The sequence below is a fragment of the Muntiacus reevesi genome, chromosome 2 (genome assembly GCF_963930625.1).
Source record: "Muntiacus reevesi chromosome 2, mMunRee1.1, whole genome shotgun sequence".
Lineage (NCBI taxonomy): Eukaryota > Metazoa > Chordata > Mammalia > Artiodactyla > Cervidae > Muntiacus > Muntiacus reevesi.
This window is the reverse complement of record NC_089250.1, coordinates 12,904,927-13,049,105: the sequence shown is the minus strand read 5'-3', so window position 1 is coordinate 13,049,105 and position 144,179 is coordinate 12,904,927. Positions and strand designations below refer to the sequence as shown.

At 42.3% G+C, this 144,179-nt stretch overlaps 1 protein-coding gene across 1 annotated transcript; it reads right to left on the bottom strand.

Annotated features, from left to right (window-relative positions):
• Positions 1-24,747: 24,747 nt before the first annotated feature.
• TAF3 (TATA-box binding protein associated factor 3) lies at positions 24,748-142,824 on the bottom strand. The gene is made up of 7 exons (XM_065920965.1): positions 142,468-142,824; positions 137,639-137,881; positions 57,185-59,013; positions 49,611-49,693; positions 29,531-29,786; positions 26,499-26,605; positions 24,748-25,564 (listed from the first exon to the last, which is right to left on the bottom strand). Exons 1-7 carry the CDS (start codon positions 142,631-142,633, stop codon positions 25,450-25,452), a joined length of 2,799 nt encoding a protein of 932 aa, XP_065777037.1. The 5' UTR covers positions 142,634-142,824; the 3' UTR covers positions 24,748-25,449.
• Between the last annotated feature and the right edge of the window lie 1,355 nt (positions 142,825-144,179).

Genomic DNA, 144,179 nt, shown 5'->3' with positions numbered 1-144,179 from the left:
GTGGGTGATCGGGGCCTGGATGGCATAGAACCATGGATGTCTCAAATGAAAGTTTCACAAAGCAATGACCGGAAATCTTTAGGAAAAAAAAAAAAAAACAGAACTATTCCACCCAGGCGCCCTAAATAAATAGCCCCGTTTGCAAATTCCTATCAATTATTACATGATGGGAAAAAATCCTATCTGAAAATAAAGCACGTGAACGTGGAGAATTTTAATTAAATCTTACTGTGGATATAATAACATGGAAGTGATTTTTCATTCGGCGCTTGCCTGCTCACCAGTGTTTTATGGCGTTTTCTTGCCTCTGACTTTATTTTAAAATATTAGACGAGGTGGAGAATTATAAACGACTCTTTCCTTATCTGTACTGCTCACATATCCAGGATCAGAGGAGCTGATTAAGAAAGAAGTCAGAGGCAACGTTGGATTCATAATGATTTGGAATAATGAATCCTTATCTCTGCTTTCCAGATTATCTGCCTTTCAGCTCCCAATGTTTTGTTACATGGGATAATTTATTGCATCTAATACATCACAATGAATCTGATGGTAGAAAGTGATGGCCGACGTTGTGAAAGGGGGCCCTTATTTTTTATCCCAGGGCAATGAAACTGCTTTTTGCAGTTTTTAATTGGGAAAATATAAGGTAGATCTGATAAAAAAAAAAAAAAAAAAAAGAGCTGGGTATAATCTTGCCTGCTCCCCCGTTACTGCTGCTCTTTAATTAGTGTGTCAATTTCAGGCTGAAATTAACAAGATCGACCTGAAACCCCGGCTTAGTTTCTCCCCAGCACCTAGATCCTAATTTTTAACATGATTTATTTTTATGAAAAAGGAGATAATTAATCATAAACACTGAGGAAAGCACAGAGCCAAGTTGAGATAAAATGCCATTTGCATCTTTATATAGAAAAATACCAATAATGTTAATTTTTCAGAGATTTCTTCACTCCTCGCCATCTCCTGCCCCCACTCAGCTCCCACCCTGACTGCTGCCCACTCCAGCCTCATTCCTAGTAAACAAGAAAAAAATATCAACTCCAGTTTCCTCTTTGGTATTCACTGATCTTTCTTTTAAGGGTATGTATTTTTATATATTGTCAGCTCTGCTGGCTTTGTCTGCTAACACATGCAGAATTTTACAGGTTTTCTTCCCTTCTCAGAGCAGTGGGGTGGGTGGATCACCTGCTCTCTCTTCCACCTACCCTCATCATCTTCCTTCCATTTTAGAGTTAGAGAGAGGAGGCCACACATCTCATTTAATGGTTAATTAGTTACAATAATTGGCATTTTTGTTTCTTTTGTCTTTTGCCCTAACGCCCAAGGAACAAAAACCATCCCAATGCAACAGGCTTTCCTCTGTGCTTCTTTCAGGACCGATATCAGAATCCAAAGCTATACAGGTCCCCTCCCTACCCCAGACAGCCCTAGCCACCTCCTGGCTCCAGGAAGTAAGAAGGGGCAGGAGTCACTAGTAATTTGCTCTTTAAGCTTTTTGTGCCTGTTGATTACTTTCTGGTCGCTTGGATTAAACAATCGTTGCAAATATGCAAACCACTGAAAGGCGATTCATACATATTCGCTCTCCAATTGTTCCTCCTGACGTCAGATCATAATTTCTTGGTAATTGGATGGCTTGCACCCGAATAATGTGCATCTGACATTCTCCACGTTTGCTCTGGGTTGTACTAGATTTTGTACTGGGAATGGGGGGAGGGCAGGGAGGAGGAATTTTTTTTTTTTAAGAATTCTTTTCTGTGCACTGTAGTTCCTACTGCCTCCCTTCCTCCCCTACACTTAAGAATATTTGCTTGTAAAGTGTGAGGATATGGGGTTTGTTTCTTGGGAATATGATTTCCCAGGCAGTTCTTGAGTAGCTTGAAGAAAGTTGAAGACAGGCTGGTAAAGACGGAGGAAATGGGTATACAGTTGGGGCAGAAGCAGGGGTGAGGGTCCGTGGAGCCAGAACCACTTCCCTCTCTCTGCTCAGATCTGCAAAGTGTCCACCTCTGTCACTTCTTCACGTCACGCTAGGTTCTCAGCTACCTGAAGTCAAATCTCCATTCCTGACCATGACCCCACACACTCAAGCCGAGTAGGCGCCAAATCACTAAAAGCTTGAAGCTTGATTATAAAGATATTTCAGGTTTTAGGCAGGTGGTCCCAGAGAGAGACCTGACTTTCTGATATTTTCTCTTTCCCTTCACCTCGGCCTCAGTTCAGTGGACCTAGACCTCTAGGTCTGATTCTGTATCCAATGCTTTGGGATTGCCTCTCCTTCCCCACCCCCCTCCCTGCCGACCTCCTCTTCATCCCTTCCCCTCTTCCTTTTGTTCTCTTTTCCCTCTCTTTAGGACACATCACTCCAAGAATTTCAAGTATCAATTATAAGTAATATTAATTTCTCGGCCCCAACCAGTGAAGAGCAGATGATCTGATAGGAGTATAAAAACGGTGCTTCCCTAGATGAAACAGACCAGTGGAGCCTGCTGGGCCGATTCCCATGGCCAGATGAACATTCAATTTTCCGGCATTATCTCCGCACTTAAACTCGCTTTCTCCGTTTCTGTGCCAAGATAAATTTGCATAATATTTGCAGCTGTAATTAGCTGATGAGCATCTCCTAGCCTCCTCCTTTTGTTTCTCTCTGCATTTGGTCTTCCATTGATGCTACGTTTGATCTTTAATATTATAGGATTCCCGATAGAGGACCACATATCTTATCTCCTGGGCTCCAAAATCTTTTAAGAAGGATGGTGGGGGCGGGGGGGGGGGGGGGGAGAGGGAGGGTGTAGGGAGAAGGCTGAGTGGGGCAAATCAAGCCTCACTAATCACAGTTGGAAAAGGTTATGATGGCAGAAGGTGTAGGTAGTGACAGAACAAATGAGAAATGGAGAACCATGGGGGGGCGGTTAGGATGAGCCTCTGGAAATGGGGGAGTCTGGAATGAATAGGTTTATTTAGAGAACGCAGGAGTGCGGTTTGGGGGCTGGGCTGAGATCTGGAACATAGATAGTTAGGGGAGTGTGGTTGGCATCCAGCCTCAAAGGGTATGGCCCTTACTCCCTTTCTGGGGAACCAGTCTCTGCCCATCCAGAGTCCGAGTAGGACGCTCTGGTGGGTTGCTCCCTTCAAGCAGAAACTGGAGCTTTTGAAACCAGGCGACACCTTTATCTGCTCATCTGTTTGTCTCTGTTAATAGAGACCAGGGCACTCCTGAATTTCTAATACACCACTAACACTTCATTCCCTCCAGCGCTGTTGAAAAGAAATGAAAGCCCAGCCAAAAAAAAAAAAAAAAAATTAAGAAAAGGGGAAAAATGAAAAGAAAAAAGATACAAGGGACTAAATACAAGGAGAGGGGAGTGGGTCGCACTGAATAGCCTCTACTCCATAAGTGGAGCAAAACCAGAAAAGTGACCCCTTGCCTGGGTTGTCATTGTTGTGTTCTTTTTCCCCAAACCAGGAGTCTTCTGACTTGGGTGGCGGCAGGGTGGGAGGGCAGGAGGATTAGAGGAGCCACTGGTTGAATTAGTATTTGTGGGAATCCGGAGGGGAGAGGGAGAAAGGAAAGGAAAGAGGCAGAAGGAGGGGAAAAAAAGAAGACAAGAAAGAGTCGATTTCCATGCCAATCATCGGAACAAATAGCTAACATTTAACGTTTACACCCGCACTGGCGGCGCCCTGGCGCTCCGAGGACCTGGAGCCGAGCTAAAATGTCCCGAAAGCCTTTGGAGAAAACGAGTTTCCAGCTATCAGGTTCTCCCCGTCCCCCCTTCCGCGAGGCTTCGGTTTCAGGCTGGACTTGTCCAATGTCTGCGTCGCTGCTCCGAGCCCCCAAATGAGTGTCAAGGAGGCGAATATCAAATAGCGCCGGGGTCAAGGCGATTTAGTTAACCGAGCGGGGCGCTCGGGACTTGAAACTTGTATGGGACTCCGGAAGGAGTAAAACCAGGCGGAGGGAGGCCTGGTGAATGAATGAATGATGATGAACTGATGAATGAATGACTTAGCGGAGAGTTCACCCAGACACTCGTGGGGCTGAGAGCGCCTCCATGCACTTCCTCTCCCCCGCAGGGCAAAAAGCAACGCTCTAGGTTGGAGGAAAGTTCCTTAAAAAAACTTTAATTTTTTTTATATCATGAAGCCAGTTTTCTAAAGCGAAGTCAAGCCATTGGGCCCTTGTCCGGCCCTTCAACCTGTACCTTTTATCATTGTATTGCCTCAAGGCCTCAGGGTCCCTATCTGCCAAATTGATGGGGCAAGACCAGAGGATGGTCAAGGTCCCTTCTTCCTGCTTTGAAAAAGCAGGCTGCGGGCCCAGGGAGGTCAATGGGAAGGAAGGGGCGGGGGGAGGGGGAGAGGAGACCAGGTCCGCAACCCCAATGCGCCCTGGAGACCCCAGCACTGCCTCCGACCCAGTCTGGGCCACGGGCGCTGACCAGACAGACTTCCAGCAGCGAGAGCTTCAAACTCCCCCAGTGCAACTGCAGGGTCCCCCCTCTCTACCCCACTCCCACCCCGAGCTCGGCCGCCCGGAGCAACAGCACTTGTTCTCGATTATTCGATTATTCTCGGGCTCGCCGTCTAGGAAAGTCCGGTTCGTCCTGACTCGGCCCACCAAGACTCCTTAGGCGCGCTCTGCGCAGTCTTGTGCCTCCTAAGTGTTTGCAAGAGAGCATCCTCTTTGGGGGAGGAAAGGCGGAGGCGGCGGGGCGGGGGGCGGTGCGAATTGAGGTTTCTTTCAAAGTTCCCAACTCCAGAGCCAGAGCGGAAGTCCAAGCGGACGCAGCCTTCAGCTGCACCGCGCGCCGGGTTAGTAACCGATTAACCCAAGCCCGCTCCTTAGGATTTCACGGTGTCTTTTTTTTCCCCCTTTAGTTTTGAAACCCGGGTTTCTGTGCGCAAGCGGGGGAGGGAGGACGTTTGCACGTGCGCCGATCTGCGTGCTCCGGCGTCGGAGCCTATGCTCGGGAGCTGGGAAGAGGGAGCGGGGAGGAGACCGCGGCTGGGGTGGGGTGGGGAGTGTTAGCACCAGACTTGGTGATTTGATGATTTATTTCCCCGAACCCTGAGTGGAATATCGGGTGGAGGCAGTAGGCAGGTGCCAAGCCGTTGCTTCGGAGGCTAGTCAGGCTCCAGGACTGGCACCCAGGTCTCCATCATCCTTTCGGCCTCGCGCCCCGCCCCCATCAAGTCCGCCAGACCCCTGCCTCCCACCCCTCGGGCGCAGTTCGGGGTCTGTCCGAGGCCGAGCGCCTGGACCCTGGCCGTCCAGCACGGTGCCTGAGGGGTGGGGGTCTGTGCAGGCGAGGGGGGAGCTACCCACGAGCGAGGTGCCGAGACGTGCGGGTGGGCTGGCAGGGGCGGGGTGGCGCTGTCTACTTAAATAACCCTTCTCTTAGTGCGTCCCTCTTCTCGCTGTAATTCTCAGCGATAGTCATGAAGACTAATCGCGATGCTACTTTCCCCCTTCTTTCTCAAATTAAAAAAAGAGAGAGAGAGAAGCGCATCCAACTCCACTAGCGTTCGGGTTGTGGAGAGAAATTCTCCAATAGAGCAGTGTAATTTCTCAGTTGATTTTGATTGACACACTGTCCCTGGGATCATGTGTTAATCCCTTCTTCACTCAAGCCTTTTCATAACTCATTTCTCTCTCGCTAGATGGGGACTCTGATGGTTACCGAGGCAACCACGATAGCGCTAAGCTATTTCCCTCTCTGCAAGGAGACCATTATTCCGCATGCATAGGCCATTTGCAACAGAGGTCGTCGCAAAGTCATTCACAACACAGCACACACGTTTATTAAACTTTTATTCTCTTTTTTCCCCCCAACACAGAAACTAGTTTGCCCTTGTACGGGGGAGTGAGGGCTCATTGTCCTACCCCGCGTTGGCGGCCACTGCTCTCGAGGGCGCGGGCCGCTCGCGGACACTCAGCACCCGCCACCGCCGCGCGGGGGTCAAAGGTCCCTCCACGTCCCCATCTGCCCTTTGAGTCTTCTCTGACGCCACCTCTGGGACCTTGGGATAAGAAGAGGTAGGGGCAGCGTCTCAGTGCAGCCGGGAACCCGCCTCTCCGGCCACACGACCTCCGCCCGGGAGGTCGGGACTTCGCCTGCCTTCCGGTGCGGGCGCCCCCCTTTCTCGGAGTTCCCCCTCGCCGACATCCCCTTTCTCCTCCCCGCCTGGAGACCTGGGCTCGCCGGGCGTCTCCTGCTGCGCTGGCCGCCCTGGCATCGGAAAAGCTACCTGCCCGTAGCTCTCGGATCGTGGGTTTCTGTTCCCATTCTGGCCACGAAAAGGGCCGGCGAGGCGCCCAGGCTCCGGCCTGGCCCCGCATGTCGGGGGCTCCGGGAAATGGATGGGTTGAGTCCCCAGACTTCTGGCCGAGGGTTGGGGCTGGCGGGAGGGGAGTGGAAGAACCGGACTGTCTGGGGCGGTCAGTCAAGAGCATTATTACCTCAGACCCGTCTGGGTTAAGGCAAACACAGCAAACACCTGTCTTCCCTGCGCGGGAGCTCCCCAGAGCCACAGGGCAGCTGAGAGGGCCCTGCATCCTCGGCCACTACTTGCATCTTCTCCCACTTCCTCCCTCCCTTTCTTTTGCTTCCTTTTGGTCCCTCCCAGCCTCTGTTTTTTATGGGAGTAGACCCACAGGGGCCCTAGAGTGTGGGTCGCTACCTGATGGGAGGAGGTGGGCCTCCACCAGCCCCAGGCCCCCTCACCGCCTTCCCCACCTGAACCCCAGCTCCCTGAGGTCCCCCAGAGGATGCACCTGCCTCACCTACAGCCAGGGTTGTTCCCCTGGAGTCTGTCCCTACCCTTCTCCCCACCCCCCGCCAGGACCGGCTGGCTGGGAGCTGGCTCACTGCCCTGAAGGCACCAGCAGAGAGCACAGAGGTGGAGGCAGGCAAAGGTGTTGGGGGGTCGGTTCCCAGGTCAGCATGTGGCGGGGCCTCCAGAGGGCCGCGGGGGTCAACCTCCCCAAGCCCCTGCTTGCCCACCTTCTGTCGAGGTCCCACAGGTGATACTGAAGGCAGGAGGGGATGCCATTTGCACGGGTGCCCCCCCACTCCGTTCTGTCTCCAGAGAGAGGGGTTGCTTTGTTCAGCCTCGGAGGTGACATCACCTGTCCCATGGGGAATGCACCCGGCTGGGGTGGGGGGCCCCTGAAGAGCCTGTGATCTGGCAGGGCAAGGGTGCTGGGGAAGGGGCGAGGAGGGACCCTTCCCCGGGGGGTCAGCCAGCTCATCCTGGGCCCTCCCCTTGCCACATCCACAGACCTCCCCCGGAAAGGCATCTGGAGAGGGGAATTTCAGCCATAGCCTTCCCAGGGGGCTTGGGGGTCCCGGAATCTAGAACCTCGGGCAGAGGGTTCCAGGCTGGGGAACTGAGTCAGGAGCCGGCTAGGTGGGCGGCAGTGACCCAGTGGAGCCTTCAGGAAGTGGGCTGTGTGTAGGCAGCTGGTCTCACTTTTAACAAGAAGACCCCAACCACTGAGAATGCAGTTCTGGGGGGCTGGGAGCGAAGCCAGGAGGAAGCAGAAAGAGTTCCTGTCCTGACTGCTCCGCAGGGAGCTCCGAGGGTCACAGCCAGGCCACACGCCCCCCTCTGAACTGTGCCTGGTGTTGGCGGGAGGGTGGCAGAAGCCTGAATCTGGGCGAGGGTTGGCTTGGTTTCGAGGCACCTGAGGAAGGGAAGGAGAGACTGCATGTCCACGGGCCTCGGCGGCCAGCTCCCAGTGCAGTCAGGCTGGTCAGTGGAGGTGATAATAGTACTAGCGCACTCGGTGGCCCTGGGGGTCTTTGCTGAGGGTTGGCTTTAGGTCTGGTCGTTTGATCTCTGCAAGTTGGAAGGCACCACACGTCACACAAACTCATCACCCACCTGAGTTATTTCGGGGGAAACCAAACTGATAAAACTGTTCTAAGGAAAGGGCCGTCCAGGTTACAGGAAGCCGGGCCACTTACACCAGAGGCCATAGTAGTCGGGAGATGTTATGACAGCATCTGCATCCATCATAAAATACATTGGTTATGAAATACTGCTTATTGAAGTCCGAACCTCCTGTAAGATAGGTTTATCCCCGTTTCACAGGTGACCCAGCCTGGCTGGTCACCACACCAGCCCTCATTACTGCTCCTGGGGCTTCATTGCTTCCAGGAGACCTCAGTGTATGCTGGGGAATGTCTGTGGGGTTACCGGCTTATTTCTGTGTCTCATCCTTCCTTCCTGTAACCTTGTGTTTGCTGATGGGCACCCTGCTAAGCTCTGAGACAGGAAACTGTCCCCCGTGCCCAGGTAGAGGGGGGAAGGACAAGCAAATGGATCACTTGAGATGCAATAAACAGCCTGTAAAAAGCCTGCTCTGTGAGAACAGAGGGCAGAAGGCTTGGGCGTGTCCTCGAATGTCCACCAAATTGGGAAGCTGGATCTGGCTCTCGGGGTGCTCACAGTGCAGGGCGGGCAAGGAAGAGATTTTCCAGAAGTAAAGAGGCAAGTTCAATAGCACTGAGATGGGGTGGGTGGTGGGTGGGGAAAGGGCCTGGAGGGTTGGAGAAAGGATGAGGAAGATGTTGGGGGGGGGGTGTTCTCAGGTGATGCTAGTGGTAAAACACCTGCCTGTCAATGCAGGAGACATGAGAGATCGGGTTTGACTCCGGGATCGGGAAGATCCCCTGTAGGAGGATGTGACAACCCACTCCAGTATTCTTGCCTGGAGAATCCCATGTTCAGAGGAGCCTGGTGGGCTGCAGTTCATACAGACGCAAAGAGTCAGACACAACTGAATCAGCTTAACACACGTGAGCAGGGGAGGAGTGGGAGGGGTCAAGACTCAGGGCAGTGAACTGTGGAGTCCAGCTAAGTGGCTTTATCTGGTGGGCACTGGGGAACCAGTGATGGTTCATGCAAGGAGCAGCAGCATCAGACTGAATGAAGTTAGAGGTTCCACATGCCGTTCTGATGACAGGTCTCCCCCTGCCTGCCCCCCACCCAGTCACATGCCCAGAACTAAAGTGTTTGCCTCAATAATTTCTACTTGTATACAGCAACTGAGAAATACTCTGCCCCCCCTCCCCCCAAATGCTTAGGCAAAAGCAACGCTTACACCGAGGCTCCTGGGTCTCTGTGCGTTTTCTCTCGATGGCTGCTAGGGACCCTGGTCCCCCGGGCTCCTGTGAGTGTGCTAAGAGCAGCAGCCCTGGGCGCTGGCTATGATGCAGGCACATCTCTGCCTGGACCAAAGGCACTCTGACAGTTTCACGGCCGTGACAGAAATCAACTAAAACCCAGGAGGCAAGCGGTGAGACCACCTAGAACACCACACGGCACCGTGACTGTGATGGCAACAGACGGGGAAGCCGCTGCCCTCATGAATATATGGCAGGTATCTACAAACCCTCACGCTAATTGATGGGCTCCCTATATATCATCCTAGATAAAGGGCCCCTGTGCAGTAAATGCTGATGTTGAGAACACCCTGATAGGGCTTTGTTAACAAGAAGATAACAGGAGAGCAAGATATGTTTGTTTAGCTGCCTATAGATAAACCCAATAGGTCTTCGTTAACTTTTCATGACTGATGGCAACCGCTAACCATGATAAATAATCCTGCGGCGGGGAACTTTATTTAAAGTGCCAGAAATGGGACCTACATTTTTAGCTCTTTTGAATGAGGAGGAAGTATTTTCTGAGTGTGAGCACACCTATGTGATAGTACACCCGTGCCCAATTTTCACTAAATAATTTAAATCATCGGCTGAACCCCTGAACCAATTGACCTTTGGTACTTTTTTCAGGGCTTGCTGTGTTTCAACCTCACGGAAGTGGAGCAGGTCTGAGGGAGGAACTGGATTTTACAGAGTGAAATCTAGTCCAAAAAAGTGGCAGAACCTTGGGAAATCAACACAAATGTTTTTGGAGCAGCTACAAATGGGTAAAAATGCTTCAATATTTTGAAAAATATTCCTCAGTATTTGTTAGGAATATGGTGGCCAGAGATGGCCCATCTGTCAACATATTGGAAGTTGCAAAGTCTTCTCCAAAACTGATGGCTGCATAAAGATGTATTTTTCAAAGCTAAAGAGGTAAGTTTCTCACTGTCTTAAATGATGTCTTGATACATCATGCTTTACCTAGTGTCCGACTCTTTGCGACCCCCATGGACTGTAGCCCACCAGGCTCCTCTGTCCAGGGGATTCTCCAGGCAGGAATACTGGAGTGGGTTACCATTTCTTCCTCCAGGGGATCTTCCTAACCCAGAGATCGATGGGTCCCCAAATCAGGTTGTGTCCAGAACTCACCCCAAATGAAATCCTACAAGTGCGTGGAAGGCAGCTATTTCATAAACCTGCTTCCAAAGAGACCAAACTTGTGTGCTATTGGAAAAAATGATTGTCCCACTGTTACCTTTCTTGAAATCTATTTTTTTTCTTTTCTTTTTTTTTTTTTTTTACTAAAAGCATCATTTGAATTTTATCTTTGTTAAAATGCTAGGAGGAGCGAGGCATCTGACCTGATGGAATAATCTTCTGTAACTTGCAGACTAAACAAATTTGATGGAAGAAGTGACTCTGGGTCTCTAAAGTGACCCAAATTTGCCACCGGTAAATGGAGATCTCAGATGAAATGATGTTTCTGTTAATAAAAAGAATATGAAGTGGAATTTGTTCTAATGTAGAAAAAATGATTGCAAAAGTCACAGGTTAAATATGTCCTAAAGTGCTAGGGAAAGGTTTCTGTCTTTTTTTTTTTTTTCCTGATGTGTCACAAATAAGAAAGAGCTATTGTAATTCAGGTCCGTTTTTGATTCTAAGAGAAAGCTCTGGTTGGGCTCCCTCTCTGGGGCAGCTCGGTCCTGAAAGCATCAGATTTGATGCCCTAGACTCCCTGGAACCGCGAGTTCACCTCCCCAAGGGCTTGGGCTCAACCCTTCCTCCTTCCTGGGCAATAAATAGCATGGAAACCAGGTTATCTATGTGGCCAACTTTCAGGAAAGACCTTGAAAGCAGAGACGGGGTGGACCCGAGCGGTCACGTGCTGCTTTCCATTACCATGGGGTTCACTGCAGGGTGGCTGCAGGCGACCGTCCCGGAGCAGCTAAGCGCCCCAGCGATCCCAGGAGATACTTCTCGTGGGTTTCTAATAGAAGGCCGGTTCAGAGCCTGCCTAGACTCGGAGGCAGCCGGCTCCCTTTACCCTGGTGTGAAGCCTTTGGGTGGCTCCATCAGATTAGGTGTGAGACGGGGGAGGGAATTCTGAGTGTTTGCCGGTACATCAGCTTTCAGTGGCAGGTCTGTAGCGCCTTCGTATCTTAGCACTCTATTTTGTATTTGTGATTAGCGGGTTGGCTTAGCTTTCTTCCTTTCTTTCTGGCTCAAAGTGACGTTGCCCTCACCTGAGTTTCAACAGTCAAGTCACTGAAGCCATGGCACATTTTTTTAAACTTCTGCCACTTCTTTACCTAAGGGGCCCCGTCTCCACTTGAGCTTTGAATAGATTGTTTGCCCAATTTCTGACACGACTCTACTTAATATGAAAGACCAGCTTTTCTTGTGGGGAAAAAAAAATCAGACAGTGCCAGTCAAGACCATCAAATGGTTGGGCTGAGGTTTGTTTTAGGTACCTGAGCTGTCATTGCACCTGAGCAGTGACTGGACCAGACGGCTCTCCTGAGCCTTCGCTTACTATTTCCCCAAATTATTGCTTTTCCTTCTGACCTTTGAGCACCAACAAAACATGAGTAACAGCTTAGTGAAGCCAGATTCTTATTTCCAGCTGCATGATGCATATGCAAAATGATGGCCATGTGATGTGACTTTTGTGTCTATAAACTGCACAGTTTAGAAAATTACACAGGAAAGTTGATGTAGGAAGTGTTGTGAGTTACAGGTTGTAATCACACCATGTATCTTTATATAAACATCCTTCAGATGAGTCTGTATCCATAGACCTCTGAGAGACATAGTGGGCTGCTCTTAGCTTTAACCAGTTCTTTGGGAAATGAGGTGAATAAACCTCTTACGGCAAAATACTGTCTTTTGAATTCGGTCAGGATTTCTGCTGCATTAAATTGCTGTATTGTCTGTGACCATGAACTGAAACATGGGCTAGCTTGGTTTGGGCAGTCTGGGTAATTTGAAGCCCTCCAAGAGGGCTGAGTATTTTGTAATCGATAAGCAAAACTTCTCTGTTGTTTTTACTGATTTGAAACAAAATTCAGTGACAATGATTTGTCTGTAAAAACGTTTGAACAAATAACTAACCATCCAGCAAATAAGGTAGCTGTTGAAAGGGTCTGTATTATCTTCAAGATGCTAGAAGCAGCTTGGAAGCAGTTCACACGTCCATGGATTCAGTGTATGCATATGAACAAGTGTGTTCCTCTTAATGGTTGAATCAATGTGGTAGAAAAAGTTCACTACCATCTTATCCAAACCACTGAGAACTGGTATTTTGTACATAGAAGACTCCTGGATACATAAAGTATGGACTTAATGAGAAATTGTTAGTAAGTTGAAAACATTAAACTCTTTATGTTTTAGTGCCTTTTCCCATCTATTGACAATAAAGCTACATAAATGCCTGTATATGCCTTTAAGATATCCTCTCGTGCAGGAAATGTTAGGGAATATACCCACCTGGGCAGTAGCTGTCTGCCACCCCACCACTACACAGCCACTGTGCCTGCTAAAGACATGCTCTTCTGCTGATCCTCCTAAAAATGTGCTCTTGTGAGAGGTAAACAGCCTGAACACGATGTGCCTATTTTTTTAAACTTATTTTTAATTGGAGGATCATTGCTTTACTTTTTTTTAAATTTATTTTTCATTGGAAGAAAGTGCTTATTGTTTGTATCCTGGTTTTATTTCAATTCTTCAACTGTAAGCCTATGTTTTTTAATGTTACTTTAGAATAAATCCACACCTTAAAAATGCTGAGGGTACTGGATCCCACGTGTTGCAACTAAGACCCGGTGCAGTCAAATAAATAAATAAATACATTTTTTTTTTTTTAAATGCTGAGGGCAAGTCATTTCTGACGGGGTTCCTTGCATACGACACATAGACTACTTCACCCACAGACCTAACATCGTAACAGACACTGGAGAGATTTGATGTGTCACTACCTCTGAAACGGAACTAATTTATGTATAATATTTCAAGTCTCGAGCCCAATGAGAGAGCTACAAGGAGCCGGTAGATCTCATGGGACCTCTTTGTTTCAATATGACGGGGCTGAGGCCCTGGGGAGAGTTGGACACACGCTCAGAAAATGAGGCTATGATGTCAGAGCTTCCTGGCCGTATACAAGGCCAGAGCTCTGGTGAAGGAGCAAAGAGCATCCACAGTCATGCGTGTCCCAAAGCTGCAGTGATGTGCTAGGGACTGGCCGCCTGTGCTCACCTACATTTCAACTGGTTAAAATTACTTTAAAATTTAAATGTTACTTTAATAATTACTGTAACATTTTTTTGTTAAAATTAATATATCTTTTTTATTTCAATTAGTTAGAATTAAACAAAACTAGGGATTCCCTGGTGGTCCAGTGGCTAAGACTTTGTGTTCTCAGAGCAGGGGGCCTAGGTTTGATCCCTGGTTGGGAACTAGATCCCAAGTGCCAAGTCTCAACTAAAGATCCCACACACCACAACTAAGACTCAGCTCAGACAAATAAATAAACAAATTTTTTCTAAATAAATATTATTTTAAAATTAAGCAAAATTAAACATTCAGTTTATTAGCTGCAGTAGCTGCATCTCAAATGCTCCACAACCCATGTGGCCATGGCCCCTATATTGGACAGAGCAGAGTGAAAAGAAAGACGTATCCATCTTCACGGTCTGAGCCGGGAGATGAATGCAGTGACCCCTGGACACAGATGCTTCTATGTGGGAGAGATTTCTAACCACATGGGGAAAGGGTGCAATGGCAGATCCTCCACTAGGGGGTGCTCTAGACACCAGTGCACCCTTCGGCTGGATCACATTCAGAGGGTGCTGAAAAATTCCTGTTGGTTAAGAGAAAGTTGGGTTTCCTTCCTTTCAGTTCAGTTTAGTCGCTCAGTCCTGTCCGATTCTTTGCGACCCCATTGACTGCAGCATGCCAGGCCTCCCTGTCCATCACCAACTCCCCGAACCTACTCAAAACTCATGTCCATTGAGTCAGTGATGCCATCCAACCATCTCATCCTCTGTTGCCCCCTTCTCCCGCCTTCAATCTTTCCCAGCATCAGGGTCTTTTCCAATGAGTCACTTCTTCCAATCAGGTGGCCAAAGTGTTGGAGCTTCAGCTTTAGCATCAGTCCTTCCGATGAATATTCAGGGCTGATTTCCTTTAGGATTAACTGGTTAGATCTCCTTGCAGTCCAAAGGACTGTCAAGAGTCTTCTCCAACACCACAGTTCAAAAGCATCAATTCTTTAGCACTCAACTTTAAGGTTCAACTCTCACATCCATACACGACTACTGGGAAAACCATAGCTTTGACTAGATGGACTTTGTTAGTAAAGTAATGTCTCTGCTTTTTAATATGCTGTCTATGTTGGTCATAGCTTTTCTTCCAAGGAGCAAGTGTCTTTTAATTTCGAGGCTGCTTTCTCCATCTGCAATGATTTTGGAGCCCCCAAATACAAAGTCTCTCACTGTTTTCATTGTTTTCCCATCTATTTGCCATGAAGTGATGGGACCGGATGCCATGACCTTCGTTTTTTGAATGTTGAGTTTTTAAGCCAACTTTTTCACTCTCCTTTTTCACTTTCATCAAGAGGCTCTTTGGCTCTTCTTCACTTTCTGACATAAGGGTGGTGTCATCTGAGTATCTGAGGTTATTGATATTTCTCCCAGCAGTCTTGATTCCCCGCTTGTGCTTCATCCGGCCCAGCGTTTCTCATGATGTACTCTGCATGTAAGTTAAACAAGCAGGGTGACAATATACAGCCTTGACATACTCCTTTTCCTATTTGGAACCAGTCTGTTCCATGTCCAGTTCTGACTGTTGCTTCCTGACCTGCATACAGATTTCTCAGGAGTCAGGTCAGGTGGTCTGGTATGCCCATCTCTTGAAGGATTTTCCACAGTTTATTGTGATCCACACAGTCAAAGGCTTTGGTGTAGTCAATAAAGTAAAAGTAGATGTTTTTCTGGAACTCTCTTGCTTTTTCAATGATCCAACAGATGTTGGCAATTTGATCTCTGGTTCTTCTACCTTTTCTAAATCCAGCTTGAATATCTGGACATTCACGGTTCACGTACTGCTGAAGCCTGGCTTGGAGAATTTTGCATAGTACTTTGCTAGCGTGAGAGATGAGTACAATTGTGCGGTAGTTCTGATCCATTTCCTGCACTGAGGCCTGAGGCTGTGCAGGAATGGACAGGTAAAACCATGTGCATGCTGAGTATGGGTGAAGTCTAGCAAGTGCTTGTCCTGTATGATTCACTATTTCATTTTTTTCAAACTTTAAACTTTTTCTTTTGTATTGGGGTATAGCCATTAACAATGCTGTAGTAGTTTCAGGTAACCAGTGAAGGGACTCAGCCATATCTATACCTGGATCCATTCTCCCCCAAATCACCCTCCCATCCGGGTTGACACATAACATTGAGCAGAGTTCCCTGTGCTATACAGTAGGTCTTTGTTGGTTACCCATTTTGAATACAGCAGTGTGTACATGACCTTCCTAAACTCCCTAACGATCCCTTCCCCCAGGCAACCATAAGTTCGTTCTCTAAGTCTGTGAGTCTCTGCTTTGTAAGTTCATTTGTATCATTTCTTTTTAGATTCCACATATACGGGATGTCATATGATATTTCTCCTTCTCTGTCTGACTTACTTCACCCTGTGTGATTCTCTCTAGGTCCATCCATGTTGCTATAAATAGCATTATTTCATTTTTAGTGGCTGAGTAATATTCCACTGTACATGTGTACCACATCTTCTTTATCCCTTCATCTGTTGATGGACATTTAGGTTGCTTCCATGTCTTGGCTATTTAAATATTGTTGCAATGAACACTGGGGTGCATGAATCTTTTCAGATCATGTTTTTCTCCAGATATATGCCCAGGAGTGGGATTGCAGTGTCATATAGTTTTAGTTTTAGTTCTCTGAGATTGTTCAATGTTAGAATTAGAAAGTGCCAATGCCAACTCCATTGCACTTTGACTTGCTGTGTATTAATATCAGTTGTCTAGGCCTGCTGATGGCAGCACACATCTCCCTCCACTGCCCACCTCTGGGTACCATACAGATGGGTATAAAGTTGAGCTGGAGAAACGGGTCCTGGGATGAAGTCTCTCTGCGAGTGAGTGACCTTCTGTATCCAGAAATCAAATCATTGGACAATAAAATCAAATAATGCCTTGTCCAGCCTTCAAACCTTGATTGTGAACCAAGATTGCCTTTTTAAAATTAAAAAAAATTTAATTGAAGTATAGTTGGCTTACAACACAGTGTTAGTTTCAGTTATACAGTAAAGAGATTCAGTTATACATACATATATATATATTTGATTCTTTCCAATTTAGTTTATCAGAAGATACTGAGTAGAATTCCCTGTGCTATACAGTCGGTTCCTGCTGTTTACCTGTTTTTATGTAGTACTGTGTGTACATGTTAGTCCCAGATTCCTGCTTCAGTTTTCCCTTTCCTCCCCTTTGGTAACCGTATTTGTTTTCTATCTGTGAGTCTGATTCTGTTTTGTAAAGAAGTTCATTTGTACTATTTTTAGATTCCACTTATAAGTGATATATAATACTTGTCTTTCTCTGACTTACTTCACTTAATATGATCATCTCTGGGTCCAACCATGCTGCTGGAAATGGCATTATTCATTCCTTCTTTTATGGCTGAGTAATATTGCATTGTATATGCAGGTGACACCATGCTTCTGGCAGAAAGTGAAGAGGATCTAAAGAGCCTCTTGATGAAAGTGAAAGAGGAGAGTGAAAAAGTTGGCTTAAAACTCAACTTTCAAAAAATGAAGATCATGGCATCTGGTCCCATCACTTCATGGCAAATAGATGGGGAAACAATGAAAACAGTGACAGACTTTATTTTCTTGGGCTCCAAAATCACTGCAGATGGTGACTACAGCCATAAAATTAAAAGATGCTTACTCCTTGGAAGAAAAACTAGGACCAACCTAGACAGCATATTACAAAGCAGAGACATTACTTGGACAAAGGTCCATCTGGTCAAGGCTATGGTTTTTCCAGTGGTCATGTATGGATGTGAGAGTTGGACTGTGAAGAAAGCTGAGCACCGAAGAATTGATGCTTTTGAACTATGGCGTTAGAGAAGACTCTTGAGAGTCCTTTGGACTGCAAGGAGATCCAACCAGTCCATCCTAAAGGAAGTCAGTCCTGAATATTCATTGGAAGGACTGATGCTAACACTGAAGCGTCAACAATTTGGTCACCTGATTCGAAGAACTGACTCACTGGAAAAGACCCTGATGCTGGGAAAGATTGAAGGCGGGAGGAGAAGGGGATGACAGAGGATGAGATGGTTGGATGGCATCACCGACTCAATGGACATGAGTTTGAGCAAGCCTCAGGAGATGGTGATGGACAGGGAAGCCTAGTGTGCTGCAGTCCATGGGGTAGCAAAGAGTCGGACACGACTGAGCAACTGAACTGAACTGATATATATATATATATATATATATATATATATGTACCACATCTTTATCCATTCCTCTCTTGATGGATATTTAGGTTGCTTCCGTGTCTTGGCTATTGCGAATAGCACTCCTGGGAACATAGGGGTGCATGTATCTTTTTGAATTAAAGCCTTCATATTTTCAGGGTATATGCCCAGGAGTAGGGCTACTGGCCAAGACCAGTCTTTTGATGGGATATCAAAATCCAGAATCTGAGTCTCATAGTAAATCCAGAATTTATAGAGCACTGAAAAATTATTGGAAGAGCAAGATAATCTGTTACCTACTAACAGATTAAAAAACAATTCCTACAATAGATACTATGGTTCCCATTTGTTGAGCTCTTTCAATGTGTTAATGCTTTACATCAGATCTCATTCAATTTTTGCAATTATCCAGAGAAGACATTCTTATTCTCCTTTGACAGAGAAGGAAGCTGAGATTTAGATAAATTAAATATTTTATTCTAGTTCATTCAATAGTTGAGCAAGACAGCCAGGATTCAAATCCAGGTTCTGACAAAAAAAAAATGTGTGCTCTTGGCTACTATCATGCTGCCTAGAGTCCTTAAAATGCAGTTAAAGGTCTAAACACAATTTGAAAAAAGACACATAAAGCAGAAAATATGAATTTAATGCATGCAGCTCATCAACCATTCTGTAAGCACTCCAATGGGGGTATGTAGGTCTGGCCAATTATATTCAGTTTCTAAATTCAATTTCATTTCTAAAGATTGGTAAAAATACAGTAAGTCAAAAATATTGTTATCATACCTCCAACAAAATTTGACTTGGATTGTTCTTCCTGGAAGTGAGCTTGATTCCTAGGAGTCAGGGAAGTAATCTGCCCATATCACAAGGAAGGTCACCGTGTGGAAAGAGTTCAAATCATCCAAAAACTTCATCAGGTTATATTTTGATTTTTTTTTTTTTTTTTTTTTTTGCTAGCTTTTAGAAAGTGATTTCTCTAGAAGGATGTTCCTGAATGATCAATTCCTCTTTTCTCTGTCATTCTGTTACTTTTGACATGGCTATTTACAACATCCAGGCATCCCTGGTGGCTCAGTGGTAGAGAACCTGCCTGCCAATGCAGGAGACGTGGGTCAATCCCTGGGTCAGGAAGATCCCCTGGAGAAGGGAATGGCTACCCACTCCAGTATTCTTGCCTGGGAAATCCCATGGATGGAGGAGCCTGGCAGGTTATACAGTCCGTGGTGTTGCAAAGAGTCAAACACCACTTTAGCAACTGAACAACAACAAATGTCAACATTCACAAAAACAAAGAAGGGGCCCAGAATGTCCTGCACGCAGCCACATCCACACACATCCCCCCAAACACCGCTAGGCATCTCCCCGGGCTGCAGGAATAAAGAGATGTCCTGAGACACCTCCCCAGCATTGCAGAGAGAGGTGAAGGAGAATTGCCTTAGAGACGTGCTCCACACCTCAGAAGTGGAGCCAAGCCACAGTGCACAGAAAGATGGCCAGTCCTGACTCCTGTTTGACCGAGTTTCAATTGCAGGTCCACGAGTCCAAGGAACATCATGCCATAAGACCTTGCAAACCAACACAGATGTCAGACTATGTATAGCATGTGTCCTTGTACATAAAATCCTCAAAAAGCAAAAATGGCATCCACTAAATGGGATGAACACCAAAGGTGGGACAGTCAGGAGAGACCCTGATAAACCCAAGAACGGTGGCTCCTCTGTCAGGAGAGAGGGGTGTGGGTGTGGGAGGGGCTGCGTAGACTCAGGCTGCTTCCAAGCGCTGCAGTTGTTTACTCGCTCAGTAACAGCCAACTCTTTGTGACCCTACAGACTGTAGCCCACCAGGCTCCTCTGTCCATGGGATTCTCCAGGCTAGAACACTGGAGTAGGCTGCCATTTCCTCCTCCAGGGAATCTACCCAACCCAGGGATCGAACCCTCATCTCCTGAATCTCTGTAAAAACCTTATTCCTGATCTGGGAGGTAGTCATCCTGACAGCACTTTACAGTCATTTGTTAAAACTCTACATAAGTTTTAACTATTTTGTGCTTGTTCCTCTCTAGGATAAATAAATTTTAAAAATCTGAATTGGGAAAAAAAAAGCAGTAAGTTGACAAAATTACAACCTTCCCAGGAACTTTCATGCATTGGAGAAGGAAATGGCAACCCACTTCAGTGTTCTTACCTGGAGAATCCCAGGGACGGGGGAGCCTGGTGGGCTGCCGTCTATGGGGTCGCACAGAGTCGGACACGACTGAAGTGACTTAGCAGTAGCAGCAGCAGCAATGTGGTCTCACCAAGGAAGTATGATAAGAGAGGGAAAAAACATGTACGGACACCTGTATAGTTTTTTTAAAGTAGGAGGAAAAGCTTTATTCCCTGAACTTTCAACGCTCAGGGAGGCAATCAGAGCTTCCCAAGGAAGTTGCCGCAGAACGTGCAGAATGCAACTTTCCCAAAGCTCAGCTCACAACCTCTCCAATGCCATTCTCCATAAGCACCTCACGTGGAAATAGGCCGTGGGTGAAGTTATTAGTATTTCGGTTTCGCTTTGGGCAGAGCATAGCACAGAACTGTGAAAATCTGACTCTGGAAACATTGAGGTGGGCCACACGGTGACCTTCCTCGTGATATGGGCAGGCTACCTCCCTGACCCCTAGGAATCAAGCTCACTTCCAGGAAGAGCAATCTAAGCCAAATTTTGTTGGAGGTATGATAACAATATTTTTGACTTATTGTATTTTTTTTTTTTACCAATGTTTAGAAACCAGAATTGAATTTAGAAACTGAATAGAATTGGCCAGATCCATGGCCCTCCATTGGAGTGCGTATAGGATGGTTGATGAGCTGCATGCATTAAATTCATATTTTCTGCTTTATGTGTCTTCTTTCAAATTGTGTTTAGATCTGTAACTGAATTACTACTGATGACTACTTTTATTATAGATTTAAATGAGGCCCTAGAAGCAGAACAAACATTTTCTTCCAACCACTGAATTTGGCAGTAGTTAACTCATTAAGGCCAATGAGAGTCTTCAGTTTTCTGTAGTTTTGTGTAAGATGGTTCCATTCTAAACGTTTCACTAATTAAAAATAAGACCAAGCCAAAAAAGAAAAAAAAAAACCAAGACAACTCCGCAAAAACTTCAAAAGGTTAACAAAATCTTGACTAGGTTCCAAGGATATAGGTAGGAGATAATTGCTAAGGGCAAAATATCTAAAATGATTCCGTTCTGAAAACCCCACACCTTTATGTCTTGTGGCATCCATCTCTTTACAAAGAAATGTATTTTTTCATATATTGTCAACTCTGCTAGTTCCCAAAATAGTTAATGTAACTGTTTGCTAAACTTTTCAATATTTTGTTCTAAATATAAACATTTCAAAGTATAACGATGTATCCATATGAAAAGCTACTGCAGTCTAAGATGAATAGAAAGGTGATGTGGAGAGAAGTAGAGAAAGAACTCGTTCAGAAGGGGCTTCAGGAGTCAGTGAAATGCAAGTTAATACACAGAATATTGTGGGAACAAGTACAAAGCGGTGGAGGCCTGATGGTGGAGGAAAATTGAACTTGGGTGTAACGCACATTTGCCACTTTCTGCCGTTTCCATGAAGTATGTCCAGCTAACGTTGAACAAACAAATCCAAGCGTTTCCAACAGTCCTTCTAGAAACTAACCTAAAAGCTGAGTGGTCTGGAAGGAAAAAAGGTAACCAGTGGTTGGTTGACTACCTCATGTGTAAACTAAATGTTGTGTTTCCCTGATAGGAAGAAGAAAAGGTTCAGCTGTCCGCCAGAATATCTGATTCCCAGTGTCACCTCCTGGCCGGCACTTGGGGATTAATAGTTTCTTTAGATATTTTAGGCCGCGACAAACGCAGGAGTCTCAAATAAAGAGTTTCCGAAGAGAATGACCTATACCATTGTGGAAAAACGTTATTCAGAGCATTATCTGTTTCATTCTTCGGTTGGGACGACTATCTACTTCTAGACTTGGACTTCTAAAGGAGACTGCTATGATCTGGAGAGATTGGCCATAAAACTATTTGTATTGAGAACTTAGCCCGCGCGCCTTTAGTGGCCTTCATTCATTAGCATTCTCACCGGCCGGGTTTCCATATCTCAGTGTTCCTTTTATACTTTAATTTGGTTACCAGGGTCTTTGTTGAATCGTCCTATTCAAGGGAGAACAAAGGCGGGTGAGGTGATACCGCAGAGTGAGGCACTATGTTTTATCTTTGCGAAAAGCCCGTCAGGGCCAGAGTGCTCCGATGCCCTCTGATTTTCTGCAGGATGGTTGGAGCCGCAAATCATCTGGAGGGTAGGGCTCCTGGCTGCGCTTCGGTGCAGACTTCTTCAGAAGACAAGCAGCTTGGCGGTCAGAGGGGAACGTGTCCCACTCCCACCGGAAACACCCTCTATGCCTTTACATCACATTTTCTCAGTCCCGGAAGTCTTTCCAATGCTTGCTGCTCTGTGACCTTTTTCTCCCTCCAAAGTCAAAACCCACTCTCTTTCAACCCTCCTCCACTGTGGGTGGAAATGTAAATTGGCACAGCCACTGTGGAGAACAGTAGGGAGGTTCCTTAAAGCACTAAAAATAGAGCCACCATATGACATTGCAAACCCACTCCTGGGCACACATCCAGAGAAAAACATGATCTGAAAGGACACGTGCACCCCAATGTTCAATGCAGCACTGTTTACAATAGCCAAGACATGGAAGCAACCTAGATGCCCATCAATAAATGAATGGATAAAGAAGATGTGGTGTGTATATATATATATATATATATATATGGAAATGGAATACTACTCAGCCATTAAAAAGAATGAAATAATGTCATTTGCAGCAACATGCATGGACCTAGAGAGTGTCATACTGAGTCAAGTAAGTCAAACAGAGAGGGAGAAATATCATATGACATCCCTTATATGTGGACTCTAAAAAATGATACAAATGAACTTACAGAACAGCAAGAGACTCACAGACTTGGAGGATGAACTTATGGTGTGGAGGGTGAGGGAAGAAGGGCCAGTTCGGGTGTTTGGGACGGACATGCACACACTGCTGTATTGAAAGTGAATAACCGACAAGGACTTACTGTATAGCGCAGGGCACTCTGCTCAGTGCTATGTGGCTGCCCAGAGGGGAGGAAGCTTGGGGGAGAGTGGATATCTGTGTACCTATGGCTGAGTCCCTCTGCTGTCACCCTGAAACTACTGCAACGTTGTTAATCAGCTATGCCCCAATACAAAATAAAAAGGTTTTGAAACAAGACCAAAAAAATGCCTTGAATTTTCCAGGCAAAAAGACGCCCCAAAACCCACTCTCTATTGCATGGGTCCCCTCAAGGTTTTCTCCTGATTAAAACCATCATCTTTCCCAACATAACCCTTCCTTCTCTCGTCCAACACAGGCTTTTCATTTCCCTATTTAGTTCGACTGCATTGGGATGACTGAATTCATCTCCATCCTCTTCGTGACGTCTGTAAAACTCTTTTTCTTCAGCGCAACTTTATGTGGGGTGATTCAGCCCAGCTTTTTAACTCTGCTTCGGAACACCGGGGTTTTATTCTCTAATCCACATTTCCTTTTGCAGTTTCTTGGACCCTTTTTGGTTGGTGTACAGCTAGCCACCCTGTAGAGACGGAGACCACCAGCCCATTTCACACAGGCCGCTGAACAGTCAGAAGATGGTAACAACTCCGAGTCTCCGGTGACCTGGGCTGGATTCAGCTCACTGACCCAGAGGTGAAAGGCTCTGTATTCCATTACTAATCCCCCGAGCTCTTCGGCCCCCTGAAAATGATTCTTTGGTTTTATTATTGCAAAGGCCATTTATAAAATCATGAACTGGATTTAGGAAAGCAACCATGAAATAGCAAAAGACAACGAACTGATTGAAATTCCTTCAGTGTCCTGTGGGCTGAGGTCTCTCAGACAGCGGCACTGCGTTCTGATTTCAGTGGCATGACCAGCTCACTTAGATGTGGCAAGGTCAGATCCACTGACCATGCCTTGAGGAACTAAATCCTAAGTAAAGAAAATGGAAAAGCAAACTATGAAATAGCCAATAATCCTTTATTTTGCACTTCCCCACCCTCATCCCTCTCCAAAAAGAACTAATGGGGAAGATTCTGTGCATGTGAAAATATCGTATAAAGTATTTAGGGTGATCTGAAATTAATAGAACAAAACCACGTATCTCAACATAGATGCTTTCTCTGTAGGCATAGAAAAATGTTGGCTTCTAGAACAAGGAGGGCAATGAAATACTGCACTCGAGAGGGTGACACTGATCTGCAATTTAACATTCACGGCAGAAAACCTCAATATGATTAATTCATACACTAATATCAATGTACTTGGCATTTTTTTAAAAAGTCACAATTTCTATTAATATATTTGTATTAGGTTCAAAGCCCATAGTCTAGCATTCAAGATATCCATTACACTGGCCCAACTTGTGATTATTTCAAAATCAAGTAAAAGTCCATATTTATTCCAAAGTTGCTAAAATATGCTAATAAAATTAAATTTGATGTTTTACATTAAAAATAAAATATTTGGTTTATCTCTCAGACATCTATTAACATATAATAAATAGTGGGCAGTATAGTAATATAATAAAGTTTTGTGATACCCTGAAATTTGATGAGTTTTCTTTAAAAAAAAAATTGCATAATATACTTCATTTCAGCCTTAAACCACAATATCAATGAACAGATTTGCAGAAATAAAACAATATAAACACAAAATGCTACAGTATTTTTTTTTTTTTTTTTTTTTACTTTTGGGGAATCTACATGTCCTTTGAAACAAAAGGAAGTCAAAGAAATTTACAGAAATAGAAGAGATAACAGTTTCAAATCATAAGCCATAGATTTAAATTGCCTTGTTTTCCTTCCAACTGCTCAGGTCCTCCCCCCAGCGTTCTGCGAGGGTTCAGGTCAAGGTAGGTAACTTTGAACTTAAGTATGGCTCTTTTTTTTCCAGCCTTCTTTGCTTATGTACAGCAGTAATTACAGACGTGGCTGAAACCGCAGCGCGTTTCCACAGAAAGCCAGAATTAAACACGATAAAAATTTTTTAAAAATAACTACTTCATAAATATTTATTATTTACATTAGGGGAGATCTCCTGGTGTGCAGTAATGAGATGGGTGGGCCATGAGCAGACCACCAGCAGTTTGGAGGAAGGGGCAGAGAGAGAGGACAGGTGAGAGAGTCAACAAAAACAACCTGCACGAGAGCCAACAGGACATGATAGAAACCTTTTTCTTAAAAAATATAAGGTATTTCACAAAAAGCCTGAACATTTTACATGTTAGTACTAAAAACGGGGGGTGGGGTGGGGGAAGCTTCATATATTTTTCATCACAAAAATATTTACTGACACTCTCCCTCGAGTTTTCTTTCATGTGATTACGATTATCTGACTACAGAGGGGAGGAGGCTGGAGACACATACATCCGCACGTCACCCTCGGGCGCCGTCAGGGCGGGCCACACGCCATCGTCTCGGCTAACACCTTAAGGAAAAGGCCCTGCAGAGAACTGAGGAAAATCGCAAGGAGAGATTACAGTCTTTTTATTAATAACACTTGTCACTGGTAATAGGAAACGGAGGCGAGGCCCCCCGCGTGAGAGCTCTGCAGGGGCGCCCGCGCGGCCCTCGCCGGCCCGGCAAAGCCCCGGGGTGGGGGCGTGTGTTCTGTCCTCAGTCTGCCGGGCTCGGCGGCCGGCGGGCCACACGGCGGCGGAGGCGGGGGCGGCCCCGCTCCAGGCATCAGTGCGCGCGGTGCTTCCGCTTCTTGTGCTTTTTATCCTTCTTCCTGTTGGAGCACTTGGGGCAGAACCACTGCATCTCTTCCGGGGGCGCGGCCATGATGCCCACGCAGGGCCTACACGGGAACCAAGCGAGAGGGGCGTCAGACAAACCGGCTTCAGAGACACACATCTTCTTGTCCTACGTTTTCCAGGAATTTCATATCATTCAATAATCTCTTAGGTTTATGGGTTCAATCCCTGGGCTGGGAAGATCCCCTGGAGGAGGAAAAGGCTACCACCCACTCCAATATTCTGGCCTAGAATTCCACGGACGGTATAGTCCATGGGGTCGCAAAGAGTCGGACACGACTGAGCGATTTTCACTTTCAAGGTGCATTATTTACCAGACACCCAAGTCACCAGCTCTGGCGGACGGACGCGGCTGCACTCCTGCCGGGCCAGTGGGTGATCACCTTACAGGAGCCCCTTCCCCAGGCGCTGCTGGAGACCTTAATTAGCTCATTCATCCTTTCAGCCAGAAATAGTCTGATTCCTCTGAGTCAGGCTTTGTTTTTATCTCAGAGATATCCTACAGCACCTGACTAAGCGGACTCCTATCTTTTCATTTCTGGTATTTTCAAGATAGAACAGCAGGACTGTTCGCATGCATCCTGATGCTGCTCCTTCCGTTTGGGGAAGCCGTGGAGACCACTCGAGCTGCCCCTTTACTTCTGCACTTCATGGCGGTGGTTACCTGGTTCCCTCCGTGTTTCCACAGCTGCTACAGAAAATGACTGACAAGAAAGGCAAGGGAACCAACCCCTGTATCTCCTTTTCCCTTTCTAAAGAATACGTGAGCTAAGCAACACATTCATAATTTAGACTGAAGAGCTACAGTCTAAAGACTAACTTTTTGCAAATAATACGAATGCCATTCTCTTGGCACAGGGATTCTGCTCCAGACGCTCCTCCCAGGAAATGAGCTGCTCTGGGAGATGAGCCTGAAGGGGCCGGGCCGGCACCACGCGTGTCCTGAGCCTCTCCCCTGGCGCCCCGCAGGGGACTCACCAGTGGTACCAGTCGTCACATTCGTCACAGCCAATCATGGGGCTCCCATCGTCAGGCTTGTTGCACCCGGGACAGATCCAGATCTGGTTTCCCCACTCATCTCGGATCTGGGGTGGGCGAAACGAGAGAGGCATTGAGAAAAAAGAAATCCCAAAAAGGGCATGATAAGGATTACTACACCGTGGAGCTAATAAACTGACAGACTAAACGAACAGACAGAAAAACCCAGGAGCTAACAATTTATTAAAGCTGTGATCATGGTCCTCACTATCCTGGGATCATATGGAAAAAAAATGCTACTTAGAGTTCAATGATAAGACCTTTCTTCTACCTTTTTTTTTTTTTTTGCCACGTTGCATGGCTTGCAAGATCTTAATTCCTTGACCAGGGATTGAACCTGGGCCCTGGCAATGGGAGTGCTAATTACTAGGCCATCTGGGAACTCCCAAGATGTTTCTAATGACTATTTTAAACTGTCTTTTCAAAGTCATAAAAACAAAACATTTGATAATCATTTCTGTGAGCAATGTGACCTACAGTCACCTTTATCTAAAGAAATACTGAAACACATAGGTTCTGAATGACGAGTAATGCCTGATACTTCTGAAAGCTACCTAGTTCAACCCTGTGTTGTTCCCTCCATTGCATTCACAGGTCTGGAATCAATAAGTACGGCCTATGTGCATATATCGCCTTATTACTTATTAGCCAAACCCTCCTCCTGAACTGGCTGATAAGATCAAGGATATAAAAGAGTTGTTACTAAGTAACTTTCCATTCCCTTTATGACATTTTTAGCAAAGTACAATCAACTAAAGGGCAAATGAAATAAGGGACGCAGGAGGCCAAAGAGCCACGCGTTTTCACGTTATTTTGCAACAAATATGTTGTGCTCTGGATTTGACTTAGCAGTTCCAAATAAGAAGCATTCCTAACTGAACCACCTCCTCAAATTCCACATGAACAAGACCAATCTGGAAGAGACAATTCTCTGACAGGCTTTCAAAGTCAGCAATAATTAAGAGTTAATTTTTAAAGTTTTGCTGACCACACAGCATATAATTTCATTCCGTTGATTTTGCAAGCTGTAGTCTCTCCTGGTGCGTTCAGATACAACACTGCCTGGATGTGCAGGAGAGAAACGGTTTTTTTGCGTGTGTGATGGGTGTACGGGGGGCAGAGACGGTTCATTCCAACTCACGGAATTCTAACTACTTTAAGGTCTGCCATTCTGGAAAGTCTCTGCAAGAGCAGACAGGCTGTGAAGGCTTCCTGGACAATTCTGTGGGCAGCCACATCCCCGACTCGGTCCTAGTCTCCAGTTTAAAGCAGAGACCACCAGTCGGCCTGTGCCAGCTGTCTGGGGTGAAGGCCAGCCCAGTAACCTGCGCCCCAAAGCTGCCATGCATGCCCTGTCCTGCTGCTGATTCTTAAAATTAGGAGGCCGTGACCCTGCGACATGAGAAATCTGCTACAGCGCCCAGCCCCTTGCAGTTTACTAAGCTCTTTCTAAAACACCTGACTTGGTTTCATCCTCCTAAAACAGTGCTTGGGTAGGTTAGAAATGGGGAGACTGGAGCTGAAGGAATGTCAGTGACAGTTCCAGTGTCATAGATTGGGCAGCAACAAAATCAGCCTGTGTCCTTCCTTCAAATCACACATTTTGTCTTCTGTCTACAAAATGTCTCTGAGGGGACAGAGGCTTTTCATCTATGCAAGTCTGATCTATCTCCAGGGAGTTGACTCAAAAATCCACTGGAGAATCAGATTTTAGAGCTAGAACACACCACAGGGATCACTTAGTCTAACAATCCCTGGTTACAGCTGAAGAAATGGAGGTCAGGGAGATCAAGCATAAAGTCCTCCCCGATTTACCCATCTTGGGGTGACGTGGCCTCAATTAAACACCTGTGGCAACTGGTCCTTGAATGCACTGATTTAATGACCACAGATCTTTGTACCATGTCTTCCATTGTTGTCTTGAATTGTCAATTTAATATTTTCTTGTTAATAGTTCATGTCTTTATATCTTCTCTGAAGACTTCTGAGACTTTCTTCTTATCCTCTGTATCATGACAGTGCCTCAAACACTTAATGATTCATTGAAATTTCCTTTCAAATGCCCGTATAGAAAAGTAATACTTGCATGATTTTTAACGACAACGGCAGGGGTCCGAGTCTGTCGCCTCCCAGGCACATCTATTCTGAAAGATCCGAGCCGCCGCCAGGCTGACACATCTCAGTCTACATACTCGGTGGTCTCACAGTGTCAGCTCACTGAGGACCTCTATGTGCCTGAAATTGTTTTGTCATGTGCTCGTGAGTCACACTACGGAGCCCAAAGAGCCTATTTGTTACTTAACTGAATTCAGGGCTTCAGTTAGACCTGATACTAGTAAGCAGGGCACAAACATGAGAAAACGGTCTCATGACAACCGTGTGAACACATGTTGTCAAGGTGAGTTTTTCCACCTGAAGACAGGCTTGGACTCAGGAAGTTCTGTGGTTTACAGGTTCATTTCCATTCATTCTGCAGGCCCAGATATGTTCTGGACCTCAGCCAGTGAGATACTATAATTAGTACTCCTGCTCAGAAACAGCGGCTGGCCTGTAAGATGTGTATATGTCATGCTAATTATCCTCTGAAGTGAATCACTGCTTGATCAAGAAAGTCAATGAGGAGCTTGACTGTCACTATTCACCTCTATATTTATACAACAATTGTGCTGTATATATGTTTATGTGTGTGTGTGTGTGTGTGTGTGTATAGTCATATTCCAAAACAATGATGCGTAACAAAAACAATGCTCTGGCATTGTTTATGGAGGCTAACTATGCAGACATCCTAACACTTTTCAGCCAAAAGCTTGAAAATGCAATGAATATGCCTTTCCAGTCCTGAAGAATCGCTTCTGAAATTCAATGATGATCCATCTGACACTGCTTTTTTAATTGGAAACATTTTCATGAGCAAACAGTGAGCTCTTAAGTGACTTTCTCTTAAATACTCCCCAAAACAGAAAGCTGCTCACCACGTAGGTGCTGACCGTCTCCGTGACCACACTGCGGACCGGGGCTTTGGAGCTGGCGGCTCCCGAAGCAGCAGGGGCTGGGGCGGGCATCCCGGCGAGGGGTGCGCTGGCCGGGGCCAGGAGGGGCAAAGGCACCGGGGCAGGGGTGACGTGCATGGGGGCCGGGGCGGGGGCCGGGGCGGGTGGCGGCGTCTTGGGTCTGTTCAGAGAAGGCGCCGGCTTAGCCTCGGGGGCTGGGACCACTTTGCTGATGACGCTGTCAACAAAGGAGAGAAAAGGAAAAATCAAAACACACAGTTGAGTCAAGCCAGGTAGCTACAAACACGATGGCACAATCGCTTGGTTCTTCTAGCAGCGAGTGACTTTTTGGAGAGAGCAGAGAGAGGCAGAGCTCAGGCTGCAAGGCTCTTGCCCAAGCTGCTTCTCCACGACCAGGGCAGGGAGAGAGGCTGGGCAGCAGGAAACAGGCAGGGGCTCCAGCTCCCTTCCATGGTCAGAGCTGCCTGCTGCTCTGTTTCTCCATCAACACTGCCTTCTTCACAGAACCCAAGCCAGGGAAGAAGAATTCATCTCAGAACCAGGAGGTCGGAGGCCAAACCCTACGTCTTCCACAGGCTGGGGTGTGACCTCACACAAGGCGTTTAAAAGCACTAGTTGCTGAGCACCTCTAAGCAGGTAGGTGTTATACTAGGTACTTCCCACACATGACCTCATTCAGTCCTCAGGGCAACGTCACAGAAGCTGCAGTGACCCTTGTTTTATAAACAAGGGAACAGGAGTAGAGAGAGAAAGGGGTTTGGGTAAATGAGTGGCAGGCTTTGAACTGAGACCTGCCTAAATAGGTTCTCAAACTATTTCTTTCTTTCTTTCTTTTTATACAAAGTTCCTTTATTTGGCAGGGGGCCGTATATATCATTTCAAGTACAGAGAAAATGTATTTATTTCCAGTCTCTCTCCTTCCCTCCTCCAGAAGGATCCACCGTCCTCTGGCTAGCAGGTGTGTTTCCATATTTTTGTTCTTTGAATTTTTTCTGCAGATACCCATAAACAGTGCATCCCATTGCTGTTTTAGGCATTTCAAGTATACAAACAATTCACATTATATTTATCATTGGCAACAAGCTTTCCTCACTTAGTTTTTGCAACTGAGATATAACCAACAGGTAACCTTGTGTAAGTCTGACCGCACAATGCGTTGGTTTGACACATTCGTACACTCCAATCTGATTACTGCCGTGGCTTCAGCTAATACCTTTAACACATCATGTCACGTAATTATCATTTCTTTTTTCTGAAGAGGACCGTTTAGATCTAGTGTCTCCCTTACCTTCAAGGCTTGTGAATGGTACCCATGAAAATGGTTTGGCATTAGCAGTGAAGCCAATGGATGTAAACAGACTGCTGATCAGTTTATGGGGCAATACCTGAGGTCTCAGAAACACCTACCTGAACAAATCTGCTTATTTACCAATTTAGAGAAATGGCACTCTCATGAAAATAACTATTATAAAGATAAACCTTCCAAATGCCTATTCCCCCAATTCAATTGAATTACTCTAGTTCAATTAATTACTCCTTTAAACATGGTATGTATTGAGAGAGATATATATATATATCTATATATATATTTCTCATTCAAATTTTTTGAGTAGCAAAAGAAAAAACACTAAAGTGGGTACTCAGTGTTGACGAGACAAAATATGTACTAATTTTTTGCTTTCAGGAGATCAGACTGGAGTTCAGTTCAGTTCAGTCACTCAGTCATGTCCAACTCTTTGCAACCCCATGGGCTGCAGCACACCAGGCCTCCCTGTCCATCACCAACTCATGTTGAGTAAACATGAGTTTACGCAAACTCATGTCCATTGAGTCAGTGATACCATCCAACCATCTCATCCTCTGTCGTCCCCTTCTCCGCCCACCTTCAATCTTTCCCAGCATCAGGGTCTTTTCAAATGAGTCAGCTCTTCACATCAGGTGACCAAAGTATTGGAGTTTCAGCTTCAGCATCAGTCCCTCCAATGAATATTTCCTTTAGGATGGACTGGTTGGATCTCCTTGCAGTCCAAGAGACTCTCAGGAGTTTTCTCCAACACCTCAGTTCAAAAGCATCAATTCTTCGATGCTCAACTTTCTTTTCTTTTTTTTTTTGATGCTCAGCTTTCTTTATTGTCCAACTCTCACATCCATACATGACTACTGGAAAAACCATAGCTTTGACTAGATAGATCTTTGTTGGCAAAGTAATGTTTCTGCTTTTTAATATGCTGTCTAGGTTGGTCATAACTTTCCTTCCAAGGAGCAAGCACCTTTTAATTTCATGGCTGCAGTCACCATCTGTAGTGATTTTAGAGCCCAAGAAAATAAAGTCTCTCATTTTTTCCACTGTTTCTCCATCTATTTGCCATGAAGTGATGGGACCAGATGCTATGATCTTAGTTTTCTGAATGCTGAGTTTTAAGCCAAGTTTTTCACTCTCCTCTTTCACTTTCATCAAGAGGCTCTTTAGTTCTTCCTCGCTTTCTGCCATAAAGGTGGTGTCATTTGCATATCTGAGGTTATTAATATTTCTCCCAGCAATCTTGATTCTAGCTTGTGCTTCATCCAGCCCAGCATTTCTCATGATGTACTCTGCATGTAAGTTAAATAAGCAGGGTGACAATATACAGCCTTGACGTACTCCTTTTCCTATTTGGAACCAGCTTGTTGTTCCATGTCCAGTTCTAACTGTTGCTTCCTGACCTGCATACAAACTGGTGTTATGTAGGCTCTAAAGGGACTTGCCTTTCCCAACTCTTTTGAAATTCACAAGAAAACTGATGAGAATTTGGAAGCTATTGTTGGTTCCAGCTGCTCCGTTACTTTTGAGGTAATTGGAGGTAGAGTTTTAAGAACAACTTTTTTATTATCGCTTTAATTTTGAACATTATCCAAAAAATAGATAACGGTATCACATGATATAATTCCTCCTCAGTTGTAAGACAAACTGTCATCCCTCAACCTAATTTGATCATCGTAAAAATAATTTTGGGTCCCCACTGGTCTTCGCTGTCAACCTTTGTTATTTCCTACTTTCAGACATTGCCTTCTCTGTTCTTCCCACCCCCAGAACTCTACCAGGGGGAGTTTAAAGACCCTCACTAGCCAGCAGCTGTGTGCAAACACTGTGAGGCCGGCCATCAGAATCATCAAAGTCCAAATGGCAGGCTACTCAGTGCTCGAAGTTCACAAGTTCCCTCACAATAGCTCACTTACTCGCCCTTAAAAGCCAAGAGCCATTTTTAAATGGCAACAAAATGATGCCATAAGTAAAACCTACTGTAAGTGCCTCCATGAATTTTACATCAATTTTTCAACAGGGAACTTGATCGAGGTTTTGGAGAAAACTCACTTTGATAAAGCTGCAACTTGCTTTTCTCCTTCAGATTTAAACCTCTGATCAATCTCAGCAACTCTGTGCATCTTTTGAGACACACATGAAACAGACTCCCATGGTGTACTGTAAACTAGCCCCTCCTTACCAAAAAGAGACCACTGAGCTTTCACCATGTATTAGGGTGGTTGTCGTCCTGGCACTGTTGCATCAGCGGTTATAAGACATCACAGTTCTGCTTTCTTACTTTTCTTTTAAAAGTCCCAGAAACACTAGGCCCAAGAGTGGCCTCCAGCAGCCCCTCCCGCCCTGGGGCAGTCTCCTCGCAGCCTGAGTGGGTCTGACTCGGGTCTGACTTGGGTGGCTGCTAACGGGCTATTGTGAAAACAGCTACACATGACGGCCAGCTAGGTCATGAGAGACACTGCAGCTCCTGCCTTGCTCTCTTTCGGATCAAGAGCTCTGGAGAAACCAGAGGCTAAGTCATGAGGATGCTGAATCTGCCTTAGAAAGAGGCCCGCATGACCGGCCAGTGGGGCCTCCAGCCCATAGTCACGTGTGAGCCCACAGGCCATTCTCCAGCCCTGGGGAGGCCTTCCAGTGGCCGAGGCCCAGGGCAGTGGCTTGATGGAGACCGGAGTCAAAACCACCACAAGTTCCTGACCCACAGGAAACTGGGAAGTAATACCTGTTTATGGCTTTAGCTGTTAAGTTTTGGGGTCATTAGTTACGTGGAAATAGAAAATTAATATACCAAGTATTTAATTAATCTCAATTAGGAACAAAAATAAATACTTAGAATTTAGGAGAAATTATATATGCGAGCATCAGGACTTAAAAGAACAAACTATAACACAGTCATTTCCATATTTCACATGTGATCAAAAGGAACAAACACCTAAAGACAATTATGGGAATTGGTGTTATGTTGATTCTTCAAATCAGTCATTACCCTTCTTCTTCTTGATCCTTACAGCTCAGCTCTGAGTGCTCATATAATTAGCACGCAGCTGCAAATGGAATGGAGCTAACTCCTCAAGCTCGTGGCTTGCCTCCTGAATACTACATCATCTTATCTTGTCATAGCCCAAGTACATACCAAGTGGCAAACATTTTATCTTGTAATTCAGGCATGACCTATTTGAAAAATGAAACAGATTGCATGAAGTAATTAGAGGAAAATATAGCTACTGTAGAGTGTTCCTTTCCAAAGGAGATCACCAAGTGATTAGACTTCAATAGAAGATGTTCAAAATCTGTAAAATGGTCTAGAAGAACAAAAGTGCTTAGATAAATAAAAATGTATATTTCTTAACAGTATTTTCAGAAAGATAGACAAAAAGATAATTAAAAAAAGCAACAAAAATGGTAAGGTGTAGGGCCATGAGGATAAAAGCGGAAGGATAGGATGGAGAGCAAGACTTCTCTGAATACATCTTATTATACAGTCTCAACTTTGGAGGCAAGGAAATGTCTTACATATTCAGAAATTTTAAGTTATAAAACTGCCTATGAGTAAAAATAAACAGAAAAGAATGAACCTCAATGTATCTCTTGTGGGTGACACAACCAGCCACACACACACACACAATGACTTCAGGTGACTTCAGGAGGACAGCATTTGAGACTCTCCTCAAATTCAGCTCCACCCAAGTCTTTCTGATTCTTCTGGGCTGGAAGTAATCAACGTGAACATCTGGATCAGTTGAGATGTATCTCTTACAGACTTTCACACTTTCTACCTTCTGTTATGATTGTTTGTATCTATGTTCCTGAGAGAAGACACAACATCTGATCCAAATTTGTCACTTGCACAAGTGTATTTCTGACAGTTTTACTATGTATATAATCAAAATTAGTATTTTTCAAATGCAAAATAATTTTTAAAACATGTAAAACCAAGAAGGTGTTGTCCAGGACAAGGCCAGGGTTCTCTTGGAAAAAAACCAAATTCCCCGTAGTCAGAACTTGTAAAAAGATTTTGTGATGTTAGTAAAGCTTCTGCTTCTCTCCAGCAAAGAAAGGGTGCCTTCAATAAAAACACCAAACCAAATGAAACTGAAGAGTCAGCACTGATGAAAGCTCACCTTTATCACTTTCTGGGCCTGGAGTCTACAGAGGAGGATGAGATGCTTTTACATGAAAGTACACAAGTCAACTATAAAAGATGAGCAAGCACTCATTTGTTCGTTCATTCATTCACTGTAGGGTTAAATAACATCCCAGTTATATGAAAACATTAAAAGCAGGAAGAGGATATTCAGTGAACTAGAAAAATGAACAAGAGTCTGATTAAGATCTGTGTCTCACTGTAGTGTTGTAATATTCAGTTATGACTGAGGTTGTGCTTGGAAAACCCAACATTACTACTTTAAAATATACTAAAATTTGATAACAGCTGTTGTGTTTTTATCCAAAATGATCATGCTTTACATGAACTTTTACCTTCCTCTGTAAACAGCATGGAAACAATATATATTTATAGCCTGTGCTACATATGTAGATGCATGTTGTTGTTGTTGTTGTTTTAGTCGCTAAGTCATGTCTCTTTTGTGACTCCATGGACTGTAGCCCACCAGGCTCCTCTGTCCATGGGACTATTCCAGTAAGAATACTGGAGTGGGTTGCCATTTCCTCTTCCAGGGGATCATCCTGACCAAGGGATCAAACCTGCATCTCTTGCTTGGCAGGCAGATTCTTTACCCTGAGCCAGCAGGGAAGCCCAGAGAAATACACACACATAAATATGTACTTCCACCTTTGTGGGCTAAAGAAGCAGAAGTAACTGATTAAAATTCTAAGTACATGTTTGAAATGCCTCTCTGGTCCTCCCACTGAGGCTTTCTAGCAGGTAACTGGGCAGACTAGGCGGCATCTTGGGGAGAAATCTGAGCTGGAAGGAAAGATTTGGGAATCATCACCACCTAACTTTGGAGAAAGAGAACACCATGTCATGAAAAATGAGGACTAGAGGTTTTCAAAAAGGGCTTGGGGGGAAGAATGTATTGAACAGGAAGGATGAAGACTCAGGGCTGCGGCATTGTCTCGAGATGCATTTAATCATCTTAATGAGAAGCTTCAGGAAAGTTTCCAGAGCAGAAACCAGGATGTGGTGAGTTTAGGAATAAAATGGGGGTGGGGGGGTGGGGGTGGTGTGGAAATTGGAAGAAAGTCCATATAAGGAATATGTTTTGAAAAGTGAAAATGAGAAGAGGCATCTACGTGACCTTTCCCTCACCTGGAGGGGAGGCTGGTGGGCGTGTGTGTGAGGATTAGGATGGCAGAACCCAAGGGAAGATAGAGGAGGGAAGAGAAGATACAGATGGGAGGAAGTAACAAAGGAGGTGGGGGGAGGGCAGATGGAGAAGGAACGGGTCCTGAAGGTCAGGAGGGGTGCTGGGCTCCCTCCTGGACCAGCCTGAAGGACAAGCCATGAGGACAGGTGCAGCTCTGGAACCCCGAAGAGTGAATCCAAACAGGGGTGACGAGGCCAGTCAGCCCCTGCAGCGACGAGTCCCTGAACCCAACCCGTCTGGGTTCTCCGTCACAGAGGTCGGGCAGGGACGTGAGTATTCATCTCACAAGGAGGCCGGAGCGGGGACAGAGAGGAAGAAGCGTCACACTGTGCCTCTAAAATCCCTCCGGAAATACTTTAATATTGCAGTGAAAGTGTCAGCTGCTCAGTCGTGTCTGACTCTTTGCAACTCCATGACTGCAGCCTGCCAGGGCTCCTCTGTCCATGGGATTCTCCAGGCAAGAATCCTGGAGTGGGTTGCCACTCCCTTCTCCAGGGGGATTTTCCCAACCCAGGGATCAAACCCAGATCAAAACTCTCCTGCATGGCAGGCAGATTTTTTACCATGAGCCAGCCCTATAAAATGACAGGAAGGATAGGACGCGAATTAAATTTTCTGTGTTGTTGTCAGTAATAATAATATACCTCCTGTTCTCATCAGGAGGTACACATTCTCTTTAAACACTATAAGTGCAACTAATTTGATCTTTAGGGGAAATTATAGGTAAGACAGTATCCAAAAGGTTAGCATGATATAGCTAAATTACCTCTGCCTGTCACAGGTTAAAGAACATTTAAATGCTGGAAGTTCACATCAGCTTTTTCTAGATAACAAATCTTAAATGCCTTCCTATATTCACTCAATGAGTGATCCGGGGCCTTGATAACCAGCAGGGAGGAACTTGCCAACTATCATTCAAATCATATCTACAAAGGTGGTCATAAATATTTTAAAACCTAAGTCAACTAAATAAGACCTAGACCCATTAAGGATAAGATCTTTTACAACAAATTAAATAAAACAATTTATTGAAGTCTGGACGCAAGATAAGCTAGATTTACTAGCTGACCTTTTATTCATTTAAAGAACAAAATTAGCTCTAATTGCATTAGAATGGAATCCAGTAAATTTTCCCCAGTCTTCTAATGTGGCATCAGTGTAAGGACCGCTGTAATTGTTTACAAGTAAGATGGAAATGCTTTGATTATAATCTTTCCACTTGTTTTACTGGGTAGTAAAAACATTTCCCAAAACCTGAAGCCAGTTTTTCTGACAGCATACTATTTTTTTTTCCTCTTGGATATACTGTATCTTTGGCAATAGTCGACAAACTACCATGCGTCAGGGGAAGAAATCAAACTTGGGGATTTCATCTAAACTTTAGCTGGGTAAAAAAGAGAGAGTGCTCTAAGAAGGTCAAGATCCTCCCAGTCTGGAAAATATCAGAAAAGGGCTGAAGACCCAAGCAGAAAAATGTTAACGACCTGCTTCCTCTTGGAATTATAACTGAGATATATGGGTTTGGGTCTGCTGAATTTATCAATATAAGTACAAAAAGTAGCAAGAATAATGGATACCACCCACAATTTGTGTTCTCATTGTTCAGCTGCTAGGAAATTTCATGTGTCACGGTACCATATTTCACTAGCATTAAAAATAAGTTATTTGCCATAGATTTTAAATACAGTCATTCTTAAGTTTTTTATTCTTATTTATTAATTTTTTGTGGGGTCACTGTTTTTGTTAGATAGTTTCTCATAGAGGCAAAATACCTATGAAATGTTTCTGTGTCAGCGGCAAGTTAACCAGGGCAAAACAAAGAAAACTATCAACACTTTTCAATCTTTTTTTTTTTTTAAGGAATCTTTTTTTTTTTTAAATCAAAGCAAACAGTTTTACTGCGAGAGAAACAAATTAAAAATAGAAGAACAAAAGGCCTTCCAAGTCTGACTGGACGATGGTCTGAAATGTTCTTGAACTTTATTTCTAGAGGATTATCTTTTTTTTTTTAAACAACAAGCTCCCTTGCTCTGCCTCTTCAGCACGCTTTTATAAAAACATGAACTTGACTGCCTTTCTCTACATAAAAGAAAAGCATATCAATCGTTTCTGCCTGCCCCCCCACCCCCCACTTTATCCCAGTGGGTGCGCCCTTCTCTGCTGGAACCTACCAGCCCTCAGCCAACAGGGCTCCGCGCCCTCCCACTGGGGCTGGCTCCAGGATGGGTGCCAACAAAGGGTGTTGTCAGGTGGGGGGCTGGGGGGCGGGGGGGATTCAGCCTATGAGCACAGAAAGAATCACACTGGCCAAGAGCAACGAGGACCATCTCTGCCTCCACACAGAGGTCAGATGGAGAAAAAGAAAGCGGGCAGAGTCTTAATGACACTTTGAACCTTGGTTAAAGTCACCTTGCTTAAAGTCAAATAAACTGCCTTAACCACGGTTTGAGCTAGTTTGATTAGGGTTTCTGTTACTTGCGCCCAGAGTCCTGACTAATAGAAAGCATGAGAAGTGTTTCTTTTTTTTTTTTTTTAGTATCTCTACTAGTTTATTTCTTTTTTTTCTTTTTCATTTATTTTTATTAGTTGGAGGCTAATTACTTTATAATACTGTAGTGGTTTTTGTCATACATTGACATGAATCAGTCATGGATTTACATATATTCCCCATCCCAATCCCCCCTCCCACCTCCCTCTCCATCCGATTCCTCTGGGTCTTCCCAGTGCACCAGGCCCGAGCACTTGTCTCATGCATCCAGCCTGGGCTGGTGATCTGTTTCACCCTAGATAATATACATGTTTCGATGCTGTTCTCTCGAAACATCCCACCCTCGCCTTCTCCCACACAGTCCAAAATTCTGTTCTGTACATCTGTGTCTCTTTTTGTTTTGCATATAGGGTTACCGTTACCATCTTTCTAACTTCCATATATATGCGTTAGTATACTGTATTGGTCTTTATCTTTCTGGCTTACTTCACTCTGTATAATGGGCTCCAGTTTCATCCATCTCATTAGAACTGATTCAAATGAACAGTATGGTACTGGCACAAAGACAGAAATATAGATCAATGGAACAGAATAGAAAGCCTAGAGATAAACCCACGAACCTATGGACACCTTATCTTTGACAAAGGAGGCAAGGATATACAATGGAAAAAAGACAATCTCTTTTAACAAGTGGTGCCGGGAAAACTGGTCAACCACTTGTAAAAGAATGAAACTAGAACACTTTCTAACACCATACACAAAAATAAACTCAAAATGGATTAAAGATCTAAATGTAAGACCAGAAACTATAAAACTCCTAGAGGAGAACACAGGCAAAACACTCTCTGACATAAATCACAGCAGGACCCTCTATGACCCACCTCCCAGAATACTGGAAATAAAAGCAAAAATAAACAAATGGGACCTAATGAAAATTAAAAGCTTTTGCACAACAAAGGAAACTATAAGCAAGGTGAAAAGACAGCCCTCAGATTGGGAGAAAATAATAGAAGCGTTTCAACTGGAGAAGGGAGGACTCTCTATGAAGCACCTGCACGGCGCGTGCTCCGAGGCTACACCCTTGGACTAGGGGTTGGTGTAAGAAAGAGTCAAAGGAAAAAATGCCTTTTATCTGCTGTAAAAGCTGCTATGGAAGACGGCTATTTTGCCATCAGGTTCCTATGGAAATAAAGTTTCAAATTTAGCATCTTGAAAAACATTGTCTCTCCTGAGAAACTAAGGGGTACCTTCTCTTTAAAAAATGTATCTCACTCTGCCCTTATTGCTAGGAAGTCGTGATCATATCTGATGTATAAATTTTCTTTTTTCCTCACCTTGTTCTTGGTTTCCTAGTATTTTCCAGTATCTTTATTTTATGTTTTCTAAGTCACTCTTAAATTTATTTAAACTAGAAAAAAGCTACATATGAATAAACAACATTTTAAGTGTAGGAAAATATGCAGAAAGTGAAATAAAAATAATTTGCTATTATTTTTCTAAAGAACCTGCCAGTAAAATACCACTATACACATTTTACCTATTAAGTGTCTTTCAGTTAAATCTGGTTACATAAGAACATAAAATGCTTACTTTCTTTAAAAATATTTTAAATGGTTACTTTTGTAATTGTGCATAGTTATCCTCTATTTCTGGTTGTACTGTCAAAAAGAGTTAATCAGAAAAGTTTGGATCACAGAAAAGACAGCAAATATCTATACTTACTTTACATTTTTAAAGGTTAACCATTTATTTTTCAGGATTAACGAGCAAAAAGTTTTAGCTTCCATTTTTATGGTACATATAGATAATTTAGAAATTAAAACTATTAAGCAGCCTCGGTTCAAGAGGAAGGGGACATATGTATACCTTTGGCTGATTTATGTTGATGTTTGGCAGAAACCAACACAATATTGTAAAGCAATTATCCTTTAATTTAAAATAAATAAATTTTTTTAAAAAGAAGCCTCCTGCTCGGCATAAACTCTATAAACTGCAACAAAAAAATGAATTACTTACAGGAAAAGGAAAGCATCCAATTTTCAGCACTTCTGCTAAGAGAGGTCTGATTAATGAAAGAATTTCCTGGATTGTAAGAAATCTGATAATACTCACGGCCTTGGTGACAAAGTGTTAGCAGAAGGAAAACTCTAGTTGCCAGCAGTAAAGTAGTCACTGAAAAATAGTTTCGCAAATTGTGTGCATTTGGGGAACAGGATTAAACTTGCAACAGAGAACATCTATTGTGTCCTCTAGCCAAAAGGAAATTTAGACTTATTAATGGTAATGATACTGTTTTCATGAAAGCAACACAGAACGATTCTGGGTCACTTGACCAAATACAGTATCAGGTGTTACCTGGGGCAATGATTGAGCATGACTGGATGTGTGTACGCCAAGCTGCTCAGTCGTGTCCGACGCCTTGTGACCCTTTGGACTGTAGTCCACCAGGCTCCTCTGTCCTTGGGATTCTCTGAGCAAGAGTACTAGAGTGGACTGCCATTTCCTCCTGCAAGGGATCTTCCTGACCCAGGGATTGAACCCACGGCTCTTATGTCTTCTGCAATGGCAGATGGGTTTTTTACCACTAGCGCCACTTGGGAAGCCGGCTGGATGTGTGGAGGGGCCCAATTCATTACCTGTCCCTGGTGAGTGCTCTGAACCAGGGCAGCAGTGCCCTGAGAGCAGGACCAGCTCCAAACTTCTCCAGTATAGCAGCCCCACCAACCAGACCAAATGATACTGCTGGCAGGACAGCCACTCGGCCCTGCGCCCCTAAAAGAGCCACAGGACAGATGGAGAAAAGGACAGACCCATCTCCCCAGCGTCAGCGAGAGGAGAGCCTAAAGAGACATGGAGAAACGTGAGGCGGGGAAGACTGTGTAACCCCTAACCGCCACTGTTACCCTCAAATCTTTACATACAAGGGCCTTTCCTCTTAATACTTTACCAATACTTTAAGTTACCTTTTTAAATGAGATGCTCCTTTAATAGAATTTTGAGCTTTATAAATATAACCACACATTTAATGCTCTGCATGTCTCTTCTGACAATCCTGTCTAAGCAGTCCCACCCCTCAGATGCTCCCTTGCTTACACCACTGTGTTCTGTTTATGTCCTTCATAGAAATGACTAAACGCACGGATGTCACAAGTTAGCCCAGCTTTCCTAGGCCTACTCAAAATAAATTGACTCAGTAAATGACAAGGCTGGGGCAACAGGTAACACGGCGACTGTGCTGCCACCTGGCCAGCCCATAGCGCCTCTGGTCCCCAGGGACACTGGCCGTCCCTTCTGGCACCAAGTCTGGGGGGCCTCAGCAGCAACCATACTGACCTGACCAGTAAGACGTCAGGCGCTGCTCCCAGGCCAGCTAAACCCACCTGCTCTCTCGGCATCAAGGCAAAGCTTGGCCGTTAGGCCAGACTCAGTTATTCATTGATTTACTTGAATGCATTGCTTCTTCCCCTTCACACCACCCCTACAATCTACGGATGCTGAGACTGTAACTTCAGGATCAGTATCTTAGTTTCCTCTTCAATACAGACTAAGGGGAACTCTGGGTCCTCATTCCTGGGATACCTGTTAAAGGAATCTGAGGTGCCTGGAGAGTGACCTTGAACTTTAACACAATCAGGAGGTGGCACTGGATCCCCACAGACCCTTCACACCACACTCAGCAGGAGTGTTCAATCAAGGGAGACAAGGGCCTTCTGTCTGGCTTCCAGGAACAATAACAGAGAAGAGAGGAAACAGTCTAACCTCAAAGCACTTTCCTGGATCATGGGTCAGAGGCATCATTTCTTTATGTAAGATTTAGAAACTAAATATTGTCCTAGAGATCTTCCAACAAGAGGGTATAATTTGAACCCTGTAAAGTGTTTTCTTTTTCCTATGGTTTCAAAAGACTCTACTCTCTGCCTGTTCTTCAGAAATAAACAACTCTTCCTCCTAGACTATTCAACCCCCCACTTTGAGTCCTAGTCTACTCATTAATTCTACTTCAAAAGAGCATCATTACAGCCCCAGGTGAATACAAACTACATAAAGGCATGTTTATATGAAGCTACCGTCTCTTTTCCATCATTACTGCCAAGGAATAAGCCATGATCCCTATGCTACAACAATAAAAGATTACTTTTAATTTCATATAATTTTCAAGTGTCATAAAGTGTTATCCTTCTTTTAATTTCTTTCAGCTGAGCCATAAAAAACACACAGTGGGATGGACTGGCCCATGGCCATAGCTTGTTGACCACCGATTCAGATTTAAAAAAAACAAAAAACAGAAAGACCCCTCCTTACTGATTATGTTGTATTTTATATAAAATCCTATTGCTCATGGCAAAGGGGCTTGTATAACTCAACGAAGCTATGAGTCATGACATGTAGGGCCACCCAAAACAGGTCACAGTGGAGAGTTCTGACAAAACGTGGTCCAGTGGAGGAGGGAATGGCAAACGGCTCCAGTATTCTTGCCTCGAGGATCCCCGTGGACAGAAAAAAATGGTAAAAAAAATATGACACCAGAAGATGAACCCACCCCCCCCAGGTGGGAAGGTGTTCAATATGCTATGGGGAAGAGTGGAGAGCGATTACTAATAGCTCCAGAAAGAATGAAGAGGCTGGGCCAAAGCAGAAGCGATGCCCAGGTGTGGACATGCCTGGTGGTGAAAGTAAAGTCCGATGCTGTAAAGAGCAATATTGCATAGGAACCTGGAAGTTAGGCCCATGAATCAAGGTAAGCTGGATATGGTCAAGCAAGAGATGGCAAGAGTGAGCATCGATACCTTAGGAATCTGTGAACTAAAATGGACTGGAATGGGCAAATTTAAATCAGATGACCATTATATCTACTACTGTGGGCAAGAATCCCTTAAAAGAAATGGAGTAGCCCCCAAAGTCAATCAGAGAGTCCGAAATACAGTATCTGGGTACAATTTCAAAAGTGACAGAATGATCTTGATTTGTTTCCAGGGCAAACCATTCAACACAGTAATCCAAGTCTGTGCCCCAACCTCTGATGCTGAAGAATCTCAAGTAGACCAGTTCTCTGAAGACCTACAAGATCTTCTAGAACTAACACCAAAAAAAAGATGTCCTTTTCATCATAGGGGACTGGAATGCAAAAGTAGGAAGTTAAGAGATAACTGGAATAACAGGCAAGTCTGGCATTGGAGTACAAAATGAAGAAGAGAGAAGGCTAACAATTTTGCCAAGAGGACACCCTGGTCATAGCAAACAACTTCCAACAACACAAGAGACGACTTTACACATGGACATCATCGGATGGTCAATACTGAAAGCAGACTGATCATTTTGCATCAGTATTCAGTTCAGTTCAGTCACTCAGTTGTGTCCGACTCTTTGCAACCCCATGGACTGCAGCGCACCAGGCTTCCCTGTCCCATCACCAACTCCTGGATTATTTTGCATCTTTGCAGCCAAAGATGGGGAAGCTCTATACAGTTAGCAAAAATAAGACCTGAGGCTGACTGTGGCTCAGATCATGAGCTCCTTATTGCAAAATACAGGCTTAAATTGAAGAATGCAGGGAAAACCACTAGGCCATTCAGGTATGACGTAAATCAAATCCCTTAAGATTATATAGTGGAGGTGACAGATAGATTCAAGAGATAAGATCTGGTAGAGAGTGCCTGAAGAACTATGGATGGAGGTTTGTAACACTGTACAGGAGCTAGTGATCAATACCTTCCCAAATAAAAAGAAATGCAAGAAGGCAAAGTGATTGTCTGAGGAAGCTTCACAAATAGCTGAGGAAAGAAGAGAAGTGAAGAGCAAGGGAGAAAGGGAAAGAGCTAACCAACTGGATATATAGTTCCAGAGAATAGCAAGGAGAGATAAGAGGCCTTCAATGAACAATGCAAAGAAATAGAGGAAAACAATAAGGTGGGAAAGACTAGAGAGCTCTTCAAGAAGCAGAAGAGATTAAGAAGAGGTGGCAAGGATACACAGAAGAACTATACAAAAAATATATTTTAATGACCAAGATAACTATGATTGTGTGGTCACTCACCTAGAGCCGGACATCCTGGAGTGTGAAATCAAGCGGGCCTTAGGAAGCCTTACAACAAACAAAGTTAATGGAGGTGACAGAATTCCAGATGAGCTATTTCAATCCTAAAAGCTGAAGTTTTTAAGGTGTTGCCCTCAATATGTGAGCAAATTTGGAAAACTCATCAGTGCTCACAAGCCTGGAAAAGGTCAGTTTTCATTCCAATCCCAAAGATGGGCAATGTCAAGGAACATACAAACTACCATACGACTGCACTCATTTCACATGCTAATTTCACATTTCACAACGTAATGCTCAAAATCCTTCAAGTTATGCTTCAGCTGTATGTGAACTGAGACCTTCTAGATGTACAAGCTGGGTTTAGAAAAGGCAAAAGAAGCAAGCGAAGCAACTGACAAAGAATTAATCTCAAAAATATATAAGCAGCTCATGCAGCTCAGTACCAGAAAAATAAACGACCCAATCAAAAAAATGGGCCAAAGAACTAAACAGACATTTCTCCAAAGAAGACATACAGATGGTTATCAAACATATGAAAAGCTGCTCAACATCACTCATTGTCAGAGAAATGTAAATCAAAACCATAATGAGGTACCATCTCACACTGGTCAGAATGGCCGCTATCAAAAAGTCTACAAACAATAAATGCTGGAGAGGATGTGGAGAAAAGAGAAACCCCTTACCCTGTTGGTGGGAATGCAAACTAGTACAGCCACTATGGAGAACAGTGTGGAGATTCCTTAAAAAACTGGAACTAGAACTGCCGTACGACCCAGCAATCCCACTGCTGGGCATACACACAAAGGAAACCAGAACTGAAAGAAACACATCTTCCCCAATGTTCATCGCAGCACTATTTACAATAGTTAGGACACGGAAGCAACCTAGATGTCCATCGGCAGACAAATGGATAATGAATTATCCAGGAATAGCTGTATAATTACTGGAATTAATGTTCTAGTAATAGCTGAAATATTACTCAGCTATTAAAAAGAATGCATTTGAATCAGTTCTAATGAGGTGGATGAAACTGGAGCCTATTATACAAAGTGAAGTAAGTCAGAAAGAAAAACACCAATGCAGTTATATTTACACATATATATGGAATTTAGAAAGATGGTAATGATGACCCTATATGCCAGACAGCAAAAGAGACACAGAAATAAAGAACAGATTTTTGGACTCTGTGGGAGAAGGCGAGGGTGGGATGATTTGAGAGAATAGCATTGAAACATGTATATTACCATATGTGAGAGATCACCAGTCCAGGTTGGATGCATGAGACAAGTGCTCGGGGCTGGTGCACTGGGATGACCCACAGGGGTGGGATGGGGAGGGAGGTGGGAGGCGGGTTCAGGATGGGGGACATATGTACACCCATGGCTGATTCATGTCAATGTATGGCAAAAGCCACTAAAATATTGTAAAGTAATTAGCCTCCAATTAAATTAATTTTTAAAAAAGATAAAAATTCACCAAAAAAATTTTTTTATTAGAGTATAGTTGATTTACAATGTTGTGTTATCAATATCAATTTATATTTCTAATACTGGTGAATGGAAACACTGAGAAATCTTGTTCACATAAATATGCAAACAGAAATGAAAAATGATTTGTTATAGTAGGGACACTCAATTCTTTGAATTTCTTCTGAATTAAATGGCAAAAATGAAAAAAAAAAAAAAAAAAAAAAAAACCACAAAAAAGAAAAGGCAGAGGAACCAGAGATCAAATTTTCAACATTCTTTGGATCATGGAGAAAGCAAGGGGATTCCAGGAAAACATCTACTTTAGCTTAACTGACTATACTTCACTGACTCCACTAAAGCCTTTGACTGTGTGGATCACAAAAAACTGCAGAAATTCTTAAAGAAAAGAAAATACCAGGAAACTTTACCAGTCTCATGAAAAACTTGTATGTGGGTCAGGAAACAATAGTTAAAACCTTACATGGAACAATGAACTGGTTCAAAATTGGGAAAGGAGTACATCAAGGCTGTATACTATCACCCTGCTTATTTAACTTATATGCAGAATATATCATACGAAATGCCGGGCTGGATGAACCACAAGCTGGAATTAAGACTGCTGGCAGAAATATCAACAACATAAGATATGCAGATAATACCACTTTAATGGCAGAAAGCGAAGAGGAACCAAAGAGCCTCTTGATGAGGGTGAAAGAGGACAGTGAAAAAGATGGCTTGATACTCAACATTTAAAATACTAAGATCACGGCATCCAATCCCATCACTTCAGGGCAAAGAGAAGGGGAAAAAATAGAAGCAGTGACAGATTTTCTTTTCTTGGGCTCCAAAATCACTGCAGACAGTCAATGCAGCCACAAAATTAAAAGACACTTGCTCCCTGAAAGGAAAGCTGTGACAAACCTAGACAGCATGTTTAAAAGCAGAAACATCACTTTGCTGACAAAGGTTCATAGAGTCAAAAGTATGGTTTTTCATGGAGTCATGTATGGATGTGAGAGCTGGACCATAAAGAAGGCTGAGTGCTGAAGAATCGATGCTTTTGAATTGCAGCGTTGGAGAAGACTCCTAAGAGTCCTTTGGATTGCAAGCAGATCAACCCTGAATATTCACTGGAAGGACTGATGCTAAAGCTGAAGCTCTAATACTTTGGCCACCTGATGCAGAGAATCGACTCTCTGGAAGACCCTGATGCTGGGAAGGATTGAAGGCAAAAGGAGGAGTAAGCAAAGGATGAGGTGGTTGGATTGTATCACTGACTCAATGGACAAGAATCTGAGCAAACTCCAGGAGACGGCGGAGGACAGAGGAGCCTGGCGTGCTGCAGTCCATGGGGTCGCAAAGAGTCAGATAGGACTTAGCAACTAAACAACAACAACGTGTGACTTGAACCTCTTTTTCTTTCAAGTTTAAAATGTAATATATTTCACTTAGTTTACTCCTTTGTTCATTATAAGTATATATTCCCTTGTTTCTGACTTTGGTCAAATGATTGATTACTCATATGATATGGGAGTTATTTCCCTAAATATCAGAAAGTTTACATTACATAATGTTATACTTTCAAGGACAATTTGTCTAGACTGTCTGGGTACTATAATTTCCCTAATATTGGACATTCTGTTCCAGAGTCATAGAATCTATTTCTCACAACTTCCAATATCTTAGGTATATGAGTGATCTATTGAGAGGAAAAGGAATTAGTCAACCAAATAACTGAAAGATGCTTAAAGGCAGATGTGATGAATACTACTATCAATGCCTTTCTAAAAATCTTATTCCTCTAAAGGAATAAGCAAGCCGAACTTATATGTGTAAGGAAAGGTGAAGTAATGGTGAGTTAGGACAAAACTGGAATAAAATATGAAAGGGTAGGAGAAAAGTATTTGTCCAGAGATAGGTAAGAGTATCTTTCCTTCAGAGAAATGAACCCAAGGACAGGAATTCTAAGGAGATGGCAGGTACAGGTGCTTCGGTTGGGTCCCTGTGCTAACTAGCTCTCTGCTCTCTAATGGCTGAGGGATAAGGACATGATTAAAATTTTTGTAGGGAAGGTAGAAGGGCATCAGTACAGTATTTGGTTTAAGAAGAGCTCAATCTATGGTACTTTTGTTCCATTTTCTTTGCTTGTCAGTAATACCACAGCCTACTGTCTGGGTCTCTTTTGGCGCAACCAGAACAAGCAATGTGGAAATTACATAGATAATTTAGGCAAGAAAAGCACTCACCAGATTTTCTTCTTTCAATCGTCAGAATACACACTCTCCTAGAAGGCCATGTTTGCCCTACACCATCATTCATCGGAATGATGCTGGACTTTTTCTCAGTATTACGTTTGGAACCAACAGAAGCAGTGGCTGCATAAAATACACACTACAAACTCTAAGATGGAACGAACGATGAGAATGCAAAGCAAACTTCCTGTTGTCTACTCTACCTACTAAAGAAACAAGTTCATGGCTCCTACTTTGATCTTTATGGTTAAAAACGGGATGAAAGTTAAATGCCTTATAAACCTATTTTCTATATAACATTTGATTGCTTGTGATGTAAACTAATCCATCTTTAGGCTTTACTGGTAAAAATACAGTTGTAAATTTGTACTCTGAGCTTACAAAATTCACTGAAATGATGCATAGTATGATTTTTAGATGAATGATTTTCAACATGATTTGCAAAAAAAAAGATCAGTGTTCATCACCTTATTAGGATCACATAAGAGCATTGTAAGCCTTAATTCATATCACAAAAATGAATAAAAGAAGCACAGCCAACAAATTTACTTTGAAGAAGGATAGGTAGATGTGATGATTCCAAGAAATTAAGAAAATAAACAGTAAACGCCATGTCTACATTTCCAGTTCTCTCTTAAAAAAAAAAGGATGGATAATTCAGACTTCAGTTGTCACTGATACAGTGCTTGACCAAGCTTTAGGCATTATCCTTGTTCTATATGCACAGAATAAAACCATGTGCCATCTGACCAAGAAGAGAATCTTCATTCTTTGTCCTGCTGACAGAGAACACACGTTTGAGGAGGTTTAATACTACGTCCACCTGGGTGTAATGTGGGCAGTCAGTCCATTCAATACAGTTTCTTATTTTTCAGATAACTGGGGCCTCACAAACCAAGCAGAAACAATGTCCTGTATTAGTCTTTAAAAGAGAAGAACTGGGGCGAGAGGGCTGGAGTTGCGCAGAAAGGCTCCTATGTGCTGAATAAAGCAGTAAGCATTTACTCTGAGAAAGAAACCAATACACGTTTGAGAATGAAGCCTTCTCGGAATAGAGCCTGGCTGCACACGTCAACACTGGAGAGATCCGCGAGTTCTAACCCGCCAGGGAAGAGGAGGAAAAGGTACGTTCAATCTCTGGCCCTCTGTACCGAACGTCAATACTTACATCTTGTCTTGGCCGGCTCCAACTCTGAGAGTCAGTCTGGGGATAACGGGGCTTGGCGCTGGGACCACGGCCTCCACTCTGATCTGGGGAAGACAGTACGTCAGAGTCAACTACGCTTTTCTCGACAGAAGTGCTACCTCCCTTTTCTCCTACACCTGCACCCCCACAGACTCGACAGGCTTCTGAGTTTCAAACGTGGCTGAGGTGCTGGAGGTAAAGCTACCTGGGGCTCTTTTGTTTTCATTTCTCAAGGACTCAGGCATCATGAGAAATTCCCCAAATTTTAAACACTTTGAATATGGGAGCTATTTCTGTATTTGCTTAGTTTTGATTAATTTCTCAGAATTTTTAAACAAGAATTGTTGCTTCGGTCATTCAGTGGAACAATTACGTGACTGTCAGATTTAATAAATAACAGGAAAAAACTGCAGCAGGAGCTCCATTATAAGATAAAATTTATGGGTCTTGAAAAATGTTAAACTCACCTTACGTTTATCATGCCATATAGGAAAACCGACACACCCAGTGTAATTACAGCACTGAACTGCTTCATTTTTTGGCTAATAGAAAAGTGATCTAAAATAGTGTAAGCGACAAAACATATTTACTTAGAAAGGATTCACAGTGAAGGCAGTGACTGCTGAGTAAGTTGAAGATACCAGCTCGACTAGCTGAGCTAATAATCAAAAGGGAACATACAAATGAACTATGGTGTTGAAAGGACTTTGTCACGATTTCTGACTTGAAGATCTCCTGTGGTAAAATCAGTATTTTAACTGGACAAAACGAGAATCATCGGCACCACAGTTTTTCAGCAGGTTTTACGGGCATTCTCGGTGGGGTGGTTTGCTGCTGAGTGGGTGACCCACTCAGCTACATGCCAACATCCCTGGCTCGGCAGGAGGACGCTGCTAGTCACTGCGACAGCTGGTGCCCGCCTCTGGTTTATGTATTTCAACCTCAAGAGAAGTTAAGAAAAGAAGTAGTGCAGTGGTTCTCAAGGGAAGGAGTTTATAACACACTGCTCAATATATTGCCATTGGCCAAAAAGTTCATCATGGTTTTTTCCTATGATGTTGAGGAAAAACCCAAAGGAACTTCTGGGTCAATCCAACTTCTGGGTCCTATCTCACAGAAACAATACTTTGCACATTGATCAAACTGACCTTTTTTTATATATGTTTTAATCTGACCCCGTCTTGAGTTTTTTTTTTTTTTTTTTAATCCACGGTCACTTCAAGATCTATGACTTCATTCATTCTCTTGAGCAGTGCATGACACACAGGTGGTACTCAACCAACATCTGTTGAATGAATCACTCATCCTCCAAGCACCCTCAACTCCCTGCCTCTCGGTCATTTCACCATTTATCCTGGACCAATCTGAAATCATTCCCCAGAGCACTAATTCCAAAGAAGAAATTTAAAACTGCTCCAGCTTCTGCCATCAAAACTCCAATTTCATCTGTGCTTTTAAGACTGTCTGCCTATTTGGATTCTCTGCTAAACTAGATAAGAGTGGAGACCATGCCTGCTCTGTGCATTGCTATTTCCCAGTGCCTGTTGTAAGGTAAGACACATAAGTGTTTAAGGTATATTTTAAGAATTAATCAGAAGCAATGATTTCAAACATTTACAGCTTTTAAGACCCATCCCATGATTTCCTTCCCCTTCTACTCACAAACCCCACAGGAAAAAATGCTGAAACCACTGGGCACACAACTCCTCCAATTCCCTACAAATGTCTGCACCCACGATTACACTACAGTCCATCACCTCCAGCCTTTGAAAGAAACTTCCTCCTTATTTGTGGCATCTTCACCTTCTCAGTTCATTATTTTCCTCCAGTGTTCTAACGCGCTCACTCTCATTTAAAAAACTTACCTCCCCTTTACCCTCTCACTGATGACACATTCCAGTCTTTACTTCATCTCCATTTCTCATTCACTCCTCACCCAACTTCACTCTACTTTCTGGCCCCAATAAAGTCACTCTTTCTAGACACTCACTCTTCCCTAATGTTCCTGTCTATTTCTCCACTGAGCTCTTCACCATGCTCCTTCCCTGACCCTAACAAAGTCCTCTTCTTTGGCCTGGCCTCGCTGGGTCCTCTCCTCTCGTCACCCGACACCGACTTCATTCACATTCACGGAATCAATTGTAAAAATTTTCAATATGTCATGTCTTCAAAATCATCCTCTCTACACCAGCACTGACTGGAAGTAACACCAGAATATAATGCTGTCTACTGGACACTTTCAATTAAATACTCTAGAAAGATTTTACCACATCTAAATCTTATCAGTTCCCCCACAAAAACCGGCTCCTCTAAATGGTCTCACTTTTGCCCGATTCTTAATCCAGTGGTTTCCACGAAGCTTCAGGGACCAAGGGTCACTGGGGTGGAGGCAGAGAGAGACCCATGGAAAAACCTCTGTATTCACTTTCTCTGATTCTTTGAACACCGAGGTCTATATCTAACACAAACCAGAGGACCAATGGTCTAGCTTATTTTGTAAACAACTAAGGTTTCTGTATTTTTCTCACCATTCTGGGTTACCTGTGGGAAAATAAATATGTCCCAAGCAAACAAACATTTATAAAACACTTAATTCTTGCCAGGCATTGCATTTGGTTATTTTTCAGATGTTCTCATTCAGGTTCTTTAACAAACAGGTGGGGTAAGTATTATGGTTTCCATTTTACAGAGAGAATGATCATACACGAAGCAACCATTTTTCCTTTCTTTCTGTTTCCTTTTCCTTTTCTGTTTTAAGGTCACAAAAGTAGCAAAACTAGGATTGAATATAGTTTTTTAATTCAGAGAATGAAAAATTATATAAAGTTCCTAAATTTCTTCAATTCTAAAATATTTTAGGGTCTCACACATACACTCATAAGTGATCCGAGTATTAGAAGTAATATTCTATATTCCTTCAACCCACAATACTATTATTGAAACCCCTTAAGCTTTATTAAAAAATTAAAGCTGCTTGCCCTATCTTTAAAAAAATCTTCTTTAGTATCATTATGCTTCTCACTTTACTCTGGTCCATTCCTATGACCACACTGCACAATAATTACAACTTACTCGCATTGCACTTCACAAAGTCTGTCCCATACACACAATCCCGTGTGATCTCCATAACTCTCTAAGCTAAGTGTGGAAGGAATCATTACTCACATGTAACTGAGGGCTCAGAAAGACTGAGTGGTTTGGCCAGAGTTACAGAGCTAGTAAATGACTGAAATTCAGTTCTCCGCCCCCAAATTCATCCTCTGTTTCACCACATTATTTGTGACTCTTTGCCACATATTTTGGGTCTTTTTTTATGGTAATGCTGATGTCCTGCAGGGAACTATTCAGTTTCTTTGTCAATGTCTTTTATGATGAGTGACACATACTTGTGAGATGGCTAGGGTAGAGTATAAAATACAGTTTTTCCTCCTATGGGAAACTAACTAGCTCATATGGAAATTGAGATCAATGTCGGACTCACCTCCATTCAACTAAACTTGCTGGCTTTTTGAGACTGACTGCAATGACTTGGCAGGACAAAAAGAATCAAGGCATCGTCTATTTACAACCTACTATTTAAAAAAAATTAAATGATACAATATGTAAAAGCAAAAGAAAACAAAAATGCAGAGCTATTTTAAGAGTCAGATTAAAAATGGTATATATGTGCCCTGAGGACAACAGATATTAAGTAGAATTGCTGAATTAATGAACGACTCGGAACCTGTTACCTCAGCTCAAAGTTTTCCCTGTAATTAGGGTGACTACCCCATCCAGAAAGAACTTTGACAGAGAAAGTAGGAGCTGTTATTTATACCATGTAACAGGTGTAAACTGGATTGTCCCAGGCAAGCCAGGACATATGGCAACCCTACTGAAAAATAGTTAAATACTTTCATTTCATTCTTAAAGAGGTCAAAGCAGAGTTAACTGAAAGATAAAACTCAAGCAAGCATAGGAAAAGACTAGTAAGGATGCTAACAATGTCGACAGAGAAAGCACAGTTTCTAAATAAAAATTTCTCTCCAGACCTTTGTTCACACTGACTTTATCTGAGCAGCCGCCCAGATGAAAACACAGGGACGTTTCCTACAATCATGCAATGACTTCTCATGTGCCCATCCCATGGCAGTCAACACACTGGATGACAATGGCTTCGATTTCTTGAACAGGAAGACTGACACCATCTTTTAATGGCATGAAGCCAAAATCCAGGGGAAAGAGGAGCTTGTAAGGGTTAAAATAAAAGAAGAGTACTTTAGAGTGATGCTGAGAATTGGGGCGCGTGGAAGAGCATTTACAGTGGATTACTAAGCTTCCCAATTCACTAAAGAAGCAAAGTCCAGTAATATAAGACTCCTTTGTAGCTAACTAAAAATACATTGTCAGTGGATTTGTCCAGTTTTATGTATAAGCAATACTTCTTTCACCTGAACTAATACTAGTAGTCATATAAGCCCCTTATTGCCATGTGCTGCATTTTTTTTGCTAATCTTCAAGGATTTAGCTTCTTTGCCACATACCTCAGGGCACCAACTGATAAAGCTCTAACTCTCCATTTTTCCAGGACACCAGCAGTGCGGCCTTGCAAAAAATGAAAATCGCTCAAGAGATTTAAAGGGGAAATTTATTTTTAAAATCCTGACTTGAAGCAAAGAGGTGGATTTTTTAAAAGCTTATCTATAAAGAATCAGTTTAAATTTAAATTCTATCTTGGAACTCTTTCATGCATTCCAGCTTTAAAGTTTATCTTCTGACAGGGACTTTCTGCAAAGGTAATGGGCAGCTTTGTCAATATAATCTGGCCAAGTTTTTACTTTCTATTTTTTTAATGTTAAACTTCTTTCATTAAACATACACACACACACACACACAAACCTAAATATGTGTGCCACTGGCAGCAAGTTCAGCCAGCACTGGTTCAGATATCTATCTATGCTAATATATCAGAAAAAAAAATACACCCCAAAATAGTATTGGTGGAAAGCTGAATTTAATAACCTAACATTTTAGATGCTCAACTATGTCAACTGGTAACTACTCTGCTGTCTTTCTTAACAATGAAGGTCTTTACATTATTTCCATTCAGAAATATAGTCTAACTAACACCGATAAACTGTTTCAAAATTAAACAGATGGACAGAAGACCTGCAGTTGTGGTCCAGTGGGGACCACAAGTGGGATCCAGTGGGGACAATGAAACAGCATTCGGGCTCTTGGTAAGAGTTCAGTTCGTGCCTCCATAGCCCTGGGTGTGGGCTTGAGGAAGTGTCTATAAAATCAAACAGACTCATTTACATGAAGTTACTAGTTTCCTTGTGGAACAGACAGTTATAAGAAACAGGAAGGGCCTATTCCCACCCCCACTTCTTCCTGAGGTTAGATTTTATTTACTGAAAGCCCCTCGTTTCACTAGTGTATCATGGAAGCTGATGAGAACACGATGGAAATGAGTCAACAGTATACTTCCAACAGAAAGGTAAGACGCCGGGGACCTTTTGTCAAGAGGTGCTAACCGAGGAGGCCACTCTTCAACCCCACTTAGTCTGACATACATGCAGAGAAGTCAGACTGGACTCAAGTGAGCGCAGCAGGCTGCCCCAGGGCACATGGTGAGGAGGGCTACAGTCACCCAAGTTGCCCAGGAGCCCAAGCTCACCGGCTGGAAAGGTCGGGGTGGGAACTCGGGCTTAACTCCAAAAACAGCAACGTTTATTAATTGTAAAGCCCTCCTGGCTGATTTTGGTAAGTTTTTATCTTTAAAAACTGCTCCATAACTATCAAAACTGATACAAGGACCTGATTACCTCTGTTAGGTGAAATCTGTGTGGCTTGTAACTGAGCCTCCAACGATGATGGTCTGAGGGACCGGTCCTTCCCAAAGGCAGGGGTCGTTTTACCAGCTAACCTGACGTGTTAGGTCCCCCACCATGGACTTTCCAGGCCTGAGATGGTGATGAAAGCAAGCATACTCTTGATTTGCTAAGGGCTCCTCTGCCAAGTTACTATGTACCTAATGGACAAGCGGCTAACTACCGTAAACATTTCAAAACGGGAAGTCAATTTTGTGTGTAAAGGACCTGGTTCTTGCTGGCTGTGACCTCAATCCTGGACAAGTCGTTCAGGCTGTTTCTCATCCATAAACATAAACATCCATAAACATGAGATATCTTTATGCCTCATCCATAAATTTTGATAACAATACCCATGTCACATGGGTGTCAAGGGAGAAACTAAGGCATGTGGAGGTGCTTTAAAATCTTCCAGGTACCATGGAAAAATAATGCAATAATAAAGCGATTTCAAAAATGGACAAAAAAAGAGTTGGATTTCTGTGTCTTGTTAACCTGCTGATGTTCAGTTATTAATTTCAGAATTTCCACTCTACTTCCTTCTGTTTTAGAATAATAGCCAAGGGGAACAGAGAAAGAATAAAGTTAGGCAGGAAAATGTGAGATTATCTTGGTGAGCTCATCAGCTAAACTAATTTTCCCAGTTAAGTCTGAAATGAAAATCAGTGCAGAAGGATGGATTATGGAGCTGCTGTAGGTCAAATACAGCACACTTTACCATATGGGAAAAATTACTGGGTATGATTTTGTAGCCAGCCTCAAAGAGGGATGCTCCCAGAGGGCAGGGAGAGGCTCTTTGAGGGTCTGTGTGTATGGCAGCAGGAATACTTGGACACTTTTTAAGAAAGTTTAAAAGAAATTGTCTGATCAACCAGTCAACCACTGTAATCCAAAGAATGGCGGGGAGAGAGCAAAGCTCCCAAGGCAGAGGTCACACCCTGTGCCCCAGGGCTCAAGGTCCTTCCCGCAGGATGTGTCGATGGATTCATCGGTTTCTTAGACTGTGTTCCATGGAAGCCTGAGCTACTTACATGGAAAATACTCAGCATTAGTTTCTCCCCACTAACCCACTAACCAGGCTGTCAGATGAGCCAGATACTCAAAAGACGTGTCCTCATCTTATTAAAGCAGAAAACAAAAGGATAAGACGTGTTAACAGAAGGTAGAAGACAGGTATGACTTTAAATACTTGCAAAACGGCTCACCAAGCAGAGAGCCGCGTCAGGGAGCGAAGACCCGTGGACCTTGCTGTCCTCTTAGGAGGGCAGGGCCATGGTTTCGCCTGCTCTGAGAAAATGAGGTGCTGCCTTTTCCAGGTATCTGCTATTTGGGTACAGATCGGTATGCAGCAGATTTGATAATTGTAAAAAAAAAAATACTATTTACAATTGAAGAGATTACGGATCTTTTTAAACTAGCCAGAGATTAGTGAGATATGATGGCCTGTGGATTGGATTCCTCTCAGGCTATGAATTTTGAATGTTTTCTGGTGTACGGGGGCAGGGCAGGGCAGGGGGAGGCGGAGGCTGATGACTGGTTCATGGGTTTGAGAATTAAAATAAAGTTTTGTAAACACATTACAGGCCAGCTTCCGGTGAAGCCGCGGGTGATCTACATCGGGACGGACAGACCGCTCACTGCTGGCTCTGCCTGCGTCTCCCACCGGGACAGGGTGCAAAGGGGCCCCGAAGGTAAGGCGCTTACTTTCTCATGCTTGTGTCTCTCCTTCTCCTTCTCCCGTTTCTCTCTCTCTCGCTTCTCCTTCTCCCTCTCCTTCTCCTTCTTCTCCTTCTCCTTTTCTTTCTCCTTCTTTTTCTTCTTCTCCTTTTTGTCCTTCTTCCTCTCCTTCTCCTTGGGCTTCTCCTTCTCCTCGAAGAGCTTCTCGGGGAGCACGGGCGTCAGGGAGGGCAGCACGGCCGTGATGCGCATGGCGGCGGCGGGGCTGAACAGGGGCAGCGCCACGTCCTTGGGGGGCAGGACCAGCGGGGCCGGGGTGGCCTTCAGCTTCTCCTCGCGGCCTTTCTCTTTCGCTTTCTCTTTGTCCCGCTTCTCTTTGTCCTTTTTGCCCTTTTCTCGGTCTTTTTTCTTGTCTTTGTGCTTCTCCTTTTCCTTCCTCACCATCCCATCTTTCAACCTGGCTTTTGGATCCACATCTTCAAACTCTTTTATCTTAAACTTGTAGGGATCGGCCTCTTCGTCTTTGAGAAAGTCCTTCCAGGGATATTTGGCTTCCTTGCTGGCCTCCCTGTCTTTCTCCTTCTCCTTCCCTTTCTCCTTGTCTTTGCTTTTCTCTTTGCTTTTGTCCCGGTCCCTCTCCTTATCTCGCTGCTTCTCTTTCTTCTTCATCTTCGTCTTCAGTTCCTTTTTCAACTTCTTTTTGACATCCAAGGAGGCGGGTGGTTTGGGTTTCTCCTCGTACACCTTGTGCGAGGGCTCGGGGGTGGGAGGAGAGACCGAAGGGGAGGAAATGTAAGGGAAGCTGGGGGGCATGCTAGGAGGGGTCCCCATCTTGGCTTTCCGAACCACCTCGTCGATGGACGCGTCCATTGTCCACGAATTGTCCGAACTTGAAGTTCCGCCTGAAAGAGGCAGAGGGGTGGACCCGGACTTGGGGAAATTATTGGAGGAGGTGGAGGCTTTGGGGGTAGCAGATTCTGAACCTGAAATTCTCTTAGGGCTGGTAAAAATGTCTCCTTCTGATTCAGACCCAGAAGAGAACTCAAAAGGATCGGGCTCGCGTTCCGCGCAAGCCCGTGCGATCACGGCATCGATGGAGTCGTCGATGGTCTTGTCGGTGATGACAGCCTTTCTGAGCTGACTCTCATTGTTCAGTCGCCCAGCATCAGGCAGTGCTTGTATCTGTTTCACCTGAATAGCCTCTTTGCTGACTTTCTCACTTATTGTGGCTGAAGGAGTCCTGTTGGGTGTGTCAGGTCTGACAGGTACTTGGGGAATGTGAGTCATGACCTTGGGGCTCTTGGGGCTCTTGGGGCTCTTGGAACGTCCAGGAGATTTCTTTTCTTTGGATATAGTTTTTGGAGACCGAATAGGACTTCCGACCATGGCTGGTGACGGAATCATTTTGGGTGATTTCGTCTTCTGTCCTGGAGAACTGGTTTTAGTCTTTGTTTTGGGTGTAAATGACTTTGCTTCCAACGGTTTTGCAGTTGGCATCTGTGATTTTGCCACTGGCGCTAACATTGGCGGCTCTGGTGATGGAGGAGCTGGGTCCGTGCTGTCCTGGGTGTGGACGGGGGACAGCATGGGAGGGATCTTCTGGGGGTTCAGCGAGCTGAGCGGCTCTCGAGCCTCCAGTACCACCACGTCCAGGGCGTCCCCCTTGGTGCTTAGCAGGCGTGGCCGCTTCATCGCGGGCATTTCTTCAGCTTCCGGACTGTCCAGAGGTCTCTTACCCAAGAAGTTCTCATCATTAATAATCTCCTCATCCTCCAGCTCGTCGTCTTCTTCCAAGGGAACCTGCATGGCTTCTGCTGACGTGCCTCCATCTGTGGGCACCTGCTCCTCTTCTTCTTCTGGGGAAGGAAGAAAAAAGAAGTGTTATTAAAATATATATATTAAAAAAATACCCTAAGGATAAAAAAAAACAACGCTTCAAGACATGATTTCTAGGAAAGAAAGGAAATTATTGACAGCTGTTAGAGAGTAGAGTGGTTAAGTTTTCTAGGACCTTCCAAATACATGTGCCGTCTTTGTTTGAAGAGTGGCGACCAGTGACAGGAGACACATGAACTGTTTTCCTTCTGAGCGACATGGCCCTAAATGCAGGATCTGAAGTCTGCTAAGGATTTCCTCTTTGCCCTCTGCTTCCTGAATTCTTTTCCTAACTTGACTAAATACTGCCTTTCTCTTCTTCTCCTCCTCTTGTGTACATGCGCGCACACACACCCCTCTCAAAACCAAGAGATGGGTTAGCATGTAAACTGCTAACCTCAGAAATGACAGAAAAGAATACTTTTTAATAGTTCATATGCTACTTCTCTCTCCCGTCTGCTGACTTGAGGACAGCCACTTTGAGAAGTGGCGTGGTGACATCGTGACACTCAGCTTGGCCTCAGAGACGCGGTGTCTCCACAGGCGTGCGGGCATCGCAGAGCAATGGGCCCGAGGCACTCTCTCACCCTCTCGGAGGCTGTCTTCTCACCTCTCAAAAGGGGCTAATGTTACTTGTCCTGCCAACCTGACCAAGTTGTTGTGGGGTCATATTCTTTCCTCCCGCACAATATTAACTACGCCGCATCTACCATGCACGATGATAAAGGCTGAAAGGGCTACTGGAGGAAGTCAGGAATAAACCACAACCTAAAAGACCTTACAGTTCAGCGGAAGAAACCGTGTAGGTGGGCGGCATGTGGAAAGTGATCAGGACCGTAAGACAGACCAAGTGTCAAAGCAGCTCAAAGGAGAAACAGATTACCTCTGTGTCAAGACCGGGAGAAGACGACAAATGAGGCAGTGTTTTGGATATTTGGAGACTGGGAATGAAGAAGTACAGGATGAAGGAACAGATGATGCAGAGATGGAGGGGGGCACAAGGAAACTGTATAAGAAACTCAGAAAGTATTAAAAAATTTATGATGGCTGCTTACATTTAAGTGAAAAAATTTTTTTAACATAATGCTTAATTCAAAGTGGGTCTCCACAAGCTAGGGAGGATTATTCCATTTCTGTTATTTTATTTTTAATGTTTAATTTTCATGTTTTTATTTCCAGTCCCTATTAACTTATATGCATCTAGAAGCTTTATGTCGTTTAGAAGAATATAAATGAAAAATAAAATACTTTAAAAATTAATTTAATTTACAAATATTTTACGCTTAAAGATTTTATAAGAAAGCTTCAATGGTGGCATCAAAATTAATCAAAATGGAAGAGGGAATTTTGCTGGAAGAGAAAGACTTAAGCTTTAATAAGAACAGGAAATGTGTGAAAATATTTATAACAGTTTTCTGAATTAGAAACAGATACATAACAGAGTGTAACTTGCATGCAAGGCATAAAGCATAACAATGAATGAGTACCTGTAAAACCACCACCCAACTTTAAGAAGACAACCCTAGCAGCACCATCGAGACGCCCCTTGGTCACTTTCTGATGGATGCTCTCCTCTCTCCACTCCACCCCATTCCAGGTAACTCCTCTTCTTTTTACTGTCCTTCCCTTGTTTCCTATACAGTTTTACCACATTTGTATGCAGTGACTTGTTTTTGAACTTTATGTAAGTGGTATCATACTATAATACCTTTCAGCTCTTTCTCCCCCCTAACAATATGTTTCTGGGCATCTCCTATGTCCATGCAGGTTCATTTTCACCGTTATAAAAATGTACCACACTTATATCCATTCTCCTGGTATTGAAAGTTTTCCACTTAAGCAAATATATTTTATTTTTAAAATATTACAAAATGCAAACAAATGAATACAACTGATCTAGCTTACGCTTGTTCAAACACAGACTTAATTGATGATTCTGCATAATTAGTGTCTGGTTTTCTATTACATGAGTTATTTTAATTCTGTGGTCTAAGAGTTTGGAATAAGATATATATGTAATAGCTACTGAATGGTTTATTCTCTACTGTCACCCAAACTCCCCCCTGCAGGTTAATTTCAGCTTGATTACAGGTGAATGGCAAGGAAGTGCTCATTGTGTGTATGTGTATAATGAGCACAATTCACAAAAAATCTGGAAAGTGCCCTAAAAGTGGTTTTTAGCATTTTCCTATACTTATCCATGAAAACAGCTTTATTATAAAATAGCATATAATTTGGTTAACAGAAGTTTAATATTACAAGATACCTGATCTTTTGACATGTTACTACACAAAAGTATAAAAAATAGTATAAAAAATTTGAGTCACAACTCTTTCTAATTTAACACAAATATAGATACAAGAACAGAAGCTGTGCTCCAAAGTCAAATAGGTGATGTTACTTGATATGAGAAGTATTTTAAAGAGTTTTTTATTTCCAGAGAACTAAGAACTCACTTTCTACTGTTTAAAAATGTTTAAACTAGAGGGAAAGACTCTTCTGCATCCATGTGACAAACAAATATTGGGGAAAAAAAAACTAGTTTAAGGAAAACTACTGTGACATTTAAAATAAGTTCTTTTTGACTTCTCACGTCCTTGATCCAGAAGATGGGGACACCCTAGTATTGCTTATCTTGTGAGGACAGTGAAAAGTAATTGCTAATTAGAGTTGGGTAAGTATTCAAACCACTAAATAATAACAATGAACAATAATAGAGATATACCTTTTAAAATTGACTTTACAATCCTTTTTGAGGAGATTAAAAAAAAAAAAAAAAAAAAAAAAAACAGCTCTCCTCACTATAATCTCTCTAAGACCATATAACAGAGAAAGTCCGGAGTTAGCATCTCCAGGTCAAGTGGACAATCACTGCGGTCATCTGCCCTAATAACTCCATCCAGCAGTGAGAGCGGTCTGGAGCTGTTGGGGAGACTCTGGAAGGATAACAGAAATTTTACTCAAGAAGGCTAGTTCTCTGGAAGTGTTACGGTTATGCTGCCAAAGGTACGGTAAGGAATTATTTACAAAACTGGTGTTTCCCTTCCTGCTCATGCTAAGATTTGGCTAAAGGTAACAGATGACTTTTGATCTGATTATTCTTTGTGAGAGGGTTTACTCAAAATGCTGATATGTGTTATAACTTACTAGCACTGTCATTCATCAAAGACTACCATAAATTATGATTAAGTCCTACACTTCTAAGAGAAAAAAAAGGCCATAAAAAAATGACATATGAAGAACAACATATAAACCAGGGTAGGAACCCCTATTATTTTTTTTTAATGTTAAATTACTGGGAGAGATTCATGTCCACTACCAAGAACCTTACTCTTCATATAAATTCACTAAAATGTGTGAACACTATAATCCAATCTAAGTAAAAACCTGACATATTAAGAAGTAACTTCTCATTCTGTCAAACGTTGTCCATATATAACAATACTTTTTCATTTGTCAAAAAGGGAACAATAGGCAATAATATGAATGATTCAGCACAAATTTATCGGCACAGTTAGAAATATCATTTAAAATATATTTAATTGGTAGCAGAATATTACAACATGCAGAAAAAGATGGAGTTAATCTCTCTTTAAACAATTAATGATCTCAAGTCAACATTTGATTGTGAAAATTTTTCAACTTGAAATAATTTCAAACTTACAGAAAAGTTCTAAGTGCTACAAATTACTCACAAATAGCTTTTACCCATATTTACCAAATCAATATTGTGCTAGTGCAGAACAATTGTCAGATTCTTTTAATGATATGTAAGAAAACAATGGATCTATATTGCTGTCCATTGTTTTAAAAATTCCACAGATATTAAGCGGAGTCGGGGAGATACTACAAACACCACTCCAACTTCCTTCCTTGATGACACAAATAAATAATCCACACGTCCTACATTTCCCAGGGAAGTAACAAGCAAAACATGTTTCTTCCCCAGACTTCTCTACGGCCACCTTTTTGGTCTAACGCATGCAAGTGTACCTGCTCCTCAGGTGGCTCAATGGTAAAGAACCCGCCTGCCAATGCAGGAGACCAGGGTTCAGTCACTGGGTTGGGAAGATGCCCTAGAGCAGGGAATGGCTACCCACTTCAGTATTCTTGCCTGGGACATTCCACGGACAGAGGAGCCTGGCAGACTACAGTCCACAGAATTACAAGAGTCAGACACGACTGAATGACTAACACACTTCTAAGTTATTAAAAATACAGGTTCAGAACATCTTTTTTAAGAAAAATCTTTTAAACCAGAATAATAAATGCCTTTAAAGAAATACTATAATCTTAAAAGCTGATGGATGTTAGGAAATTGTTTGCATGGGCATGAAAGGTTTTTATCTCATTAACTATACAGATGCATGATCTCAAGCAGAAAATATACTTGTGCTTCTGAACTTTATAAGGACAATAAAATGCTACCTGCACATCTCACCAAAAACTAAATGTACTTAAAACTAGATTTCTTGTAATTTTTTAGAAATGTACATGCAGAAATTAATTTCTAGCAACAATGACGCAAACTTTCCCACTGTCTAATTAAATTATGCATACTAATGTTTTCATAATAGATATGAAAAGATTCATTTAAAATGGATGCTTTTCAGAAAACATCTTTCTATATATTAGGTATGTTTATTACAACCAGCTGGAGTGACTCAATACTACTTACATTCATTCATTTACTCCTTACTCATCACTCATTTATTGGTTCACCTTTCAAGAGCCTTGCAAACACCAGCAGAGCAAGCACCTCGTTAAGTCCTAGGAACATACAAATAAGACACGACTTCCTATCCTGAAGAAGCCACCACACTGTGTGGCCACTGATTCAAGTGCTGTGGCAGTCACTGGCATACGGTACCCAAGCTGTCACATCCAGGGACATGGGAACAGAAACCCCAAGGTCGATCATAGAGGAAGCTTGATGGAAATGAACTCTGGGGCCTGTTTCCAGAGCCACAACTCGACCCAGGACAGCCCACTTACTTTCTCAAACCTGAGTCTCCCCATCTGCAAAATGTAAGATTGACATCTGACTCCTGCTTCAAAGAACTGAAGATTTCTAATATTAGGGCCATCTCCACATGCAGAGGGTGCTCTACAGGGCAGGACAGAGCCCTTTTGCCCCTAAATATCTCTCTGATCACACGCCTCAGAGCTTGGCATTCTGACCACTTGATTCATGTCTTGGATAAGGGCTGTATTTTTAAAAATACTGCTGCCAGAATATTTTTAAGACTGTAAACCTGACAAATGATTGAGTCTACCCTACTTTTTGAGGTAAGGAGACTCTGAATAAGTGAAACTTCAGTGAAGCAATTTGATGGAATGCTGAGGATGGAGAGGGTATGGTACCCAGGGTGCTCTAAGGAGGGCCAGGCTCTAGCGGGATGCTATGGGGCGAGGACAAAGACCTTGGGCAGCTGGAGAATGTCAGGCAGACACGGGACACCTTGGAAAGAGCAGGACACCTTGCAGGAAGAGCAGCAGCATTAAAACCACCCAGTCCAGCCAACCTTTTCTCTCTTAGTTCCAAAGGAGGACAAAACAATTTTTTGCAGCCCATCTGTCTCTTCATAAGATACTTTAAAAATTGTCCTGTCTATAACGTGACTGAAATTAGACCCTTTAAAACACAGCTCAACATGTATGAGTGCGTAGGTATTATCAAAACCAAGCTATTTTCCTGAAAAAGAAATGAAATTACTAACAAAGACAAGACAATTAGGCCATGACAATTCATACAGTACAACCAATCAATAACACAATAAATTAATAGCAGAGTGAAGCTGATGCATTACAAATACCTATATATACACTGACCTGCAGAAAAGCACTTTTTTCACTAACATTTGGCACAATAAAAAACTAAAATGCTATATAAGCAGGCCAACCTGAAATGACACCTGGTATTATAAATGGCCTAATCTATATGTTAATAGTGTTGTATCACATAACTGCAGCGAGGCCAAGATAACAGTATGACTTTGGGGTTTCTATGGCTACACTCTGGGCGAGCGCGCCTGAGAGGGCTGGCTGCTGACACCACACGGCCGCTCTGAGTGCTTCTTCTGGGTTATTTATGATATGATTTATGATAACAACAACATCTCCTATTTTCTCTCCTCCTCAGATACAATAAATTGCTATCGTTAATCACCCTTCTTGGTGCAACTATGATTACAACAGCATAATAGGGCCTAGCTATGGTAATATTGTGTTTTGTTTTTTTCTTTTTGAAAGAAATAAATACAAGGAGATCTCTCCAGACAATGTCAATATCTCTAATATTTTAATCATCTGCCTTTAAGTTTTTCAGAATAAATTCTATTACAACTAAGATTCCATATCCTAGGATGTAAGCCTTTCGTGCAGATCAAATCCACAGTCGAGCCCCACACATTCACAAGTCACTTCCACCAGGACGTTCTTACACTCAGGACAGTAAGACTATGCACAGGGTATGGAATCCTTTCCGAGACAGATAACGGCAGTTGTTGTTCTCCTGTAGCAATGAGGCTAATCTTACTGCGGATTCTCCATCCCCAGAACTAGTCAAACAAGTTAAATCAGCCAGTGGTCTATCAGAAGGGAAAAGACAGAGGAGAGAAACTCTGCCATCATGCAGTTGTGTGTGACTTGCCTTTGCCCACCACTGGTGGTGTGCTCGCTTAGTCTTTCTGAATTTCTGTTTCCTTTCATGCCCACTCCAGGTAATAGTCAGCACTGCCTCTTTGGCTTCTGAGTACCAGAGGGATCCCTTCCTCCCTGCCCCAATGCCCTTTCTATGGGTGACTCTAGGTCTCGGCAGCAGGTGGAGCCTACTTGATGTGGGCGTGACTTGCCGTGGCTGATGGATCAGAGTTGGCAACAGTGACATGAGCAGAGGACTGAAAACCACTTGCAGACTGGGGCTTGCCCTCCTGCTGCTCCTGGGAGACTGCAACCTCCCTAGTGTGAATGAGCCTGGGTTAGACTCTGGGAGGTGAGAAATGCATCGCTCAGAGCCCTGGTCACACCCGTCAGACATACAAGGGAGGCCACTGATCACTGACTGAGTGAAATCTCTCAGTCATGTCTGACTCTTTGCAACCCCATGGACCATACTAACTGATGGAAAAAGTATATCCACATCCAGCGGAAGAACCGCACTGCTGAGCCAACCCCAAATGCCAACTTGCAGGATTGTGAGTGAGTATCAACAGTAATTTTAAGCCACTAATCTCTGAGGTGGCTTGCCACATAGCAACATATTAATTATGTGTTCGTTCACATGAACAGTAGATTTGTGTGATCTGTGGCGGTTACATTCTACAAAGGGGCTGCAAATACGAAATTAGTGAAGACTGAACCACTGTTCCCAGCAGAAATACAAGGCTAGGTTCCTCAGAGGCCCTGGTCCCATCTCTGACAGCAAATCCATATGTAATCTCGCTTCATGTGTGTTTCTGTCTAAAGGCCTCTCATTTAACACACATGTGGACTCCCCCACAGTGAGCTCCCTGCCGACGGCTCTATAACCACGGCCGCGTGGAGCACTCCGCTCTCACCATTAGCGCATCGCAGCCCTCTTGCATGTGGGAGCACCAGTCAGTATCCTGCCTGGGGGCCACCATGGAGAGCAGAATCACCAACAGCAAGCCAACAGTGCGGGAAGCGTGGCAACAGATAGACTTAGAAAGTACACACGTCGACAGTCTGAGCTGAAATAAGAAGGCAGGGTGTCGCCATGTTTGGACTCAGTTAGAAACATGCACAACCCAAGTGTCCTGTCAGCCATGCACCGAAAAAACAGTGGTGGTGGAGGTGGAAGTGGGAGGGCAGAAGGGTAAGAAGAGTGTCACAAGATAAAGACCATTTCATTCATTCATTCCTTTCTTTACCCAGCAAATGTTTATTATGATCAATGTACAGCAGGCCACATGGACCTAAGTAAACAAAAGGCAAGGTTTCCCTTCCCAGAGACTTTACATGTCGGTAGAGTGGATAGGCAACTAATAACTACAAACAATATTCCATAGTGATTAAGTGCTCAGAAGTTCATAAAACAGGATCACATGTCTGGGGAGGGAAAGGGCTATTTTAGACAGAACATTCACTGAGGAAGTGACATATTGGCGGAGACCAGATTCCTGAGAAAATAACAGTTGTCTAGCCCACTCGGGGAAAAATGCTAAAGGACTAGTCAGATTGAACACAACCACACTCAATAGAAGACCAATTATTATATGAAAATACACACATGTAAAAAGTCACTGAGCTTGCATATCAGCACTGCTTTCCCAGTTTACATAGTGAAGCAAACAGGCACGTGCCAGAGGCCAACGTACTTAAAGAAAGTGGATCAAGAAAGGCCGTTTATCCTTGGGATGACACCTCACTCTATTTTTCACAGTTTGCTACCATAAAAACAAAGTAAAAAACAACAACTACATTAAGTAGTTGATGACTGACGCTATGCCTTTATACTGCACAGGCTTCTAGGTACGGAGTATACATGCTCTTAACCAAACCTTTATTCTAATGCAGGGTTGCTCCTGTGCTGTAAATGACCTTGACAAAACTCTGGAAGAAATATCCCAAGACCTGGGGCTCTGAAGCTATTTTAGAATTAGCTCTGAATAATTGTCCCACAATATGAGTTTCTTGATTAATTGCTTCAGATAAGGTCTCCTTTTCGTCGCTGGCCTCCAGTGGCTCCCTCTAGTTCCCATAATCACTTTTGTCTCATTCTTCTGAACCCTGGAAGGCCGAGAGAAAAATCAGAGATACACCAATTCCATTACTTGAGGATTAGCTAAGAGATAACCCTTTGTATTCCATTACTGACCATTATTTGAGTAATTATTCAGTAACTACCATACGTCTGAAAGATGCACTAATTGTTTTCTGAGGCTCACTGCTGCTCTGCACCAGACAAATTGTGAATGTCATGTTCTTTAACCCCACAAATCTACATTTGGGTCACAGGAGAAAAATGGCTAGCAACTTGGACTGGATTTCCTTTTTCTTGGATTTCTTTCACTACCTGAAAAAGAAAAGCTGAAACAAGAATAATTAGTCTGCTGAAGGTCTTACTGACTAACTAGAAAATTAGGACTCTATTTTTTACCAGATTTCTGTCTTGCAAGAGTCAGATTTCTGCATAATTTAGACAGAAAATTGGCAGGGGATGGCTGTTCCATCCAATTTCAACAAAATTAGTATTCAGCCACCTGAATTTTTGGCAGTATTCCAGTATATTTATCCAAAGCGATAACTAAACAGAAAATAAAAGAAAATTAACAATCATGCCTAAATAAGTTAGTTTCTCTCTTTACCTCTGTTTTCTCTCACACGCACCAACATTAAAAAAAAAAGTGAATTCATGAATGGGTTCACAGTCTGGTGTTCTCTCCTTAGTACCAAATGCAGACAGAACAAGAAAATCCACCCAGTTTTCAAAATACAAAGAACCTGAGGATGGCCAACAGACTCAAACGTAGTCTACAAAGGGGGAATGTGTCTTTATTTATTGCTTATCCTTCAAATAAAGAACATCAGTTATGTCAGCTCTTGATTACCCTTACTAACAGATGGGAATGATAGAGACAGTGATTCCAAATTCACTAGAAACTGCTTTAGAATGCATCCTGAAGAAAGCTGAAAACCCAAAGAGCTCATGTTTGCTTACCTTTAGTTTCTTCTAGAACTCTAGTAGGCACCAGGGAAAAAAACAAAAAACCCAAGAGGCACAATTCATGTGTTTAATTTACCAAGTACCTACCATCTGCAAGCTTTGAGCTCAGAGAAAACTGGAAAGTGTCTGAGTTTGGCAGCTCAGAGATGCCCCCGGAAGCTAGCAGGGTGTTGGGTGACATGAAGACTGGTGTAAGGTCTGGAAGCCACGTGGAAAAGGTCAGCAAAAGGGGCGCTTCCATTCGCCAGTTTGCTGTGCACCTACTATATGCTGGGCACCAGTGCTAAGGACTCAAGTAAAGACCTTCAACATGCTCACCTATGGGAAAGTTACAAGCTGAGAACCACATGTATCATTTAAAACAAGACAGTCTGCAATGATAGACAATAAGCAGAGTGCTAAGGCTCTCAGAAGCAAACAGTAAGCGCAGCACCGACCGACAGAAAGTGAATGTGAGCAGAGCAGAGGGAGAAGGTCTGCTTCGGGCAGTGGCCACCGAGGGGGCAGCTGGTGAGCCGGAGCACAGAAGACCTGCCTGCCAGCCCCGCCTCTCCCACCTCCCACTCTCTCCATCTCTCTGAAGCCATCAGAGAGTTACTTGGAAGCCTGTACTTGTCAGACTGCGATCCAGAAGAAGAACCAGGAGGTGAGCCTGACAGTTGGTTTTTGGCTCCAGGAGCCTGGAAAAGCCACAGTCCAGAGCCTGGGCACAGTACTTAGCAGGCTCGCGGGACAAGAAGAACAAAACCTAACTGACAACGTGGTCTCAGCAGAGCAGCAAGAGCCACCGCGTTGAGAAGAGACTTGGCGGGGACGGGGGGAAACAGGGGCACAGAGAAGAGCTGGGTGGCAAGCGTGGTGGCCCGGGGGCGGGGGAATGACTGGGGCCTGAGTCAGCTGATGGAGACCATTACAGGCGGTCACAGTCCTGTCGAGGGAAGAAGATTCTAGAAGTGTCTTTTGAGGGAGGCAGCAAACAGGAGGGGGTATATAATATTTCTAAACATTTTCAGTTAGCTGCCAGGATTTGAGAATCCAGAAATGCCAAGAAAATATAAACCTAGAGATCTAAATGCTCTGCCTTTCCAAAAACATCAGATCTAGAGCCCCATAGCCTCATCCCCGTGAGGCTATCACCCACTATAACCTCACCCTCATGGGGCCACTTCATGGCCACCGTATCCCCAGCTCCTCTCGGGATCTCCACCTGCAGCCCCCACTGGGAAGCCTGGAACAGACTGGCCCCCAAGATAGTCTTGGTTGGCATAACCTAGGACTTCGTTAGAATCTTTGAAGTTTTCTCTAGAGCCTGGTTTAACTAAAGAAAGACAAAGCTTAGGGTTTATAGGCACATCAACGCAAACATCCTGTTCACATCAACACAGTTTCCTGTTACCTGTGTGAAGCAACATCATACAAACATGTAAACACAGTAAAAAATGTTTCTGGCTGAAAAATAAGTGCTATAATTTTAGGCTGAAAAAAATCCTTGAACTCCCAGAGATGAGTCTTATAAATATGCCAATGAAATCCAATTAAAGCAAATGGATTAAAAATATATTTGATAGTAAAATGCTTACCTTAAAGTACCTCTTCAGATAAGGAATATTTGTTGCCTCACTGTATATGGGAAGCCCTACAGAGAACTATAAAAAAAAGGCAATGTATGTATCCACATGGATGTCTGAGGCTGACTCCTTTTCTCTGACTCTCAAAGGGATTGCTTCCAAATCGGAATTATGAATTAGAAGAACATAACTAATAGAACACTACATAATTTAATAAAAATGTCAACCTGCCACCTTTTGGAATATAACTGAAGAGGAGTCATATGACACAACCCCATTTGTGAAGAAACTGACCTCAGAACAAACGCCCCCGACTCCTTGAAGCTGTACTCAGTGTGACACTTTGGGGGAAGGGACAAGATGCAATTGAAATGGACCTATTAAAAACAAAGTATGTTCTAAAGTTAAATGTTATTTAAGAAAGCAGGAACACAGTGCCATGTTCCTCACATACTGTTGTCTTTCTTCTTCACTGCTTACAAATACGTTCACAATCCTCAGTCATGAAACAACCAAGATTTTAAAAACTCAGACAACAGGCATTTCCCAACCCCAAGAAATTCAGTCGAGCTGGGAAGACACACAAGAAAATGAGAGCTCAGGGAAGCTAGGGAACCATCAGAGTACAGAAGAGGGTGCTCAGTCCTTCGTCAAATCGCTCCGAAAAAGGAGTTTTCCCCTGATCATTCCAGTTCGCCACTTATTTACTCTTCAGCTCTTTGCTAAGTGCCCCAACCACTTGCCTGAAATGCCCTTCGCTGGTTCCTTGTAACTTCCTCACCTCTCACTACAAAGAATCCTCTTCCTGCCCGCCCTCTAGACGAGTAAAGGCTGATTACACTTCCATTTTACTGAAATTCTCTTTTGCTATATTCAGTTCTACTTCAGTTTAACAAATACCAATGTCTATCTGGCAGTCTCTTTGAGAAGGTGGGGACTGTCTAGTAATCTCTTTGTATCTTGTGCCTGGAACTGCCTGTGAAGGTTTGTTAACAAAGGAAATGAGTACCCAGTGCCAGTACTCGTTGCCTGACAGTCTAGGATCAACTGGCAAAATTAAACTGCACGATGTACAAAGTTGTCATCATCTTAATCTTCCATTTTGAAGACTTCAAGTTATACTTACCATCTTGTGTTTTAGAACCACCATGATAATCCATGTTCTGTTTATTTACAAAGTCTTCTTGTAATCAGACATGCGGGAGGGTATGTTCTGATGGTCTATGAGAACTTAGAATGGGAGCTGAAATTCCCTGGACCCAAGCCCACAGTGAATCACAGTTTCAAGTATCCACGGAAGCTCTTTTCCAGGGTGAGAAAGGGGACTTTGTCATAAATGAACTTTAAAGTCAACAGAAACAGAAACACCATAGTGATTAAGAACAGAATTATTAGGGTTTGAGGCCCAAGTCTGCCCTGGATTAGCAGCAGCACCTGACGTCTTCATGCTCTGGTTCATCATCGGTAAAATGGGAATGATAAAACCAACTATGAGTTACCGTGAGAAGCAAAATAAATGAGACAATGCATGATGCATAATAAATGCTCGATACATTTTAACTTACGTGAGTTACTAGGTGAATTAATCAAGCATAACGTCTAAATTAAAAAAAGAAAAAGAAAAAAACCAAACACAACCAGAAGAGCCAGACAATGCTACTGTTAGTATGAGCTGGTGATGCACACATCAGGCTCTCCATGTTATTAATATATCTGTAGTGCTGCCACGGGTTTGGGAGACACAGTTCTGGAAAGGGAAAGTTGTGGGATTTCTAAAGATAAAGACCTCTTTCCCCGGTAGAGATGTTAACATATTACATGTGCTACAAAAATACAACCTCCATATTTTCCTATGCTAATTGTACAGTATTAAGAAAACAGATATCAGCATTACACACATTTATAGTATTACTAACTACAAAATTAATGATTCAAAATTACTTTTCTAGACGAACTTTGTTTTTTAGGGAATATGTGACCTTCATAACCCATTCATTGATGGTCAAGTTACACATAATTCAAGTAAGTACACATTTGCCTATTTTTTTCCTTTTCTATTTACTGACTCCTACCTAAAAATCTAACCTATGTAACTCTTAGCCTTTTAGGATTTCTCTTAAGCTATATCCTTTATATTTACACAGAAATTCAATTTCTTACTTGGGTTTATTACTCTGGGTGATATTTTTACATTGGGTTTATTTTTCCCTTTTCTTGTCATTTTTTTTTTTTTTTTTGCATCTTATTATTTTAGACCACTATGAAATTAAGCCCAACTCTTAAATGAATACAAACAGTATTCTATATTCTTATTTATTGGTAATGTATTGTTTAAATAATATAGGTTTATTATTTCAGAAAAGTAGAAAACACAGATAAGCAATGTGGAACATCAAAACAAAACAAAGCAAAACAAAATGCCACACATAATCCTAAATCCCAGACGAACCACTTCCCCGTGCTCGTCTTAATTCACACAGTCACCCTTAACTGGAAAGGACTGAATTGATAACAATAATAGAGACTGTGGAAGAATGTGATCAAAAATAGAGAAGAAATTTACATCTCTCAATTAATGAAAATGAAGAGATTCTTACAGTTCTAGGTACAGGAAGACCTGTCTCAACATAAAACATTTTCCAATCAATAACAGATTATGGAAGAACGCGATCAAAAACAGAGAAAAAAATTTACATCTCTCAAAAATAATGAAAATGAAGACATTTTTGTAGTTCTAGTTACAGGAAGACCCATCTTGGTATAAAACATTTTCTAATGTTTAGAAATTAATTCCTTCTGAGTTGAATAAAATGCAGAAAGAGAAAAATTTGAAAGGCCAATAAAACCCCAAAAAGCCTCCCTTAACTATGCACTGCAGAACAAATGTAGTTTTATTACATTAAATTCAAGCTTATGAGAATTTTGCTTATGGTAACTAAAGACTGCTTATGATAACTAAACATTTCAAACAGAGCAAACAAATGGGAAACTAAAAAACAATTCTCCTTTTGAGATGAAAATTTTATCATAAACACATGCCTTCAACTACATGGTGTAACCTGTTTTATAATATGCCTACTTCTCTAGAGGTCAAGCATCCAAAAAAAAAAAAAAAAAACAAGAAAAATTCTGATTTTCCAGACAGTTCTCTGAACCTGAAAACAAAAGCTACTAAATAGTAACTACCTGCCAAAAAGATAATTTCATTTGCATTTCCTGATAAGAGAAAGGGAGCCAGTCTTGGGCTATTACCCAGATAACTGTGGGTAGGCAGGTCTACAAAAGTCATCAGAATATTAGTTTTTATCTTTTCTAAGTCGCAGTTATTAGCATAAAGGCAGTCCCACAAGCTCTGCTTGCCCACATAGGAATTACACCGATTATTATTCATAATGACATCCTTGAGTCAGCAGGTGAAGTATGTTTGGATGGAATACTCCAGTAGTAAGAAATTAACACAGTGCATAACACAATTTGGAAATGTCCATGATGCATTCAAATGGCATTTCTGACACAAAGTAAAATTCCATGGAAAATCCATTTATGGAACACCACCCCCCCCACCCCCCCCACCTAAGATTCAGGTCAAGGGTAATTCTGCTGTGTATAACTATTTTAATTAGCTCATTTGACAACTACTGAGTCCTTCCTGTACCCTGGGCGGGCACTGTTCTAGGCGTTGGGGACCCTGTGAAGAAGTCAAGTATACACGTGGACTCTAGACTGGCTGGGGAACCAAGTGGTCACACACATGAGGAACATGAAATTCTCTGTTCAACTTTGAAAGCAGAACACAACTGCTCCAAAGATCAATAAAGAACTACAATTCTCGGCAATTAATTATACATTTATGAAGTTAAAACGAATCAACATAAGAACTGCTTTACCCCAAGGTTCACAGGAAGCTTGCTAGGTTGCCAGGATTAGTTCACACCTCAGTGGTCTCCTCTGGGGTACAACCGGGTGCCCTATGCGTTCAAACAAGTTAATTTTGAAAAAATTATTTATCAAGTTTGAGTGAAACAGTAGCAAGATAAGCAGCAGGAAACTAAATCGACATGATTACTCAAAAAGCAGAATCTTTAGCAAGCTATGATTTCTCAATGGCCTACCTTTTCAGTGAGATTTGGACATACCAGTGTCCTCTGATAGAATGAAACTAACAAGACAACTAGAAAACTAGGACTTCTCAAAGTTTTAATTCTGATTTCCCTCCTCTTCACCCTTTGCTGCATAGGTAAAGCATAGACAGTTGCACTGGGATACAAGGTTATGGGTGCTTTTCTTTTATACTTTCCAATCTTTCTTTAATTTTTTTTTTTAATTTTCCAAGATTCATCTTTTTTAAAATTTTTTTTTATTTTTTATTTTTCAGTGGGTTTTGTCATACATTGATATGAATCAGCCATAGCGTTACCTGTATTCCCCATCCCGGTCCCCCATCCCACCTCCCTCTCCACCCGATTCCTCTGGGTCTTCCCAGCCCACCAGGCCCGAGCACTTGACTCATCTATTCAAGTTATTTTTTTCTCTTTAAATATGCACAGCATTATGCTGTGCATATTTAAAGAGAAAAAAATAACCTGAATAGATTTTTAAAGAATACTTCATCACTTACAGGGTCACCACCAAGAGAGTACACTCTTCACCTTTACCAAAACAAATGACTTTGGTGTTGAAAAAGGTTAAAGAAAAAGGAAGTAGACACAGTCCCATGAAGATGTGTGAATGACCTATATGCTTGACTTCTATGTTTGTTATGGTTTGATAGGCAGGTCACTGGGCTTAACGACTGAGGCTTGCAGGGAATTTCAAATTCCTGAACAATAAATGAAGCACAGACACTAAGGCGGACCAGTTTCCTGACAGGACAAAGTGCTCAAGACTGCTTGGATGTACTTTAAAATCAGAACACGCTAGCAGGAAAGTGTCACTTTCTTTGGTGTTTTTATACCAATATATTTTCTCATCAAGTCAGCACAAAATGAAACACATTTCATGTACAAGAAAACCAGCTTGTTTTCCCTCCTCATCTCTCAAACACCCTTGCACGAAGTACAAAATAGTAATTAATAAACAGTAAGCACAAGCTACTCAAACTTCATCACACTGACAGAAAAAGGAACTTTTTAAACAAAATTATGGCCTAAGTATTGAGAACTGTATGGTTCAACTGTCCTAGTTTTAATGTTTCTATCAAATTTCATAAACTTTAAGTATGAAACATACTTTATATCTTAGAGTGGTCCTTTATTTTTAAAATGAAAATAAATAGTTTTGTTATTACATCACAACAAATGTTAGCTTTATAAAATGTCCTGTTTGAGATATCTAACCTTGGTTTTTGTATAAAGAACCAAACACATGTGCAAAAATTTAATTCTCCTCCCAATTATTCAAATACAATGAACTATCAACTTTAGTAGTATTTGTATAGTGAATCCAAAAAACTGGGGAAGAGGGTCCACATTTTGTTTATATTTAAAGTAAGAAGGTACTCCTTAAAAATAAATATTATCACGCATCAACTACTGTATTTAATTCAGGATGAACATTAAGTCAACAAGGGACTAATGTGACAACTAAAGGTAGAAGGAAAAAGACAAGATTTGTTTTTACTACACAGAAAACACAGTAATACTAACTCCAAAAATAAGAAGAAAGTCAGAAGAAAATAATGAAGCTCATTCAGACTGCTTTAAACATAAAGATGTGGTAAACACGAGAAAAATTAAAATTAGTTTTCATGCAAGTAATATTACAGATTACAGTAATAAACAAAACCCTCCTCCAAAGTACACAGGAGTCCGTTTTCATGACATACACACACAGAATCCATGACAAAGAGGTTAATAAACAGACACATAAACCATATATTATTACTTAAGATGTGACACAAAGCAATTTTCAATTACATCTGATAGTCTGCTCTTGCAGACTCTTTATTTTGGTTCATACAGCGTGAATCAAGGATATAAAATGTCAGCCTTCAACCTGAACTGTTTTGCTGTTGGAGATTTCTGTCATAATCATAATAGGATTTAGATAAAGATGCTCATTTTAATGATTTGGGTTTACTCACATAGAAAGAAAAAACTTTTAATAAAGGTAGTATGAGGAGATAACTGTTGGACAGGCTGACCAGAAATCTTATATGGAAGATTTACACATATTAAAAGAACCCAATGTTACTAAGTGGTTTAAATGTATATGCTAGGAGATACAAGTTTCCTAATAAACCTATTATTTATGACAGAACAATACATGGCTCCAATTATGAATTGTAATCTGCTTTTGTTTTCTCTAAAGTGATATATTTGAACTGAGATAAAATGAACTGGTTTCTTAATGTTTCAAGGAGTAGCAGTATTATTCTAGAAAGCTGCTTTATTTATTATTATTTTTTTTTTTTCCAGTGGTTTTTGTCATACATTGATGTGAATCAGCCATAGAGTTACACGAATTCCCCATTAGAAAGCTGCTTTAAAATAGAACACTTTTCTTATGCACCAACACATAAAACTGGCAGTTACTCGGTCACTAAGTTGTGTCCGACTCTGCGACCCCATGGACTGCGGCAAGCCAGCCTTCCCTGTCCTTCACTATGGACAGTAAGTAATCAAAATATACACTGAAACAGGAGTAACTAAGTAATAAACCATGATCGGGGGTTGCTAGTCATCTGCTTTAAAAGGCAATTAAGTGAGGATAGGGAACAACTGCTTTGAATCAACGAGTCTTACTTGTCTGGCACAGTCATTATCTCAGTTATGCTGTACTTTTATCCAAAAAGTACTTAACATAAAAACACCAAGCCAGCTATTATTAATCACTACACTGTCATTTATAATGTCTTGGAGATTTGCATATTATATTATTTTAAATTAGATACTGAGGCATCTGTTTGATATCTGGAGTACTACTTGGGTATCATCTATGGTCTCCTAAAGAGGAAAGAAATGTCTGGAGAAACTAAGGGATGAGATTGAACAGTACAATTATCACACTTGAAAAACTGCACAAGTTTAAAACTCACAAATCGGTCCTCACCTGATTCCAGAAAAAGCAGTAAATGTATCCATCACATTGGGACCCCAATTCAGACCTAGTCCAAAACCATTCAACAATTAACATTAGTTCAATGACAGTTTATTTAATAAGCAGAAAAAAAATTCAAGCAGGAAGAAGTATCAATACTCAATTATAGCCTGGAGAAATCTGACAAGGTTCCAGGGACAAACATTCCTTGTAAAAATTCCTTTGCATTTGAACGAAGAGTTGAACTTACTAAGTAAACAGATCACCATTTTTAAAGAGAAAAAAATAAAACATATATGAACACCAACTTAGGCTTGACAAAAATGTGACTGTGATTTCCTGGGAGATGGAAAACCGTACCTTACACAGTTGAGTACATCTATGACCTGGCATGAGATCTTTAAATGTTTCTTGAATTAAGAGAAGCATGGTTTTTGCTTAGCTCTGGCATTTCAGTTCTTGATCCATAGGATAATGTCCAAATTAGAAAATAAATATCACTTTCAAAACAACATAAAATTTCTCTTTTAAACTTCTAAAATATTCAACTAACAACAGTATTGGCCATAGAGCTGAAAACTCAAGATGTTTTCATCTTGAAATGTAAACTTACAAAAAAAAAAAAAAAAGGACTGTAAAACCTTTACCTGAAATCTTCTTGGTACTAGGTTTCCAAGCTTTTTGACGGCAAGCCACAGTAAAAAATATTCTATATCTTCACACTTATACACACACATCTATGTATAAGTACAGCAAAAGTGTCATGAGAAAATACTTGCCCTCACTGTGAGTGCAGAATTCTATAAAAAAATTTTAATGCATTTTCAACCCACTAAACTGACTTAACAATCATTAATGAGTCATGACCTAAAGCTGGAAAAACTGCTCAGTTCGTCTCAGGAAGGTTTTTTAAAATGGGGGAGGTATCTAAGGGAACTGATGTAGGTTTGAGCTTTGAACAGAATATTTTGGATAAGTAACAGAATACTAAGTAGGAATTTCTAAAGCCAGAAGGGAGGGCAGCAACCTCAAGCGTGGTAGTATGAATACTCTTAATTTTTCGCAACTAAATAATGTGGAAAGGACAGAAAAACTACCTTATAAATAAAACTACCCTTACTGTCCTGCTTCAATTAGGCATGTCTTTTATTAGTTTAGATTTCCAAGAGGAACAGTGTGCATCATTAACAAGACCAAGAAAGAATGAAGAAATGTAGAATGTCCAAGATAGCTTCTGACCTAAAAAAGAGCTCCTGAGAATTATCTGGGGATTCCAACTTCCCTCAAACAGAATACCACTAATATCCTCCAGATTGTCTGGCCCAAGCCCTTGCCATCTCCAGAAAATGTTTACATTACAGCTGGGTTCAAATGCAAGGTCAGTTAGCTTTAAGATTTGGGAAACCACCAAGAGCTTTTTAGCTACAGTATAAATCACTGTTAACAAAATTATTAAGTTTCTAAATTGACAAAAACAGTTGCACTCTATTTCAGTGCTACCATGTTTCCTTAGAATATATGGTGAAAAGATAAGCTTCATTCCAAAAATGTTTTACCTGCAAATCAAAAGGCTTTTCAGGTTGAGCCATATTATGTTAAAGAAGGACAACAATTAACTGTGATTTTTATCTCCCTTCTGCCTTCAAAAACTCCAGTTTATGTCAAGTAAACAAGATAAGGCATTTATATTGTACAAATGCAGACTTGTTCTTTAGAAATTGTTTCTGTGAATAATACAGAGTAGACACCAGGAGATTATTTTCTATTTCATTATACGCTACACAAAAATCAATATGACTTTATTGGGGATAAGACGGCTAGGAATGCATTTTATCATTTATATCTCGGAACAAAATGGACAGCATGAAAACCTCAACATTGTAAACAGAGATTGGGATCATACAATTCCCACAGCATTCATCTGGTGGGGGAGCAAACCCAACAAATGACCCAAGTATTATGCAGATACGTATGTGAGTGTATATATATATATATATATAAATATATATGAATATAAGCATATACATGTTTTAAATATGTATATATATTTAGGATAATGTTAATAAATGAACAAACCACTATCAAGTACAAGCAAGGACTAGAAATGCTTAAAACACCTTTCTCTGTACATGTAGGGGGAAATGTCATGCAGCACTGCTCTAACTCCAAACCCTACTGGGTTCTATACATGCATCATCTCTAAATCTTAAGTACAGGCAAGCCTGGACTTATCTCCATTTTACAGGTGAAAACACTGAGGCTGGGGAGGGTCCTATGACTTGCTCACGTGTACAACTGATCCAAGAAACAGCAGGTCCACGTACTCTGCGGGACAGAAGCAGGACTGCTGAGTTCTGGTGGGGCCGCCCCCCTCCGCTCAGTGCCATCCACCTTGCTGGGGCCGGGCGCAGAAGAGACAGACCCCACAAGGAGCCCGTCGCAAAGCAAGCCGATCGGCTCCCCAGCCCCGGATGGAGGCACAGCTGACACCTCACAGGACACCCCCGTTACCGCAGCCCCCTTTCACCCTGAGGCCGAGCCCCCCGGATGGCCGTCCATCACCACCTGGCCGCTCACCCCCGTGTGGCTCTCCGCCCCATCTGCCCGGACTCTGCGCCTCCGAGGCTCACACCCCGTCAGGAGCAGAGCCCCCTGTGGGGCCGGGGTCTTCTGCCAAGGCTTCCCTGAGCTTTCTGTGGAATCTCAGGGGACACCACGCCCATGACAGCCACTTCAACTGGCGCCGTCTTCTCTCCCTGGACCGCATGCCAGCTGTCCCCGGTGACCTGGGTCCCTTCTCCTCATCTTGCTTCCCCACCATCCTCCCCCTCTGCCACGCTCCCCGTGGAGTGATATCATCAGGTAGCACCATGACCGCTTTCTAGAGTGCTTATCTCTGGCCCAAGGAGTTAGTCCTCTGCATTCTGGGGCAAGTCTCATCCCCACTGTATTATCTCCACCTCTATTCAAGTGACCCAAGCAACATACACGTAACGGCTTAAAGGCTGAATGACAAGAGCAGCACCCCGTGCACCTCATCCCGGTGGGCTGATGCCGACTGCGTGGAGCCTCGTCTGTGACCGGAGGACGAGGGCGGAGTCTGACCCACTAGAGATTCACTAGTAACCCCCATCAAGGTTCTCCGTCCTCCCTTCCCAAGCCAGCCTCCTCAGAGCACATCTGAACTGCACTTACAGGCTCTTGACTCCCCCGCTCGCTGCTGCCATCATCATACTCACCTGGCCAAACGCCATCCCTGCTTACATCCAGCTCCTCACTCACCCCCAGCCTCTACCCAGCCAGCTCCATCTGCACGCTCAGGCCACGGAGCCATTCATGGCAACTGGGCCCCCAGCACTGCCTAGCGTTCCTGCACTCCTCCGGCTCTTCCTCTCTCCTATCTGCCTTGGAGAGCACGCCATGCCTGGGCCTGTTTCTTCACGCTGCCCCGTCCCCCTCCTCTCTCCCCGGCGCTCAGCCGTAACTGCCCCTCGCTCTGCTGTGTCACCAGGGGAGCAACCAGCGCCACCTCCTCCCCAGCCAGCTGATGTGCTCCAGACTCCCCTCCTCCATTTATACTCCCTTGCCACCACCAACTGACTCCTCTCTAGCAGATCTTTCCTAGGAGCAAACACTATGCCATCTCCCATTGGAAACACAGAATAAAACTAACAGAAGGACCCTCCTTGGGCCTGCCACCCTCCCTTTGAAGTCCCCCTGCTGGCTGTCTCTATGACTCACCTCCCATCTGCTCTTCAAGCTTCTCCAATCAGACTTCACCCCCACCCCTCCCCCCAAACCACTCTAGTCAAGGCCAACAATGGCCTCTGTTCTGCCAAATCCAACGATCCACTTTCAGTTTTCACCTTAGCTAATTTCTCAGAAGTATTTCCTTTCCAAATGCCTTTTTCCTCATTGGCATCCGACTCTTCTCCTCACACCCTCACCCAGTCCATGAGCGGGCCACTCCACCACCTCCAACTGCTTCTCCCGCTGCCTGCTAACAGCCTTCTAATCTGACCCCACCTGCTAGTCTCCTAACAGTAGCCAGAATGATCTCACCAAAGCGCAAATGAGATGATGCCCCTCCCTTGATCAAAACTGCCTTTAGATTAGAAGAGATTCAGACTCTTCCACGGGGCTTCCCCAGTGCCTTAGTGGTAGAGAATTCGCCTGCAGTGCAGGAGTTGGAAGAGACTCAGGTTCAATCCTGGGTCAGGAAGACCCTCTGCAGGAAGGCCTGGCAACCCACTCCAGCATCCTTGCCCGGAAAATCCCATGGACAGAGGAGCCTGGTGGGCTACAGTCCATGGAGTCGCAAAGAGTCAGACAGGACTGAGCGACTGAGCACACACACAAAGGATACAAAGGAACTAGATCTCAAGGTTCCTATTCTCGATATTTCTATATAATAATACGTGACAATGCACTTGAAATATATGCACTTACATTTTGAGTTTTACTAGAAAACTGTCTCATGTAGGGAAAACTGCATTAGAAGATGACAAATGTCAATCATCTAACTATGCTACTCAGTGAGCTTCCCAGGCGGCTCAGTGGTAAAGAACCCCCCTGTCCCTGCACCTAGACTCGGGAGATGAGGTTTCGATCCCCGCCTCAGGGAGCTCCCTTGGAGGAGGAAATGGCGACTCACGCCAGTATTCTTGCTTGGAAAATCCCATGGACAGAGGAGTCTGGCTGGCTACAGTCCATGGGGCTGCAAAAAGTCAGCTGCAACTCAGCACGTGGGTTAACCCTTCCAGATGGCGGCTTACCAGCCTCTCCACTCCCGCCTCTCCACGCTCAGCTCCTCCCACCCTGCACTGCCACAGGCTACTGCATCATTCTAGAAGGGTGAAGTCCGTCTCCTGTGAGGCCACAGCAAGAACCCGAGCCGCACCCTCTGCTTGAAACGTTATACCTCAAATGCACAGGCGGTGGGAGGGAGACATCCTCCTCCTGGATTTCTTGCTCAGGTTTGCTCTGATGCCACCCCGCTGGCTCCACTCAAAGTGCCGCCTCTCCGGATTCCCCGCCTCACCCTCTTTGCTTCCTTGCTTCATTCTGTTCACAGTACTTACTACTATGTGGTGGTGGTGTTTAGTCCCTCCATCGTGTCCAACTCTCTGCAACCCCATGGACTGTAGCCCACCAGGCTCCTCCGTCCATGGGACTTCCCAGGCAAGAACACTGGAGCAGGTTGCCGTTTTCCTCCTCCATACTACTATCTGAAAATCTGTCAAATTTCTGTTTAGTTACTTTAGTATAGTCCGTCTCTCCAACTAAACTGCCGGCAGAACTAGCGCACGAACCTCGTGTGTTTTGTTTGCTGAGGCCCTTCTCTGCGGGCAGCACACGGTGGGGTGCAGCGAGCATCCGCTGCGTCAGTGCACTTGGTAAGCAGTGGGGGGCTGAGAGCCCAGGTTCCTATCATTCGGAAGCCTAACAGCTTTCTAGGATGCAACATACTGCCTGCATTTCTCCAGAAAATTAGACAAATAGTATAAACCCAACTCACTTACTTTTTGTCAATCAACTTACTTCAAAACTATGTATTATGTTTTAAGATACAGGATATATCTCACATAGTAAACAAAATGGAAAAGCAGGAGTTTTGAAGGAAGAAAACTACATACACTCGTGGGGTGGTTTAAAGCTACCAGATACGTGACAGTTCAAATCTATAAACACGAGAGTAAAACTGAATTTGTAAAAAGTTCCTTTAATTGCAGTTAAACTTAGACTCACAAACTAAATTAGCATACTGCAAAATCTCACCTGATATGAAACACATGCCTTTCACTAGTTCAGCTGGCTTAGAGGTTACTTTAAATAGGAAATTATGCAACAGACGTGGTGTTCATTATTAAAACAAACTACCTAAACTGAGATACATGTAGATACATCGACAGATATACGAAGGTTTTCAGAATTAGTCCAGTTCTTATATTCTTAAAACTAATTAACGTCTTCTATTTATTACATTTTATAGATACGGTCCACATATGAAACTGATGGGCTGAAGCTGAGTGACGGTTCCATGAAGTTAACCAATTACACTATTCTACTTGAAACTTCCCATAACGAAAACCTTTTTAAAGTTTCTGAATATTCCACACTTAGTTTCTGTGTGTATGTGACTTAAAAACATGGTCAAGACTGGAATATCTAATTACCTGAAGAAAAAGACATCATGGAATAATCCATCAACAAAGGAAACTTTAACAGCCACGTGACTGAGAGCCAGGCTTCTATTGTGTGGTGCTTTAACGAGTAACTCCTGGAGAGTGTCCAAACCAAACACTTCGGGGTTAAGTGAAAGGACTGCACTGGGAACGGATTTACGAACCGGTCGCTCACTCTGACACAGAGGCGCAGAGGACTGCTCAGACAGACACTCAGGGAGCCCGGGGCTTTAAAAGCTACACCGCATTCATAAACTCCGGTGACACAGATCTTCGGGAGCCTAGAAAGCCGGCGTCCTAAACCCTACCAGGAACTCACGGGTGACAGTGCGGGCAACTGTGGCCTTTCCCGGGATGGGAGCTCAGCGCGCGCTGATCGCCCAGTCTTCAAGGAAAGACCTAGAAAAGGCTATGTGGTGCGGAAAAAATTATCCAATTCAAAAATGATGGCAACAAAAGAAAAGAACTTCTAAACATTTTTTAAACACATGTGTAAGTCCACCTAAACACATCTGTGGGGTGAATGAAAAGTATGCCCCACCTAAGAAAGTACACATTATTCCTGGTTTGAACTTATAGATGGTATATTTTTCAAAATTCTGACCTTGCTCATGATTCCACATACAAGCAGATATTTAAATTCAGGTCAGAATCCACCAAATTATTCCTAGCTCTTGGTTAGTAGTTAGGTTACTGTTTCTGAAAAGTCATTTTAACTTAATACTCAGTTATTATACTCAGAAACATACTTAAAATTCACAAAGTATGGCAGTAATTTCAAAATTCCTGATATTTAGGAACTTTATGCTCCAATAGTTACTACCACCTATTTGCAACACGTCATACTATGCAATATATATTTTTTATTAGATACATTCTGCCAAGTAAAGCAGAAAAAATTCAGTGGGTACAAACTGTAGATGCTCAGCATGAGGAGGAGATGAGGGCCCTGGGGGCTCAGTGGAATGATGACCATCACAGGGTGCAGTGAGTGTAGGCTCTAGCGTCCTAGAGGTGCTGTGATTTAGTCACTCAGTTGTGTCTGACTCTCAAGACCCCATGGACCGTAGCCCGCCAGGCTCCTCTGTCCACGGGATTTCCCAGGCAAGAACACTGGAGTGGGTTGCACTTCCTTCTCCAGGGGATCTTTCTGATTCAAGGATCGAACCCTGTCTCCTGCATTGGCAGGCGGATTCTTTACCACTGATCCACCAGGGAAGCCCAGTGTCATAAAGACCTGGGTTCAAATCCTGCCTCTGCCAATTCCCAGTTGATTCCTCTTCTCAAATGCGGACATCCGCACCTGCTTTGCGGTGGTAATTCTCTTCACTGTTGAGATAATTAAATGTGACCCAATAAAGCACCTGGCATATGTTAGAGGATTAAATCATACTAGTTTCCTTTTGCCCTAAATTTGCAGTCATCAAGCACAAATATTTCTAAAATTTAATTCATCACCCTCTCTATATAACTGGATTGTCATCCCATCTCATTTCCCATAATTTTAATCATTTTTTGAAATTCATTTGTTAGCCAACACAGCAGTTTATCCAATGACAAAGAACACAGAACCTGGTGGAACCAGAGCTGTTCATTTAGCACCAGTGCGGCTCCAAGGGGTGGGGAGTAATGTGGGCCAAGTCCTGAGAGTGGGGAACACAGTTCTACCCACGGACTTTTTGTAAGCTACCCTCAACTCCTGAGTAGGACCAGCAATTCTCAAACCTCGGCATGTAACTAGAACGCTTTTAAAAAGCACAGATCTGGGGGTCCCAAGAGATTCTGGTTCAACAGGTCTGGAAGAAGGCCCTTGAACTTGAACTTCTAAAAAAGCTCCAGGTGATGCTGCTATTGCTGGCACGTAGACTAGGCTCTGTCTAGACCACCAAACATTCCAGACAACAGGCATCTGAGGAAGAGGGGAGGCCACAGTCATGGCTAAGAAGTAACACATCTGCTCAGATTCTGTTCAAGGCAAGGCAAGTGATATAAAAATGTAACCTCGAAACACAGTTCTCAGCTGTGGTTCCCCCAACCCCACCACCAGTAGCACTTGGGAACTCGTTAAAAACAAAATTTCTTGGGCCCATCCCAGAGCCACTCATAAACTCTGGGGTTAGTCCCCAGAAATCTGAGCTTAATAGGCCTTCTAAGTGATTCTGACCTAAGCTAAAGTGGAAGAACCTCTCTCTATTCAGTTCCGCATAACCACTTCCAACAGAACACTTCCAAGTTCATCCTTCTTACACTTCAGGTTTCCATGTCAGCGTTTGCAGAAGAAAGGGTCCTGTGACTTGAACAATGTTTGATATTCGCTTCCGTCTCGTTCTGTGCTCCGTGACTCTGGAAGCACAGGGTGGCCTGGATGCTTCATGGCTAGCTTCCATGGCAGCTCTTGGCAATGCAGAAGTAGAAGAGAAGGTCGACGTGAATTTGGGGATGAAGATGATGGTGGTGCACAGATGACATTTCTCAGGTACTACTCTATAAGACCTTTTCATTTATGAACCCATTTAATCTTCATGGCCACCCTATGAAATAGCTATTGTGAGAATTTAGAGTATTGAAAGCTACCAACACTTAAAAACCAGGACATTTCTGGTTTTAAAAGTGAAAAACTTGGCGATGCAGGGCCTGCATTCCTGCCTGAGGATAATCAGCTGGGCTGAGCAGTGGCCCCACACCAGCTTTGACAGGAAAGGCGCCCTCGGGTTCAAGGGTCCCGCCCCCACCTGCGGGCTCCTTCCTCACGGTCCTCAACTCCTGGTCCGGAAAGGCTACGGAGAGGGGACTGGGATGGTGAGGCAGAGGGAAGAGTGCAGTCAGGGCCGGACACGGGGCAAGGCTGACAGGCACTCACCTACCCCTGCGGGCACAGGGCAAACCCCAGATGACGCCGGCTCACTGCCATTGCTGAGCCCCAACCATCTGCTGAGCCCCCGCCTTCCAGCAGCTCGCATACTCCTCCAACTTCTGATTACCGCAGAGCTCACTTCACCGGCTCCCTCCCTGCAATCTTTTCTAGCTTCAATCCAACCTCCACTCTGCCTTCAGAGCGCTCTTTCTAAAACACAACTCTCATCACTTTGCTTCCTTGCCCAAAACCCTTCATGGGCCCACGTTGTTGTAACACCCGCTTTCACACTAAGACGGGGAATTGCCTCCGTGATGAGAAAGTGTACCGGTAGATAAATGTGTCAAAAGGATGCATGTGGAGCAGTTTCTCACCTTCCTCCCGGGCACCTGCAGTGGTCCAGCGGGAGATGCCTCCTCGCAGCCTCTGGGGAAGCTGGGCGGAGGGGAGGGCTGAGTGTTGTGAACAGCAGGGAGGTACCGGCAGGGTCACTGCTGAGTCAAAGCAGCCCCCCGGACTCGGGGACACACAGCTGGCAGTGACCCAGCTTCCCCCCTTGTGGACTGGGGCACTTCTCCTAGGAGATGGCCCAGCGACACGGTGGCAAGAACCCAAGTTCCCAAAAGACTTCGGGGAAGATAGCTGTCCTCCAGGCCTAGACCAGCCACACTGGGAGCAGGGGAACTGAACTCCTGTCTTATTTAAGCCACTGTTTATTTGGCCTTCTTATGACTGCAGCTTAACCTTATCCTTAATGAATACAATTTGATATGTGTTTTTTTTCCCCTAATGTAGACTTTCAACCCTTTTAGAAAACAAGTCAATGATAAACTTAAAGGTCCTAGATTCTAAAAAAATATTCTATGATCCCCAAAGTTAGAAAACACTAATACAACCCACCCGTACACCCAAACTTACAAAAATAATTAATCTGCTGAATATTCTGGAAAAAGAAAAGGAGCTGGTAGAAGAAAGATACTCACAGGGTTTCCCTCCCAGTTAGGGGTTAGGCTGACTGCGATTTGTTTTCTAATTTAAAATGTAAAGCAAAGCAGAATCCAACAACCTGGAGAAACTGACAGGAACAGAAAAGTAGGATTCCCTCCCTGAAGAGAGGCAGAGGGAGACCTGGCGGCTGCCTGAAACAGCACCTCTCTGGAAGAAAGCGGGCAGTAATAGGAACTTACTGCACTTCCCCCTGAGGTGTAATCAGTTCGTAAAAGCCAACACACAGGAAAAGACACTACAGGGTTATACTGTAAACTGTCCACCTAACTTGGGGAAAACCATTTCACTTTTGCTTTTTCCCTGTGGTTCAGCTGAGTCAGTATTTCTCAAACTTCTGGTACTTGTACAATACCTTTATAATTTTTTTATAGTATTGGTATGACACGTGCGTTACTATCCCTTTATTTCTCTCAAAATTTGGCTGATTTTTGACTTGTGTGTGTGCTCAGTCATGTCCGACTCTTTGTGACCCCACGGACTGTAACCCACCAGCTCTTCTGTCCACGGGATTCTCCAGGCAAGAACACCTGAGTGGAACTGTCGTCGCCTTCTTCAGCAGATCTTCTGACCCAGGGAGCGAACCTTCATCTCTTATGTCTCCTGCACTGGCATGCAGGTTCCTTACTGGTAGTGCCGAACTTATGTACCCATCTTATCCTGTTATAAACAATAACACCTGTGAAATCACCCGGTCCTGTGTTAGTTATATTTTTGTAGTATACGTTAAAATACAAAAACTAAACCTAAACATTCGTCACCTGACATCACCTCACTTGCCAGCAGGGATGTACACACACACTCTGAAGCACTGGACTCGGACAATCTCAGGAGCATGGCAACTGTCCTCTAAGTGGGGTCCCAGCAACAGACCCCCAGAAGGACCCCGGGCCTCCTGGTGTCCCAAGCACTAAGGCAACAGCACAGGAGCCAGAGATGTGGACGCGCCTCCCTCCTCCGCTTTATCCCCAGAGCTTTCACGTGCGCTGGTACCCGCATGTGCCAGAGCCTGGGTTCAGAGCACAAAGCCTGCTAACAGCTTTTCAAGCTATTCAAGTCTACAGAAGGCTAAGCCGCTTGGCCCAAGGAGCACTTTTCTGCCCAGAGACAGTCACCTAAATTCCAGCCCAAGATGCATGGGAGAAAAGCCCAGAGTTGCAGAAAGGCTGGACCGTACATGAACAGTGTCAGATTCGAACATGCTGTCAGGCTGAGGGTGCAAACAGCTACAAGAGATCAACAAAAGAATATGATGTCCTTGTCAGTGCCACCCTGGTTCCACACGGCAAATAAACAGCAACGCAGCAGAAATCTTTAGGTTTTCCCAAAACAGCCACCTTCCTAAATCCTTCAACATTTTACTGGTTTTTTCAAAGTTTACCTCTGAGAGGAGAAGGGAACTTCAGAGTGGTAATCTTAATGGGCAAACATCAAGTTCTCTCATTGACCAGGAATCATGTAGCTGTGGTTAAACCTGTCTCTGACGGCTCTGTCAGAAAGGATATTGACTGAACCAGGCCTGCTCTCTTTAAACGTGGGCATTATTAGATGTCGTGTGTGTTCTACCTCTGGGTTATGTGACCGTGATAGAGAGGAATGTTACCATCCAATATTCAAATTAAAGACAAGGCGCTGTGAAACAGTAACTTCAGAAGGAAAAGTTAAAGGAGAATTGAGTGGAGAGAGGAATTAGACAAAAGAAGAAAGGCAATGCAAGTATTTACCTTCCAAAAAAAAAAAAAATTAATGTAACTGTTACTGGCCTTAGTTGATCAGGTGGAAAATTTTTTCATGCTATGACACGTTTGGAATGTTCTAATGTGAAATACTAATTTAGGAATTTTTCTGATTATTCCCAATAGATTTGACAAGTTAACTCTGTTAAACACTAAACACTCAAAATAACTGGGCTCCAGGCACACAGCACAGTGAGTCTAGCATATAACCTTAGCCCCCAAATACACAGATTACGGGAAAGAAGCTGACGATCCAATGATACCCGCCATCTGAACAGCTACATGCAACGCTGTTTTCCACTCAAGCCCGATTTCAAAGGAAAGTCGTTCTCAATGGTTGGCTGGTCAAAAACAACATTAAGTAGCAAGCACTAAAAAGTTAATTGAATGTTTGCCAGAAAGAGTATGGCTCGTTTTTTATGCTGGATAATTAATTTCTTTGTTTTTATAAGAATTTTAAAGAGTGACCAACATGCACCCCGTGGGTAATTAACTTCACTCAAACAGACTTCTTTCTTTTGTGGCATGGGCTACGCCTCAGAGTGGAAACACTCCAAGCATGGTTTTGTTTCAAAAGTTGCGTCTTCTAGTATCTTTTTTCCTTACCTTAAGGCTATATATTTAGTATAGTATTCAGACTCCACTACAAATAGCTTTAATAATATCACTGACAGTACACGCCTAAGTAAATCCCCATAAAGAAAACAGGTTTTAGAATACGAGGCATTCTTAAGTAAATTACAATCAAATATAATGATCTTAGTGACTGTAAATGTGCAAGCCAAAAATTCATTTGAGGATGACTGGTCTGGGTCTTAAAAAAAAAAAAAAAATCTGAACATCTGGAAAGTTTCCATAAGCCTGCTGAAAGAAATTATAAATATTTATATACACTACTACTTTATGAAGCATGACTTTAAGAAATCATTTTAAAGATTAACAAGGCATCCTAAATGTGAATTATTTTGTGATGAATTTGCTATGATTTAAAAAAATTATGATTTCTTTCTGAGAATAAAATTCACATGCTCCCAATCAAAATCTTATTTTGTTAATATTAATTCTGAAGAGAAGAACTTCTGTAAAACAGAATAAGCTAAAAACAAACAAGACCCTAGGACAAGTAGGTGTACCTTCCTTACAAAACCTCCCTAAAAATTGGGGTCACTGCTTCTTAAATACATCCTATGCGTGACCATTTCTACAAAAATGTTTTTCTGTTGTAGTAACTCAAAGAACCTGAACCATTTCATAACTTTCTATTTTCTGAGGCTGAATCTCAGTCGACACAGCACACGTTTTCAAGGTGCCAGCGTTGTAATGTTTGTGCCTGGTTCCTGGTTCCTCTTAAGAGTCACACAGGAGCAGCTGGCTGACCACCTCGCAGTTCAGACATCCGGGTGGCTGCATGGAGAACAGCCATCCATCTTATCTGTAACATCCTAGCTCCCCACATCAATCAGAATCCCTAGAAATGATGCAGTATTCTAGGTATTTCGTCACTCACATGACTGTGAGACAAACACCTCTACTGAAAGTGTAATCCATCAATACCTGTACATGAAGTTAGGGGACTCCATGTTTTCTGAGCTTTTTAAATTTTTTTCTTTTAAAGATTAGAAGGCTTACTTTAGCCACTAGAAATAATGGGGGGGATGGGAAGAAGTGGCTAGATTAAAACCCTTAGGTAAAGGCAAGAGTGCAGAGATGATTAGCCAAGTTACCCCATCAGTGGATTTTTCACTCTGCCATCCCCAGTGGTTCAGGAGTAAAGAATCTGTCTGCCAGCGCAGGAGATGTGGGGCAGATTCCTGGGACGGGAAGATCCCCTGAGAAGGAAATGGCAACCCACTCCAGTATTCTTGCCTGGAGAATCTCCATAGACAGAGGAGCCTGGTGGACTACAGTCCATAGGGTCGCAAAGAGTTGGACATGGCTGAGTGACGAAACAACTACAAACTTAACATTATGCAAATGCCATCTACTCCTCTCCAAAATATTCCAACAAACAATTAGTGGGGAAGCAAACAAAGAAGCAGTGCTATAAGTAGATGCTAGTTTTTAAGGCAATTGAAGAAAACGAATGGAGAAGGCAACCCTAATTATAGGTATTTTTCCTGTAAGATTACTAAAACTCCATCTAGAAAGAAATGATACAAATGAGCTTACCTACAAACAGAAACAGAATCGCAGACTTAAAGAATAAGCTCATGGTTGCTGGGGAGTGGGAAGGGATGGAGGGAAAGGACAGTTAGGGAGTTTGGGATGGACATGTACACACTCCTACCTTTAAAATGGAAAACCAACAAGGACCTCTTGTGAGGCACAGGGAACCCTGCCCAGTGTTACGTGGCAGCCTGGGTGGGAGGGGAGCTTAGGGGAGAATGGATATACGTATATGTGTGGCTCGGTGCCTTAGCTGTCCGCGTGAAATTATCACAACATTGTTAAACAGCTATACTCCAATACAAAATTAAAAGTTAAAAATAAAATAACCAAAATGCCACAATCTGCCAGGGGTGGTGGGGGGTGGGGTAGAAATCACTGTTAATATAATTAGGGTTTTCATTTTACAATTTTCTACACATATTTAACTAGAATCATATAAGAGTTTGTACCCTATTTTTACTTAACATTACAGCCCAAAGCATGTTCCTACTGCTAGATGTTTAGTTTTCCCTCCATTTTTTCTCTCTGTTTCTTAGTGTTCAACATCAACAGAACTGGGGAGCGGCCTGAGGCCACAGACTGCCCCTCCGGTCTGGCTCCCCAGCGTTAGCACATTACTGCACACGGAACAGACGTTTATGTTTGTTGGCTTAGAAAGGAACCACGCTGTAACCTGGTCTTCTGTGAGGAAAAACTGAGCTTTATGGTGGAAGCAAGATCAACACTCATGATTGAACAATCAAAGGCAGAATCTCTGAATCAAGATGGAAAAATTAAAGAGGGATTAATTTTTGTCCATATCCAATTCTCCTGCCCCCACCAAAGGTATTAAAATCACAGATGAATTTGACATTTATACTAATTGTTGTTGTTTTTCAGCCTCTAAGTTGTGTCCAACTCTTTCCAACCCCATGGACTGCAGTACACCAGGCTCCTCTGTCCTCCTCTATCTCCCAGAGTTTGCTCAAACTCATGTCCATTGAGTTGGTGATGCAACCATCTCATCCTCTGTCCCCTCAGGGTCTTTCCCAGCTACAGGGTCTTTTCCAGAGAGTCGATTCTTCGCATTAGGTGGCCAAAGTACTAGAGATTCAGCACCAGTCCTTCCAGTGAATATTCAGGGTTGATTTCCTTTAGGATTGATTGGTTTGATCTCCTTGCTGTCCAAGGGACGCTCATTAGGCTCAATAAACATTAACTGACTGAATAGAAAACAGGTTTCCAGGAAATGAACTCCAATGTAAAACACTGAGCAAATGCAAACCGTGTCTCCATGTCCACCAGGTCAGTGTTCACTGGCCATCCAGGGACCAGCACACCGCTCTTGCCAGGGAGAAGGGACCCCCCCCCCCACACCCAACACGAGGCAGCCCTGAGATGCAACACACAGGCAACGACGACCTGGTTGCTTCTGTTTTCCTGTCTGGTCATTTTCTACCTTACGTGGCCGTTTTCTTCTTCTTTACTCTTATGATCAAATGCATTCCTCGAGGGCGAAGGCCCGCTAAGGACAGCAGGGACAGTGTTTATAACACTGAACAGTGTATATTGGTTAGGTGAAGAAGAAGTTTATGAAATATGCAACATTCCCAAGTCAAATATCGAGAGTAACCACAGTTGTGGATTGCATTCCACTGCCTTCATTAGAACAGCTAATCATCAATTGAGAGTTTACAAGACAACATAAAAACGGAAAAGGGAAAGGATGATTTAAGGCCTAGTAAAATTCAATGTGCAATTCTCTTGGTAATACAGGGCAGGAGATTATGGTTGGAGAGAAGATATGTATTTTGAGCTTAGTACCTACTCTGTTGGCAACAGCATTCAGTTAAAGATAGAAGACAACTAACTCTTGCTTCCTTCTGTTTTTCTTCGAGGGTTCCTTTGAGAAGGAGGGTTAAAGAGATATGCGGTATACAGAAATATTAAAAGAGGTGATATTTTAATTATGAGAATGAATTTATATGAGACAACTCCTATTAAGGATTAACAATATCTGATAAAAGGTTGACCTGAGCAAAAGAGAGGTAGGAAGCTGAAGCTGGATGAGGAGGAGGTGGAGATAACCTTGTATACACACATCAGATAGGCTAGGACGGTGCTGGAAGTCAGGGCGTCAATGAGAAGGAAATGGAAGCAGTCAGAGCGAAGATGACCAGGAAAGAGGTGGCCACAGGAGTGAGAAAGAGTGCCAGATGCAATCAATGACACGAAGGGAAATGAGCCGCTGAGACACCGAAGCGCAGAGGAAGGTACCTGAGAGGGCCGAAGTTCGGGCTAGGAAAGCCCCTGCTTTCAGGGGTAGCAGGTAGCAGGTAGCCCCTGCTACAGCCCCTGGCTCTGTAGCGGTTCTGATGGGTCACCTCACAGGACAACCTGCGACAACCCACACACCGTGTGGCTCCTCCCTACTTCTCACATGTTTATCAGGTCTCAAAGAGCACAGACCTTCCAAGAGACAAATTCAAAACCACAGATAAGACACTTCTCCCATGGAAGTGAAGTGTTAGTCACTCAGTCGTGTCCAGCTCTTTGCGACCCCATGGACTGTAGCCCTCCAGGCTCCTCTGTCCATGGAATTCTCCAGGCAAGAATACTGGAGTGGGTTTTCATTTCCTTCTCCAGGGGAATCTTCCTAGCCCAGGGGTCGGGTCTCCTGCATTGCAGGCAGATTCTTTACTATCTGAGCCACCTTCACTGTTAAGTAACAAAGCTTTCTTTCTGTAATTTAGACCTTAAAGTAATTAGCAACTTTCTCAACATACATCTCAAGTGCTCCAAGACTATATTTTAAAGCTTATTCATGAAATAAATTTTAATTTATTGAAATAATATAATGAAAAAAAAAAAAAGAAAAAAAAAAAAGAAATAATACAATGAAGAGTTATTTCCATTTTAGCTTCTTAGACATTTCAAAGAAAAGAACAACTGAAAGATCACCCAACAGACACATAGGCTGTTGGGATTCTTCTCAAAAGAACCTAAATTTTATCGCAGAACTGATAATTACCAGTGAAAACTTTTTTGTTTTAATAATCTGACAATATAGTTTACCATGGTAAGATTTAATATTTTAACATAGTTTTAAAATTTATGAAATATTTTGTGCTGCTTTTAAAAAATCATCACTTTTGACTGTAGCTGAAGAAAAAGTAAAGCAATTAAGTTTTCTTCTGCTTTTTTCACCTTCTTTTATAGTTGTAAATTTTTGGAATCAAGCAGAATAAAGAAAAGAAAATTAATGGTGCTTTCTTATAAAAGTGGTATCTGAAAAATGAGTGAAAAGTCCCCCAAGTTGAAAACTCAGGAGCTAAAACACACTGTCTGTACTACAGACACTTACAGACAGAATATGCTGAATTTGATTATTGATATATTTAGTTCAGCTCAATTAATTAGTTCTTAGCCAAGCAAGCCCTTACAAAATAGATTAGGGTGCACAGAAAACGCAAAACTCTTCCAGAAAAAAGGGGTAAAATAAGCATTTACAATGTGTATCTTAATTTTGTAATAAATAAAGTTGTATACATGGAAATTGCTTAATAAATATTTAATGACTGAATGATTAAACATCCAGGTTCTGAAGCTAAATTGTTAAAAGAGGGAAATCTCTTCTTTGTTAACATGAAAATTGGTTATAAGTTAACTATCAGCAAAAGTCATTCACTGCTACAATTTATACGCATACTGTAAGGCCATATAACACCACTGTGCTTGCGTTAACAAGCAAAAGAGCTACTCCATTTATATTGGCAATGTTCCACAAACAACAGAGCTAAGTCCAGGAGATACAACATTTTCAAAATGCATGTAAACTATTTAGATGAATTCTTTCTGCTGACAGTCCCCAGGGAGAAAAGAGAAAATGATGTGTTTTACCCTAAGAGCTCAAAGCCCTCTTGGGAGGTAATTCAATTGAAATTTTACATTCAGTCTAGCCAGGCAGTGATAAACAGATGCTTGAATTAGCTGCCATATACCATAATCAAATATCTTAAGGAGAAAACTTTCTGACAAAAATACAGAGAAGAGGGTGAAGAGAAAAAAAAGAGGGGAAAGAAAATATTTTTTTAAGCTAACTGCTATTTTGGGGGGGAAAAACTGTTTTTCTAACTACTTCTGTAAGTAGTATACCATAAGAATCAACAATGCCTTTCAATACATTTACTGGTTAGTTCACAGCAGGGGGCCAGTTAGCTCACAAATACTCAGAAATAACTAAACTTATACTCAGTTTTTTGAAATTGATATAATTTGCTGATTTTTTAATGGTTACATGTACAAAATGTAATTTGTATCTGTGTCTTTTACAGTAAGCATCTTCCAGTCTTTGCTGAAAGTAACTTGTACAAATAATAAATAAACAAATGATGAAAGCTTAAAATTTATTCAAAAAATTACTCCCATGTATCAAAATGGGCAAAACCATAAAAGCAGCTCAAAAAACATAAATTATGACCAGCAACCAACCAAAGAAAGATCACTTCATCTATATCAAAGTCTGCAACCTTCATTTAAGTAACTCACTAGATTAACTAACGCTCTTCATTTTTTTCTCTAAACCATATCCGCCGACACTCCCAGTCTGCAGAGAGCACATAGCGAGTGAAGCCTGGAGCTACTCTCCACCAGTCACTTACAATATTTACAAATATTAGTCCCCACTAGTTGACCTACGTGTTTACCACAATCAGTTGTGCTGTTCTCAAACTAGTGCCTGCCACTTATACTTGTTATTGCAGCTAGGTTACTTAAATTAAATATTAACCAAGGAGATATGAATGCAAAAAAGTGACTTGTTTCTAATGAAAATTAAATCAAAACAGTTCAGAAAGACTCAATATAGATTCATCACTGGAGGGGAAATGTCTGTTGATGTAAGTGTGGGCAGGGATTTAAAAAATAAACTAGAAGGATTAGAAGTTAAAAATCTAGAGGGGTTCTGTTCTGATTACTTTGTAAGTTTTTAAAGTTCTAATGTCAGTTTAAAGAAAGGGACACTGGAGATCACAGATGATGTACCAGAGGGGGTTTGATGCACAAAAAGCCATGTTAAATTCCAACCAGAAAACCAACACTCGATGAGCCTTGACCCCCACTGAGAGAGACAGGTGGAGGGACATTTCTATGTCTCAACTGAATATCGAGTGCTAAGGTTCTCACATGTCAATCTTGTCTTTTAAACAATTCTCCGCTTTGACTTCTTTTCTGTGATGAACTGACCAACTGAGGTCTGATAAGAGCTTCTCCAGGCTCAGCTGGGACCTGGCGCGCAGACGCAGAAGCTCGCTGGCAGGCGATAAGGGACCAGCACAGACACGAGGACAGGATGCTCCCAGCTCCCAGGCAGGCCTGGCCGGCAAGGAGAGGTCAAAGAGAACTTGAAAGGGGTTAAATCCTAAAAAGGACATAGAAGTTCAGCAGGCAGATAGGCAGAGGAGGAGGTCTCTGAAGCAGAGGAAACCAAGGCGGGCAGGTGAGAGACCCCCGAGCACTGCAGGCTGGCAAGTAAAGGGCAGAGGAGGGGTGCAGAGAGCGAGGCTGGTCCTACCTGCCGTGGACGAGCCTGTGATTTTTATCAGGAAGGTAAAATAATCTGAAGAACTGTAAGTAGAGCAGTAACTAGATCTCTGTTACAGAAATACTGCTCGGGCCCAGTATGGTGGACAGAGGAAGCAGGAAGGGTAACGGTAAAATCAGAACTGGGCCCTTGGGGTCAGAGAAGAGCGTGGACTTAATGTTGAGGAGGTAGAACTGATAAGAATTCAAGAGAGAGAGGTGATGAGAACAGTGAGAAAGAAAAGTTGTCAGAGGACCCCACAGGCATCTACCAGGGAAACGAGAGAGAAGATGGTGGCCCTTGAAACATGGACATGGGGGGAGACCAAGAAGGGGGTGTGCTCCTTGGCCTGGAGGAAGTTAAAGAAGGGCTCTATATGTTTGCCTTAAAATGGGAGAGATCTGAGCGCGTCTGCAGGCAGGGGAAGCGGGGAGAGAAGGAGTTGGAAACACGAGGTGATGAGATGCAGAGCAATGGACCCAATGCCAGCCAGGTGGGCCAGTTCACCACGACGGCAGAGGCATTCTACAATATGGACTCGGGGGCCTAGAAACCTCTAGTTTAAAAAGCCCCCCAAGTTATTCTATTGTTGCTCTGTGGAATGGAGCTGGAACCACTGGCCCAGCGCTTGCATGAAAGACTTCAACGCTCTCTTTTCAACTCTATCATTTCCTCTGGCACTCTGTTTTAAATGGCCAATTAAAATTATAAAGAATCTTAATAACCTAAGGGTACAATCAGGTATCTTCCTCTCTAATCCTTAACTCTGCATTTATCACCCCCAATTCTAGCGTGGAGTGAAAAGCTTTTCTTGAGGTTTGTTCTCAGACTTCAGATGATTCAGCATCAAAACACTCCCGGGGTTCTTATCTGTTTCAGTCCCAGGCAGTCAATTCATCTTCCTAAACAGTTCACAGTCATCGCCGGGAAAAGTCTTAGGTTGCATTTTCATCTACTCTGCTCTCTGATCCTCCTGCTTCCTTTCCCTATGAGCAGCAGAAGTGGGGAAAGAAAAAAGGAGAGAGAGAGACAGGAACAGGGAGAAGAGCTATACACGCAGTCTTTTCACTGTGAGGAGAAAGCCTTTCTTGACTCTGCGCGATCACAAAAAGTTCTCTCCACACCCGGCAGTTCCACGCCGGCCTCGGAGCTGCGCTGTCTGAGACAGCACGGCACGTCCCAGGGGACCTTCATTGTCCAGCACCCCCTTCACAGTGGGGGCTGTCCGAAACGGCTTTAGATCCTGCTCCCCTAACCATCTCCTCCACCAGCTTGTCTTCCTGACACGAAAGAGAACGTTTCGGGCAAAATTAAAAGATACTCCTAAAGAAGGTATTTAAAATAATTTCAATGTGAGATGACTCCAGTCTGTATATTATTTTCCCATTCATGTCAGGAATGTAAGTTTCGCTTCCTGATTAAGACTGACAGAAGTTACTCGAGAGCAGAGAGCAGGTTATAAGTGTTGTACAGAGAATGCTGGGGGTAAGATGGGGATGAGCACTTACTGGCCGTCTGCTGTGTGCTACGGTGGATACATGAGGCCTCGCTTTTACGACCACCCTGTGAGGCCCGATGACCCTCATCTTGCTGATAAGGAAGCGAGTTCACAGGGTTGAGAGTCATCCAGCTACTGAGGGGCCAGGTCAGGATTCTCGTAGACCTCTCCAAGGGCCAAGCTCATACTTTTCTTTGGTTATGACATATGGTGTGGGAATATTTATTTTCAGGATTAAAAAAAAGTAATAGGATTCTATGGAAGGATGTGATAAAGGAAAGAGGCAGGAGAAAGAAAAGAATCCACTAGAGAAACAGAAGAGGGACTGGAGCTCCAGGTGACGCCGAGACCCCCGGACCTGGAAAGGGAAGCGGACAGCGCTGGGAGGGGGGATGGCTGGTCACGTGGAAAGTGGCCAACTTGTCCCCAAGCACCAACGTGCAGAAGATCTGGCCTAGGAGGGATTCTTCAAATCTAAAACCCCGATGACAGGTCGTCAAAAACAATCACCCAGGGCAGCACCCATGAAAGCGCTCAGCTCAAAGAGCCTCCCCATGGCTGCTAAGCAATAACCCTCCAGTCCCGCCAAAAAGGAACTTCTGAACACAAACTCTTGACTATATATCTTCAAACGAAATATTAAACAAGTGAAGTAACTGTGAATAAAAACTGAAATCTAGCTAGGAGGACTGTTTTTCATACAGCTGTGCTAAATCGTTCAGTTGCATCTGACTCTTCGCCACTCCATGGACTGTAGCCCGCCAGGGTCCTCTGTCCATGGGATTTTCCAGGCAAGATTATTGGAATGGGTGGCTACTTCCTCCTCCAGAGGATTTTCCCGAACCAGGGATAGACCCCTTGTCTCCTGCATTGGCAGCTGGATTCTTCCACTGTGTCACCTGGGAGGCCCATATTGCATACTTCAGAGTTAACCAAACAAGAGAATAAACTCGGTTCTGGAGCCAACTTGGAGTTGGGAGTATAAACTGCTCTTACTACCTATGAAGAGAGAAATATGGAACCAGATGCAGATGTGTGTGCAGGACTCTGGAGAAATAGCTGGCTCCTGAGCTAGAGCTGGGAAGTACAGAAGAGATGGATCATGGTATTGGGCCAGAGAGTAAGGAAGTGCTCCGAAAATGATGGTGGTGGCGGTGGTTTAGTCACTAAGTTGTGTCTGATTCTTACGACCCCATGGACTGTAGCCCGCTGGGCTCCTCTGTCCATGGGATTTTCCAGGCAAGAATATTGGAGTGGGTTGCATTTCCTCCTCCAGGGGATCTTCCCGACCCAAGAATGGAACCCAGGTCTCCTGCACTGCAGGCAGATTCTTGACCAACTGAGCTCTGAGGGAAGTCCTCCGAGAATGGTGGGAACATGTTCAAGAACACCAAGGCAGCTTGAGGGGCTCACGTGGGCCAAACCAGGGAGGATTTAAGCACCAAAATAAAGGACCACTGACTAAAATAGAAATTCACAAGTGTACACTGATAAATAAGTGGTAAAGAAGGAAAAAACCTCCCTTAGCATAGAATGCCAACTAATAAATGTAGAAGAATGGATTAGAAATTTACTATCTAGCAACTCTGATGGTAATAACTGGTCCGGGTGAAAATCATCAGTGGGCATTAAAAGTGCTGGACAGAATATCTGCATCATCTCAAAGCATCTCCCCACAAGAGTGTTAGCAATGACAGAGAAAAAAATAATAACTTGACAGTGGAGAGACCTGGCTGACACCATCTTAACCAAGGAAAGTCAAAATGGAATCAACACCTCTGGGCTCTTCACATGGCCCACAAGAACCAGCACCACTTCCATGGGGTTCCGGACAAAAACACATCTTCCTAACTGGATGCTGGACCAGACATTCTCCTTTCCTTTTGCTACAGGGGATACTGTTGGAACAAGTGATATAATTGAATATGGCCTATAAACCAGATGATAGCATTATATCAATGTTAATGTCCCGATTCTGATGACTGTACTGTGGCTACATATCAGAAACCCCTTGTTTTTAGGGAATACACACTGAAATATTTAATAGTGAAAGGGCATCTTGTTGGCACCTTACTTTCAAATGTTTCAGGAAAAGACAAAAGAAAACGTGTGTGTGTGTGTATACACACAAATAGAATGACAGAGTAAAGGAGCTATAAGATGCGAATGTTTGGGGAATATGAATGAAGAATACAGGGGATTCTTTGTGCTGTTCTTACAACTTTCTATAAGTCTGAAATGATCTCCAAGTAGAAAGTAAAACAAAATCATCTCGCATATTAAACCAGCTACTGCTTAATACTTTTGCGAGAACCTCAAGTGCGCTCCTGGGCAGTTCCTAAACCCACCAGCGGCCCCCGCTCCTCCTGCCAGCCTGGGATGTGAACCACTGCCTCTTCAGACAACTGTACCTGTTAGACAATTCCTTCTTACACTGAGGCACAGTCTATGCCCTGGGTATTTTTCACCCCTCAAACCTCCCTGCCTTTCCTTGTGGTTACAATCTTATCCCCCTAAATCATTTTCAGGGGGCTTTCTACCATCTGTAGGTTTAATGGCACCATACTCTTTTTTAAAGACCAAACTTCTTCTCATTTTCTTGCTTCTGAAGAATTTTTTCTCAGTCTCTTAATATTATTATTTCTTCTACTACAAAATGAAGTAGATAGACTAGACGGCCTGTCAAATCCTATCACAAGACTGCGAAATTCTTAGAGCAAGGGCAGTGCAGCGTGCCTGGCAATGACACGTGCTAAGTGTGAATGCATGTGTTGGACCAGCAAACCAGCAAACCCAACATGCTAAGACCAATGGTTGGTTGACAGGCTCCAGTAAGTAGACCTCTGCACAATGCCAACTGTATCTAATTCTTCAAAAGCTGAATACAAAAACACCTTTAAATGTTTAATTGCTTCCCTGAAAGCCAGTAAAATATATAATGCACCCACCACTTTAGGATTTGCTGGGAGAAACTGAGGGCAAGAGAAGGCGGCAACAGAGGATGAGATGGTTGGATAGCATAACCGACTCAATGGACTGACTCAATAAGTTTGAGCAAACTCCAGGAGACAGTGAAAGACAGGGAAGCCTGGTGTGCTGCAGTCCATGGGTCACAATAGTTGGACATGACTTAGCGACTGAAAAACAACCACTTTAGCAAACAGCTGTGTCTGTGAAAACTTGTGGATTAATCAACCTGCTTGATTTCCAGTTTTGAGCACACTGTAATTACCCAATTGAAGGCTGTTCAACTGACCTCACTATTTCTTTCCATTATTCAACCCATGGCACACCTGTGAAGTTACAGGAACAGCCCATAGGGAAGACGATCAACACCTAATATATATAGTCCCTAGTGATGGTATTTCTGCTTAAGAATCACAAAATGTTATTCTGTAATTAAAAACAAAAAAAAATAGTCAACTAGGGCAGAGGAGTTACACAGTGAATTAGATTTAAAGCTCGAACTAGAACTCAAGCCTAAGGCGCTCCCGTCAGAGTTCCTTCTGCCGTATCTCATCTCTCTGCCAACTTGACCCTGGAATGCTTCCTTGAGGATAAGTTTTTCATTTACATTTAAACACCCAGTTGTTAGTCTACAATGCTAAGGACCTCTCTAGAAACTGGGTCTTGTATTTATAAAACGTATAAACAAATATCTGATACAAAAGATGTAAAGTTCAAGCTTTATCACTGAGTATTTTCTAATCAATCTGTATATAAAAATATTTGGGGTTCCTCTAAGGCTTCTATGGGCTTCCCTGGTGACTCAGATGGTAAAGAATCTGACCGCAATGCAGGAGACCTGGGTTCAATCCCTGGGTTGGGAAGATCCCCTGGAGAAGGAAATGGCAGCCCACTCCAGTATCCTTGCCTGGAAAATCCCATGGACAGAGGACCCTGGTTAGGCTACAGTCCATGGGGTCACAAAGAGTGGTACTTCACTTTCACTTTAAGGCTTCTATATCTAATTTTAAAAAACGTTTTATTAAAATGTAATAAGCATACACAAAATACATATATTATAGCATATGGCTTGATGGATTTTCACAACACTCAGATCAAGAGAAGGGCATCACCAGCTTCCTGCACTTCAGTTCCTCCCAGCCTCCACGAGGCACCACCGCACACTCTTCTAAGAGCAGAAGCAGTGCTGTGTTTGGTCTGGCTTCCTTCACTGCCTCTCTGTTTGAGAGCTTTCTACACCGTGTATAGTTAGAGATCATTTTCATTGCTATATAATATTCCACAGTCTATTTATCCATTCCACTGTCAGTAGGACTTTGAATCTGCTTTTTTGTATTTGTTTTTATATTACTTTCTTATAGAAGACTCCTAGAGTTTTAGAAGCCCTATGCTTTACAAAACCAAGATCTGTTCCTGGGTATATCCACATGATGAAATGTCTTACATTGTTTCTAAAAGGAATGCTTTAGAATAACAGATAGCCTGGGAAAGTCAGAAGCATGATACCTAGGACCTACCGTTTTGCAGTCCAGTGGCACATAGTATGTACTCATGTCTACTGAAGAAATGCCACATTGCAAAGTACAGTAAAAGTCACTAAAGGGAAACCGTGACAAGTGAGATGACAGAAACATTAGCTCAGATATACTTCACATTTGAATTGTCATCACACTAGCTACCTCTCTAGCCTGTCCCTTCTCAAACAACACACCCGGTGTACACGAGGCACCTGCAGGGGGGAGAGGGGCACTGAATTTATCAGGTAGTTTTAAAAAGTGAAGTAAGAACCAAGAAACTCATTCTATTAGCTCTATTTGTCACTAGCTTTTAAGATTTCATTACTATGGGCCTGAACCACCTTACTGTTTTACATTGAAGGACTGTAATCTCAGAGTCTGTTCAGCTCTATGATTCTTAGACACTCTCACTGTAAGATAATAAGAATAAATGAAATATATTTCTATTTTTTTATTAAAAGAGTACTTGAAAATTCTAATAAAGATTGAGGAGAAGGGGACGACAGAGGATGAGATGGTTGGATGGCATCACCGACTCAATGGACATGGGTTTGGGTGAACTCCGGGAGTTGGTGATGGACAGGGAGGCCTGGCGTGCTGCGGTTCATGGGGTCGCAAAGAGTCAGACACGACTGAGCGACTGAACTGAACTGAACTGAATAATAAATTATGGTATAATATTGTATTCTCATTCATATTCTGAATATTTAGGAATTAAGTAAACAACTAGTTTAATTTTTTTCTATGTGTCTAAAGAACAGAGCAAGAAATTCCAACTTAAAAACTTTTGCTGACAATTCTGGGCTAGTAAGTGTGTCTACCAACTGTACTGAAAGTTTTTTAAACCAAGAAATTAATCATGTAAAAACATTCCAAGGTGGAAAAAAAAGAAAAAGACCTCCTAGGTATCTATACCCTTACTACCCACTCAATCCCTACTGATGAATTCTAAAGTTACAAATTCAGGTATCTTAAAAAAATTTATAAATTCAGTATTGATTACTCCTAAAGACTCTTAAAGACTGACAACTTTCTCATTTTTCTACAAGATTCTCAACAAAGTTTGCAGTTACAAAAAGAGAGTAACAAGCAGTAAACTGTAAAAAAAAAAAAAAAAAAAAAAAAGAGGAGAAAATAAACATCAGATGTGGAGTCTCCATTAAAAAAAAAAAACGTAGTGAGCAGATAGGAAAGTGAGCAATTTGGGTAAAGGAAGTTCAAAGAGAGATTTGAAAATCAGGGTGACAGTTTTATTTAGATTTGCTAAAGATAAAGGAAGCAAGCCAAAGCAGAAGTGATAGGTGAGCCACACTGTCCTATTCTAGCACCAGAAAAAGTCTGGAGGAAGAACTGGGTACATTCTGAAGTTTAAGCATCTATGAGGGAGGTGAGAAAAATAGTTTTAATAGGTGGCAGAAAAGTTAAAACGCGGATAAAGATTTCAGTAAAATAACTGATTTTGGCTCTATATTTCAAAGGTAAAGAAAGTAACCAACAGGTTCTATGACTTTTAAGGCAATACACTGATATTTACAAATGAGCTAATTAAAACTAACTGCAGGGAATGTGACCTACCAGTTAATAATGCCCATGACTGTGTGCACAGCCCACACACACATGAGCGTGTGAGACCTCACTGGCTTCTCTCTCCCATGTGCACAATAAACGCACTTCTGACAACAGCATCTCAGTAGCTACCGTGACCATAAATAAGCTGTTCCTTCAAACATAATCCTTATGAAACAGGAAAACTTTCCGAAAGTGATTTGCACTTTAAAATACCCATTTCATTCAGAAATAAAATACCTCTAGGTGACAGTTCATGATTAAATTTACAGACGACAAAGCCCACAGTCAGGAATACGCAGACCCCTGAACATTGCAGGTAAGGCACATTTTTTTGGTAACGATCTTTTTGATTTAGAAATAAAGCACTTCACATTATTTTGGAAAATTAACCCTGAGCAACAGTCTTGCCTTTCTCTTGTTGAAATTTTCTATGTTTTGACTATAAGGGAACAAAGAAAAGAAAACTATCAATCATTTCACCAACTAACTTATACACATGTAACATTTACCTTTTAGTCATTAGGGGTCTCCCTTCATGATACAGAAGACACAAACCATAAATAAGAAGAAAGGAAAAGAAAGAACACTTTCTTTTTGTAAATACAGATTTGAAAGTTTAAGAGGAATACGAGATTACTATTGCTTGTTTGGAGTTTGATTATATTCTGTCCGTGAAACAGTCCTATGGGGGAGGGGAATTTATTTGCTTTGGAAACCAAGTTTGCTTTTACTGCCTCCTGATTAAAGCAGAATACACACAGGGTTCTCCACGAAGAGAAGCAAAAACCTGTAGTTTTTGCAGTGCACTTTTCTGTCGGCAGATAAGGATTTCTTCTTTTCTCTCTTCTGTTTGGAGTAATTAGACACCAGAGGTGGGGGGAGAGTGGGCAAATTCACTAAATTAGATATATTTTAAAAGGGCCATTGTTCTATTTCTTAAGGCTCCGACTTTGTTAATAATGCATTCGGACCACCCTACAAAGGTAACTGTTGAAGAGACCATCAACTTGTATTTCACATGGCCGCCCCGCCCCCGGCCCAACAACTGAGCCTCCGACGGCCGTCTGCCTGGGTGGAGGTGGCCAGAGCTTCCGCCACTCGGCTGGGTCTTCTCTCCATCTGCATCAGCCGGCAATAAAATAAATCGACCTGCCGTTGATGGAAACGTGTCATTCTTCAGCCAGAAAGAGAAACGGCTAAGTAGGTGGAAACGTAGACCCATATTAGAAAGATTAATACACGTGAGGCTCCAAGACCATCATTTATAGAAACTTTCAAAGAAAACGGTTACAGTTTCCAGAAACGGTGCCAGATGTTTATATTACCTTCAATTTAAATGGTTAAATAAATAAACAGTGTGTGAAGTACAGAGAAGGGGGAAAAGGTAAGAGCGGCCGATTATGACAGCAGGAGCGTTTTTATTTACTACCGTGTAAATACCGATGGATAAATAATACCTAAAACCAGCGGGAAGACTGTTTTCAGTCTCCTTATTTCAATTAACGGCTCAGATAAGCAAGCGTCATTTAAAACAAGGAATACTTACAAATCAGTACCTTTAATTGAGGGCTAAAGGAAAAACAGTGCATTCTGGAGAATTAAGAAATGTAAACATGAGCAGGGACGGGGGTAATTCCAACCTATAAAACCCAAGCAGTTACTGAAGAGGGAAGGGAACTAGAGTTCAGTCTATATAGCTTCTTTAGCATGTGTGTCCTCAGTAGTTATAGAGTATTTGTAGGCAAGCAATCTGGGGAACATTTTTGAGAAATCTGCACCTTGGGAGAAAATTACCTCAATCAGCATTTCTCCTAATACTGTGGTGCTGTTTCCACAGAAAATTAATTGAAAAAAGCATCAAGACAAAACATATCCTTTTAGAGCCTACATTTTCTAATATATTCATGAACACGTGTCATAAAACTACTCCTCTGAGTAATACAGAAAACAAAAAAATACTTTTTGTCTTTCAACATATGAGCTCATATCCAGGTGTGAAAAGAAGTGTCAAAATCATGAAATACCATCACCTCTTGATAAGGGTAAGGTTTTTTTTTCCCTACCACCAAGCAACCCGACATCTGATGTATATAGGAAAGCCCAGCGGTAAGGTATATATAACTTCATAAAAATGATTATCTTAACAGGTAAACCCAATTAATACTCGTAGCTTATAAATGGATTGTAATATTTATTCTTTTGCATTTCTTAAAAAAAAATTAGCCTCTAAAACTCCATCAGTACAGGTTTAAATGTAGGGCAATTAAGGACTTTCAAAAACATTAATCTGTTCTCAGTTTCTTTTCTTTAAAATGCCTATAAAATTAATTGCACTCCTGAGCTCCATACAAATAAATAAAAATACTAAGAGGTATATTTTATATGACAAGCTCACAAGCTTTAAAAATTCATTAAGAGCTTGGCAATAATATTTTCAGAGCATTTTACTATTACGTATCGATCCTAATGCACTTGACTTATCTGCAGAGATAAAACTTATCTTGACCTTGCTGAATACAAACAGCCTTGACTAAAACCTGTGATGGCCTCTCTGGGGGAAAACACAGCGATGATCATTACCGAGAGGATACAGGAACTGCGAGCAGGCCACACAAATGCGTCCACAAAACGCAAACTTGCTTTACTCTCCCTGTGGTCGTAAGAAATGAGAAAACAATAGTTCTGTATCTACGAATAATTAAGCACTGAGTTACTTTCTTTAATTGACTTGACATATTTTCGTTTCCTAGCAAGAATCTAGTATAGTTTCTATATATTCTTCTGTCATGTGACTGCTTTTTCAAAATACCTGGTCTAGTCTGCCTCATGACGCACCTAAAGTGCAGAGCTTGGGACCGATGGGAGGAAGGGAGAAAACTACAAAGCCCTCCTTTGCCAAAAAATTTAGGGGAAATGACAGAGAGCCTGCTCAAGGTGCATTTCAATTTTCAGCTCACACTTGATTCCAATTCCACCAAAATATTCTAAAATTCTAATGCAGTGACCAATGAATAAAACGTATTTCTAGTTTTTTTTTTTTAATTACATGGTAGCTCCCCTCAACCATCCTCCTCCTCTCTCAAATTCTACCCCTGCAATTTTACTGTCAGCGTGAATGGTTAAGTCAACATTAAATCACCTATTCAGTTTTTCGAAGTCTGTGATACACAAAGTAAGCCAGTCCTTTTTTCACCTTTTAAAATAAAGGCCTGTTTTGAGATAAACACAATTTCAACAGTCGATTACACCCTTAACTAGAGCATTACATAAAGTTTAAAGTTTAAAAAAATATAAAAAAACTTCTTGAAGAAAATTCTAGTTAATTCCAGAATATCACATGGCTGCCAGATAGAGACTTAAAAATAAACTAAACCGTTAAGATTTCTAATTCTCAAATGCTTTCCTTTTACAAACATTAAAGTATAGAATGAAATTAATTCAAGCACATGAAATTTTTACTACTTTTTTAAGTTCCTGAAAAATATACTCCTAGTAATCTACAATTTGATTTCAAATGAGGTCCCTGTTTGTTTTAAGCAACTTTAGGATTTATGGATAAATTATGATTTTATGAATCACAGCCCTGACACAACTTCAAATTCAGTCTTGGGTTTTCTCTAACCTCCCTGCCCCCACAGGCAGCCAGGCAGCAAATCACACTTACTGTCATTTTATGTAACACTTATGTTCCTTTAAGAAAGAGAGGAGTAACTTTAATTGTGCTTTAATAATCACTATTTTACCAGCTAAATATCTACATCAATAGTGTTTAATTTTAAGGAGGAACGAAAAAGAAATTACATAGAGAATTGGCTAAGTAGATCAGTGGTTTCTTAAAGCAGTACAGTAATGCTGATACATTTTTTAAAACCCTGCAAGAATTCCTTGTCCTCTATTATTATTCAGATCACCTGAACCTAAGACATTATTACTATGGCACATTAACTCTGCTATTTCTCAAGACAGAACCAGGAATTTTAAACGTTCCCTATCGAACAATTTGCTCCGAGCACCTAAACACAACACTGTGATTTTATATATTTCCATCTACAATATTGCTCGGTGCTGATAAACCACAATACAACTTTCTGTGTTTTAATAGGCGACAGTTTTTGGCACTGGCTATAGAACAGTACAGACTTAAAAAAAAAAAAAAAGAAAACCACCATCCACAAACTCTGCCACAAAGAATAAGGCTCCATTGCTAATTATACAGGGAACTGATTTTAATTATACAGAGAACATTGCTTTTAAAAACACTTTCCAAACTGCAAAAGCAGATGGGGGAGTTAGTGGATCAATAAAACACCTCTACTGCAGTACAACAGTGCCCTCTACTGGTACGTGTTGAACTTTGCAAAGAAAAAAACACGTCACTCAAAAAGCTAGAGCCATGAGAACAGACTAATTACTGAAAATTTCGCTGCTTTAACGTAAGTAAATTCAATTTGTGCCACAACAATATCTAACTTTGTATTTTAAATGCTTATTAATGAAATTTAGAGTTTTTAAATGACTAAATTTAAGAAGTATGGCTTACAACGATATCATCTGAGTAAAAGACAATTTTTTAAAAAAAATGATGAATAAATATTAAAAATATGTGGGGACTTCCCTGTTGATCCAGTGGTTAAGACCGTTCTCCCAATGTAGGGGTCTGGGTTCAACCCCTGATCAGGGAACTAGATTCCACATGCCGGGGGAAGTAAGACCCAGCATAGCCAAATAAAAGTAAAAAACAAAACAAAATATTTGGCTCATTTATAAATAGTATTTCTTAATGTAAAACTTGCATATTTAGTAAAAGAAACTAAATTTTTACTCATTAACTGTATAAATTTTACCTAACTCTGTCCATCAAGCATAAAATGTCACAATATCAAGATAACAGTAGCTATTTGTAATATTTGTAATAAACCTATAAGTTATTTGTAATAAACTTATAGTCAGAGAATATTTATTTCTTGTACTTATTTCTTTTAACTAGCTACTGTTTCTGTAAGAATACCCTTGGTTTCAGCAACAATTAACAATCTATGTTTACTTAGCACATGGATGTCAATAACAAAATATCGTTACTATTACAGTTCTTGTGTTTGAAGTAAAAACTCAACCACGTATGAAATCTTATTTCCAAGAAACCACATTATGAGACTTAAAGTTACACGGTTCTTTAAAATTTTTGATTCTTACATTTTACAAGATGTAAGATTTTATAAATCTTACATTTGGAAGATAGAAAACCTTAAAAAATAAAGTTTAAGGACAAGCACATTCAACTTACCTCAGTGTATTAATACTACAACTTTAATCTCTAGCAAAAATAAACTATTCCTTCTGTCTAGAACTGAAGAAACGTTCCTGTTGTCTTTCCTTTTAAATATTTTGTTTCTATCACAGATACATACAATCTAAGTTGTGGAAACTGTACCTTAAAAAGCAGTTCAAGAACTTCTAACTGTATAGGAAACTGACTTGTTTTACATAACGTGAAACTCCGAGCTTCAAGAAAGGTGATGCCCAGGATACAGCCTTTCAGCAACTTAAAATCGGCCAGGAGTGGGGACGGGACACAGGAAGGGTCAGAAGGAGGCAGCTACACTCAGGAAACTGGCAGGTGGGGGGTAAAGGTTTTGATGGGGGCGACAGGGAGAGTTGTTGAGTGGTCCAAGAAACAGACTTGGAGGAAAGGAGCAAAAGGCAGAAATGTGTCAAGTTCTGCTGCTGGACAGGGGTTAAAACTCGCAAGTGAAAGGGTTTGGTTGGTGGTTTAACCAGTTACCATCCTGACTCTTCTTCAATAAAAGATCCTCATGTCTCAGCAGCAGTTAATTTTCAATTTTATAATGGACGTCAACAGAAAAAATACAATTTACTTTATAAGCACCACTTTTATAATCAACTACCAGAAAGTATGTTCAATTAGGAAAGAAACTATATTCAAACTGACCACTGGAAAAGAAGAAGCAGAAATAATTATGAAAGCAGCAGAGACTTACATTAGACATGAAAATGGAGGGAGTATATCCTGAAGGATCTGAGGATTTTTTTAAAGGATATACTTCCTGAAAGACTCAGAACTGGTGTGTCCTTAAAGCACAACAGTACAATGATGACTATTAAGACCTTCACAATTAAAGAAATGAGTTATGGATTACAAAAAGGAAAGGACCCAGCTGATCATTCTTGGGATCAGAGTTTTACAGTTTCTACTCCTGAGTTCAAAGTTATGCCTCATTTAACATGCAGGAGAAAAGAGCAAGTTGCCCTTTTCTGATACCTGTATTACTATGGGTATAATACTACAGACCATCTGCCATTTTTCTCCACGATCTTCAAAAAAGAAAAAAAGATGTGTATATGAAATCCCTAAGTTTAAACATTTGTAAAGTGGAGTCAAACACTGTCTACCCAAGAATTTAAATTCCTGAAAATTATTTCCTTGGGCTGACCAAAACTCTGAAGACAGGCATGGATAAGAGGCAATTTACGATGAAAAGAAGACAAACAGGTCATAAACACACCCACTGTTAATCAAAGGTATGTAAGATATAGCCATCTTTCACCACTCTGGCAAAGAGCAAAAATACCTCCCACGATGGAGGCCAAGTGACAGGGAAGAAGTGGATCCGTGCTAGGAGAAGACACTGGGGTAACCCTGCTGGAGGGCAATTTGGAACATGTATCCTTGGAAGTGTGGCAATCCTTTAACTGATCCAGCGATGCTGCTCTAGAAATTTCTCTTCAGGAAATTATTAGAAAGTGCAGATAGATATGTGACCAAAGGTGTTCTTGAAAGCACTGTTAAGATGGTGAACAATCCTAAATAACCTAAAGGCTACCACAAGGACTGACAGCACACCTACACAGGGCAATACTGCAAGAAGGTCAGCCGCCACCAGAAATCAGCTACAGACATGGAAAGACACGCTTAGTACGGGGAGACAGTGGCAGCGAAAGCAAATCAGGACACAGGACAGGCGGTGTGGTCTGACTCTGGGGAAAGCGGAACCAGTAAGGACTATACACACACACACACCCGGGGAGGAAAGCCAGGCAGGTCCCATCGTGAAATGTGACTGTAAGTGATGCCTCTTTTTCTTATATGGGTTTTAAACTTTTTTGCTAAAGTTTGTATTTTTAAAATACAGGTAGGACACTAGAAGAGAGAGTGAAATCTTCAGATTAACAAACAAAATAGGGGAGGCATTCTACGATGTACTGGTTTATACTCCGAACTCTAAAACCAGTGATCTGAATTCTAATCTTGGAAGGATCTTTTCAGAAGATGATACGGGGTTAAGATTAAAACGCATGAATTCTGAAGTCGGATCTTCTTCTATTTAAATCCTACCTCTGCATTTCCTAACTGTGTGATCTTAGGACAATTTCTTAAGGTTCTCAAAGTTGATTTTTCATCTGAAAAATAAGAATATTAATACCTGCCTTATGGATTTTATTATTATGATTTTCCTGGTAGTTCAAAAGGTAAAGAATCTGCCTGAGATGCAGGAGACCTGAGTTTGATCCCTGAGTTGGGAAGATCCCCTGGAGAAGGGAATGGCTACCTGCTCCAGTAGTCTTGCCTAGAGAATTCTATGGACAGAGGAGCCTGGAGGACTATAGTCCATGGGATCACATAGAGTTGGACATGACTGAGCAACTAACACTATGGATTATGAGTAAACAGATAACAAAATTATAATGATCATTAATTACATTATTGTTGATTACTCAGTACTGTCTAGGGCCCAGAAGACAGGGCACTAAGACCTTTACACAGACTACATCATTTCATCTTCTCCACTTCCCATGAGGTAGGAACTATTTGTGATGTGTATTTCACATATGAGGAAATGAGACCTGGAACATTAAAGCAACTCATCCAATGAAATGGCTATGAAGAGCTGCTCTAGAATTTGAACCTAAGACTGTGTGCCTACAAAGTTTATGCTTTTAACTACTGTGTTGTACGCCTCCACCCCTCAATGGTCACACCAGCTAAGCTACTGTTGTTTTGACTCCTTCTGCTGAACCGACATTTTCTATTATTTTATTTCAGAATATTTCACTTGTCAAACAATATAATAAAAATCCAACTCTTTGTTGTGACTAACACACCAAACTCTCCCCGTTCAGAGCTGTGTAAGACTATACCCCTGACCTTTAAACTTCTAGTAGCCACCCTTCCTCCTCCACGTGGAATGAGCATGTTCTTCAAATTCTCTAAATATTCTCCAACACCATGGATCTGGTAATGGTAAACCCATTTCCCGCCTGATTCAGAACAAGGGTGTGATTTTTAAATGAGTCAGGAAATACTTGTTTTTAAGCTCAAATTTAAACACTGGATTTCAGCCTTTACATCAGCAGAATAATTCTCGAAGAAGGGACTAAGAACTAGCTCCTTATCCTAAAATATAAAACAGCTTTTAAATGCACACTTGAAATCATATCTCTAAACTGCATTCCTCTCTTTGGGATTTAGACTGCATATTGATCTAAACCCGAATTTATCTCTGAGATCAGGAGTTCCCATCTTGGGCAGATTACACCTCAGAGCGCACAATTAATAACTCTTTCTGGCCCTCCTCCTCGGCATCAGCCTGCTGCCTTGAACACTGCAGGGTTTTCTTCAAAATCGCTTCCAAATGGGCTTTCCAGGTTCTCCTCTGACTCATCTGTCAACTCCAGCCTTCTCTATAGCTCTGCTTTCTTTCTAATAACTTGAAACTCTTCGATGGGTTCCCATTGCACTTAAAGTCCCGCTTCTTCTCCCCGCGTACCACATCGGGACTGACCCTGGCTGCATGTTCTAGCCTGCTCCCCCTCAGAGGTACTGGCCTCATTCCTGGGTCTGGAAAACAACCACAGTCTCACTTCTGCCCTCTGGCAGCAGCTCACTCCTACCTGCACCCTCTTCCCTGACTGTCCCCAGGGAGCCAGCAGCTGAGATGCGCCCGATGTGGAGGAAGCCGCCCCCGACACCCCAGGGCGGGCCACGGTCACACCTCTCCTTCTAACTCTCTGCACAGAGAACATGTGCATCGCGCCTCCTCTTTTCTCCTGTGCTGACTGTCAGCACACATGAGGCGGAACCCAGCGCCAGGACGTGGGACCCTCCGCCTGTTCTACTTGCGGCCACAGGCTCAGTGTTCAGCACGCTGATGGCATGGAGGAGACGTCTGGTGAAAGAACTATGTCTAGTTTTCCAACTTCACTAATCAGAAGCGTGACATATACACACTGCGGGCTTCCCTGGTGGCTCAGTGATAAAGAATCTGCTGCAACGCAGGAGACCGGGGCTCGATCCCTGGGTCGGGAAGATCCCCTGGAGAAGCCCAAGGACAGAGGAGCCTGGCAGGCCGCAGCCCACAGGGTGGCCGAGAGTCGGACACGACCGAGTGACTCGGCAGCAGCAGCATGCACACTGCAGGAGCTGAGAAAATACAGAGGGACATTTAAAAACGACTTTACATTCCAAACAGAACTGCTACTGCTGCTTTGGCATGTCCATCACGAGGAGGACTCAGGAGTTCTGAGCTAGTACTTGGGAAAGAGCAGGAGGCTGTGCTGTGAGGGAAAGGCGAGGCGGGGCGGGGGGTGGTGGGCGCTGAATGCAGCACCTGCAGGAAATGGGGGGACGGCAAAATAGCGTCACAGTGGCTTTTATCTGCATAAACAAACGGCGTGAACAGAGACGTGCAAGTGAGGGCCTGTGGGGAGAGAAGGGAATGGGATGGAGAGGGGAAGCCAGGAGAGCCCGGCTCAGCGTGTGCTCTTACGTTGCTCTGATTGTGGAGCTAGATACTCTCACTGTGGACCAGGTGAGAGCATCGCCTGGTCAAGACAAACACCTTTGCTAACCTTTCTATTTGCTTTTCACTCTTGCCTGTGAAAAGCCGCCAGTCGAGGTGAACCCCGTCGCCACTTTCCACCGGCCTGCAACAGAGCCGTGAGACAGAGCGCAAGTGAAACCGCGCAGGCAGGCCTGGTCCACTGCCAGTCTCCACCCAGGCCCGGCGCCGGCTCAGCCGTCCGGCCGTGCCTTCTGGGCGGCCTGCTCTCCTTCTCTCTGAACCGCTGGCCATACCTCCTCCACCCTGCTCTGCCTTCCGACTCTCGCTCCCGACCCTCCAGTCTCTGCTCATCGCTCAGAAGCTCATGACTGGGGACTCCCCCCACCAACCCCTCTCCAAACCTAGGAATCTCCCTGCCTTTCTACCAGACTCTCCCGTAACAGGGGAGGAAAGTCTTATCAAAGGTCTTATCTCCACACATCCACGGTCAGCTGATTTTCAACAAAGCACTCAAGGCAATTCAATAAAGAATGGGTTACTTTTCAACAAATGATGCAATAAAACAGGATATCCAAATGCCCCAGGGGAAAAAAACCCCACAAAACAAAACAAAACAAAACCATCTCAACCTATTTTCACTCTACACACAAAAATTAACTCAAAATGGATCATAAACCTAAAAGCAAAACCTAAATCTATAAAACGTGTAGAAGGAAACATCAAAATTTGAAATACCTCTTCCCTGACAGACATGGTTAATAAAATGAAAAGAGAAAACAGAGGCTGAGAGAAAATATTTGCCCTCCAAAATGTTCATGCCCCTACACAAAAACCTACACATGGGTGTTCATAACAGCTCTATTCATACCTGCCAAAACCTTTTCTAAAGGGTCGGTCAACTGGTGGATGGATAAATAAATGGTGGCATGTTCATCATAAGGAATACAACTCAGCAACAAAAATATGGCTACTGGCCAATATAAAAGGGATGAATCACAACAGCATTATGCTAAGTAAAAGAAGACAGACCCAAAAGGTTACTCGGTGCACTATTCCACGTACGATGTTCTAGAAAAGGAAAAACCACAGGGCTAGGACCCAGGGCAGTGATGGGAGGGAGGGATGCCAGGGTGGGGTCTGGAAGGACGGGAGGAAATTACAAAGCGATATGAGAAACTTACTGGGATGATTTGCATTTTTAAAAAAATTATCTTGAAAATTCTGGGGAAATGGTTGTACACAGTAGCAGCATAATTTTGGAATCTCTCTGAACCTCCACATGAAAACAGCAGCACCATGAGATAGCAAAATCAGAAACCCATGAATAATATTTACAAGAAAACTAAGGGGTATCCTTGACAATTCCAAAATACAAGCAGATGTGGACAAGAACAGAAAAAACACAATACCTATTTATCATCAGCATGTTATGGAAAAAGTAGAAGCAAGCTACAGAGCCTTGGACTTATCCTGAGAAATAGCCAACAGACATTCACGGGAAAGTGCAGGCCACGCTGAGAACAGCGGCCAAAGCTGCAGGGGTGCTGGTCACTCCAGACCAGACCCGTCCCCGAGCCCCGCGGTGAGGTCCGCGGGCGCTGGCGAAGGTCAGGGCGCCCTCCCAGCACAGGGCCCTGAAATCAGGAGAACCTCCTGGGACTGGTACCAGGACTGGAACAGAACAGGGACAATAGAGATGAAAGGCAGGCGAAGTCAGACGAAGTGGACAAGAGAAGAGCGAGGGGAGCTCAGAAATCAAGCTGCAGTATTTCTGAACACTACATGCAGACACCAAAAGGGGGCGCCCTGGAAGATAGAAAAGCCATCTGAAGCAAGCCCTCTCCTAAGAAAAGGAACCTCAACAAAAATGAGCATCCAAGAAGTGCCAAGGTCAAAATCCACGCAAAGCTACTATGGCAGAAAAGGGAGAAACAGATTAACACTCCACTGAAAATGAAAGAAAAACTGGAAAACATATGGAAAAACGACAAACAGTTCAGCACCGAAACATACTATTTAAAAACAAGCTAAGGAACGTTTGGAAAATTATATAAAATTTATATAAAAATTTATATAAAAATTATATAAAATTCATAAAAATTTATGAAAATAAAAACATAAAGGAGAATTAGAAAAATTCAGAAACAAGATGACAGAAGCAAGATACTTCAAAAATGTTTTTAAATTTGAGAAAAAAAGACAAAAAAAAAAAAGAGCAAATAAACTCTGATGTCTGAAGAGAAAGAGAAAGAGAAAGAGAAAAGGAAAATTCTATAAATCAAGTAGTAAAAAGGTTAGAATGAATCAAGAAGAAAAAACAAATAATGGTGAAAGGCAAAAAAGCCCCAACACACAGCTAACAGTAAGTCCTGAAAAAGAAAACCAAGCTAAAGGAACAGAACCAACACAAAGGGAATACTCCAAGAAAAATCTCCTGAAGATTCTACCTACATGTTTAAAGAGGACAAAATGTACCTGAGAACATCAACCAGAACAACCAATGCCAAGATATTGTGATAAAATCAGTAGACTTCTTAGAAAAATGAAAAAAAAAAAAAAAAATCCTTTGAGTGTCTAAGTAAAAAGAGCAAAATATTTTTTAAAAGGAAAATACATGATCAGAATTGACAGGCTAACCCAAGAGCAAGGAGCACTCCAGTGCCCAGACTGTGGTTCTGAAATATCATTTCCAAAGAGAAAAACTGCTGATTGGAGTTCAACTTCCAGGAATGGCAGAACAGTATGAGCCAGATAAGACTTCCCCAGGTAACAACTAGAGACTCTGTATTTTCTGCTCAATTTCACTGTGAACCTAAAACTCTTTTAAAAAACAAAGTCTTTTTTTTTTAAATGCCATGTAAATAGCATCAAATATGTGAAATACTTAATCATTTTTATAAACACAAGTTTTCAAAATATGTGTGAGAGCTGTACACTGAAAACTAGAAAACACTGCTGAGAAAAACTACAGAGGGTCTAAATAAATGGAGAGCTAACCCATGTCCATTTATCAGAAGGCTCAACAGGGTTAGGATTTCAATTCTCTCCAAACTGGTCTACAGATCTGATGCAGTCCCAACACAAATTCCAGCAGTGTTTCATGTAGAAATTTATAGGGTGGTCCTAAATTTCATATGGAAATGCAAAAAAATCTAGTGTCAAATACTTATAAAGCCTCTGAAATGCTACTCTACTTTCAATCAAGAAAAATTTAAAAAATGGAATGAACCACGAGTGCAAATGAATTTCCTCCTGTCTCCTTACCTCATTCTCAGCTGAGGATGGCCTCAGGTTCCTGTCTCTCTCAAGGGCAAAGGCATGGCAGGAGGAATGAATGAGTGAAACAATGAGGTGAAGAGCAGGCAGTCTCACCACAGACTTGGTATCAGGAAGTGGGGAAGTCGGAATATGGGCCCTGTTATTCTCACAGCCCAATCTGGGATGGGCTGCAGGAAAAGCCCATAATCACGGCTGCCCTCCCGGAACCCAGAAACCACATGGCAAGACCTGAAGACAGGATGTGTATGGATGGAAAAGGGCTCTGATTTTCCACGAGGTGTTCCAGAAAGTCTTGAGGAGATGCCATGTGACTGAAGACCTGAAGAAGGTGAGGACGCAAGTAGGACACACATTCACAGTAGCATATACACACACAGCCACACACACTCACATACACACACATAGCGAAGGCTCTGGTGTCATCCCCACGGACAAGCCTCAGGTCACTGACCTTAAACAGGAGAGAAAGCATGGTAACTTTCAGAATCCCTATGCATCCCTGACTGATCATGTACACTTGTTTGATACGAGATTAATTAAGAGACGATTAAAAACAGACACACGGTGAGTCCTACAAGTCCCAGCTTTCAGACTTGGCTCTGCCAGTTGAGAAAGGATCTAACCTCTCTGAGCCTCAGTTTTTTATCTAAAATGAGGACTGAAGACCTACCTTACAGTGAGGCTCTGAGGATTAAGTAGATGCTGAATTTGAGGGGATGAGCCCCATGAACACATGGTGGATGCTCAGAACAAGCTGGCTGGTTCCTAACTGTCGAACAGAAACTCGCCTTCCGGCTCCGCTCACAAAGCAGACACACGAAGTGCTGCAGCTACAAGGTGACGCTGCCTGGGTCCGAAACCGACAGGAGACACCTCAAGATCAAGTGCCTAAAGGTACAGCAGGTCAGAGTCAGTCTTACAAACCAGAAGCGACTATGTGAAGTCCCTGTGACGGCTGGTATTCTGCTGTCATCTTTACTGAAACAAGTGGGCTACAAGGCTTCAGCCACTGTCGATCAGACAGTGTTTTCAGTAGAAGACAAAGGAAAGAGAGGGGGTAAATCTGCTTCTCTGTGAAGTCAGTAACTACAGCCTGTTTTCGTTGTCTGGGGAGGCAGAGAAGAGGCTGCTCAGAGCTCACCCCTTTCTATCTGAGGACACCCAGCTTTCCAACTCTCTTCATCCTGAAAAGAACTGCTTCCAGATAAGAAACAGAGCCAGGGCCGTAACTCCGCATACACTTTCCCACTTTCTGTCCTACAAGCAAAGCTGTATCTTGGATGATCTAATCAAGCCAACAGACAAACTAAAATGAAGAAGAAATGCTGTAATGTATCAGCGCATCTGAGGATGATGACGATGATGATGATGTTGATATTAAAACACAACTAAAGAGCTGAATGCTTGACAAGGTCCTAAGCACTATTCCCATTATGTTACACACATTACACTCACAATAACCCTACAGTAACTTCTATTAACAAAAGATGTATCTGAGTCAAAAAAAACAAAAAGACAGAACTCAGTAAGCTAAGATTTTTCAACATAATGCAGTGAGGAACTAAGGAGCCCATGTGAGAACCTTCAGACTCCTAGTTCCATGTTCCAGGCTGGAAGACATTGGAAAAAGAAGTCTGGAGTTTTCCTAAATAGTCAGGAACGACCGGAGCTCGTGAAAAACTAGTTAAGTATATATCCAAGAATAAATCAATGTTATTAATGATATTAACTGTAGCCCAGCTGATGTGGGAGAAAAAATGTCACCTGCCATATCAGCAAAACAAAGGATGCTGCAGCTGTCAAGCCATCAGCCACTGTGGCGGCCTGACCGTGCACCCTGAGGTGATCCGACAGGATGGAGAAAAGCAGGATGCTGGCCCTAGACAGTCAAGGCCCACCTTCAAAGGAATGATTTCAAGGAGCCCAGACTCTCGCATCTTCCCGTACGCGGAAAAGCGCTAAATTTATTAACTCGAGATGTCTGGTTTTCTTCAATTGACATCTTTTGATGTTCACACTACCTACATATCTTGGATTCTCCCTTACCTCTTAGGAAAGGTTGCTCTGAGCAACCTGAGAAGCTGTTTTCTGGGTTTAAGTTCTCAGAAAATCCGACATAAATGATTAGGTCGTGCGGGAGGTTTTAAGGTACCAAGTGCCAGGAAGAAAAACTGAATGTTAATTCAGTGAAAGAACTAGAATCCAAGTCCAAATTATACAAAATTACTGGAAATCTCTAGTAATACCGCTCATTTCTTTGATGATTTGTAAACCAGCACCTTTAGGATAAAGATAAAAAGTTCATGATTCTACCATTAAAATTCTTTGGGGAAAGACTGTTTTTAACAGCCAGGTCAGTTACTATTGAAAGAGGAGTTGTTCTATGAGGTGACAGGATATAAGGCAGTTATATAATCTCACATCCCCATTTGTAATAAAATAGAGCTCAACAGTTAATATGCTACTGAGGCCATTTAAACCTATTCATAACGTGTCAACCCCATAAATCCTCAAATTCCACTCTTCCCTACTCCCACCTCCCCCCCCAAATAATTCAACTGACAAGTAGATAAAGTTTCTGAAAAATCCCTAAGGTTGGTAGGGAAAAAAACAACAACGTATTTCAGAAATGCTGAAAAGGCCCCGGGGGTGAAGTATGGCTGAAAATCAGAGTATTCCCCTAATGAATTTAGAAAGCCAATAGTAGTTTCATAATTTCTCTAATTTTCGCCTGGGTTTTCTTTCTTAACCTTAACAAAACATGGCTTAAGGTGCTGAGGTAAACAGTCGTGTAAAAAAGCTATGAGAAAGCACAGCGCTTTCCTTGGATGACATTTATACCCGTGTGAAAGGAAAAAAAAGTCATTATTCCCCTCAAATCAAAATACAATTCCCCTTTCATGAAATAACTCACAAATAGGATGAAGAATTCAAGCAACATAAAATCAAAATGCCTTTTAAAACTCCAGAACTAGTCTGAGTGGAGTCCTGTGACTGTTCCCCAAATGATACCCTATCCAGTGTCCACGTGGACGTCCCGAAGACTCGCCGGCACCAAGGCGCTGACTCTCTGGGAGTACCCGGTGCTACCCTGCCGGCACCCTGCCAGCTTCTCCTCCGGTTCCAGAGAACTTGCTCTCTGACAGGCTGCCTGTGAGCGCAGTGGTGAGAAGCAGCTCAAGTCTGCGAATGGGACAAAACGACGTACCCGTGATAGGAGAGACACCATATCAGAAGGGAGTTTAGGCGGCTTGCTGAAGAGCCTGCATTTTCATTAATCCTTGTTTTTTTTTCCTTTATCTTCCTTTCTTTCACATTTACTTATTTTAGGCACCAGCATGACCACCCAAATAATATCGCCTTAGAAACAAAGTGCCTACTTGCTCTGATTGTGACTCAAACAGAAAGAGGAGCAGATCTGATTCCATTAAGAAGTAAATTCAAAAGAAATTTTAGAACAGTAACAGGGGAATTTCTAGTTCTCATAGTCCTTTTGGGATGGAACTGTAATATCGTTATCATAATATACTAAATACAAAGCAGGATCTATCTTCCTTCCAGGGAGCTAAAAGTTCAATAGAGTTCTTTTGGGTTTTAGGGCCTTAATTATATATATATAGATAGATAGATAGACAGACAGATAGATGGATATTCCTCAGTCTGAAAGTGAGATGGCCAGTTGGTTTTCAGAAGGACTGATCACTTTACAAGGGATTAGGGACAAGTATCCTTTAAGTAGGGAACATTCTGGCTTTATTTTAAATTCTATTTTTAAAAATTTGAGTGACAATTTTTTTCAGATATACATCTCTTGGAAAAAGGGAGAAAATTAAATTAAAATCAGATCATATAAACTTGCAGTTAATTAAATTATATAAAAACAAAAGTAATGAATGACTTAAAATGCATCACTCTGAATCATGCTGTTCTTTGAGTTATTTACACCTACTGCACCTGCGTGGTGAAAACATTATTAATAACATTAGTCACCAGCTCTCTTCCCAACATCACATGGCTTTAGTGCTTGAAACCAGCCATAGTGGGAGTATTTACATCACGTGTGAAAGTGAGAGTTGCTCAGTCGTGTCTGACTCTTTGCAACCCCATGGACTGTAGCCTGCCAGGCTTCTCTGTTCATGGAATTCTCCAGGCAAGAATACTGGAGTGGGCAGCCAGTATTCCCTTCTCCAGGGGATCTTCCTAAACGAGGGATTGAGCCCAGGTCTCCATTATGGAAATGGGTAAACATCATAAAACACAGAAGGATTTTTGTTAATTGTCTAGACTTACGAAGATGATGGAGAAAGTGCTGAAAATGTAGATTAGCGGAAACAAATGGGAACATATTCTTCCAGCATTCAAAGACCAGTATCTAACTCAGCAAAGGAATCTTTCCTGTTACTAACAAATGAGACAAGTTTCAACACAAATTCTTTGCTTCACTTCTGTCTTCCTTGTTAATACGAGGGAAAACATCAACCACCATGCATGTTGGAACTATACCCACTGGGCAGCTGCACCTGTAGTTTGGTTACAGATATGAAAGTTAAGCAAAAATCAACAAGAGCATTCTGTAAAAACTAGATGACTATATAGAACTTACAATTAAGAGTCTTATTTTTTATAGTGAAACAGATCACCAGCCCAGGTTGGATGCATGAGACAAGTGCTCAGGGCTGGTGCACTGGGAAGACCCAGAGGGATGGGATGGAGAGGGAGGTGAGAGGGGGGATCGGGATGGGGAACACGTGTAAATCCATGGCTGATTCATGTCAATGTATGGCAAAAAAACCGCTACAATATTGTAAAGTAATTAGCCTCCAACTAATAAAAATAAATGGAAAAAAAATTTTTTTTAAGTCTTATTTTTTATTATTATTTGCAAATGGTATACTACCCATTTTTATATTAGGAAAATGTATGATAAATCTGTGAATGCATACATATGCATTCTTTTCTTTTCTCTTCCTTCCTTTCTTTTTTTGGAAGAGGTCATGAAACATCTATCAGAACACCAGTCAGTGGGACTGTCTCTAAGCTGGCCTCTGAGCCCTTCTGATTCTACCCGTCTTTGAGAACTTGCTGCCGACTGTGTAGATGTTCCAGGCTACTCTGTGGACTTACTGCCCCAGACTCGGAAACAGCCATTTTCCCGAGGTACCCTGGCTTTCAGACTCCGCCGGAAGCCTCCCAGGATGCGCCTTTCCAGAGCACCCTACCTCCTCGCCCTGCCTCCACTCCTCCATCACCACTCCATACCAAGTCATGCGCACCGCCAGGGCAAACCCACCAGACAGGCACCCTGGAGAGGGCTCTGCACTATTTCTCTGCTGACGGCTCTTTCCCCAGACGTCCTGCACAGTTACCTCCCTCGCTTCCTTAACATCTTTGCTCTGACACCCCTTTCTCAGTCATGTCTACCTGGCTACCATAGTTTTAATTGCAACTGTCTTCCCAGCCCTAGCATTACTCATAATGCCCTATTTTTTTTCTCATAGTACTTATCCCCTTTCAAGAATACTATATAATTTGTTTTTCTTATTTCCTCTCTATTCTACTCACTAAAGTATAAAAATAAATCCCTTACAATTATACAGTGGAAGTGAGAAATAGATTCAAGGGATTAGATATGATAGAGTATCTGATGAGCTATGGACAAAGGTTCGTGACATTGTACAGGAAACAGGGATCAAGACCATTCCCAAGAAAAAGAAGTGCAAAAAACCAAATGTGTCTGTCTGACGAAGCCTTGCAACTAGCTGTGAAAAGAAGAGAAGTGAGAAGCAAAGGAGAAAAGGAAAGATACACCCATCTGAATGCAGAGTTCCAAAGAATGGCAAGGAGAGATAAGAAAGCCTTCCTCAGGTATCAGTGCAAAGAGGTAGAGGAAAACAATAGAATGGGAAAGACTAGAGATCTCTTCAAGAAAATCAGAGATACTAAGGGAATATTTCATGCAAAGACGGGCTCAATAAAGGACAGAAATGGTATGGACCTAACAGAAGCAGAAGATAGATATTAAGAAGAGGTGACAAGAATACACAGAAGAACTGTACAAAAAAGATCTTCGCAACCCAGATAATCATGATGGTGTGATCACTCACCTAGACCCAGACATCCTGGAATGTGAAGTCAAGTGGGCCTTAGGAAGCATCACTACGGACAAAGCTAGTGGAGGTGATGGAATTCCAGTTGAGCTATTTCAAATCCTAAAGATGATGCTGTGAAAGTGCTGCACTCAATATGTCAGCAAATTTGGAAAACTCAGCAGTGGCCACAGGACTGGAAAAGGTCAGTTTTCATTCCAATCCCAAAGAAAGGCAATGCCAAAGAATGCTCAAACTACCACACAATTGCACTCATCTTTAATGCTAGTAAAGTAAAGCTCAAAATTCTCCAAGCCAGGTTTCAACAGTACGTGAACCATGAACTTCCAGATGTTCAAGCTGGATTTAGAAAAGGCTAAGGAAAGAGAGATCAAATTTCCAACATCCGTTGGATCATTAAAAAAGCAACAGAGTTCCAGAAAAACATCTATTTCTGCTTTATTGACTATGCCAAAGACTTTGACTATGTGGATCACCCCAAACTGTGGAAAATTCTTAAAGAGATGGGAATACCAGACCACCTGACCTGCCTCTTGAGAAATCTGTACGCAGATCAGGAAGCAACAGTTAGAACTCGACATGGAACAACAGATTGGTTCCAAAGAGTGAAATGAATGCATCCAGGCTGTACACTGTCACCCTGCTTATTTAACTTATATGCAGAGTACATCATGAGAAATGCTGAGCTGGATGAAGCACAAGCTGGAATCAAGATGGCCAGAAGAAATATCAATAACCTCAGATACGCAGATGACACCACCCTCATGGCAGAAAGCAAAGAACTAAAGAGCCTCTTGATGAAAGTAAAAGAAGGAAGAGTGAAAAAGTTGGCTTAAAGCTCAAAGAGCTTAAAGCTCTTAGAAAACTAAGATCATGGTATCTGATCTCATCACTTCATGGCAAACAGATGGTGAAACAGTGGAAACAGTGACACTTTATTTTTTGGGGGGCTCCCAAATCACTGCAGATGGTGACTGCAGCCATGAAATTAAAAGACGCTTACTCCTTGGGAGAAAAGTTATGACCAACCTAGGCAGCATATTAAAAAGCAGAGACATTACTTTGCCAACAAAAGTCCGTCTAGTTAAGGCTATGGTTTTTCCAATAGTCATGAATGGACATGAGAGTTGGACTATAAAGAAAGCTGAGCATTGAAGAATTGATGCTTTTGAACTGTGTTCTTGGAGAAGACTCTTGAGAATCCCTTGGACTGCACAAAGATCAAACCAGTCAAACCTAAAGGAAATCAGTCCTGAATATTTATTGGAAGGACTGATGTTCAAGCTAAAATTCCAGTACTTTGGCCACCTGATGTGAAGAACTGATTCACTTGAAAAGACCCCGATGCTGGGAAAGATTGAAGGCGGGAGGAGAAGGGGACAACAGAGGATGAGATGGTTGGATGGCATCACTGACTCAATGGACATGAGTTTGAGTAAACTCTGGGAGTTGGTGATGGACAGGGAGGCCTGGCGTGCTGCAGCCCATGGGGTCACAAAGAGTCGGACACGACTGAGCGACTGAACTGAACTGAACTGAAAGTATAAAATCCACAAGGACAAAAACTACTGTCTGTCCTGCTCATATGTATTTTCTGTGTTAACAGGCACACACAATCACTAAGTACATGCTGAATGAATTCAGTAAGTGAATATGTATTACGAGGTCAATATTTTAAATAGTATCCATTTCTAACTTTAAATTAATGTCTGATATGGATTTTTCCTCCAACATGACTTCTCCAAATTAATAGTATGACTTGTCCTACAATTCCAAAATATAATGAATGCTCTCATTCATGGGACCAAATCAATGAAAAGAGTAATAACCATCAATTGTGCTTCTCAACTAAGACATCATAAAGATGTAATCTACAAGTACATCCCTGCTAACCAAAAATAACACCGGGTTTCACTGTCAGCTGAGCAATTCACCCCGGCCCAGACAGGACTCATCAGGAGATGGGGATCCTAAAGTCAGTCGCTTGACGGTTCCCAATCATTTCTAAATAATGCCCTCCTTTGTAACAACAAAAGATATCATGAATGCCCACAACAACACAGCTGTAATGTTAGTATACACTAACTAGGGAAATGCATGTGTACATGCTCAGTTGTGTCTGCCTCTTTGCGACCCCATGGACTGAAGTCCACCAGGCTCCTCTGTCTATGGGATTCTCCAGGTGAGAATACTGGAGTGGGTTGCCATTTCCTTCTCCAGGGCATCTTCCCAATCCAGGGATTGAACCTACATCTCCTACATCTCCTGCCACTGCAGGTGGATTCTACACCACTGAGCTACCTGGAGAACCCACTTAGGGAAATACGTAATAACAAAAGACTATGAACTAAATGAAATTGTATGTTATTAACCACAACAGTTGTTCTACACACTAAAAATATAGTTACATTATATGTTCATGTAAGTTCTTTTACTTAGCCTACATAGGATACTTCACATGACTCAGGCGATACCCTCAAGTCTTCCCAGAAGTCCATGATCAACAGGGTTAAATCAGTGGCATAAAGTAACCAAAAGCTTCATTGTGGATATTTGAACCTTATAAATGGGACCATCACAGTAATACAATGTAAGCATAAAAAATGAGCTCAAGTAACTTAAAAAAACAAACAAAAAAATGAGTTGTTTGGAGTCAGACTTTGGATCCCCCAGTTATTAGTCTGTGATCGTTCAAGTTACCTGCCGCCCCACACGGCAGTTTGCTTGTCTACAGAAGGACCAGCACTGGCTCTTCATCCTCAGGAGGGCTGTGATGAGGATGAAATGCGGCAGCACGTGGAAGGCCCTCAGAGGAGTGTGTGGCACCTCAGTCAGGGCATCTAAGTGCTGCTGCTTCTCACCAAATCCCATCACAACCAGCGTTCAGGCCCTTGTCGCTCAAAGTCTGATATAAACTCACCATGTGTTATACCTTTTTGCTACTAAAATTTAGAAAGACAAGGTTGAAAAAAAGGGTCTTAAGAAAAAACAAACTCTGCCATGAACATCTGTGGAAACCTTAACATCTGTTAAACTATAAACACATGTATACTGATAGGCTCCGCGGCCACGGTGGGTTAGACACCACTTTGGCGGGTGCAATAATTGTACAGTACCTGCAAGAAGACTTACGATGTGTACCATATAGACAAGTGAAGACACAGAATTCTTTGCCATTAAAAAAAAATTTCCCAGAGCATTTCTGGTAACACCAAAGAGGACAGTTCTAAACAATCCTTTCCTTCCTGACAAAGCAGCTTTAATAATAATGAATTCACTGCCAGGCTTCACTGGAGGCTACTTTCAGAAACCCTTTAAATGCAAAACTAAGTGTATCCCTGTTTCATATTGAATGTGCAATAGGATACGGAGCAGCTCTCAGGGGCCTGGCGAGGTCTGGGCACCGACAACTCGATGCCTGCTGAGACGGGCCCCAGCACACAGGTAACACTCGGCTGCGGACAGTCTTCCCACCGACAGCTCAGGCCCCTTCAAAGTTAACCTGAACGCGCCGTACAGGAGAGGAAATGAAAAGTGAGGTTTTCTCCTCCACCGTGCCCTGGGACTTCCTGAGGTTTCCGTTCCACTGCCGACTGGCCCAGAACGACTGCTTCCTTCTAACTATTCCCAATTGTGTCTGTCAAGACATAATGGGGGCTGCACACTAAAGAGAAGTGTTCAAATGTAAGAGCGTCATTAAATCCGACAAATGTTTCTAACGTTCACCCTCAGGATAGCAGGAAAAATAACTATTACCATTTGACATCTTGGCTCAGTGGAACCTTCATATTTTTAAGCCATTTTATACATAATTTGCAGAAATATAAGTAAAAGGAGAGTAAAAACAAGGCAAAAAATGTTTCTAGCTCTGCGTTTAATTTCTGATTTGTCTAATAATTATGAAATGTTAGTTTTTTCTCTTTTCCAAGTGCAAAATGAAAAATTTTGCACTTTCAACTATGTTCAATTAAACCTAAAAGTTGGCTACAACGATGCTTTCAGTCTTCTTAATTACATTCGTGAAACAGAATACAGAATTAGAAAATGACCCCAAAATTAGAAAAATGAAAGGTGACAATTTATTTCATTATTGGATCATCCTTATCTAGGTGATTTCATCATTCTTCCATTTTATTAGCATATTTTTTGCATTTCATATTCTTCCATTTTTAAGCATATTTGGGAATAATTGATGAGTAATGATGAGTCATAATAAAATAATACCTATGATGATTAAATAGCAAAATGTTTCAAGGTAGAGAAAATATGATCCATAAGATCCCATATTGTAACTTAAATTTATATAAGGGTGCAATGGACCCATATGGTAATGGCAAGGCAGAAGGAGTTTTATTCAACTAAAAAATTAAATAAATTTTCTCTTTGTGCTTTTGACAATCTCTAAGAAAGAATAAAAACCATGAAATGCCAATCCTTCCAAACAAAAAGAACTGCTCAAAACTCAAAACCAAAAATTGAAGCTAATCAAGTCTAACAATACCCTGAAGGTTAAGAACACGTTTTCTCAAATTGTGTTAAATGTTAATACCAGAATAATTAAAATGTTAAATGTAAATAATATCACCTATTAAGTTAGAAACACTGTTTTAAATGAAAGATGAAATAAAATGGATATTTTATATTACTAGTACTATAAATTAATACAATATTTTTAGAGGAATTTCATTAAAAATTTTTAACTTCATAGTCTTAACTCAGTAATCAAATTTTCAAAAGTCAATCAGAAATAATCTGAAATACTGAAAAAACTGTATGAATAAAAGCATGTATTACAGTGATATTCATGTAAGTTAAAACTTAGAAGAGGCCTAAATCTTTAAGACTAAGGGGTGTCCCATCACACAGTCACTTAAAATGACAATTAAAGGGAATTCCCAGGTGGACCAGAGGTTAGGGCTTCACGCCCTTACTGAGTAGAGCCTGGGTTCGATCCATGGTTGGGGAACTAAAAATCCCACAAGCCTGCGGTGCAGCCAAAAAAATTTATAAATAAAACAAAGTGATGGTTATAAAGGCTATCCAGCAACATGGAATAAGTAATACTCTTCATCTTTCATCTTAGACCAGACCTCTCAACCATCACTCTATAGCTGAACAGCTAACTGCTACGGGGCAGATACTCAAAGAGATTCACTAAGTAAGCACCACAAATCAAAATCTCTAACAAACCTGCAGCATCTCCACACCCCCATCCTACTAACACAAGGACAGAACAACAAACCCACACCAAATCCTCTGAATCTATCGTATACATTTCCTGTTCACGCCAACATCTGCCACTGTCTCCAAATAAAAACTATTTGATGGCTAGCACATAGTAGGTGAATTAATTAAATGAAAAAGTACAGTATATAAAAATTTATGCTGTAATTAAACTATGTTAAATGGGCACAGGTAAACACACACACACTTTGAGGACTACATCATAGTAACAGTTGTTACATGTTCCAGTTGGAGATTATTTTTTTTTTAGTTCCCAATTTTTACCTAAAAACAAAAGTGTTCCCCACCATTTTAAATACATTAATACAAATGTATTTTAATCTAAATTTTAAAAAACAGACTTTGAAATTCAATTCCAGTGAGACCTCTAGCATACTGGTATGGTCAAAAACTTATTTTTGACCATAAAAATCATCATAAAATGATGATCATAAAAGCATCATAAAATGGTGACTTCTTTTGGAAAGCAGTGTGTAATATCAAAAGCCATACATGTGTGCATACCTTTGATCTAAGAACTCCTCCCTTGGGAATTTATCATAAAAAATAATATAAAAGAAAAATATGTACAAAGACACTTGAGGCAAAATTATAATACTTAAAAACAGTAAAAGTCTCTAAAATTAAAGAGATTGGTTGAGTAAATTATGGTACATTCTTTAAAAAAAAAGTAAATATAAAAATAGGAACTAGGGAAAAAGATGATAGAATGTTAAGTTTTAAAAGCAGAATATAAATAATGTTGAATTAAGAAGAGGTTTTTTTCAGGTCTCTATCAGAGAGTTTTAATTTTTATTTTTTTAAATTATGAAGGTATGATAACACATTTACAGGAGACTTGGAAAATACAGAACAAGGTTACATATAGTTCCATTCTATATTACAATTATTTTTTAAGTAGATAAATTAAGATTTTTAGTTGGAGTTTTAATATCAAACTTTCAAAAATTAACAGAATGAATATACAGAGAAGTAGAAGGATATAGTAAACCTGAAAAGCACTGTGAAAAAATTCAACATAATTAAGATTTATAAAATTTTCAAACAACAGTAGGACACAAATTGTATTAACTATGTCAATTAACCAAAACTTCTCTTCATAAATGAAAAATGGGTAGATACATAAGGGGAAAGTGAAAATGGGGAAAATATGCCCACATTAAAAGTATCTTCTAATGGGACTTTGAAGATGTTTAAAAATCAAAACAGAGGGAAAGGTAGTTACGGATAATTTAAAATTTTTGAAGAGAAAAGCTAGAGGATAATATAGGTCAGGAAGGATAATATAGGTCTTTGCTAAATGATAAAAAGAAATCTTGGCCAGATACAAAAGTTTCCTTAAAACAAATAGTAAATATATTCATGTGTAACTGCTCTAACAAAGTTCCAGAGACAATAAATTATTAGCAATGCTGCTGTCTTTCTTTCTAAAACAAGCCACCTATGGTTTAAGTTATATGCTTTTTCTTAAGACTTTAAAAACTTTGGGGGGCATTTAACTGGATATCAAACACTAACAGAAAAGGAAAGAGTGCCACCTACTGAACTGTAATCCCTTCCACAGGAAAAAAGAAATCAATATTCTTATTTAGACTGCAGAGTTTAAAGTCTGCACCAGGAATAAAACGGTCCTTCCTCCGATGGTGTCACCAGTCAGAATCCAGGCCCCATCACCTCCCCCTTGGATGACCAAGTTCCACCCAGACTCTTCTCTCTCAAAGCCACCCTCCGCCCTCACCGTCACCGTATCCTGGCCACTTAAAACACAGTCATCAAGTCCTTCATTCCTTACAGCATAATTTGAAATCATACATAAATATTAGTCTAGTCTTTCTGCCACCCCCTCTTAGATTAGAAACTCTAGGAAGGCAAAAATTGGCCCTTTCTGGAGACACACCCCTGTATCTCCCGAATTAAGCAGTTATAATAAATGAAAATACGATTCTGAATTTTTTTTTAGCATCAATGGTACAAGATCGATATACCACCATTGTAAGTGAAGCAAATAACTTGGTATTATTCTATCTGAAACAGAAAAGCTCCATGCAGCCATAGTAGCTAATTAGTTAAATAAAATGCAATTATTGCACTGTCCCAGATAAGATTCAAATTCAGCAAAGCAAGAGAGAATAAATCCTAATTTACGACAAAAGCACTCACACTGGGGTCTTAGTCTAAGTCAGCCGTGTAACATCTATTGCCCTATTCACCTCTCAAGCTCTCCCTCCGCTACATAGGAAACTTTCCAAGAAATCTAACTGTGGATATTAGAAATTTCTGAAATTTCTAAAATTTTATTAAAATCAACAAAATACTTTTTCTATCATGGAAGGGAGAAACAGACAAATGTAGTGGTTGAGGTATATAAAATACCAAATGCTGAACTTTCCTAAGGCATTAGATACTATTAATACTTTGCTTATTTAGAAGCATACAAACTATTTTATTATAACATTGCAAGTGTGCTCTTATTTTTATAAATCCAGACAGATTAAAGGAAAAACATTTCAACCAGAAGAGAATTCTCTGGCTGGTCCACTGTAAAGTGGAGTCCATCACAGCTGTGTGTGCTGGAACCTCTACTCACCACTCTGAAATATATGCGCCTCTGCTTAAAGGCTGAATGCAAAGCTGGAGACACCCATATACTTTAAAACTCTAACTCAAAAACTTACACTATAGGTACAAACCCACATCTATCTTGCCCGAGGCAGGGAAATGAAGTCTGATCAGTCCTTATAGATCTGTGCTACCAATTTCAAAGAAGCATACTGAACTGCACCATTGACAGTACAGAGTACACAGCAAATCCAGACTGTGGGAAATCCTAAAAGTCCAACAGTCCAGGCTCCTCAACAAATACAATGCTTTGTAAGGGGGAAAAGGGAGTAGGCGGGGGCAGGGAATTAGAAGTGGGGCCTGTAGATTAAAAGAAACTTAAAAGACAGGAGAAGTAAAAAAAAAAAAAAAACCACACAAAAAAAACCTGGTGGATGTGAAAAGAAATTAAAGTATCTAGGGATACACATTTGACTAATAATACTATTAAGAAAAACAAAGCAGTATTCCCTATAATAAAGCGAGAAGAGTGGAAAAGAGAGGGGGTGGGCCCACGGCGGGGCTCTGGAGTGGTTGGTAAAGTTCTGGGTACTGACATGGGAGGTGGTTAAAAGGTATTTGCTTGTTGTTTAGTCGCTAAGCCAACTAAGCCAACTCTTTGCGACCCCATGGACTATAGCCTGCCAGGCTCCTCTGTCCATGGGATTCTCCAGGCAAGAATATTAGAGTGGGTAGCCACTCCCTTTTCCAGGGGATCCTCCCAAGCCAGCAGTCAAACCTGCATCTCCTGAATTGGCAGGCAGATTCTTTACCACTGAGCCACCAGGGAAGCCCTTTATAAAGGTATCTGCTTTGTAATAATTCACTAAGCTATACCCACTCCTCCAAAAAAATAGATCAGTAAATAAGGATAAACACTGCCTTTAAGTCAACCAGTCAGGTGGTACTTGGTGATCTCAATGAGAGCAACTTTAAGAGAAGGATGGAGGAAGTCAGACAGCAGCAGCTTGAGAGACAAATGATAGGAACTGAAGTGGACACACAACCTGAGTCAAGATACTTCCCATTAAAAGACCTAGAGGGATTCACACCTTAAACACATTACTCTTGGAGAACGAGAATATGAGGAAAATGAGGAAGACCTTTTATTTTATACTGAATATACTTGGACAGTATTTTTTTTCCCCAACATGCTTGTGTTACTTTTTAAAATTATTTTGAACCTATAAATGTTTATTTTTGAAAGTGCTTCATAAAATAAGCCCTGGGAGAGAAGAGACAAATGGAGAATAATTCCAAATAATTTCTGCAGAAGAGTTTAATTTGTGGAAATACTCCACCTTTAAAGGGGGGGAAGTATAACTCCCTACTCCTTAACAGTGGTCTACGCATAGGGGATTCTTTCCACAGGTGACAGTGTGGGAAGAGGGAAAAGGGGGTACCTTCAGAGTGGATATAGCAAGAAAGACCACATCTGCCACGTGACCATGGTCAGCATCAACAGTGATCAATCGCATTGATAGGATGTACCTTTAATAAGATACGATGAAAATGGCACTTCACAACTGTGGTCTTCCTCCCCCAAGACCTGTCATTCCAGTGCAATCATGAGAAAAGCCTGACAAATTCCAACAGAGGGGCATCTATATACCTCTGACCAATACCCCTCAGAACTGTCACAGTCATCAGCAACGGCAAGTTTGAAAACTGTCAGAGTCAACAAGAGCCTAAGAAGACATGATAACTAGAGTTATGGGCATATGGATGGAAGAGAAAAAGGTTATTAGGTAAAAACTAAAGATAATGGACATTAATAATGCATAATAATAATGTATCAACGTTGGTTCATTAACCATAACAAACATCCCATAGTAATATATTAATATTACATGAAACTGGGTACAGGATTTTCCTATAAATCTAAATCTATTCAAAGAAAGTTAACTTATTTTATAAAACCCTAAAAGTAGCAACATCACATTATCTTGACCAAGTTTGTTAGGTTGCGAAGTTTCCTGCAATAAATAAAGCAGAGTAAATGGTTTCTATTTCTTTTTTCCTTCTCAAATATTATGGACCAATCAACAGATCACCTAGAATACCACGATCTACTGACCATACTTTTGAGAACCGAACAATGACTCTGGAAGAGAATACTATTTTTCACACATTCCTTGGTACAACAAAACAGGAAAGAAAAATATGTTACTGGTGTGAATCTGAAAATACATATGGCAGGCTGGCGGGTGGGTAGTGTTCTTGGCTAAAACACACCAGGTACTGGTCATCAGAACTGTAACAGTCTACGCAAGATATGCATTTATAATATCCTTTCAAAGAGGTTTCACTTGTAAATACATAATCAGTTATAACAGGTAGGAAATCATCTCTCATCTTCTCCCACCCCATCTTCACACAGCTGACAATCAGAGAGCTCCTCCATCAAGCACACACTCCAGCCCAGCTATTAAGTCTGTGTCCCCTTAGCCCCTAAGCATGTGATTAACACTGTTTTAGATTTATTCTTATTGTTGAATCACTTCCTCAAATGTATATTGTCCTTCAAGGGAAAAGGAAATTCCTCAAGAGTGAAGCCGCAAGATGGGAAGGGGACCAACATGCATTATTATGTGTTAAGCACTGTCCTGTTTTATATAAATGTCTCACAGAAGCTCTACCTCAGTCCCACCAACACTCTCGTGGCAGGTATTATATACCTGCCTGACAGACGATGGAAATGACATTGGGAAAGGTAAAGTGACTTCGTGAGACTGTGAACTCAGTAACTAACTGAGTCGCATCTGAATGGCTCCATGAAGCCCAGGCTGCTTCTTCTACAGTTCTCCAACAAGGGACCAAATCCACACCCCCTGCATTGGAAGGCAAAGTCTTAACCACTGGACCACCAGACGGAGTCCCCACACACTTCTTTTGACACAAACCAAGTTGAAAGATTGATAAGAGGGTAGCCTCATGACAGAACTTTGCTAGTAAGATTTTATGACCAAAGTCTGATCATGCCTGTGGTTTTAGGAAAATAAAACAAGAAACTTGGTGAACAGATGTTACTATCAAAGTTGTTCACATCTGTACCACACTGCACCACTAACCAGAATCCAGATACCTTCCAAGGTGCTGTGCCAGTGGAAGAAAAGACTTCAAGTTGTAAATGACTTACTAAGTTGACTTGCGTGGCTGTATTAAAAATCGGGTAACCACAGGACTGTATTTTATGTTCTTTTCCCTGAATAAAAGGTTTTAATAAGCATCTTATTGTACTGCCTATCATTACTATATCCTTATGAACAATATGCACATCATATGAATCAGCAATATTTCTGCTCCTTAGAAAATCGACAAGTGTTAGCTGGAAAAAGAAGTGGTCAAGGCTTACATTATTTTCCTCCTAGAATGTTTATAATTTCTATTTCAGAAACTTCAAATAACATAAGATTCTTCTTTTGCTTCAAATAATCCAGAAGAGAAATTCAAAAATTTACTATCGTAAATTCAGAGAGCAGTCGGTAGCTAAAATCACTGAATCATTTTTCACTCTCCTTCACTACCCAGTACAAATCTGCTATCTTAGCTACATTTTCTTGGCAGTATTTAAACATGATAACCATATCACTTTGAGAGAATTTCATTGTGTATAATTTGCGTGCCATAAAAACGAAACAAGAAGGTAAGCATAGACTATAATCAAAGTCCTAGCTTTGGTTCTGAGTAGTAAGCTCATCAGGGTTTAAATATTAAAAACAATTAACTCTCTAAATTATTAAAAATAATTCAGTCTAAATTAATAAATGCAGGCCATGCAATGACCAGAGAGGAACCTGTGTGTGAACCAGGAAGTGAGATTAATTGAACTTGAATTCAAATTAAAAAAAAACAAAAAAAAACCCCAAAAAATTTAAACAATCTAACTACTAAACAGGAGGTTGAATGGGAGGCAAAATGATATGAAAACTACAAAATAGATTTAGAAAGCTCCAAAGTACACAGAGAAAGTGGACTATATAACTCTCTATGTGGAGAAGACAGTAGCTCCAGCTCAAACACACGCCAATTGACAACACACACAGTCTTGCTGTTACACTTTCCCGGGTCTAACTCGCGGAAACGATACACTGATCACCCTGAGAGTCACTAACGTGCAGTTCCTTACAACTGTGTCTTTCCTTCAGTTTCCTCCTATGTAATGCCTTCCCTTCTCTCCCAGCATTTGATGACCATTCATGTTTTCTTAGCACAATTTAAAATTTTGTGTACTTCTAAGTAGGCTTTTAAAGGTACTTGTATACTTCTAAGTGGCGTTTCATCTAAAAAAAATTTCAGAGCCATACAAGGGCTATTCTTACAGTACAAGAGGACACATCACAGGCTAACTTAATGCTACTTTCATGAAGAGGAGTTCTTTTCAACACAGTTAGTACCAGGTCTCAGCCCAAGAAACCCTCCTTTGATGATGTTAATGTTGAAATTCATTTGTTATTAAAGTAAATATATGCTTAGAGAAGCTGTAACAAATATAAGTTTCTAAGATCAAGAACACAGACATTAGGGAATGAGGGGTTTAAACAGAATGCCTTTACACAAGGGGTTACAAACAGTAAGACTTCCTCCAAGGTAATAAAGGTTACAAATACAAAAAAATTCAAAGGTGGGGAGGGGACAGATTCTTAGCAGCTACTGAGGAACACTGGGAATGACTGATATCCAAGTGTGAAGATTTCCAAGCCGTGCTGTTAATGTACCATTAGTCAGAAAAGGAGGAGAAACAAGGAACTTCTATAGGCAAGACCCTACAAATAACGCTTAATTAAACTCGATTCAAGAACATCTACTGAAGGCATGCTTTGTATCACATTTACTGGTGAAACTAACTGCTGCCTTCAGTCAGGATTAAACCTCTAAGAACTTTCAAGTAGAAAAGTGCTAAGCTGTCAAGTAGCGTCTTTTTCCAAGGGACTCAAACCAGACAGCTACGACAGTTTTCCATGTCTAAAGTGTTCCTCAAACAATACAGAATTACCATATGATCCAGCAACTCCTCTTCTGAGTAGAGACCCCAAAGAGCTGAAAAGCAGGGCATCAAGTGTTTGCACCATTCACAGTAGCACTATCCACAAGAGCCAGAAGGCAGAAGAAACAACCCAGGTAGCCACCAAAAGATGGATGGAAAACAAAGTGTGGCTTAATATGCACGAGGTATAGTTCAGCCTTTAAAAGGAGGGAAAGTTTGACACTTGCTACAACATGGTGAATCTTGAAGACATTATGCCAAGTGAAGAAAGCCAGATAAAAGATAAGCAAAATTCCACTTCTATGAAATACCTAGAGCAGTCAAATTTGTAGACAGAAAATAGAATGATGGCTGCCAGGGGTTGAGGGGAGGGGGCAATGAGCAGTTATTGTTCAAAGGTTACAGAGTTAGAGACAAAAATGTTCTGCAGATGAACAGGGGTGCTGGTAGCGTAACAGTGTCAATGCACTTAAAGCCACTGAATTGCACAGTAATAAAAAAGTTATAAAGTTATTTCTGCCATCATTTGCATTATCCTGAAACACATCTATGGTTTTAGAATTTTAAAAAGAAAGATATTGTAACTTTTCTGTTTTTTAACAAAAAATGTTCTGTACCTGCATTAGAGACCACAAATTACATATGTATTTCTTTAGAATCTTAGTGAACCTAAAAGATGAACATGTAAAATCATGCAGGAAAAAAGGAACTCTTCAAGAACTGACTATGCCTGAGAAGGTATTATTTTGCAATAAAAATTCTGTATGACCAAACATAAATATTTCTACTCATCATAAAGATACAGATAAATCTACATAATATTAGCGAATGTTCACCCACTGTTTCCAGTATCATCCAAATCACGTCTACAGTAAATGGGGAGAACCACCCCAATTTTATGCTTCAAAGCCTTTCTCATTTACTGAATATCCCATTCTCATTTACTACGTCTCCTGACAGGCTTCTCTCTGAAGTCACCTTTGGTTCTCCCCTACTTAACATTTACAAAGGAAATTAATGCCTTGATGATTCCAGGGCTCTGCCTGCTGAGGCTGGCTGCAAGTTTGTTGCCTTAAAGGTTAACAATTTGTAAGTAATATTAAAATATTTTTATTGCATTTCCAGAATTTATATGTTAGCATAACATTTTCTAAATTCAGTTAGAAAACCTAAGCAGATTAAAAACCCATTAAATAAGTTACAAATACATGAGCAAGAAACAAAAACACCCACAAACCTTCTTGAGAAGACACAATGGGTGGCATGTAATCGGGGATGTACTCTTTTCTTTCCTCGGCATCTTTACTTCCGGGTTGAGGAAACTGAAGAACGTTGTTCTTGCTAACAGGAAACGAAGGGATCTGATGTGGGAAAGTGACGGGTTCAATATTGTGGATGTAGTCTTCTAGTTCGTGAAGACTAACCCCCATGAGTTGGAAAGCTTCACCAACATCATCCAAAATTGGGTCTGTCCGGCCATCTGAAACAAAGTCAAAAGCAGAGCAAATTATTTTAAGAAAATTCCATGAATATCTTTGAAAGCATTAAGAGAAAAAGTATTAGGTAAATACGCAACTCAGAAACAAATATAGTATATACTTAGGACTCAGTTATTGGAAAGAGTTGAATAGAGTTTCAACAGAACGTCCTACTGCTTAAATATTAGAAAGCTGACTCTGAAAGTCGATTTAAATACAATCTGATGACCAGCCAGAACAGCATAGACAATTCACACTGACAACCAGCCAGTACAAAACTAATGTCAATAGTAACTCAAGGATGGCCAACGGCACCTGTAAAGTGGCTGACACAAAGTAAATGTTTATTATTTTTTTTTATCAAATATGCAGAATGGTGAGCTAGGTAAATGTCCATTCCATTTTCTCTGTTACTGATACAGTGCTAGAAACTACATCAGTGGTTGGCATACAGCTGGCCTCCATAAACATCTGATCAATGAATTACACCACTGAATCAAATTTTTGTAAATCTAAGGAAATGTGTTGACAGGACTTAGATCATATAGGCAATTTAAATACACATTTTAAATGTATTTAGAAGATACTATATAAAATGGGTAGAGATAAAATGATAAAGCATTATATATAGTGAGATTCCCTTTAGAAAAGGAAGTTCCTTCTCTGCCTGCCCTTAGCAGAACTTAAGGTCTCTACACCTTTTAAAACTTCTATGAAAATTCCAGTTCCAGATTTCCGATAGTCTATTTCTTTCTTTCTTTCTTTTTACTGTAATCTCCTATAATCATATCAAATTCAGTTTGCCTGAAATTAAATCATGATGTAAAATAGAAAAGAATAATACCCAGTTTGCAAAAACGAGACATGCTTGCTAACACTCATTCAGAAAACTTCTGCAAAGATACACATTCAACTTTAACAGTTTACGGGGCTGAAAGCAGCAGACAGGGGAAGGGAAGAAGTGAGGCATGAGACTCACATCTAACTTCGTTTACGGGGCTGAAAGCAGCAGACAGGGGAAGGGAAGAAGTGAGGCATGAGACTCACATCTAACTTCAAGAATTTTGTACTCTGAATTTCTATACAAGTATAGGTTACTTCTATGATGTATAAGAAAGAGAGAATACATAAAATGAATACCTGTTCTTTCCCTTAGTGACAGGCAGGCATTTTCAACTCTTTGATCCTCATTAAAAGCACTATTCTTTTCTCACTCTAAAAAAAATGTGATCCTCTTGAAGTCCTCCACATTTGTGCAGTTTCAGCCCAAGACCTTCCAGTCCTTCCCCCTGCACCATCCTTGCTGGCCCTGGCTTTCAGCACTTCATTCGCTCGGTTCCCACTCTCCCCGTCTCAGCAGGGCTCCAAGCCCTCCCCAGTGCATCTCCAGTGCATTTCACCGACAGAGCAGCTGTCTTCAAGCATCAGCTGCGGCCCCCATCCCCTGCACCGAAGTGTGCAGTGTCTCCTGCCTCTATCTGTGAAGTCCCTCCCTCACTTGATTTCTCTCCATTTAACACTTTTCCCTAGCACCTTCTAAATGAACTGGTTACATATGCCAAGCTGGCCGCCTCACTGAATCCACTTGGCCATCTCAGCTTATGCTTTTCTTCTACCTGGCGTGCTCCCCACCTCGCACCACTGCGCGTCACGCCTCAACATAAGTCTCGTCTTCTCTGTGAAGCCGGCCCTGGAACCCAGAGTGCGCATGCGTCTCTCCGTCTGTGAATTTCGCCTGCAGTTACTGCCGATACCGCGCACCACTTTCAGTGTACACACGCATTGTTTAATGTATAATAGAGTGCATGCGGAAACTTCTGCTCCTGGGTGCTTCGGTAAACCGTTCCCTTTGGGAAATTTTTAAATGTACTATTTGTTGAATTAATAGTAACTTCTGATACTTCCTTTCTGAAAGAGCATCTTTTTTAAAAAGGAACAAATACCATCATTTTGTTTTTACTGACATTTCGACACCCTTGTACACAGCTTATGGGCAGGGATTATGCCTAAGTAATCCCACGTCTCCATCAGGTAGCACATACATAAGTGGTGCTCAATAAACGTTGTGTCAGAAAGACAAAAGAAATAAACAGAAGACAAGATTGCATAGTGGGGACCTGATGTTACAGAATTCCAGTCTGAAATAAGAATAGTGGAGGAAAAGGAACCTAGAAAAGTCTGTAACCAGTTAAGTATACCAGGAAGTAGCATTTTTGAAAAGTCACCGAATCACAATGGGGAGTAATGAACCTGATCATCCTATTCTCACTAAAAGTAAGACAATCATTATAGAGACTGGGTAATTATCAACAAGGTTCACATGAAGGCAAAACAAGGCTCACCCGATGGCTAGAATACCTGGCTGCTGGCAGTGCCAGCACCTATCTGGTTCTGTGTCAATCAGGAAAGGTAACTGTATTCTGGGGATATTTTGACCTAAAGGAACAGAACATCCGTCCTCATTTAGGGAATTTGGGGGCAAAAAATATAACCGGGACCACACATACCGTACCAGTAAACTCACTCAAGGGCCAGGGAGGAGGGAGGAAAATGAAGCAAAAGCAGAGAGCAGTGTGCTGGCAGTGCACGTTCAAGACAAGAGTGAATGAGAGCCACTCGGCAGCTTCAAGTTCAGATCTGACACAGCTGTGAAAACAAGCGGTCCAAAAATACACATTTTTAAAACACAAAATGTTAAACGACTAAATAGTAATTATGGTAGTGGCTTATCAGTTCAGATATTTATTCAACAAGTATCTCCTGGCTGCCTATTATATTATGGCATTGTACTAGGTTACTGAATACAAATATAATAAACTTGTCTCCTGAGGAGGGAAGAGGAGAGGGTGAGAGGCATACACAGATGATTACAAAACAAGGTATTCAGGGACTTCCCTGGTGGTCCAGTGACTAAGGCTACGAGCTCCTAATGCAGGGGGCCCAGGTTCCATCCTTGATTAGGGAACCAGGTCCCAAAAGCCTCAATGAAGATCCAAGATCCCGTGTGCCGCCACTAAGACTCAGCACAGCCAGATAAATATATTTAAAAAACAAACAAGATGTTCAGTTAACATGGCAGAAAAATGCACAGAATTATAAGAAGAGATATGAGTTTCCTAAAGCAAATGATAAGTGAATCTCAAAACAGAAGTCATACTTCTGGGGGCAAAAGACACACTAGGAAATAGAATGCAGGCAGGAATGGTGGGCTTAAAGTTTTCAGGAAAGGCAAGTAGCATGGCTGCAGATTGAGGATGACAGTACAGCAGAAGATAAGAAAATGTGAGCTCACAAAGGAAAGCATGTGCTGCTAGAGAGCTTAGATTTCCAGCCTGTAACGAAGTGGAATATTTTTAAGAATGACACAATCGGAGTTGTGTTATGGAGTGACTAACAGGTTATTCTGATAGCACTATGGAGGTTGGAATGGAACTTGGGACCTAAGAAGTAAAGTGTATCCATGGGCGTCAATTTTTCAGAGGAGTAACCACCTTAACAAAACAAAATGTTCAGTGAAACATTTTACCCAGTTCTCCAGCTTACCACCTGAAAAATAAGGCCCTGAAACCTCAATGAGGGTCAGTTCCCTCTCCACACACAGACTTCCCATAAATGAGATGATGTAAATGCTTCGTAAATGCCACCAGCTATAGATACTCCTGGGGCCTCGTGGCCCCATGGTAAACAATCAGCCAGCTAAGGCAGGAGACTGCCAGTTTGGTCACCGGGCCGGGGAAGATCCCCTGGAGAAGGAAATGGCAAACCACTTCAGTCTTCGTGCCTGGGAAACCCCATGGACAGGGGAGTTTGGTGGGATGCAGCCCACCGAGTCGCAACAGAGTCAGACACGACTGAGCCACTAAAGAACAGATACTACCAGATATTCACTTAAAAACCATCTGCTGTAGCCCAGACTACCTGGGGAACCTTGTAAACTGCCTATGATCTCTCTACCACACTCTTGATAACCACTGACATAAAAATACAGAGGAAGAAATCAAGTGAGATGTAGGTGAAAGTGAACGTAAGTGAAACTGACCAAGTTGGCAGAGATGCTGTCCGTGAAACGAACAGAAACAGAAAGAAGAGACAGTGTCCCTAACGGAGCAGAGCTGTCAACGAGTCTGTGTTGTCAGGAGCTGAAGAACGGCCAGGCTTGTAAGAAACGGCCGGTAGACGGAGCGCCTGTGACAACTAGTTGTAGTAGTTTGCGGGCAAGGGGAGGGAAAGGACCAAACTAACAGAGGCTGTAAGGCGTTTTGGAGGGGGTTCTGCACGCTGCCAAAGGAGACGATGATTAAGGCCGATGATCAGATCAGAGAGGAGGGCAGAGGGTGTGGAGCTGGGAGCGGGGACCCGGCTCCTGCTGCACGCGGGATAAGTTAGCGGCAGGCGAAGAGGCAGCAGAGGGATGACTCGAGTTTCCAGGGGCAGTGGGAGCGAAGGAGCGTCAGGGGCCGAGAAGACACCCGATCGCGGGGTGAGAGCGAAGGACCAACACCTCCCGGACGCCGGGAGAGCACAGGGGAGCGCGGAGGTGTCACTCGTGACCAGCCAGACAGCCTCCCGTACCCAGCCCGGTACTCACACAGCTCCGAGTACCGGTGGCAGCCCCGTCCCAGCTGCTGCAGGTAGCGCTGCAGCACGTCCGTGAGAAGGTGGCAGGCGCTCAGTTGCACCGAGTCCCAGCCCAGCGCCTGGCAGATCTGCGCCACCGAGACCCTCAACAACGACCTGGAGTAACTCTCGCACATCCCGCTCCGTGGACTCCACCGCAGTCCGTGCCACCACTTCTCTCCACCTCCGCCGCCTAGCCTTAGCAGGGCCCCCGATTCATCCTCCAGGGCCTCCGCGGCGGGGAAATCGTCCCCCCCCGACCCCCGGCGACCACCTCAAAGCCTCAGCAGCACGGAGCGCGCCAGCCTGAGAGCCGCCATTTTGGACTCGCTCCGCCTCCCGCTGGATGGTCGCCGGGGCGAGGCAGCACTAGCCGAGTGCTGAGCGAGCCGATGGGGAAGCTCCGCCCCGTTGTAGCAGAGCGATGGTCCCGGTGTTGACTCTCGGGTCTGGAAGGATGCAGGAAACCGCGGCGCGGGGCGCAGGTGAAGGATGGGCCAGAGGAGGCAGGTGCCTGGGGCCTCCTCGGGGGTAGTCGCTCGGAGGGGACCCGGGAGGGGACCGTCAGCGGTTCAGGGGCCGAAGAAAGAGCCAGGATGTGGGTGTTAGAGAGAAGTGAGAACCCGAGAGGCTGTGAGTGCAAGGGTGGGATTTAGGGGCGTGGAAACTTCCAGTCGCGGATCTAATCCCGCCTCTGTTTAAAAAAAAAAAAAAATCTGTTTACCGTCGTATAGATTAAATCAGGTCCAAGCTGTTAATCATGTCATTCGAAGCCCTTTACAATAGGGCGGGGTGTAAGGTGTGGCCTATGTGGCACTGACCACCGGATACAATTTAAGCGGCCAGCAGAAAATGTAATGAAAATTACTAATATTTTAACAGTTATTTAAAAAACCGAACTACTACCCTGCCCCTTTCCTGTCTCGGGTCACCTCTTTCTAATCGCAGCCCTGGTTCCAATAAAGTTTTATTTACCAAAACGGGTGGCATGCTGGTGGGCGAGAGTTTGCCAGTGTGCCCTTCACCAGCGTCTAGGATCTGTCAAAGGAAGAGAGGACTCAGTTGCCTACGGAGGTCAAAGTCCTTAAATCAAGCTGGGTGTATGAAGAACTGTTGCCTGCCCTAAATTCTCTCTCCGCTCCAGGTAAGGGCTACCAGATCTTAAGGAGCTGCAGGAAATCAGGGTTTTGTGATCAGTAGCTCGATCAATGGAGAAGGCAATGGCACCCCGCTCCAGTACTCTTGCCTGGAAAATCCCATGGACGGGGGAGCCTGGTGGGCTGCAGTCCATGGGGTCGCGAAGAGTCGGACACGACTGAGCGACTTCACTTTCACTTTTCACTTTTATGCATTGGAGAAGGAAATGGCAATCCACTCCAGTATTCTTGCCTGGAGAATCCCAGGGATGGGGTCACACAGAGTTGGACACGACTGAAGTAACTTAGCAGCAGCAGCAGCTCGATCAATATTTTTAACTATTGAAAATACATTTTTAACAATCTTTTATTCTGTTCATTTATTTGGCTGAGCTGGGTCCTGATTGTGACGTGTGGGCTTCTCGTTGGGGTGGCTTCTCCTGTTGCGGAGCGCAGGCTCTAGGTGCCCGGGCTAGTAGTTGTGACTCTAGGGCTCTAGAGAGTGGGCTCAGTACTTGTGGCTCATGGGCTCAGTTGCTTTTTGGCA

What these genes read in the sequence shown, in the direction of transcription:
- TAF3 (XM_065920965.1), bottom strand. Translation starts at nt 142,633, where the DNA reads ATGTGCGAGAGTTACTCCAGGTCGTTGTTGAGGGTCTCGGTGGCGCAG. An exon ending in CATTGTGTCTTCTCAAGAAG is followed by an intron (nt 59,014 to 137,638) that starts GTTTGTGGGTGT and finishes TTCCTTCCCCAG; the next exon opens with AAGAAGAAGAGGAGCAGGTG. An exon ending in AGACGGTCAGCACCTACGTG is followed by an intron (nt 26,606 to 29,530) that starts GTGAGCAGCTTT and finishes CGCCCACCCCAG; the next exon opens with ATCCGAGATGAGTGGGGAAA.